Here is a 108,948-nt window from a genome sequence, read left to right on the forward strand (position 1 = left end):
CCCCTCCCCACCACACCACAGATGAGCAAAGGCTGTCTTTCCCTCACCTAGAAAGGGGCACGGTTTTTCATGCCAGGCAGATGGACTCTACCCCTACAGGTCTGATAACCATAGCCAAATCCTCCCTTAAGTCAAAGGCAAGAGGCAGGGAATGCTGAGGGTGCTCACCGAGGAGAGGGCCATGCTTTTGTTCCAACAGCCTGATCTGAAGATGCGATGCATTACTGCTGTCTTCTCCTTGGCCGTGATGGAGCAACTCCTGTATTTCCGGGTGCCACTCTCCGCATGCCAAGCCCAGGAGGTCGTGTGGTGCCTTCAATGTACTGAACAGACAGGCCAGCAAACTCCACGTGTTCTGGAAAGAGGATTTTAATCCACAGACCTGGAGAGAGTTTAGGCCGAAAGGCAGAGACAAAGGTGCCTCACCTGTGGGGCCCAGGTTGGTGGCTGGCACTGCAGCCCCCACCTGCTCCGGGGGCAGACTGGACATAAAGCAGGAGAGGAAGGCATGGTGCCCAGCAGGGGAGGGCCTCTTCAGGAGCCACATGGGCTGGGCAAGTGACATAATGCTGTGGTCCTATGGTACTATCATCTGTTCTGTGTCCAAGAGCCATTTTCTTCCCTTCTAGGAATGTGGAGTGGAAGACCCCCACCCCCTAGTTCTATGCCATGTGACCTGCACAGTAGTCGGTCAGGAACTGGCAGTATAAGGTGGCACCTGCCGGGCTCCTGGGAGAGGCAGGGGGCAGTGTGCAGAGCCTGAGGATGAGGCCAGATGGAGAGCACAGCGACAGGGTGAGTCCTTCGTGATGGCCTGCGTGATGGCTTCTCTGTTCCGAGCCACTGAAAGGGTCCTGGCTTACACATCTGTGCACTGGGGTAACAGGGATCTCAGCCAGTGGGAAAGAATGCATGTCAGCACTGCCCACCATGCATGCACGCATAGCAAGCACTCCAGTTCCAATCCTTGCTAATGTCATCTGTCTCGTGCCCAATCAGGGAAAAAGTGAATGGCCAGGAAGGTCAGATCTGTGACATTTATACTGGGACTCTTGGTTGTAAGTGACAGAAACTCAGCTCCAACTGGCTTAAGTTAAAGGTGATGCATTGTCTTAGGTAACAGAAAGGTTTGGGGGGCACTGGTTTCATGCCTGCCAGGGCCAAGGAGCCACACACTACATCCCCATCCCTGGGTCTCTACTCTGCATGGCTCTGCTTTCCACCCGCGGGCTCCCCCTCAAGTAGGCTGTCTCCACACAGCCCTCCCAGCAGGTCCAGGCTAGTATCCTATGAGCCAGCAGCCAGTCAGTCACTGTGCTCAAGGGGCGCCAAACACCAACTGGCCTGACTTACGTCACACGGGCCTAGCAGACCGACGGGGAGCCCTGGCAGAATCATGCAGAAAGGCTGGGACACTGGTGCATCACCAAAGCCGTTTGGGGTGCTCAGAAGAAGTGGGGTACAATGCAGGCAAACACAGAGGAGCTCATCATGGGAACCTGGTGTAGACCCCCATGCCCATGGGAATTTCTGCCATCACATCACTGGCAGGTGGGCCAGAGTGGGCTTGAGAGCTCCACGGGAGGCACCTCCTGCCTCAACAGGCAGCCTGTTGCAGCGTTAAGTAGTCGTCTTTGCTAGGAAGGGGTCCTGTGCCTAATGCGGCATGCGGCACGCTGTCACCTGAGTGCCGCACGTTCCACAGTCCAGTCGTCAGCCTCTCCTCCCACAACGGGCCTCGAGCTATTCATTCATGGCACCGCACTTCTCTCCTGGCCTTCCCTGGACCAAATATCCTGGTCTCATCAACACTGCCTTGTACACAATGCCCCTCCCTCCTGGTCACTTCCTCCGCATGAGTTCCATTTCCTCAGAGTCCCCTGTGAAACTTGGGGCCACCTGAGTGCCTGTTCCAGGCACACCCTCCCCTCGCCAGTGAGAGGGCGCCGGCTCCATCCACATCGCTGGCCAGGGCGAGCTTCCTGCTGCACCGACCATGGGACGTCCTGAGGGCAGGCCAGTCAATGGACTCAATCACCAGTCCACTGAGTCCATTTCCTTTATAATTACTCAGTTTCGATCGCCTGGTTTGCACTTTATTCCTCTGATGCCATTTTAAGGAGTGACGAGTGTAACTCTGCCAGGCGTCTGACAGCTGAGCCTGGGAAATGAGTGGGAGATGGGGCACCCTGAGGACTTCATTTCTGGGGCAAGGGTGCTGCTCTTGGTGCCCAGGGGCGGTGGAGGGAAGGGCACAGGTGAGTCACACGTCCAGCTGGGCTCCCAGCAGACCTGTGGCCTGATCTGAGTTGATTTCTGCAGGGGGCTGGATGCAAGGGGGTGAGGCTGGCTTTTCCTGGATCAGCCACTCCAAGGGACACACCCTGAAGGTCCCAAACAAAAGGCCCCTGGATCCCTGCAGAGAAACCCTGGGGGACATCGCACTGCTTCCCAGCGTCCTCACTCCCAAACGGGAGGAAGAAATCTAATGGGCGTGCTCTTCATTCATGCAGTTTGCCTCATATTTGGTGGTCTGACTTTCAGCAGTCTGACCCTGAGCCTTCTCTGATCACAGAGTGGCCTGGGCTGAACCCACCTAAGGGGACCTTGCTCCTCTCGCTTCCTTCTGCTCAACTGCAAAGTGACATCCTGAACTTGGTTCGTTTTCCAGGACCCAAGACTTCAGCGGGGACACGCTCAGCAGCTGCCCGCTCTGCTAGGAGCGGATCGGAGCGCCGGAGCACCGGCAGATGAACGGGAGAGCCAGCCCTAGGGTGAGGTCAGACCGGAGCAGAGGGGGACTGGGAGGCTGACACTCTCATCTAGACAGGGTGTGTTTTTTACTTGTTCCACGAGCTTCTTGGAAGCCAGTTGGATTACTTCATATTTTAGGGATGATTCTTTGCCTAAAAAAGAAGAGCTCATGCTGAATAGTTACCCGGAGACCCAGCCAGAGGCAAACTGGGGATGCACAGGCCTCCTGGTCTCCTTGGCCCTGCCCTTTTGGAGCAGCACCTCAGGTGTCCCACCCGAGGGGCCTGATGACTGCGGTGGGGTCCACACAGACCACCGCACCCCTGGGGCTGTGCCCTCTTACAGTCTTTGCATCACGTGATTAACTTACAGCCCACTGTTCCCCTCTAGAATGCACATTCCAGCAGCTGTCAGCTTGATGGGCCACGGCAGCCCCCCAGGTCAGATCCCTCTGGGTCCCCTCCCCAGGCTGCCTCCATGACATGTCACGTGGAAAAGTGCCTGCGCTGCTTACGTCCTACCAGGGGCACAAGTGCCTCATCACCATCTCATGGAGGACAACAAAGAGCTAAAGAAGGCTGGTCTCCCTGCCCCCTTCCCCAGCTCCGCCCTCACCATGTCCCAGTGGCAATACAAGGGTTATGGGGTTCCTCTCCCCTCAACCAACCAAACACACTTTTGGAGAGGATGGTGTGAGGAGGTGTGTGCTTGCTTTTTAACAACCCAACCAAACACGCTTTTGGAGAGGATGGTGTGAGGAGGTGTGTGCTTGCTTTTTAACAACCCAAAACTCTGATTCTGAAGGTAATCGTGTTCGGCCACATAAGAGTAGAATATGGTGCTGCCACAGTCAGCAGGAAGAGGGGCTTGTCCCTTCTCCTGGCTATGGTGCGGAGTCCTGGGGGGCACAGGGGACAGGGCTGAATCCTGGCCCTGCATCCCCAGGCTGGCGACCACCTAGCAGGCCTGCCTTGCTGGAGGCACCGTGTCCCCATCAGAAGCTTGCCCACGCTGGAGCCCTGCCTCTGGTCCCAGGCCCTGCCTCGTCTGCCTCTCCCATCCTTCCCTGTCTTGTTAGCAGAGCGTTAAGGGCCACTGGGCCTATTCTACCTCTGTGCACATCGGAGCCACTACCTCCACTTAAAAAAGGAAGAGAAAGTGAAGGAGAGAGAAGACCAGAATGAGAAAGAGGGAAGGAGGAAGGAGGGGTGGAGAGAAGGAAGAACCATAAGAAGAGGTGCAGAGGAAAGCCATGCTTTAGCCCTTGTGGGAAGAGATGGGAAAGGGGAGCAGATACAGGGATGAGGTGTGTTAGGGAGGGTGGTGGCCTCAGGATTATGGAAATGGGACTCTCCATAACCAGCTCATTTGAAAGGAACACTGTTTTCATCTCCATGGTTTGCTTGATTCCTGAATTGCTGGCCCTCCTGCCTCCTGAGGGTTCTGTCTCTATGTCCAGCTCCAAAGAGGGGCCCAGGAGGTGGGGCAGAGGCAGGGCCCAAGCTGGGCAACACCAGAAGTCAGTGCGCAGGGGAGGGAGAAGGGGGAAGGGCATGGGGGGCTGACACGGTAATGAGATTATCAACAGACATTTTCAGGGAAACAAAATGCAAGCAAATATTTCATAAACTAAGTTAGGAAGAGACAACGTAAGTATTGCAAACAGATCATTTCTGTTTCCTTCCATTAGCATGGAACATAGGGTGGCAGGAAAGATCTAAGAAACAGTCTCAGCACATGCAGAAAAAGGAATTAACATCTGTCAGTGAGTGAGATGACCTTTCAAGCTGGAGATCAGGACAGAAGTCTCAGAGACAGACACTGGAAAATTACTGGAGGCCTCCTTCCCACACATAAATAAAAGCCCTCCCTCACCCTATCAAAGGGAAGCACCTGGGAGCCCATGGTCCACTGTGCTCCCCACTTTCCTCTGAGGAGCTTCCTTCGTGATTCCCCATAATCAATCCTAGATGCACCCCTCCCCACTGCCAGTCAGATGCCTTCATCCCAGGGCCACCATAGTTCCAGGAAGGCTTTACGAGCCCAGCGGCCCAGCCATGGTCTCCTGGGGACCTGCCTGGGCTCTGAGAAGGGGAGAGTTTCTTTCCCCTTCTGGGTTGACAGCCATGTACAGTGGCCGTCTTTCTTGCCTAAGGAGTGTGTCTAGCAGAGAATGAAGTAGAAACTCCGGGGAAGGAGGAGCCGAGCGATGGACAAGGTGCCAGAGCCTCTCCAGGAGGCACCATGGTGGTGAGCGCTGGGCCCTGAAGCCAGATTTGGACTCTGTGGCTCCACAACCTCAGCTGTACACGCGGTGACAACTGCTCCTGTCTTATAAGATAGTTGCGAGGATTAAATGAGTCAGTTTTTGATGACCGTGTCTGGCTTATAGTGTGTGTCTTACAAGGAAGAGACCCAGTACTCTCCCTCTGACCTGGAACTAGCATGAACTAGGTCTCAGCCACGTGCAGCTTAAAAAGTCCTGACTAGGACAAATAGTCTGACAAAGTTGTTAAAAGAGGCCCAAAAAGCCTGTTTATTGTATTTTTTTAGGTCAAAAACCATTTATTACTTTATCCCCTGATCACACGGGCATGTGCCTTGTCTCGCCAAGGAGATCATAAATCCCAGCATCTCTTTAATATTTCTTTACTTCTGACATCATTCTTAGCATGGCATCTAGCCAGAGTAGGTGTGTGATAAAAATCGTGTTATATTTGAACAACCTCTAACGGTTTGGAAAGAGCTATACCATTCATGATCCCATGTGATGTTCAGAATGCCCCTGCGGGCTAAGTGGGCAGATGCCACCCCTAGAACACATGTGAATCGGACTCTCCAGCCCCAGTCCAGGTGCAGGGCAGGCCATGTTGTGTTGTTCTTATCAGTCAGATAATCAGTCTCAGTTCCCAGGAAGGCGGTGCCCCCACACCAGGCCAGCTCGGGCACAGGGCAGCTCTCCCGGCTCCAAACCCGCAGCGTAAGTCCCATGTGCTCAGCGCATAGACCAGCCAGCACAAGTCCTCCTGCCTCTCTGAGACACCTGAGCTCTCTTGGGATCTGCAAAACGCCCTCTTCCCCTCCTCGGGGCTAGAAAAGTTTTGCTGAACTTCCTGTCTCCCTCCTCCTGAGCCCCAGCTCTCCAGGAAGACCTGAACTGTCACCTCTTGACCCTCAGTTTTTGAAAGCAAAAGTCTGGTTAGGGAGATTGACTTCTGCATGTCTGGGAACTTTGGACAGGATCCTGCAACTCAAAAGTCCCCAAGGCAAGAGACAAACACTTCAAAAAATTTTTAAAAAGACAGCTACTTTTTAAGGGAGGTGAGGGGAAACAGTTAAAGCAGGGAATTTAGTGTCAGAAATTCTCTCAGTAAATGACCCTGCCACATGGAAATGAGGTGGTTTCATGAGGTTTGAAGACTGCTTGGGGCCACAACACCAGGCAAGTCAGGTCTCTGATTCCTGCTGTGCACCTTTCTCACTTTTCCACGGCTGTTCAAATATCGTAGGTGAATAGGCCAAACTTATTTCAAACAGGGAGAGAGATCTACAAGAGGCCCAAGTTCAAGCTGTTGAAAGTTGCAGGGCAGCCAATGGGGAGTGGAGGCGACATGCTTTTTTTTCTCTAGGCCTCCCCCTAAGCACAACTAACAGTTTTGCACGTTATACAGAACAAAGCAAGGAGGCCCTGAAAGGTGGAGAGAACAAAGCAGGCGGGTCAGGGCCCCAAGGGACTTCACTGTGCTGAGGGCCCTGGGTTTCTCTCTGACTCGGGTATTCCCAAACGTTCAGTTGAAGAAACCTACACCCTGGAAATGCTAACGGGTGCAAACAAAACAAATTCCAGCAAGACTCCTCTCTGAGCCAAAGGAACAGAAAAGAAAACCCAGCAATGTAGAAAAGTTTTAGACAATTACTGCTCTCTCCAGTCAAATGCCACATAATAAACTGTGGCCCCACTCTACCCAAGCCGTAAAGATGAGTGGGGAGCCTAGATTTCCACCCTTCTCATGCTGTAATGAGGCACCCATACCTGCCCCTGTGCCCAGCCACAACATTATCAGAAAAGGGCAAATACTGAGGCTGGAATCCACCCCACAGGGCAGTAATGAGGAGCCCCTTCCTTCCTCAAGGGTGGTGGCAGAGGAGACCCAGTAGAATGAAGACTGTTACCACCACCCAGTGCTAACAAGGACACTACACTCCCCCCAGACATGGTGCCAGCAGCGATCATGTGGGGAGCAATAATGAGGTCTCCTACCACTCTCAGCCAGGAAGGCGTGCGTGGTGGCTGGAACCCTAACCCTTCCTAGCTGTAACAGGGAGCCCCTCTTTTGGACATGAAGAAGTGCTGAGCAGGAACCTAAACTTCTACCCTCACCTGGCAGTGCTCCTCCCACTTCCCCTTGCTGAGTGATGTCAAATCATTCATCACCCAAGAACAAAGAAAAATCAGTCAAAAATCAAAAGCCAAGAACAATCTAAATGAAAAAAAAAAGCGATCAGCAGATAACAACATCAAGCTGTCACAATTACCTAACAAAGGTTTAAAAGAAGCCATCACAAAAATGCTCAGTGCAATTAGGAAATATGGGAAATCCCAATTAGAGCAAGTGGAAAATCTGGAAATTCTCAACAAAGAAATAGAAGCTATAGAGAAGAATAAAATGGAAACTGTAGTAATGAAAACTACACTAGCCAAAATGAAAAATTCATCAAATGGGCTCAACAGCAGAATGGAGGGGAGAAAATAAATAATCAATTAACTGGAATATAGAACAACAGAAATTACCCAGTCTGAAATAGGCTATACAAAAAAATGAACAGAGCCTAAGGGTCCTGTGGGACTATAACAAAAGATCTAACAGAAGATCTAACAGTTACAGTTGGGGGAGTTGAAAAGAGTACTTAAAGAAATAATTACTAAAAACTCTCCAAATTTGATAAAATACATAAACTTCCAGATTCAAGAAGTTGAACAACTTTGTGAAGGATAAATCCAAAGAAATCTACAATAAGATACACCATAGTAAAACTTCTGAAAACCAAGGATAAGGATGAGACCTTGAGGGCAGTGAGAGAGACATGACATCTTATCTGAAGAAGAAAAGTAACTCAAATTACATAAGATTTCTCATCAAAAACAACAGAGGCCAGAAAGAATTAGCACAACATTTAATTTGCTGAAAGAAAAAGAACTGCCAATTCAGTTTCCGATATCCAGAAAAAATATCCAGGAGTAAAAGGGAAATCAAGACATTCTCAGATGAAGAAAAACTAAAATAATTTGTCACCAGTGATATATCCTAAAAGAATGGCTAAAAGAAGTCCTCTAAACATAAAGAAAATGGTAAAAGTAGGAAAGTTTGTATATTAAGAACACTATACTAAGTAAAAATATGAGTAAATAAAATAGACTTTCCTTCTGCTTTTGAGTTTTCCAAATTGTGTTTGATGGTTAAAGCAAAAAATTATAATTATGTCTGATGTGCTTCTAGATATATATAAATATTTAAGACAATTATATTACAAAACAAAGGAGGGTAAAGAGATATAAAAGGAGATAAAGTTTCTATATGGCAGTCAAATTTATAAAACTATGACACCAGTTGACTGATAAGCCATGTATATGTAATAAAATGCCTAGGGAAACCACTAAAAAAGTTTACAAAGGATATATTCAAAAAAGCAATTAGATAAATCAAGATGGAATTCTAGAAAATGCTTAAGTAACTCCCAGAAAGGCAGAAAAATAAAAAGAAAACATGGAAATGAAAAACAGAGAACACAGGGGAAACAAAACAAAAAAAATCGCAATGCATACTTAAGCCCAACATGTCAACACTTACATTAAATATAAATGGACTCCACCAATTCAAAAACAGATTGGTGGAGTGGATTAAAAACATGTCCCAACTATATACTGTCTACAAGAAATTCACTTCTAATATAATGATACAGGCAGCTTGAAAGTAAAAAGATGGAAATGATAATGTCATGCAAACATTAATCGAACAAATGAGAGATGGCTATATTAATACCAGATAAAGTAGACTTCAAGCAAAGAAAGTTACCAGAGATGGAAAGGGACATTACATAATAATTAAAGGACCAATCCACCATGAAGACATAGCAATCCTAAATCTGTATGAACCAAACAACAAAACCACAAAATATGTGAAGCAAAACTGATAGAACTGAAAGGAGAAATAAATAAACCCACAATAACAGTTGGACACTTCAAAACCTCTCTCAATAGTTGTTGGAACAACTAGACAATTAGCAAGGATATAGAAGAACTCATATAGAACTGAATATAAAGTAGGTTATTTGAATAGCCCATGAAAGAAATCAAATTCATAATTTCAAAATCCAAAATAAAGAACTTTCCAGGCCCAGGTGGTTCAGGATGAAATAGTTCCAAACTCACTTTATTTACCTATTATTACCTTGATACCAGACAAAGAAAGTATAAAAAAAGGAAACTACAGACCAATATCCCTCATAAATTTAGATGCAAAAATCTTTTAACAAAACATTAGCAAATAGAATTCAACAATATGTTTTAAAACATATGCACTATGTCAAAGTGGGTTTACCCCAGGCATGCAAGTCTGGCTCAATACTTTAAATTCAGTCAATGTAGTACACCACATTAACAGACTAAATAAGAAAAATCACATGATCATGCCAATTGATGTGGAAAAAGCACCTAGCAGAATTCAACATCCATTTGTGATTTTAAAAACTACCAGAAACATAGGAATAGAGGGCAACTTCCTCAACTTGATAAAGAACTTCTGTAAGAAACCTATAGCTAACATTATAACTAATGGTTAAAGATTTAAAGCTTTCCCCTTAAGATCAAGAATAATATAAAGATGTTTGCTTTCACCACTGTTATTCAACATAGTTCTGGAAATTCTAGCCAGTGTGGTAAGTCAAAGGAAATAAAAGGCATGCAGATTGGAAAGGAAAAATAAAACTGTCCCCATTTACAGAAAACATAATTGTCTTCATAGGAAATCCCAAGGCATCAACAAAAACATTCCCAAAACAGTGAGTTCAGCAAGGTTGCAGGGTCTAAGATAAACATACAAACGTAAATTTTATTTCTCTATTTTACCAATGAACATATGGACACCAAAATTAAAAATATTATATCATTTACAGTTGTTCTAACCAAAGTAAACATTTAGGTGTAAATCTAACAAAAATATGTACAGAGCTTGTATATGGAAAACTACAAAATGCTGATGAAAAAATCAAACAAGATATTTTAAAATGGAGAGATACATCATGTTCATGGACTGGAACACTTATAATAAAGATGTTACTTATCACCATGTTATACAAATTTGAGGCAATTCTTATTCATATTCTAGCAAGAATTTTTGTAGGCATAAACAAAATTAGTCTAAAAATTTTAGAAAGGCAGAGGAATTACACCAGTTAAAATATTATGAAAGAAAAAAGTTGGTCTATGTAATTTCAAGAATAATTATAGCTATAGTAATCAGTATTGTTTGTTATTGGCAAAGGGACAGACACAGAGATCAATGGAACAGAGAGAAAATCTGGAATTATACCCACATAAATATGTCCAACTGATTTTTGATGTAGATACAAAGCACTTCAGTAGAGGAAGAATAGTTTTTTCAAAAAATGATGCTGAAACAATGAGACACCCATAGGCAGAAAAAAAAACTCTAAGTCTCATGCCTTATGCAAAAATTAACTCAAAATGAATCATGGATTTAAAGGTAAAACAACAAATCATTTAGGAAAGAAAACAGGAGAAAATCTTTGGGATCTAGGTTCAGGCAAAGAGTTCTTAAACACCAAAACAATGCATAAAATAAAAATAATAAATTGGACTACATCAAAATGAAAAACTTTGATTCTGAGAAAGACCGTATTTAAAAGATGTAAAGACAAGTTACCAACTGGGAGAAAATACTTATAAACCTCATCTCCAACAAAAACTAGTATCAAGTATAGAAAGAGCTCTCAAAACTCAACAGCGAAAAAAATCAAACAAACCAATTAGAAAATGGGCAAAAGACATGAACAGGCATTTCACTGAAAAAGACATATAGATAGCAAATAAGCACATAAACAGAAGTTTAGCATCATTAACCATTAGAGAAATGCAAAGTAAAATCACAATTAGGTGGCATAAACACTTACCAGAATGGTTAAAATAAAAAATAATGCAACACCAAACTGGAGGATGCAGATTAACTGGATTACTAGCACATTGCTGGTGGAAATATGAAAGGTACAGCCACTCTAGAAAACAGTCTGACAGTTTCTTTAAAAAAGACTGACCATGCAACTATCATTTGACCCAGTAACTGTACTCCTGGACCTTTATCCCAGAGAAATAAGAACTGACATTCATACAAAATTCTATATGCAAATGTTTACTGCAGTTTTACTTATAATACTGCAGACAACCCAGATGTCCCGTAACAAGCGAATCATTAATCACACTGTGGTCCATCCACACCATGGAACACTATTTGGCAATAAAAAAGAAGGACCTAGTAAGGCATGCAACAACCTGGTGGATCTCCAGAGAGTTGTATATGGTGTGATTTCATTCATGTAACATTCTTGAAATGACAAAATTAGTCAAATAGAGAACAGGTTTGTGATTATCAGAGGTTAGGGAGAGGATGGGATGGACAGAGAGAGGGTGTGGCTATAAAAGGGCATGAAGGATGCTTCCAGGATGGGATGTTCTGTATCTGGGCTGTAACAGTATCAACATCCTGGCTGTGTATGGCTCTACAGTTTTGTAACATGTTACCACTGGGGGAAAATAGGTAAACAACTGCATGGGAACCTGTGATTATCTCAAAATGCAAAGGTTAGCTTCTTTAAATCACAGGACAGTCCTCAATGAGGCCTGTCTGGATGAAGTGACCTTGGACCAAAACTGCGGCAGAAAGTAGACATCACGCAGAGTGTGGGGAGTGAGACATGGGTGGAGGAGCTTCCAGCAGGAACAGGAGGACATGGGACCAGACAGCCCGGCTGCAAGGCAAGGGAGCCTTTGGGACCATCCTTTGTCAACTGTCAACCTGAGAAGGTGCAGAGGGACGGGGTGATGCTCTTTCTCCTTCCTAGAAGTGTGTGTGTGCGCATGCACGCGCGCATGCACACACACCCAGGCATCCAGACAGACAGTGACGGTGCGGTGGGGTGGCAGCCCCATCACTATCCATCTGTGGTGTTGTGCTGGTCCTGACCACTCAAAGCCTCAGTCTTCATCAGTAGAATGGGAATAAAAAGAGTACCATTGTGATGGCTGAATAAGATGGGTAGTTAAGGTGCCTGGGAGATGGGAAGAGAGGGAGGCTCATATGTATGTCACATTTTCTTCCCCATCTTGAGACCGTGACCTGACCCTCCCCCCATTGTTTTCCCCACTTACCTTCTCCCTAAATGGCTTTACCCCTCTTTGCTTCCTATGATGAACTGCTCTGTTGGGTGTTCTGCAAGGAAAAAAATGGGTAGAGAAATGTACCAAGGAATTCCTAGTTCACCAACCTTGGAGCAACAATATTTCAATATTAAATATTAAGGCATCAATTTGATTGTTGAAAGGTACAAACTTCCAGTTATAAGATAAATAAGTCCTGGGATGTAATGCTCTAGTTATCAATACTGCATTGGGTATTTGGCAGTTGCTAAGAGAAATCTTAAAAGTTCTCATCACAAGAGAAAAAGCTTATAACTCTGTGAGGTTGTTTCCGGGCAGCTGCGTCTGGGGGGCCGTCCCTGCGCACCAGGTGAAACCTCAGCCCGGAAGGGGAGGGTCCCTGCCTCTGAGCGAGAGCCCTCTCAAGCAGGTCGGACAAGTGCAGGTGACAAAGGAATCCATTAAAGCAGGAGTAGGAGGGAACGGCAGCTCCCGCCAGCAGCAGAGAGCACAGGGAGGGAAGGCAAGGGAATTAACTCCCGCTCCTCAGCGTGGGGCAAATCCCTTGCCAACTCCTAAAACCAGGGCCACCTGGCATCCGGTGACTCTATCTGCACAGCGTGGGAACTGAGTCCCTGCCACCCCAGGATTTGGGGGAGCCACAGAGCGCTGGATGGAGTGAGAATTGTGTCCTGAGAACTTCCCAAAGGCAAAGAAAGGAGATTTTCAGGCAGGCTGCTAAAGGGCACGAGAGTACAGCTAGCTCCTCCATACTTGTCTGCGGTAGGAGAGAGTCAGAGGGAGACTTGTGCTTATCCGGAGAGCAGAGGAAAGAGCAAAGTGACAAAGACACCGCTGAAGAGCGCGGAAGCAAAAAGTAGTAAACTGAGCAGCGGGAAGTTCTCATTTAGGCAAAAAGCACACGCTCGAAGAAAGAGGAGTGGGGAGGTGTGCTCACGGGTTTGGGGTTTTATAGGGCCTTTTGGGTAAGGGTCAGCATAAGGCACGATGCATGCAGGTGATTCATAATTCCTGTGAAGTTTTGTCTTCAGAACAGGGTTGTTTAGATAGGCTCATTTACACTTGGGAGGTCTGTCTCCTGTCCTTGTTACAAAGTTACTTAATAGATTTAGGGGCTGGAAGAAGAGGAAGAACCCCCTATAGATTAAAGAATAAACTGGGCCTTTCTCCCAGGCTAAGTAGATTTTTACAATGGCATGACCCTTGTCCCACTTCCTTGCCCTGCCTAGAGGTGACGGATGTTAACTAGCCTTATAGTGGTGATCACTTTGCATTGTACACAAATATCAAATTATTATGTTGTATGCCTTGGACTAATAAAATGTTATATGTCAATTACATCTCAATAAATTGGAAAAAGTATTAAGACTCCTTATTTTTCACTGTCACACAATACATCTGAATTTACAGATTCACTGTGTTTTCCTCACTAGTCTCTGGACCCAGAGGACCGGGAGGTTCTGCCTGGTTCTCCCTGCTCCCCAGCACCTAGCAGAGGCCTGCCTCCTACACAGCTCTCCAATATTTTGTTGGGTGATTGAAGTCACAGACACTTCACATCACAGTTCAAATCATAAATTATTGTTTTCTGCCTATACTAGAGGCATGACATATTCTCTTTGACCTATAACTACATTTACTCCATGCACTTATATTAATTTTTTAAATTAAAAAGCACTTTGTCAGTGGCTTACCTACAGCTTAGGTGCAAACACATGTCAAGGAGCCCTTCTGCCATGCGGTGCACTTACTCTGCAGCTAATAAAGGAAAGAAGGCCCTGCCCTACATAGGACAGAATTTTATTTCTGCGGACATGTGAAAACTCCCAAACCACAAAAGATGATTCGTCTCTGTTTTATGCTATGAGAAGAAGGGTTTAAAAATAGGCATGATGCAATCATATGTGTAATACTATCACCAATGTAATTATTACTGCAGCAAACAGGAAACAGATGAGGTTACTACAGGTCAGTCTGCTCCTTCCTGGGTTCCTGGCTAAAGGGTTACTGGCATAAAGTAGCACCCACTACCTGTTTGTATGCAGATCAGCCAAGTATGAAATCTATTTATTGCCCGCTTTTGGTCAGATGATAGATTTTGCATTTGTAAACATGGAATTAATTTTGTTATAACACACACTGAAAACAATTATAGCACAAACTGAAATTCACCAGGAGCCACAGTGTAAGAGTTAAAGGTAAATGGAGTATTTCCTAGCGGAAGGTCTAGAATAACTTAAATGACATCATATATCATGATAGCTCTAGCCAAAGACTGTTGCTCCCAAGTGAGCTGGTGTAGCTTCCAAGACCTCAGAGATGAGGGGGACTTAGCCAGCACCCAAGGACTGATAGCACAGAGGCCATAGTAGATGTCTGGCTTTGAACTTGACAGCCTCTAACTCACTCAATCCTCATTATAACTCTACAAGCCAGACAGCATTATTACCCACAGTAAGGAAGCAAGGCACAGAGAAGTTATGTAACTTGCCTGAGGCCATACAGCAAGAAAGTTCCACATCTAAGATCCAAAATAGTCAGGTCCAGCACCAGAGGTTCTCATTTTTTTTTCCCTGTAAGAAGGATTTTTTTTTCTCATCTTTTTTTAAGTAAAGCACACAGTGTTAATAATGTAAAGCTTGGTGAATTTTACATATCTATATACTTGCATTTACAAATCTATATGCCTGTGTATTCACCACCCATGACGATACAGAACACTTCCACATGGAGTGAAAATGTTCCTGTGGGACCCAGGTAATTTCTCTCTCTAAAGGCAAACACTGTTCTGGATCCGATGCCCACAGACTAGCTGTATTTATCCTCCACCTTCCCGTGTGACTGGAATGCAGTAAGCACCGCCTCGTGGCCAGCCTCTGTCACTCAACCTTACACTTTTGGGATGCATGCATGTTGTTCCCGTATCCATAGCCCCTTCCTTTAGGCCACAATTTTCATTTCCATCCTCCTGTTGCTGGACTTTTGAGTTGGTTCTGGTTTTCAGCTAGTATAAAGTTGCTGGCAACATTCTTGCTCCTGTCTCTTGGTGGACATAAACATCCATTTCTTGAGAATATACCTAACAGGGAAATTTCCAGGTTATGGGATAAGAATATGTTTAACTTTAGCAGATACTACCAGCCAGTTTTCCAAATACACACCCACTTACACCCCCACCAGCAAGGGAAGCGTCCCGGTCACTCCATATCCTCGCATCACTTTGCATTTCCAGTTTGAAATGTGACCATCCTGATGGGTATATGGTGATTCTATCACCAAGGGTTTACTTTGCCTTTCTCTACTAATGATGTACCTGTTCAATTTTTCCTCCCATTTTTAAATTGAATTATTTTGTTTTCATGTTGACCTGTAGGGTTTCTTGGTCCACTGTGCATATGCGCTGTCACATAGACAGATCATGAATATGTGTTCCCAGCCTGCACTGCCATTTCAGGTTCTTAATGGTTTTTCTTCTCTTGATGGTCAAAATTCCTAGTTTTAATAAAATTCAATTTATCAATTTTTGTATGTTGTCTTCCAGAAGTGCCATTGTTTAAATCTTCACATCATTTTAAATATTTATGCCCATTTGATTTTTGTAGATTCCAGTTCACTGTTAAAATGCCCCCTCTTTGCATGCATTTTGTCTGTCTTTTACTGTTTTTAACATGTTTATCATAGTTATTTTGAAGTCACTAATCCTACTCCCTGGGTCCTGCTCTGAAGTCTGACCTCTGAACATGCCTGCTGTCTCCACAGAGGAGATGAACTCACACCCCCTCCAGACTTTGTTGCTCCCACGCTGTGTGGCTGGCTGCTCACCTGCACCCTGTGGCAGCCCGGCTGGCTTACCTCGGGGCTCTGTGAGCATGCTCCCAGGAAGCAGGCAGCAGAAGAATGTTGCCATCCACCCTTGGAAATAACCCCAGTGCCATCTTTGCTTTCTCACAGCTTGGGAAGCTGTCTTGGGCAACACCAGGTCTTTAGGGAAAAGTCATTTTCTCCATTTTCCTTGAATCCGCCCATCCACACTGAAGACTGAAAACTCACAAAACTACAACCCACAATTTAAGTAAAATGTTCTTTATCTCTTTAAAATATCCTTAAATTGGCCCTAATGGATAATTAGGTACATAGCATGTTGTGAATATTACAAACTAACTCTGTTCTCTCAAAACAAAGGTAACTCATACACCATAACCAGGTCGCTGGGGTTTTCGTCTGCTTCTGTGGCTGGAGAGCTTGGAGGAATTCTGTAAAGGTTTGTGATTAGTGGCAGACAAACCCCCCGTGTGTGCACCTGAAGTTCATGATGAATCCCTCCAGTGGAAGAACTGGAGAGTGTTTTTATCAGTCTCAATCGCCACAGTTTAGAGTTTGCCACAACGCATAGATACTTCACTATTTCAACTGTACCGATTTTTCAACACCTGACCACGTGAGAGCTGCGGGGGTTGTCAGCTAGCCGCGGGGTCAATGGGGCGCAAGTGCCGACTGAGGCCCTGGAACCGCGGGGCTGCAGATGGGGATGGCTGGGCGCCCCGTGATGTCCAGTGTCCCTGGAGCCTTCCTGGCCTGTCTTCCCCAGCTGGCCTCACGCCTCCCAACTCGTTTCGGCTGTCCACCTGCACACGGTCCTCACACTGTCCCTCGGGGCTCTGACGGGAACACCCTCGGCCCCCATCACCTCCCCTCCCCAGATGCGCTGGGTTCCCAGACCTCCAGGAAGAAGCTGTATCCACCCTGTGCTCCCCTGAGAGGCCGGTCCCCAGAGGAGGGCAGGACACAGATCCGAGGCCAACACAGGTTCCCATGCCTGAGACCACATGGCTCCACCAGACCTGGCTTTGCTCAGCCAGCTGGGTCAAGCTGGCCATCTGGTTGCCCACCCATTTCCTACAGATCTTGCCCCTCGCCCGGCGAGTGACCGCTCCCCTCCAAGATGGGGCTCCCCTCTGCCCTCTCAACTCATGGAGGCACCAGCAGTGCCAAAAAGGGCCATAACAGCAGTGAGGGGGGGCACTGCGTGGAGCTGCACAGGGCATCAGCAGCGGGTTAACTCACTCTGCATTCACGCTAATCAGCCTCTCAAGAGAGGCCAAGGGCCAGAAAACTTAGGGCCCTTCTCTGCCCCCGCTGCTGTCACCTCCCGTGGGCACCTGCAAGCCCAGTCAAGAATCACAGAACTGTGGGGGCCTCACAGGGCTGGGGGAGCACAGAGAGAACCTGCTGGCACCATCACCACCTGCCTTCCTCTGCTCCCTCATCTCAGCCATCCGTGACCACGGACATGTGCCTTTCCAGGTCCACGTGTGCTGCATGTGGCCATTGTCCCAAACCACACACCCTCCCTCCTCCCACTCAGTGACCTGTCCCAGAGTGGCCTCAGCTCTCCGACACTCTCCCTCTGCCCTTGCCTGGTGCCTGCAACCTAAGCCCACCCAGCCGGGGCCCCCTGGATTCTGACGGGATCAACTCTGGGTACAAGGGGTTTGAACAGGCCCACCTGTGATTTGATATGAGTCCAAAAACAAGGACAGATGCCCTGTGCCTAAACTTGAATGTGCCTAAGAATTCCCTGGGAGCTTGTCAAACACTCTGACCCCACATCTGACTCGCTGCACTGAGGACTGTGCACTTACAGCCAGCCTCTCCAAGCACCCACAGCACGTCCATCTTCCTATGACCCTGGTGTCATCCTGACATCCCTGGGAGTGATTCACCCCCTTCCTGTCACGTCACTGATACCAGCCCTCCAGCATGAACACATGCTCAATGTGACCAGGTCTCCTGTCCCTTGCATTAGTGACCACATACAATACTGCAAGTCACTCCAAAGCCACACTTCCCAGTAGAACCTCCTGGGGGTGGTAGATCTGGAAGTGATGCCTCCATTTCCCCCAGACCCATGAGCCAAGGCCTCTGCATGAGACAGGAAAGAGGTCCAGGGCCAAGCCTCAGACCCCTGCGGACCATGGAGGTGGCCCAGGCTGAGGGCCAGGAACCCCAACCCCATCTCACACACAACCTTCACCAGCCTCTTCCCACCCTTAGGAACCCCCTCTGCACCCCTGTTGGAAGTGACCCACCTGTCCTAACTTAGCCTGTGATCGAAAGTCTGTTTGGGGACCTCAGGACCTACCCCACATGGTAGTGTGGTCTGAGGTCATGTTGTGCAAGACTGTGGTTCATAGACTCAAGCCCCCAAGAGTGTGAGGATGAGGGTGGATTGCTTTTCCTGATGATCCAGAGGATAAGAAATGAGAAGTAAAGCCCCTGTCGACACCCTTATTTGCTCTTCCAAAAAATGTCCTGGAATATTTTCTTGATGTGCCAAAGGTTAAATGCATTTCAGAACTACAGGCACGAAAACAAAGAAACAAGGACGTCGGGAGTACAGATTTCGTTCCCAGCACAGGCAGAGAAGTCCCGAGATGTCCCGAGGTGCCACCTCTCTCTCCTGAATGATTCCAGAACATGGAAGCCCCATTCGAGCAGAGCAGAGCCAGAGGGTGGCCGAGGGAGCAGACTGGGCGATTCGGCTTCGGCCTCCCTGCCTTCCGGACACGCTCGTCAAGTCACACTGGGCCCGGAACAAAAACGTGCCCTTATTACCAGCACATCAATTTCCAGAGGCTTTGCCCTTCAGAATCATGGAGGTCCCAACTTAAAGGCTTTGAATATGAGACTCTCCTTACAAAATCCTGATGGAGCTCCGGAGAAGGGACGCCTGAGACCCTGCCCCTTCTCGGGCATTGTCTGCCCCAGCAGTGCATCTGGAGGGTGGGCAGTGCCCCATGGGCGTGCCCATACTTTTTCCGACTAATTGTTGAGATTTTCCAGTGCATTTTCCCAGAGACGCAGGGCTAGGTTCCCAGGACAGCCCATGAAAGCCTGGTTTTGTTTCATTTGTAGATAAATTGCATTATTGCAATTCTTCACAGCACTAAGTCATGGAACTCAGTATAGAGAGCTCTACACCACCATGTTTGTCAGAAAATACCCCAAACCCAGCCTCAGACCTCCGGGAGCTGGGGTAAGGGCTTGATGTCCCCCTGCCGGAGAGCAATCTTCAGCGAGGCAGGCCCTGGGGCACCCACCTGTGTCCAGGTGGGGTTAGTAGGTGGGCCACTGTGGCCCAGTGTTACCCAGAAGGCGCAACCCCGGGGCTGGTGGGGTGAAGCAGGGAGGGAAGAGGTGGGACAGCCCAGTCGCAGGCCGAGGCAGCCTTTCCCACTACAGGATAGCAGTGGGTACAGGAATTTCTGAGGGTCAAACCTTGCACACTGCTGATGTTTGTGATCTCCACACCAGCCAGGGGAGATGAAGGGAGCTGGCCAGAACCCCACCCCCACTTCAGGACAAAGGATCTGGCCTGAAGAACAGCAGTCAGGGCTCATCTCGCAGGCTGAGCTGGATCAGTCAGTAAGGCTGGCATTGCCTTAATCCCTGGCAGGCAGAATCTGGACTCAGCAGACCTAGTGCCCTGATCAATTAGAGATGTCTGCCAAGGGCAGGGGCCAGGACCATTTGTGTGTGCGCACCAATCCTGGCTACACCCTGCTGGGAAAGCCAGTGCCTGCTCTTATATGCAAGCAGACACTTGGATAATTTTCAGAAGTCCATTATAGAAGCATTACTTGTCAAGGATTCTACAGTTGGGAACCTAAGTCTGAAAATGTTCAATACCAAATGACGTCTATGCAGCATAGGGAAAAAGAAAGTGGCCTTGTACTGGGGGAAATGTACTGCTTTTCTCTACATAAAACTGAATGCAGCCTGCAGAGCTGAAATCACTACTGTGGAAAGTCGCATGTTTCTTACTTCAGGTCTGGAGGCACACAGCTACGTGTTGCATCCCCAGCCGCTGCATATGACACCTGGGTCTTTACTGTGCTTTTATTTTACCATAGTTTATGTCTCTTCTAAATTGTATATTCATATATTTGGGGAAGAAAAATAGCATTTTATTGATAGATTTGTGACATAACTTAAAAGGACACTTTCTAAACTGCTAAAACTCTATTACTATCATCTTAAAATGTTTTTTATCTGCCAACACCCCTCAAACTGTAGCTTCCAATATGTCTCCTGAGGTGGCTCCTGAGGGGCAGGCAAACAGGTGCATACCTGGGTCAGTGAGACCTTCCGGGAGCAGAGGTTGGCACATGCATGCCACCCACTGAGAGTGCTGGCTGCACACGGCCCTGTTTATAGCCCTGACATGGTGGTGGTGGTGGGGTGTGCGGGGGGGGGGGGGGGGGTAACAGGGGGTGCCTAAATGCATTCACATGACCTGCGCCCCAGCTCTCCAGCACAGCAGCGTGGGTGGAGCTTAGGTCGGAAGAGCCGGCTAGTTTCCTGACCCTTGCAGAGGTCAGCTCACCACTGAAATCCACTGCAAATCTGTCATGCTTTTAAGTAAAACAGATACTTTGATATTAACAAGAGTGAGCTCATCGCACATGAAGTAACCACATTTAGGACATCTTCCAGCGAATGGATGCAAGATTGATAGATGATAGATACATAGATAGATCGATGGAACAATAGATAGATGACAGATTTTCACATGAGTGAACGGCCAAGCCAGCCCATTCCCGCCGCTCCGACTGCCGCTCTTCCCCTGACTTCCAGGCGTACGCCAAAGCGCCTCCTGTTCGCTTGCTCAGCATTCGGGAGCCGACCCTGTGTGGCCCTGCTCTTTCCAGCCACCTGGCCTTGGCTATGAGACCTGATCACAGAAAATGCCCCCGTTTCTCCCTTCGGCTTCGGGGCTTACACTCCCTGAAGCCCCTCTCCGCCTGGAGAGGAGGAGACAGCAGGCAGTCCCCAGCACCCTCTCTGCCCCTGGCGGTCTCAGGCGGAGGATGGCTGGACAGGCTGCCCCTGGGGTGCTGTCGCCCCTGCGTTTATCTCCGTTGTTATCCTCCCTGCACTGCTGAGTGTGAAAAGGACCCAGAGCAGCCGCCCAGCCAAGGGACAGGGAGTGTGCCTGGCAGCCAGCGCCCAGCCGTCCCTTCAGCTCGCCACCCACTGCATTGTTAGTAAAACATAAACACGGACTTCTGATCAGCCACTTGGCTGCTTGCTTATAATCCCGCATCTGTTTTGTATGCTAGGTTTCGATATTTCATACCTTCTCCCAGGGAGGAGATGCCTGTAAACTGTTTTCCATTATGAAAACAATAATAACCTTTCACCAGCTGCCTACCACATGCCCAGAGCCTTGCCCGGCTGTTTATACACCTCGTGGACGCCACTCCTTGGGACAACCAAGAAGCGGGGGTATTATTTCTAGTGACCAACTCTCCCAGTTTTCCCCGGAGTTTGGGAGGAGGGGAGACGAGTTCCTGGGACGGGGATTCCAGCGCTAAGCCAGGGCGCACTGGTCACCTTAGACTGTCCCCGCTGCATAGCGGGGGCGAGTAATGCCCGCAGGGGCCCAGGCTATCCAGGCGCACAGGGAGAGCCAGCGGGTCCCGCCCCCTTCACCCCGAGGCCTGGCGCTCCGCTGCAGGCCACCCCCGCATGTTCCTGCTTCACGGAGCCATCAGATGCCCTCCTCGGGTCTCCGAACCTGAACCGAGGTGCGCCGAGCTGCTCTCCAAGCCTGACATGAATCCTGAAGACATGAGGCCCAGGAAGGGGATGGACCTGTAGGGACACAAGCTGCCGTGTGCTGCCCCGTACGGGGCATCTGTGCCACGTCACGGCCCACACCAAGGACACCTCACACCCCCACGTCCTGCCCCACAACCCCCTCCATGAAGGCGACCCTCACCCTGCTCAAGCTCAGCACCTCCCTCTGGACCCCGGCACTGCGCCCCCCACCCTATCTATCTGCTCGGCGCACCAAACGACTACAGGACTGGATTTTTCTGAAAGCAAAAGAGGAAGACTGCTTCTTAAAAATAAGATAAATCATACATGCCTATTATAACAAAATACAGATACGTGAAAAAAATCGTTATAGCCCTCTTCACTGCTGACATGAAAGTGCGACCCCAGGGTTAAGAGTTTGGTGTTTACCTCTTATGGACTGAATTGTCCCCCAAAAATTCATACCTTAAAGCTCTAACTGCCAATGTGATGGACAGGGGGTCTTTGGGATGTGCAGAGGTCACAAGGGTGAGACCCTCTGAGATGGGATCAGTGCCCTCATAGGAGAACCCCACAGGGCTCGCTTCTCCCTCTTTCTCCCTCCTGCTCTCTCTCCGTGTCACTCTCCCTCCCCCTCCCCCTCTCCCTCCCTCTCCCTCCCTCTCCCTCCCTCTCCTCCCCTCCCCATCTCTCTTCCTCCCCTCCCCCTCCTCCCCTCCCCATCTCTCTCCCCCCTCCCCCTCCTCCCCGTCTCTCCCCCTCCTCCCCGTCTCTCCTCCTCCCCACCTGTCTCTCCCCCTCTCCCTCCCCTCCCCTCTCCCCTTCCCTCCCTGTCTCTCCCCCTCCCCCTCTCCCACCCCTCCCCTCCCCATGCTATGTGAGGACACATCGAGAAGACAGTCCACCTGTAACCCAGAAGAGGGCCCTCCCAGGAACCAGTCCCTGCTGACACCCTAATCTCGGACTTCCAGCCTCAGAACTGTGAGAAATAAAGGGGTGCCGCGTAAGCCCCCCAGTGCGGTGCTTTGTTTTTGAGCCTGACAAAGAGACACCCGGGCCTCGCGGCGGGCTGCGGCCTAACACGCCTGCAAGGGGCAGTGGCTTTGAGCTGGGCGAGGCCGGGTGATCTGGGGGGTGATGCCAGAAAAGCCGGAATTGTCTGCAGGGGCTGCCGAAGGCCCCTCTGCTGAGAGTCCCGAGAGAGGGGAGGATGGCCGGGGAAAGGGCCCCTCCTGGGGGAACATGGAATAGCCGTGAGCAGAGCGCCGGCAGGAGCAGGGGCTGGGGGCCCGCTTGGCGAGGTCCTGGATGGAATCAGGGGCGTCTGCCAGGCACTTAGGTCTCAGGTGGAAATGAGGAACGTGCTATTGGGCAGTGGAGAAAAGACCACCCCTGTTACAGGAGAGGAATGTCCCACATTGCGGAGCAACTGCTCCAGCTGAAGCAACACAGATGTGGGGGTGAACAGCCATGGCTTCCGCAGTGGGGGACTGATCCGTACCAAAGAGGGAAACCGCTGGCCTGTGGATTTGGCCGTTTCCACGGTGCAAGCACTCCCAAGCTGGACGGATCCCAAGCTACCAACACGATCTCATGGGCACCGCCTTAGGAAGAGGTTTGCAGCCCAGGCAGGCACAGAATAGTTCTACCAGGAAGGTGTAATTGGCCTAAATAACCTCAACACATAAATATGGCAAAATGTGCTGAAATAATCAGATTCAGTTTGAGTACCTATTACCTTTGGTTTTAAAATTCTTCAGTTTTGCATACTGGCTGCATTTAATAATCAGTTCTTGCCGGCTGGGAGAGCCCAGCTCCGACACATCCTGGATCTGAGACCACCACATCTGGGCCACCTACTGGTGTCCTCTTCCCACCAGCTGCCACACGCACATCACTTATGCATGGGACCTTTACCAGAAAATGACATTGTCTACCCAAGAAATTCTTCCCTTCTGGTCATAGGAATTGCTCTTGGTTTTAAGAAACCATTTCCCCAAATTCTAACCATTAAGTTTTTAAAAAATACGTTAGGCACAATTTTCTGGTAGGCCCCTGATATTTTAACTCAGGGCTCCTTGTTACTTGTCTACACACATACGCACAGACACTTTTACCTTTCCTAATAAAGAAAAGATTGGCTGTGATAGTAGTTTATTTGCTAAGGAGTTTCATGATGGCTCACATAAGCTTTGAAGTTGTCCACTTAGTTCGTGACTATCTCAGAATGCCCAAATGGCTCAGCACCAAAACCATCCATAGGAACAGAAATTCACATGAAATAAGGTTAATTTTATGGGAACTTCTGGCAGAAGTCAATGAAGAAACACTGAAATTTTAAAGAAAGGAAAAGAAATTACTAGACAAACAACAACAAATATAGAGAGTGAACCACTTAGAAATCTTGGAAAAGAAGAACAGAATTATGGCAACAAAAAATAAAATACTTTTGTATCTGGTATAAAGTCAAAAGAACAAATTAATACAGATAAAAGTAGAAATTACTGAGTTAGAAATCAAACAGCTAGTTGAATGAATAGGCTCTTCCTTTAAAAAAAAATCTCCAAAACAGGAAAACCAAGGGACAACCTAATTATTTGAAAGAGACAGAAGGTAAAAAGGTTTGCTGATGACTCTAAAAACTGGATCAGGGTACACAATGGTTTGGTATTATTCTCTCTACTTTAATGCCTGGAAATTTTTATACTAAAAAATAGAGAAATCATAGGAGAATACTAACTAAAGTATATATCAGAATAAAATTAATGGCAAAAGCCTAAACAGTAAAGCCAGGGGCCAGCACCATGCTAAGGCTCCACGCAGAGGACCACGGGACACTGTGGGTCAGCAGCACCGAGGGGCAGCTCCCTGCCTCACTGCTGGATGGCTTCCCCAGGGGTGCCGGTTCCCAGGCCCTCCTGGAGTCCGCACAGCTGCCCTCCCTTCTGGAGCTCCAGAAAAGCCTTCAAACACTGAGATGCGATACTTGTATTGGAAGCTGGACAAAACATCCCCAAATGGCAGTGTCTGAGGGACAGAGATGGGCCTGTGACAGGCGAGAACATTGTTTTTCTGGCATACACAGAACATTTACAAAAATTTACCTTCATCTGGGGCACAGTGCAAGTCTCAAAACATTTCAAGTTTGGTTTCATGAACATTACATTTTTTCATCCACATTTAAGTGAGTAATTAACCACAATGATTACTTGGGAGAAAGAGATATACATTTGGAATTAATACATATATTTTCAACTAACTGATGATTCAAAGAAACTATGTTGAAATTACAAAATATTTTAAGTAGCCATATTAAGACTGCTACATCTTAAATCTTGAGGGATTTGGACAAAATGCTTCTTAAAGAGCTATTTAAAGTTCTAAAAACTTACATTAGACAACAGGAGAGGCTAACATAATAATGAAGTAAATTTCCAACATGAGAAGTTAGAAAAAGCAGCAAATGAGCACAAGGGAAACAGAAGGAACTAATAAATGCAAAACAGACATTAATAATTAGAAGAAAATTGCACAGATGCCCGTGTACAGCTCATTTGCACCAGCTTCCGTCTGAGGCCAGCTGTTGCCTCAGCAAACAGGTACATGTGGGTTCCCTTGCCTCTGGTCCTCACCTCAAGCTTGCTCAGCCCCACATCTATCATGCCCTGCCCCCTTTCTCTGATGCCCCGGAAGTAGGATGTCAGCAGGATCCCACTCAGCACTCAGTCCAGAGCAGCCCAGAAGTACAAGGGATCAATGCCCCCAGTAGTGACTTCACCGGTGGGAAGCAGCATCCCCTATTCCTTGGATGGAGAAGTCCAGGAGAATTCTACGCCCAAGCAATAGGTCCCAGCTGGGGCGAGTTCCAGTTGCCCAAGGCAGTGGCCAGCGTTTAGCGTCCAAGAAATAGAAAATGTGTATCTGTTCTCATGCATATACCACTATGTTACTCCACTATACGCATTGGGACTTTTAAGGTTTCAACAGATTTTTTTTAATTGACATCATCCAGAGCACATAGTCAGACCTCAATGCAATTAAACTACAAATCAACCATACAAACAGTTCAAAAGTATATTTAGGAAATTGAAATGCTCCCCTAACTGACTCTTCAGTTAGGAAATTACAATAGCAATTATGAGATGCTGGTTCCACCTGAATGAATGGCTTGCAAGTACCATTCCTAGAAGCAGAAACAAAAATCAAAAATGTAGAAGTGAGTCTCTGTACAAGCTCAGAAAACAGAAGAGCTGTGAGCCGGAATGATACACGGGCAGGGAGTGGGGAGGGAGAGGAACAGGGAAGAAAAAATTATGACTAACAAGAGTGAAAAGTGGGATTTAATTGCAGTGAAAATTAAAGACACATTTAAGAGATACTATGAATAACTTGATCCAATGAATCTGAAAGCACGAATGAAATGGATTCCTTTTAGAAAAATAAAACTCACCAAAACTGAATCAGGAAGGAAACAAAAGCCTGCATGAACCTGTAACCCTTACAGAAACTGAATCAGTCAAAATTCTCTCACCTCCTAGCACCCCAGACAGATGTTCAGGGGAATTTTATGTAATCTTCAAGAAATAAATCATATGCATCTTATATAGATTTTTCAAAGAATAGAAAAAGAGCATGCTATACGATTCATTGTAAGATGCTGACAAAAATTTGGTAATAAAATCAGACTAGGAAAATACATATTTCCTATGTGCAACCCAACCACAGACTTCATATCTAGACTACATAAAGAAATCCTACAAATGTACATAGTAAAACAGAAACAAAACCAATCTAACAATTAAAATGCACAAAGTAGATGAACAAGAAATTCACAGAAGACACTCAGGCATCCAGTAAACACATACAAAGATGCTCAAATTTGTCAGTAAACATGAAACTAGAAACCGGAACAATGCTATACCATTTACTCCTCACACTGGCAAACGTTTTAAGCCTATGGATAACAAGTGCCCCCAGGCATGTGGAGAAATAGAACATTTCACGCACTTTCAGGGAAGCTCTGAGCTCTCTGGAGAGCAATTTGGCAGCATTTAATGAATTTGAAGATTCCTGTCCTCTCCAACCTGATCGTTTTAATGCTTAAGGCAAAGAGGCACACAGTTCCCCCCATTACGTGGTCAGCGGCTCTGTCTGTCAGGCCACCGCCTCTCAAATAAGGAGAATCATCCTTTGCTGTGATCCGTTGCTAAGGATACTTGTCAAGACTTTTTCCATTGTAATGATAATCTCATAACTTAAAAAAAAGAAAGACTTCCAGAGTGTTTAATCCAGATAGAAGATCGAACCATCAAATGTCAGCTCCCTGAATGAGTCGCCCTCTGGGATGTCAGAATTTCAAGTAGAGAAAAACCCAGTGAGTGCATTTTTAGCTCTAATGCTAACACAAAGCATCCAGTGCAAACATGAAAATGTTTCCAAGAACATTTTAACCGCTTAAAAATTGCCTGTTTTATAAAAGGAAACCAAGGGTATTTTGCTGGAGGAAATCTATGTTCTTGAGAAGTCAGGTTGGATTTTGGGTGAGTGACATGGCTTTGGGGAACCCCCCTCCCCATTCCTGCTCACTCACCCCTTGCTCCTATGAGGGAGGAGTTTGGCTGGAAGGAATGTGAGATCACCATGCCTGGACTCTTTACTTTACAGATGAAGAGCATCACCTGGCATTTCTCCTCTCTCACTGCAAGTTCTTAGGGAGACTTCAGTGCATCTCCCCAGCAATCTAATGAGTGTAGTATCCCTGGCAGAGAAGGCGCCAATAACTCTGAGCTCCAGGAGAGGCATTGATAACTGAGTGCTGGGTTTTTTATGTTCAGATGTTGAACCTTAAAGTAGGGGCCACTTTGAGGTCCTGGAAAGAAACATGAAGCAGTTCCCTTGTTCCTCTGCTATGACTGTGCGGCTCTGGGGGCTGAGGGGATGTAAGAGAAGCTGCTGGGGGCATGCAGGGGGCTGTGAACTATGACCTGTCAAGAGAATGTGCAGAGCTGGGAACAGAACGTGGGGAGGAGAAATCACATTTGTAAATGTTGAAATAGGTATTGGGTTCATTTAAAAGCATTTATTGAGCATCTGTTGTAATGTAAGCCATCCTTTGAGGCAGGTCCTCAACACCAGAGCTGTAGGCTACCTGGTCCCAACACTGAGCTTTACAACACTAAGTTCTATAAACGCATGCATGCACTTGGAATATACAAACACACATGCCACATGCATCCAAAATGTAACAAAATTTAGCTAGCATTTGGCCAAGCGCTAGAAACCCAAAGAAGAAAGTCCTTCCTGTGAGATGGGGGAGCGATATGGCTTCTAGAAAGAAGTAGGACTGTGTCAGGTATGTACTGGCATTAAATTCACATGTTTAACATGCCCATAATGTGCAGGAAAGAAGTCCCTGGGTGGTAGCACCAAATGACAAAGGGTAGAGCCCCTTGCTTTGAAGATCAAGAGCAGTTTGCACTGGCTTATAAAGATAACTTCAAAACTGCAATGTGAGGTTATTTCTTATAAAAACCCATCAGATCAAAATACGTAAGGGGCAGCAGAGAAGGCATAAGGAGCCAAGAAGCTCTGAGAAATCGTGAAGGTGCATTGGGGTGATCCAGAAGTTTCTGCAGCGTGCAAGACAGCCTAGGGCAAAGATATGCAAACAAGTGCCTGGGGCTCCTGGGAAAACATACTGACACATGTAAGAACATTGCCAGGAAGAGCAGGAATGTCCACGCAGCTTGCCAAACAGAAGGCCTTTCTGGCAGACTGCAGGTCAGTGTGTCAGGAATTTAAGTCACCAAGGACAGCAGGTGGGAGAATACAGATGTAGTGACATTTCTGTGCTAAAACCCAGAAGTGTTGCTCAATCTGCCTTCTTGAATCAAGGCTGAAGTGTATTGCCAGAAAAACAGGCCCTATCAATAAGGCAGAAGGTTAGATACAATTAAGGTACTAGCAACAAAGACATCAGGCCACAAGGTTTTAAAGTGAACCATAATGTAGACTCACCTGTACTTATCGATGCCCGGCCTTGCCCCGGGAAGTGCTGGGGTGGTGGAATAAGGGCCATTTGTGGGCCTCTCAGCATTATGGTAATTTAGTAAGAGACCTTAAGTCTTGGAGGTCTGACAAGCAGGGTATAACACTGGCGACTGTGTGCCCAGCACCTCTCCTGCCTGTCTTCAGCTCTAACCCCTTTGACCTGGGAGGCATCTTTTCCACCCGGCCAAGGTAGAGAGAACTACTCGCCAACCATGTGGTCCTGCCCTGACCAATCAGAGCCCCCTACCTCCCGGCCACAGTGATTGGGTTGAGCCTGCTCATGTGACCCAGACTGGGCCAGTCAGAGTCCCTGGGCCAGCTCCTGGAGCCGGTGGGGAGGCTGCGTCCCTTGATGAGCGGCCGGTGGCCGTGGGGTCTGGACAACATCTTTGGTGCAACCCTGTCATGGCCCCCTGCCCAATTCCCCACTGATGTGAGGCAGTGAATGCCCTATTTTGCTTAGGCTAGTTTGAGGTGGTTGCAGCTCAGGGAGAGTCCTAATACAGCCTTTTATGATAATGGTTTTTAAAGTGGCATTTTAAGGAAATTACAGCTAATAATGGCCCAAAATAGAATTAGAACTTGCCGTTGATTCAGGCCATTGAGGGAGGAATGATCTTCCTTTGAGAGGTGCAGATAAACCTTTGCACTGATAACATGAACCCCCAACCACCACCCACCACTACCTACACACACACACACACACACACGCACGCACGCACGCACGCACGCACATGCTCCCTTTAGGGAGTGTTATGAGATGAAACAAATTTTCCCAGGTGCTGGGATGAAATTAAATCCTAGAGAGTAGTAATTTACTAAATGGTACCTTATCATTTTAGAAGAGCTAGGAACTTCTGAAACACCACCTGGCTCACATTCTTGGAGCAGTTTTTGAATTGGCTGAATCGGGCTGAATAGCTCCAGAAAACTCTAAGCCCAGTGGTGGAGCAGCTGAGGGTCTTAAATGACAATCTGGAACGTTCTTCCAGAGCCGATGCATCTGCTCCCTGATGAGCATATAGGATGTTTCCTAAGGAGAAAACCCTGTCCTGATTCCTGATGGGGGGCTGGATGCACTCACCTCTCTGTTCAGTCTCTAGGTGGCCAGGTCCATATGGACCCATAATGGCCTTACTGGGCCAGCCTTCAGGTTGCTCGGCCATCATCCAGAGGCCCAGAGGTGCCAATCACTCCAAGGCAGCCCCTTGTCTCTCCACCCACACCCCTGGCCACCACAAAGGGACTGTGCTCTGGGAATGTGGCAATGCTGGACCAGGAATCCCAGGGGCCCATGTCCAGGCCAGCTCTGCCATGGGGGCTGTGGGACCTTGGAAAAGTCACCAAGCCTCTCTGGGCCACATCTCCTCCAGGTGTAGGTGAAGGCATTGGTCTGGCTTGGTGCTTTTCAGACTGCCCACTGCCCGAGGCTCAGGCCAGGCGGCAGGGCTCGGGGGGAAGGGGCGGTCTCCCAGCCCCTCCACAAGCAGGCATTTCCTCCGCCACCTGACAGGGGACAGTGGGCACCTTGGCTAAAAAAATCATGAAGGGATCCTCATTATCCTCAGCACATTATCCTCGGAGGCCTTTGCAGTTCTGAGATGCAGTGAGTTGAGGCACTAAAGGTGAAGCCACAGTGCCTGGGAAAGACGAAAATAAACCTAGACTGGTGACCATTTTCAGGGAATTATCCTGTACCTCTCTTTGGGCACAAAACACCACGGGCCTGCACAGGAATGGTGCATGTGATCCTCCTCACCCCATCAAGGCCTTTCTAAATATGTGCTAAATAAAATGTGAAATAGGAAGATGGTTGAACTGAAGTTTAACTTTACATCTGAAAGAAAATACCTTAGCCTTTTAAGAAATTTCATGAATGCATTAAAGATCTCTTGGAAATAAGTTTTCTCCCATGATATAAGGTTAAAACTAGCTGGAAGGGGGGATCTTTATTTTGAGTTTTTTATTTATGTAGCTATTTTTTTTAAGCACATTGTGAACATTTTTATAATGCTCTCAGCATTTTAAGGATCGAAAAACTAGAGGAAGGTCAGCAAAGCAGAGTAAAATCCACAATACTCTGATTGTTCTGAATTCAAAATGGGAAGAGAAATATTTCTACATCCCCATTTTCAGAAGAACTGACTGTTGCCCATTGTGAGCCGGCTTTAACTATTCCCGAGCCACCCAACCACTGCAGCAAACATGAACTACATCACTTCAAAGCTGTAGGCGTGACATTTCCACATCCCAGATAACACTATCCACATTACTAGGCAGTCAATGCTGTAGTTCAGCTGCAGGGAATTCTTTGCAGTTGATGAAGCTGGTTGCTGCCTCAGTTTCACAAATGAGACGGGAGCAGTCGGGTCTACAAAGATTCAAGCAGTCGGCATGGGGCTCTGGGCCACATTCCAGGCCAGCTAGAGTGCAATCCAGGAGGGACCCACTTGCTGTCCCCAGACCCACCCACGCTCACATCTGTTCACAACACAAGCATACGAGCGACCAGTGGCCTCCACACACGACTTGTTCAGGGGGGCCACACACAGCAGCTCCTTTTAAGTTCAGGGGTCTTTGAAGCATACTTTGGAGTCAAGTTTTCAAGGTGGGGGAGTGGAGGGGGCTTGATGGTGACAGAAAGGACAGAAGGAAGAAGTTCTGGGTAAAAGGACTCAGGGGCCATTGTGCACACCTGTCTGTTTGCAGGAGCGGTTCCAGCTGTGCTTCCAGAAATCCGCGTTGCAGCCCAATCGGCATTCCTTCAGCTGGGCAGCCAGGAAATCAACTGTATGACATTTGTTGAACTCCTCTGAACCCCAGGCACTGTGCTAAAGTTACAGGATGAATAGATATTGTCTCTGCTCTCAAGGACTTTATTGTCTAGCACGGGAGAAAGACAACGAACTAATGGCAGCACAAGAGATGCTGCCATCGCAGTGCAAACTGTACACTCCGGGAGCCGGAGGAAGCAGCGACCAGACACAGCTGCATTACTCCGGCATTTATGTTAGTGATATTTTTGCTTGAAAATGATTTTTTATTTAAATTGTGATTTTAAAAGACCTGCTTTAAAAAATGATGACCATGCACTGTGGGGTTCCTAACCCCACATGCATCAAAGTGACATGTATGAAAACATTGCTATGAAGGGCAGAAGGGGTAACGGAAGCACGCAGGCATAGATGCCAGGTTCCCACGCTCTGCAAGTGGGATGGTGTGATGTTAACTGAAGGTGGGCTGTGACAAGCTAAAGATGTGGAAGAGTGTACCCACAGCAGAGCTACAATGGCATATGGAAAAGTACTCATTTAAAATGTATGTTATGTGTATTTTACCACACAAACAAAAAAAAAAACACTCAGTGTTTAGTTCATCAAAATGAGGGAGGAAAAAATGGAAAAAGGAGCAAGATGAGAGATTTAAACCCAGTGACACCCCCAATTATCTAAAATATAAATGGGCTAAGCACTCCATTTACAAGGCAGAGATTATCAAAGTGGACCAAAAAACAGAATATATGTTTTCTACAAGAAAACACATTTTCTTCCAGAAACCCATTCTAAATATAACAACACAGGTAAAGGTCAAGAATGGAAAAGGAAATACTGTGCACGTAACAGGAATGAGATTAGCTGGACTACCATATTAATATCAAAGACTTCAGAATAAGGAATAGCACCAGGAATGAAGAGGAAGATTCCAGAATGATAAAGGAAAAATTCTGTCATGAGGACATAACAACCCCAAATGTGTACGTACCTACTTACAGAGCTTCCAAAATACATAAAGGAAAAGCTGACAGACCTAAAAGGAAAAACAGACAAATCAACAATTTTGTTTCAGAGATTTAAATGTTCCTCTCTCAATAATTGATAGAATAAGTAGACAGAAAATTAGTAACAATACCACCTTTACACAGAAACATAGTGTTAACCCAACTGACTAATTTACAGTTGTGGACCCTCCACCCAACAACTGCAAAATACATTCTTGTCAAGCACACACAGAACCATATGCAGGGTCATAAAACAAGCCCAAATAAACAGAGCAGTTCAAATTATGTAATGTCTGCCCTTTGACCATAAAAGAATTAAACTAGAAATCAACAGAAAAGTAGGTAGAAAATCTCTTAAATATTTGGAAATTAAATAACACACTTCTAAGTAACCCATGAGCGCTTCTTGCTCATGCTTGATGCTTTTCCACCTGCATTATCTACCCATACCTTCGCCCCCATCCTCTGGATTTTTGGCCTTTCTCCGCCCCACAGCTTTCAGAGTGCCTCCAGGATGGGGCACAGAATTGGCTTTGTCCTTGTTCAGTTGATCCCATTTACGTTAAATAACCTGCCACGCACTTGACCTGCGTTCTCTTGTATTTTGGGGGTTATACTTTCTCTTCATATACAAAGATGTGACCTCCCCGCACAGCTTTGTAGTAATGGGGTTTGTGGGGTGCTCCTCACTTAGCCCCACATGCTCTGCTTCTCAGAACCAGAGCAGGTTCAGGGACGCACCCTGTGCCTCACGTGGACCTCACCCCCCGAACCACTGGGGAGGCCCTGCCTCCTCTGTGATTTCTCCCATGGCCTGGTCTGAACTGCCACCTCACGCCCTCTCCCCAGCTCTCCTACGCCATAGCTTTCACTAACCTGCCACCTGTCTGTGGCCTGGGGTCCCATGCGGCCACATCTCATTAGACACAGACCTCATTCTCTGGTTCTTGGTGGGCCTTCCTCGGCGGGGGGGAAGGGGAGGGCCGAATTACAACACCGTTTTTTAAACTGGAAATCTTGTAGTGCATTTTAAATATGCAACAACACTGACTGCCATTGCCATTTTCACCGCATTTTTTTTCTATGTAAGAAGAAAAAACGGATATTTTCCTTATTCAGAGAAAATCTAAAACCATTCTTTTATATAGCTGCATGGGTAATTGAAGTGAGATAGTCTGTAAGTTAAATATAATAAGGTCAATGAGTAAATCCAATTTCCTACAATGAACAAAATGAGAGTAAATATAATTTCTCAGCAGAAGTAAATAAAACAAATAGCATAATCTCCAGGTGGAGAGGTTTATGAAATAACCCATTTTAATTAAAATACTCTCCCAGGGAAGCTTCTTGCTGATGGTGACTCAGTTTTACGACAGCAAGACACCGACTACTGTGGATCTGATCTTGAGTAGGATCCTAGGGAGCTAGGGTTCTTGTTGGTCTCGGATTTGTACACATTTTCAGCCCCTGTGCTTGCCTATACAACAGCAGATAGTGTCCACCCGAGGACATTCTCAAAGACACGTGTCCCCTCCTCTTCACCCCACCATCCTCACCTCAGTGTCTTTGGAAACCGTGGTCCCATTTCACCTACATTCTACCAAGCCCTCAACCAAGGTGTGGGCATCAGAACAGTCAGTCTTTCCCCTCTCTCCGGTCATGGCTCCTGACCTTGACCCTTGACCACTGGGCACAGGCTTAGGGGGCTGTCACCCAAGAAGCCCCCATGCCCTCGGCCAAGGGTGGGGCAATGGAACTCTAGCTGGGACCCTGATAGGTGAAGTTGGGGTGGGGGCACACCGGCTGTTTGTGTGCCTGTGTGAGTGTGTGTGAGAATGTGTAACCAGCTGGTTACCCTGGCCCATGAGTAGGCACCTCAATCCCCGATAGACACTGGGGATTGTTCCCCAGTGGCAGCCCTGTCCTGCCATGGTCTGCCTCCTTCCCCTCTGCCTGAGGCCAGCAGCTGCTCCTGGGGCTCCGGCAGTTTCCACTGACTCCAAACTCCGAGCAACATGAGAGGAGGCGCCAGACTGTACCTTGGGTCTCAAGGGACTGGTGAGGAGCCGGAGCAAGTGAGGATGGGGGGTTTACCAGCACCATGCAGGAGCTCCACAGCCTCAGGCCAGGAGAGTAACCTGTGGACAGGACTAAATATTTTAAGACCACTTCCAGCAAGTATTTTGTGTCGTCTCAGAGTGTGAGTCTATCCTGGCGCTGACATTCACCAGGTGCAAACCTCAGTCTTCCATCTGTGAAATGGGGTGAGATCCTGCCGTCCATGGGCTGGTGCACAAGTAAACGGCTTAGCCTAGAGCTGCCACCCGTACGACTACCTGGCTCGGCGTCTCTCCTGGGATCCCATCTCCCCTGCTCCCCCACCCCATCATCCCACCCCTCAGGAGCTGCATTGCAGCACGAAGCCCTTGAGGCCTGTGCTGCTTCCATCATTTGCTGCTGAGCCCTGGTTAAGGTAGAGAAAGGGGACCCACGTGGATGGTGTCTACATCTGGGCTGCCTGCCCGGACCCCTGGGGAGCTGTCTCCCCACTAACTGCTGTTTATCCTCACAGCACACCTGGGGCAGAAGCTCAGCTCCCAGAACACAGGATTCTAAGGTGCCTTACATCCTGGGCTCTCCATCCCCAAGGACCCACATAAAGAAAGTCTTTGTGAGGGATGCCAGGCATTGAGGGGCCCTCCTTACAGATACAGGGGGCAGGAGGTGGCAGTCCTGAGGCCCCCTGGTGTGCCTAGAAGACCCCTGCTGCTGGGAGCTGGCTCCCTGCAGAACCCTGCCCACATCAATGCTTTCTTTCCCCTCTTCCATTTCCTCTGAGTCCTGGGGGAGACTTAAAGGCCTTACCCAGGAGGCAGCACGTCCAGCTGCATACATGAATATCCCCCATTGCACTGTTTATTGAGCACCTACTATGCAGGAATTGTGCCAGACTGTGCACAGCCAGAGCCAGTGGTAAAGGCAGGAAGGGAGCTGTTCTGTGGTATGTGGTGTGAACTGGGATGGGGAGAAGCCACAAGGGGGCCAGGAGAACAAAGGAGGGACTTGCCCTGCCTGGGGCCAGGATAGCCTCCTGCCCCCTGCCCGAGACCAACAGGATCAGCCTGGGGTGGAGAGGGGAGGCGTCATGCCACACTGAGCAAATAGCATGTGTACAAGAGGGAGCTTAGGGAAGGTGGAGGAGACTATGGCCAGGATCCTCCCCTGACCGTAAACTACTTGATGAGGTAACTGGTCCGCTGCTAGGCTACTGCTTCCACACCCACAGGCAATAAGCTATTATTGTCAGTGTTACTATATAAAGAGCTCTGCCCAGAGACAGAGACCAAGATGGATGTGGACTTGCCAGAGGCAGACGTGATTCCAATACTCTGACCTGCCACAGTGAGAATAAAGCTTGGTATAAACCCTTTTACCCTCAAGTTCCGTTATTCAGTTTCACCAAATCCGGAGTGAACTTGGCAGGGTCAATTCACCTCAGGCGAGTCAAGAAGGGTTCTGGAAAAGAGGCAAATAACCACAAGAGCGTAGGTGACAGAGATATGTAATAGCATAATTAGGAAGTGATGAGCTTCGAGCACTTGTTACCTTTGTTTTAACATAACTTAATTTAGTTTTACATTTGTATAATTTGATAATAACAGCTGCTTAGAGCTTGAAAGCACCTGCTGGCCCCAGAACACCCCTGCAGGCAGAGGTTGGACCTTGGGAGGCCAGCCAGTCCAAGTCACGGAGTGAAAGGTGGCCATAGAGGGCACAGACCGAAGTGTGTCACCCCAGCTGAAACCCTTCCCAGGCCCTACTCCTGAAGCCTGTGAATATATTATCTTACATGGCAAAAGGGATTACGGTACACAGATGGGACTGAAGTTGTTAATCAACTGGCCTTAAAATAGGGAGATTATTCTGGATTATCCAGGCAGGTGCAAAGTAATCACCAGGGTCCTAAAATGTGGCAGGAGAAGGACGCCAAAGTTCAGAGTGATGGGAAATGAGAAACACCCAACCAGCCATCTGCCTTTGAGACAGAGGCAGACCCGTGAACCAGGAGCTTTGGGTGGCCTCCAGAAGCCGGAGAAGACAGGGCTGAGTCTCTCCTGGGGCTCTGGGAGGAACCAGGCCTGCGTTTTAGCCCAGAGATTCTCGCAGCCTCAGGGAGTGTGAAGTCATCCGTTTGTGTTGTTCTGAACCACACAGTTCGTGGTTATTCATCACAGCAGCCGCAGGAAACCAGCACACAGACCCTGCTGCTCTTGGGGCACTGGGAGCAGCCATGTGGGTGACCAGTGGGGGCCTGGGCAGTCGCTCAGCTCTGCTAAAGGGGGAGACCAGCAGTGTGACCTCGGCAGCAGGGATGGGGACTAAACAGGATCACGAATGGAAGGCTTAGTGGGTGTGGGGGGGCCCTGGGCTACAATCATGTTTAGCGCTGCACATGCAAGGCAGGCACGCACGTCCTCACTCAGCCTCTCTGGGGAGGCTGGGCTCCTTCTTCCAGACACAGCCATGGGTGAAAGCCAGCCTGTGCCCTCAGGACAGGGCTGCTGTGCATTGTTTCCCCACAGATGCAGATGCAGAAACTGCCCATCTGTCCGTGGCATGGCCCCTCGCCAGCCAGGCCATGGGCTTTGTTTGACTTGGTCCTCCGATAGCTGGGGAGAAAGCCATCTTCGGTCGTTACATCGTCAAGTAGCCACCTTCCCTACGCTCCCTCCTGTACACATGCTGTTTGCTCAGTGTGGTGTGATGCCTCCCCTCTCCACCCTGCCCCATTGCCAGGGCCTCCAAGCAGATCAGCAAGGCAGTGTCTTGCCAGGGGGTTTCAGCCCTGGGCAAGTTCACTATGCATTCATTGAGACTGAGGAATGACAATGGAACATTCTTAGGGTAAACGGGTTTATTACCTGGCTTATTCACCCCGCCAAGAGTCAAGCACTAGAATCACTCTGCACCCAGCAGTCTGCAGGTCTGTAACCTCCTTCATCTCTGCCTCCACCCAGAGCCCTGGGCAGAGCTCTTTATATAGTGACTCAGTCAGTAATAGCTTATTGCCTTCATGTGTGGAAGCTGTAGCCTAGCAGCAGGCCAGTTGCATCATCAAGTAGTTTAGGTTCAGGTGCGGATCCTGGCCATAGGTACTCCCATTTTCCCCACACCTCTGCTGCTGTGGGACATAGGAGACTCAACATTGCATTCAGATGTCCATGTGGCCCAAACTCAGGCCTGCTTTGCAGGTGTTCTACCCTCTCCCTAAAGGTACGTGGATATGACATGGGTGGGGGCTTGTCCTGCCTTCCACAGATGCTGTCGGCACAGCTCAAACTGGTGGAGATGTGTACCATTGGTGATGTGGGCTGATCCCAATTCATTCCCTCGCAGCCCCTTGGGGTCTCATTGCTGCTCTTCTCCCTCCCTCCCTCCCTCCTTCTCTTTCTCTCTCTCCACCCCCCACCCTTTCTATTAATTTGATCACACAATCCACATAGTGAACTTTGCAATACTTGGGCTTCTTGGCACCACCTTGGTGAAGAACCATGAACACCTGGTGGTTCCGGGCCCAGGAAAGGACGTGCTGGGTACACAACGGCCCTGTGTCTGGCTGGTCAGGATTTGTGCCCAGAGAGTAGGATGTGGCCCCTGGAGGCCAGCCTGGGCACCAGCAACTGCAACTCATGGGGGCTTCAAAGCCTGTAGATGGGGACCGTTGCCCTGCAGGAGGGGGGGTAACACACCACCAGCCAGTAAGCCCCAACAGGTGGTACCCACATTCTGGGGGCACCAGTCATGGGGCTTGAAGAGGCCACCTGAAATATCTTAACATCAATTTTCTCACCTGTGAACCTGGGAAAATACCCACACCCTCCTCACTAGGTGTGAAGATCCAGTGATGAAATAGACATGAAGGTCTAAGCCACCTACAGATGCAGGGAATTCAATGTGAATTGAAATGAGGATGTGACACTGTTCACACGGACTGATGGGGTTTGAGTTTTCATTCACAAAAGGCCAAACACTCTCTCCAGAAGCAGGAACAAGCCCAGAAAGCAGCAAGAGGACAGAGACAGGTGTAAAGTCATACCAGACACCCTGGAGGACCAGGCAGCCAAGAGCCAGACACAGGCCCATGGAGCAGGAAACGCCCCCCTGTAGGAGCTGCAGCACCCCCAGAAAGCAAGAACTTGAAACTAATTCCAAAGAAAGTCAGGGAGGCAGTAGAGAGTTGAGTCTAATTGGTGCAGCCACCAGGAAATCAAGTGCAGGAGAATCAGAAAGATTAGAGAATTCGAGAAACTGGGAACATGGCCTGGGGACCAACTTTTCAGTAGGACATGGGGGTCCTGTGTCAGAGTGACTCTTAGAAAAGTTCACCTGATAGAACCATCTGGAATGTATGTGACTTAAAATCCAACCACCAGATAGAACCATTCAGAATGTCAGGTCTCAAATCCAGAGCAAAATCTCTTGCACTTTGTGAGGGGAATCCTGTTCTTACTTGGGGTGGTGAAATTGTTTCTGGGGTAGAGAAGCTTCTTTTAACTCCAGAAATGCTTTGAATCAGAGGTAGATGATAAAATAAGTCAAAGCTGTTGTGTTAATACTTTTCTATGGGTTCGGGAATAGCCCGTGTATGTTTAAAGACTTTGCAGCATTGAAGAAAACCAGCTATGTTTAGGACTCCCACAGCACAGCTTTTTCTAGTTTATCCCACAGACGAGCTGATTCTAGTTGAAGCTGTGCCACACTCCTCATGAGCTGGTGAATCCAAGTTCAAAGGAACAAGAAATGGACTAAATACGTCAACAGAATCGGTGTGTCTGCTAGAACCACGAGCTGCCGTGTGTCTAAGTTCAGCTCTCAGTAACTTCAGAGTTCCTTGGAGTACATGGGCCGCATACAGAGTTGAAGCACCTTGGAAAGAAACTCAAATAAGTTTGTGAATACAGTTTAACATGCCCAAGAGAATTTAATTAAGGAGTCGATCGGTTAACTAATTAGGTTTTCATCACTTGACTTGATCAAATTCAAAAGATTCCCCTTGAAATTGATGTTACAAGTTCCCAGATGTATGCAAAATAAATACAGTAACAAAGTAACAGGATTCATAAGTTGGGGTTATTTACAGAAAGTAAATTGTCTTTTAAAATTAACCTCTATATAAAGGGCTGACATCCAAAATATATAAAGAACTCACATACCTCAACAAACAAAAAGCAAATAATCCAATTAAAAAATAGGCAGAGGAGCTGAATAGACAGTTCTCTAAAGAAGAAATTCAGATGGCCAACAGACACATGAAAAGATGCTCCACATCACTAATCATCAGAAAAATGCAAATTAAAACCACAATGAGATATCACCTCACACCAGTAAGGACAGCCACCATCCAAAAGACAAACAACAACAAATGTCGGTGAGGTTGTGGAGAAAGGGGAACCCTCCTACACTGCTGGTGGGAATGTAAATTAGTTCAACCACTGTGGAAAGCAGTATGGAGGTTCCTCAAAAAGTTCAAAATAGAAATACCATTTGACTCAGGAATTCCACTTCTAGGAATTTACCCTAAGAATGCAGCAGCCCAGTTTGAAAAAGACAGATGCACCCCAATGTTTATCACAGCACTATTTACAATAGCCAAGAAATGGAAGCAACCTAAGTGTCCTTCAGTAGATGAATGGATAAAGAAGAGGTGGTACATATACACAGTGGAATATTATTCAGCCATAAGAAGAAAACAAATCCTACCATTTGCAATAACATGGATGGAGCTAGAGGATATTATGCTCAGTGAAATAAGCCAGGCAGAGAAAGACAAGTATCAAATGATTTCACTAATCTGTGGAGTATAAGAACAAAGAAAAACTGAAGGAACAAAACAGCAGCAGAATCAAAGAACCCAAGAATGGACTTACAGTTACCAAAGGGAAAGGGACTGGGGAGGATGGGTAGGAAGGGAGGGATAAGGGGTGGGGGGAGAAAAAGGCCATTATGATTGGCATGTATAATGTGGCGGGGGGTATGGGGAGGGCTGTGCAACACAGAGAAGACAAGTAGTGACTCTACAGCATCTTAGTACACTGATGGACAGTGACTGTAGTGGGGTTTGTCTGGGGGACTTGGTAAACGGGGGAGCCTAGTAAACATAATGTTCTTCATGTAATTGTAGATTAATGATACCAAAAAAAAAATTAACCTCAATAAATGACAGATCCAACCTTCAGTAACCGTAGGGGGGTTTCCTGTCCTCAGTCGCCTCCTGTGCACGAGCTGCCCTGGGGCAGGGGGAGGGCGGCTGGCAGGTCTGTCTCCTGGCCTCCAATGAGGAGGGCTTAGATTCAGTCTCTGCCCGGGCTGCGGGGACAGGAAGGCTGCAGGGAGAAGGGTGGGTCACATGGCCCCGACCACACGTAGGGGGAGATGCATGGGAGAGGCCAGCTTGGGCAGAGAGCTGCCCACACCTAGTAAAGCCCCCATGCCCGCCCATGAATGCAGGGTGTGCCAATTCCTTCCCACAGGGATGGCGAGCCAGCTGGTGCAGGGGGTCACTGTCGCAAGGCACCCCAGAGCACAGGGGGGAGCCCTGGAGCCAGAGGCCACACCGCCACGGTGGTGATGTGGCTTTCAGGATGGTGTGAGCATCGAGGTGCCCCCCCATCTTCAGCCAGAGCCCCACGGCCAGCCTCCTCCCTGGGCCACCCACCTCTCCCACCAGGGGTCTGCACAGTAGCTGCATGACCAGGGGTCCCAGGAAGACGGAGCTCAGGGCCTCTGACCGCCCGCTGGGAGGGAGACCTGGGGACTGTTGTTGGGGGAGGTTCCGTCCGAGAGTCCCAGCCCCTGTGGGTCGTGCCCGGGGCCGACCCCCACCCTGCCCCAGTCACCTCGGGGGCGAGGGTGCTGGAGCAAGCGCGGGCACCCAGCTGGCGCTCGTACGGCCCCACCCCGGAGGCGAGGCCTCGTGCGGCCCCCACCTCGTGACTCTACCATCGTCCACTGCTGCCCTGGGCCAACAACACTCTTTCCAAGGCTGGAGCACCAAGGGGCAGCGCCATCCGGTACAGCCGGGCCTGGGGTGGAGGCGGCGGCGGGGAGGTCCTGTCCTAAAACACTGAGTCTTGCTTGGCAGGCCTGCCACTCGCTGATCAGTAAACCTTGTCCCCTGCACCCCCAGGAGCACTGCGGGGCTCACGTCTCCCGCCTCCGCACTGGGAAACGGGGCTGCGGCTGCGCTGCCCTGGGCCCAGGTCCGGCCCGCCAAGCCCACTGCTCGGGGCGGCAGGGGGTGGGGGGCGTCCCTAAGGTCTCGGGGCTTCGCTCCTCCTCCCGCAGTCTCGCCTCCCTCCCAAGAGGGCAGCCGCAGACGTGAGTCCTTCTACAAGCAGCTCATCCCAGCACTGAGCAGAGCCCTAGCCCTCACGGCAAGTGCTTTCCTCGGGTCTCTCCAGTGCCGGGGGCAGAATGCAAGGGACACCTCGTGTAGGCCGACCCAGGCTCCCCCGGGGCCCCTCAGCGGGCGCCCCTCAACCCTCAGCAGGCGCCCCTCAGCCCTCAGCAGGTGCCCCTCACTGAAGCGGGCGCCCCTCACCCCTCAGCAGGCATGCCTCGCCCCTCAGAGAGTACCCCGCACCCATCAGAGGGCACCCCTCACCCCTCAGCGCGCGCCCCTCAGCCCTCAGCAGGAGCCCCTCACTGCTCAGCGAGTACCCTGCACCCATCAGAGGGCACCCCTCACCCCTCAGCGGGCACCCCACACCCTTCACCCCTCAGTGAGCACCCCTCAGCCCTCAGCAGGTGCCCCTCACCCAAGCGGGCACCCCTCAGCCCCCAGAGGGCACCCCTCACTCCTCGGTAGGCGCCCCTCAGCCCTCACCAGCCTCTCTCACCCCTCAGCAGGCGCCCCTCAGCCCTTACCAGCCCCTCTCAGCCCCCATTGAGCACCCCTCACCCCTCAGCAGGCGCCCCTCAGCCCCCAGCGGGCACTCCTCGCCCACTGCCAGGTCCCCGCCTGCGGCCCTGGGGAGGGCTCCCCGTGGGAAACGGACGGTCCAGTCAGGCTTCTGGGGCCCAGAGGACCCTCTGACAAGGCTGCCATCCTTCCCGGTCCCCAGAGCTCCCGGGAGGGCACCAGCAGAGCCCGGAGCCAGGCCAAGGGCAACAGTGCTGCAGACTCACTCAGCACCGTCCCAGGTGCCCTCCTCGCCGGTGCCAGGCCTGGCCGAGGGAGTCGGCTGTGGAGCCCATCTCCCCGCTGCGTATCAGTTTCCTGGGGCTCCCGCCGGCCGGAGCCCACCGGCAGGAAGCCACCTCCCCAAGGGAGCTGCTCCAGGGCAGCCGGGGGCCCGGGGCCTCCAGCTGGCCAGTGACGGGCTCGGAGTCAGGGGCACCGCCCAGGATGCTCCAGCCAGGAGGTGACCACTAGATAGACATCGTCTGCTTCTGCCCGACAGGGTGGACAGGCAGGCAGTCCTGACCATCGCCCGCATAGGGATCATCTGGTTGAAGGAGAAACCAAGGGAGAAGAGAATAGCCGGGACAAGACCTGGGTGCTGGAGAGCTGCCGCGCGGCCTCACCTGGAGGCCACCTGACCTAGACGTTTCATCTGCAAGAGGCCATAACCCACCTTTCTCTGGAAAGCCTGCTGCATCGGTGCTTCCATTCCTTGGGGCCCAAGCTCCCCGCAGCGCTGGCGCCATCCCCGTTTCACAGGTGGGCAGCAGGCTCAGAGAGACTGGGTGGCCTGCCCTGCAAGGGAGGGCCTGTGCCTCTAACCCCAACACCCTGATTCCCACGGTCTTTGTGGGGTGCACCCTCTGTACACTCCCTGGGTTAAGGAGCCCTCAGAAGTCCTTCCTGTCGATTTCTTCCCATCAAAATCACTTTGGTGTCTGGGGTCTTAAAAAGTGAAAATCCACACTCCCTGGGATGGTGGGAAGGACACTTCCCCACTCAACAGTGGGTCACTCTCCAGAGTCCCAGGACCACCCTGGAGGCCACAACTCCCCTCCGTGCCCTGCACGCCCCCTCCTTGCCTGTGGGACCACCCTGGGGGCCATGGTTCCCCTCCGTGCCTTGCACGCCCCCTCTTGCCTGACCATAATTTCCCAGGCGCTCAGACCTGGAAAGGTGCTGCAGCTGCGCCCAGGCCAAAGCACGTCTGCTCTGTGACACACTCTGTCTTCCTCAAGTGGCCCGGACCTCCAGCTCTGCCGCAGCCCTGCGCCCCTGCTGCCCGCGGTCGCCCCGTCCCCTCCCGGGTCCTCACTCGGGGAAGCCCCCCACCCTGGCCCACTCCCAGGGTTCTGCTGTGCACGGGGACTGCTCCCCAGAGCGGCCGCCACTTTCCTCCCGACGGACAGGCGGGGAGGGAGGCGCCTCGCTCCCTTGGGCGTCCGGGAGGGAACGTGCCCCGCGCTTCACCCGAAGCAGCACGGGCCGTGCGTCTCAGTGACTCACCGCTCTGAAGGCGGCCCGGCCGTCCACCCTGAGACCAGCAGCATTTCCTGAGCTGTTTCCAGGGACCCCAGGGCACCAGCCCAGAAGACACGTGCCCCGGGAACGATTTCCAATTCCCCTTTGTGTGCAGACAAGAGGCACAAAATCAGCCAAAAAAAGAACCGACTAGAGAAGCAAGGCTGTGGTCGGTGCGGAAACGGACCTCCCGCCCTGGTCTGCGGCGCCATCTGGCGGGAGCTTGGCGCAGCGCAGCCCAAGCCAGGGCGTGCAGAGTGGGCACAGGTGACTACACTTCCACCGGTGGCTCCGCCTCCACGGGACCCTCCCCTGCACTGGGAACCACAGCCTGAGATCCTGAGCCGGGAAGGCCTGGGGCCGCAGGCGCTCTCTGAACGTGGGAACTTCCAGGGACCCAGAATCTCAGCTCACCGAGCCCCACCAGCTTGGGAGAGCTCCCGGGGGTCTCTCCTCTCCCAGGGCCCCTGAGTTGCAAGGTCCTCAAAGGCCCTCCTTCCCGTTCCTCACCAGTGAACCAACCAGGTCTTCTCTGGAGTAACAGGAAGGGCCTGAACCAGGAGGGAGAACGTTGAATTTCCATTCTGAGGATCTCGGACCAGTAGCTTAAATTTTTGGCCTCAGTTTGGGTATCTGTGAAATGGATTTGCCGCTGCTAACTCAGGATTGTTGCAAGATTTAGATGAGCATGGGGAGAATGTGGGTGTCCTGTTCAGTGCTCTCCCCACCCCCACCCCGCACACAGCTGCTGAACGGGAGCTTGCACCACAGCAGCCCTCTGGGGCCTCCGTTCCAGCGCCTCCAAGTCCCAGCTGTCCCACTCTGAGGAGCCGCGTGTCATCTGCACTTCCTCAGCTGTGAAGTGAGACTTCCCAAATGTGGGAGGCTTGTGGGCCTGTCATGGGGCTCACAACTTGGGCATACTGAACATGTACTCTTTTTTAAGAAAGGCAAGTGACAGGTTCTGAGCCAATATCAGAACAAATGGACGACGCTCAAGAAGAGCCAGAGACTCCTTCCTGGCCTCCCCAGCACCCAGCACAGCGCCCAGCCCCGTGGACGCCAGGTGAGCCCATGACGGCAACTGAGCCCAACAGAGCAGTCAGCACGTCATGTTTCAAAGTCAAGCGCAATTTATTCTACTTATTCAAAATCAGTTAGCCACACATATTACATATGATGATCTTTGCTGACTCTGAGACTATACATCAAGATAGTTTCATTTCCCAAATGTTCTGTATTAATGGATGAGTGGCAGTTAATTATATTCAACAAAATTAATCTCACAAATTAAAAACTAAGACCACATTATAGTTCTATCTAAGCCTATCAGGAAAAAGCACTATTCTCTCAGGTGTTAGTTATCAAATATAATTGAATTTGTTTTAAATGAAGTAAAAGGCATTATCTGTTAGCACAGTGTAATGGAGAAAATTTTAAATTAAAATATTTAGATTCTAGATCCGTTTCCCCATTAATTCATTTTGTGACCTTACATAAATGACTCACCCATCCCTTTTCTGGTTTCCCATGTGTAATGGGTAATCAATTATCATCCCTGTGATAAGATTATATTTTTAAATGGCTGTGAAAATATTTGGAAAAATTTAACAGTGATGTGTGTGTATAATGTTATCTCTACTTACTATAAAAAATTTTGTATTAATAGTGTCTTTTAAATCACTGTTGTGTAGATAAAAACTATCCTGGCAATGCAGGAAAAAGTTAGAGAGCATATACATACACTAAAAATAACATTAGCAGTGTTTACGACTGACCCATTGTTAAAGGAACTTGAAGTGCATTTTTCAAATATCTTTGAAAATGTGAAATATGTATTTGACAAAGAGTGTCAGATGAATGGACAAATGAATGGTAAGATGAATGGGTGGATGGGTGGATGGATGGGTGATGGATGGGTGGGTGGGTGGATGGATGGATGAGTGGATGGATGGGTGGGTGGATGGGTGGATGGGTGGGTGGGTGGATGGATGGGTGGGTGGCAGGCACTAGATGTCAACAGCAAGCAAACCAGGAAGGGCCACTTGAGCAGTTAGGATAGTAAAGGGTCTGGGAGCTCTGGGGTTGTAGAGGTGATCTGGGTCATGGCAGAGCTGCATTCAGGCTTGGTCTGGAGCCCTGGACATCCCCGGTACCCTGCCCACTTCTCTGCCAGCTCCTCTCACCCGCCTGGTTGGTGTTGCTCATCTAGGACCTACACAGGTGATGGGCCTCCTGGGGTCAGTCAAGGCTGTGGTTTTCTCTCTGGGACTCACCCAGGCTCTAGATGTGGAACCGAGTAGGCTTCTGGCACTGCTGGATGCTTGATTAACAGCTGCCTGCATGGAGAAGGTCAACCCAGGTCAGTTTGGAAGTGGGGAAGAAATCCTGGGAGTGTGGAGGGTTACCGCCAGCCCTGAGGACAGGACTTCTTGCTTTCTGGGTGGTGACAGTTTGTCCCCAAATAAAAGAGCAGTGACTTCCAGAGGGCACAGAGGAATGGGAGCCACAGTGGCTGCGACCCAGTTCCTGGTAAGTGACGCTCCTACACATCAGGGCAAGTGTGCCTGGCACAGAGCCTTGAGTTAGTCACACCATCAGGACCTCAGGACCTTTGCACTGTCTGTGGAAAGCCCTCGGAACATGGGGCTCATCCAGGAGTGAGGCTGCACCAATGCTGACTGGTGGGGGATTGTTTGTTTGATGTTTTCAAAGAGCAGATTTTTGCAGGAACTTAAGAGCTAGTGGAGATGTTTTTCACTTTGGAAACAGAAGCCCCAGGAGAAATAAAAGATGAGAGGCCACTTTTCCCTCCAGTATTTTAATTCCAAGGAAGAAGAACGTGCAGCAGGATCTTGGCACCAACGCACCAGATCTTAGAAATTCAGCAGAACAAGCTCTGGCCTGCTTGTTGGGATTCACACTTGGAACATGAAGTAAAATTCACTGAAGTTCCCTTGTAACTCTATCTGGGGTGTGCTGGCTCTGGCCTAGCCCTCCTGGGGGCCAACGGCTAAGACCTGGGGTGATGCACTGTGAGCTGTCAGGCACCCCCAGAGCAGAGGGGCGCTGAGACAGAGGGAAGGCATGGCCAGGGGAGCCTCTGCTGAGCCAGCTCCTTGAGCGGGCAGCGCCTTCTCGGAGGAAGATAAAGTCACCCGGGAAGGGACAGCACCTGGCAGAGATGTTGTACTGTAATTTGGTCTCTGCTGAGTGACCCAGGGTGATCCACTTGAGCACTCTGGGCCCGATTCCCTCATTTCAAGGAGGAGCCAGTATCTACTACACTTGGCTGAGTTGTTTCAAAGATCTGTTATCTCAGGAGAATAAAGGCTGAACTGGGGAAGGTAGCCTTGGCTGGGGGCGCTGCTGGCCCCCGCGAGGAGACAGGGAGCAGAAGCCAGCCGCCACGGGGCATGGCCATTCAACAGTATCCCCTGATGGGCGACAGGATGGAGCAGGTCAGTAAGGGGAAGGGTCTTCATGACTCAAACCTCGTGGGCCCCAAGCCAGGGACCACATGGCACCACGCTGAGGAACTTCTTTTTGTTCAATTAGAGTGGAAAGTTGAACTGAAAGCTCCTGCTGGTCACCCTATTTGGGACCCTCAGGGGTGGCAGAGGACCCTGGCTAGCTAGAGCAGGACCTGCCTCTCCCGGGGGGGCTCAGAGGTCTTTCCTCCTGACCACAGCAGTGTTTCCTCCACTGTTGGGTGCCCGGTGCCCCCAAGAGAATTGTGGATCATCAGGGGGTTGCTAAGATACAAATTCTCCAGGCCTCCAGTGCATAGAGAAACCAAGGGGCATTGTTCTAAACACCTGTTGGTCACGTGCCCACATATAAGGAAGCCCCGCCCATCACGTGCGTGCCTGTGTGAGCAGGCGTGAGCAGGCCTGCGTGGGGCAGGACTTAGGCCTTGGGAGGGAGAGTGTGTGAGGACCGTGCCCCCTCGGCATGGCCCTGGGCACGTCAGCCCAGGAGCTGGATGCCTCCCCATCCGAGGTGGGTTTCTCTCACATCACGGCTTTGTGAGGACAGGGAGAGAACAAGAGAAAAATAAACCTCTGTCACCTCTGAGGAAATACTAAATGGAAACACTGAAATTACCTCAGTTGCACCTCCTAGGCACTAATGCCTGTCAGGTGAGGGAACTCTGTAGCAGGTGAGAGGGGCCAGAGAAAGACCACACAGGTAAAGGAGCGCAGGTGAGGGGTCAGGTGAGGGGGCACAAGTGAGAGGGCACAGGTGAAGGGCACAGGTGAGAGGTCAGGTGAGGGTGTAGGTGAGAGGGCACGGGTGAAGGGATGCAAGTGAGGGGGTGCAGGTGAGAGGGCACAGGTGAGAGGTCAGGTGAAGGGTGCAGGTGAGAGGGCACAGGTGAAGGGGTACAAGTGAGGGGGTGCAGGTGAGGGCACGGGTTGAAGGGGCACAGGTGAAGGGATGCAGGTGAGGGGCACAGGTGAGGGATAAAGGTAAGGGGAGCAGATGAGGTGTCCAGGACGCCCAGGTGCAGCCCTGGACCCCAGAGCCAACCTCAGGCTGCTGTCCCCGTCCTAATCATGAGGCACCTCTGACCACGTTTGGAGGCAACAATCACGGACAGCTGCCACACATGGCCTGTGATCTTTTTCTTCTTTTTAAAAATCTCAGAACCTTACAAAAATAACAGTGTTGGCATCTCTCTAAAGGTCTGAACTGACAACAGTGCACTCTGATGTACATCCTTCCTCCCTGGTGGACCACGTCTGGGCCACATGCTCATTTGACAGGCTCAGGAAAGCATGTTCTTGGTCAAAGGCTTGAATGTTTAAAGTCGCATAAGCTGGTTAGAGCACTGCAGTGATGCTGGGTGCCCATTACACCATCCAGGATGCGTGGGATGGTGGCTGGTGAGGGCCACGTCACAGGGCACAGGACAGAATCATTAGGAATTAGGACATATGGAGGCCCTATGTGCCTGCTGTCATCTGATTCACCTCCACGCGATTGGTACTGATGTCACTCACCCACTTACAAATGAGGAGACCAACACAAGTGGGGGGCAGAGCTGGGAGCTGAGGGGCGCCTGGGGCCTGCTGTCACACCTGCTGTGCTGGGCCCATCCCGTGGGGCCAGTGGCTGTGAGTGGGTAGAGGCTGATGGCTGACCCATCTGTCACCCGTTTCCCCTCCCACCATTCCTGTCCTTCTCAGGCAGGGAGGGTGCATCTCCACGGAGGGGCACAGAATGCTGACACCCACAAATCCACCCTTCACCAAAGCCATGGGGCTGTACCCTGCAGGCTCCGTGGATGGTGGAGGCTCCTCACCCACCTTTCTGGCCAGCCAGGCCTCCTACTCGTGGAACACCTGGTAGCTGAAGTTGTTGGACTGGGTATTGAAGCTGTACTTCCCGGCCATTCTCCGGTAACGTGTGACGAACAGGGCAGCTGTGCCCGCCACCAAGGCTGAGACGGCCACTGCGACGAGAACGAGGTGACCAGCTCCCAGGCCCAACTCCGTGCCTGGAGGCTCTCCTGCGGGGACGAGACAGGCACAGGTGGGAGGCCTGCCCAGACCAGGAGGATTGTGCCTCCAGGGCCTGCACCACCAGCGGCCCCAGCCCTGGGACGTCGCTGTGCGGGCAGAGCAGAGGCCTCTCCGTCGGGACAGGAGCACGCACAGTGGCCTCTCTGTTGGGACAGAGCTGTATGACAGCTGCCTCATGGCATTTCTGTCTGGACTTGATTGCTCTGAAGCACCACGGAGGGGAGGCTGCGCTTGTGTGCCCAGAGATTGTGGGTCTCACAAGGTGACAGGGCACGTGACCCACACCTAGGAGAGCACAGCAGTGGGGCTGATAATGGGGGGGCAGGTGGGGGCAACAGGCCCTCTGGGTGGGAGGCAGACAGCTCAGCAGGGCTGGGCGCATGCCCTGCAGCCAAACACTGCAGGCTGCCCCAACCCGGAGGGCCAAAAATCGCCCAGGAGAGCACAGACACAACAAAGTGGAAAACAGGGGCTCAAATAAATATTTGCTCACAAGTGTAGAGAGCAGCAGCATTCACAGCAGCCAAAAGGCAGAAACAACCCAAATGCCCATCAAAGGAAGAACGAAAGAACGACTGTGGTCTATCCATGTGATGGAACAGTTCTGCCATAAGAGGAATGACATTCTGACACATACTACATGCAGGTGAACTTCGAAAACATGCTGAGTGAAAGACAGGAGGGGCAAAGGACCACAGGGAGTACAAGCCTGTTTGGAGAACTATCCAGAATAGGGCAAACCAGAGAAGAAAGCAGCCAGGGCTGGGGCAGGGGCTGGGAGGGACACCCAGTGGGGCAGGGCTGCTTCAGGGCAGTAAAGATGCTTTGGAACCAGACACAGGAGGGGCTCGTACAGCACCAAATGTGCTCAGTGCCACTGAGTTATTTTTAAATGGTTGACTGCGTGTTATGTGAATTTCCCCTCAATTTTGCCACAGGAGAAAACTGTACTGCCTGAGAAGAAAGGCCACCAGCCAGACCTCTGTCCTCCTCTACCCCCCAGGGGTGAGGCCTGCCCGCCCCCACGAGGAAGGAGGGGCAGCGTGTTGCACAGTGTGAGTGTGACACTTTGATGGGCATTTCTATCATGTTCAACTCTAGTCTCCCTACATCAGGAAGTAGCCACCTGGGTACGAGGGTACTTGAGATCCCATTTCCTGGGCCGCTGTGAAGTGGATGCCGCTCGGGCATGGCACAGGCCTGCATAGTCAGCAAAATGGCCCAACAGTGGCACTGGGGGTTCCCTCCAGGCTGCCTGGACAGTGAGTCCGCTGGAATGCAGGCAACCCCTCCACCAGAGGAACAGGGATATGGGGATGGTTGCTGGGGTAGCCGCAGCTTCCCAAGAGACACAAAGCCTCAGACTCTGGGGAGCCAGATGGCAACTTTGTGGCCAGCCCATAAACCCAGCCTCTGGGGGGCACCTAGTGGGCCCTTCCCCTTCTCCTGGCCCTCAGCTGGGGGACCATCTTGTCCAGCACAAGCAGGGCTACCAGGAAGAAAGAGGCCGGCACCACTGAGCTGGAGCCAGGCCCCAACTGCCCACTCGGTGGACAAGTGAACCCATCGGGCTGCTGCCTCTCCAGCAGGGTTTCTGTTGTCTGCAGCTGAATGCTCCGGATGGACCCACTGACTCAAGGCCACTCGGGGTGGGGTCCGCAAGTCATGCGTGTCCACTGGTTACTGTGGCCCAGGAATGGTTACTAGTCCACACAAGTTAGAAATGGAGAGTGAGTTTGCACTGCCTGTGCCATGGGTGGGGGCACCTACCTGTCCAGACCCCTCGTGTGGTGTGAGCTGGGTGTGGGTCATACACAGTTGGACCACCTGTCAGTCTGTGATTGTTCAGGAGGTTCAATAAAAAAATAACTGCTCCTCTACCACAAAAGCTCTGGCAGCCCATCCACAGGGCAGGGCGGTTGCAAATGGACACTCAACACAGCCCTGTGATGGAAAGTGACCAAGGGCCTTCTAGTACACCTGACATCCCAGAGCTGGGGCAAATGGCCCCTGCCAGGGCCTGAGTTCCAGCTCAGTTGATCTCTGGGGATCACAAGCTCCTTACTGAGAAGTGACCTCGGTAACTGTTCCAGATTCTTCCTGCTGGGTCATTAAAGCATCCCATTAACAGTAGCCTAATCTTCCTTGCACAAACTGTTACTCAGTGAGTGGGAAATAATGTTATCTAGCAAAGTAAATGGCCATGGAAGATTTCCAAAAATTAAATGCAAAAATCATAATGTTACACAATTTGTGAGTGACATACATTGAGGGAAGAGACCTAAAGAGATTCTTCCTTAAAATTGCCAATACACAGTACTATGGGTTGAATTGTGTAACCCCAAAAGATACACTGAAGCCCTAACCCCCAATATCACAGGATGTGACCTTATTTGGAAATAGGGTCACTCAATTGTAATTAGGTTAAGATGAAGTCACACAGAAGGAGAGGCTCTAACCAATCTGACTAGTGTCCTTATAAGAAGGTGGCTGTGTGAAGACACAGACACACAGGGGGAGGCCACGTGACCACAGAGGCAGAGATTGGAGGATGCAGCTGTGTGCCAGGGAGCACCAGCTCCCAGAACCCGGGGGGCCTGGAGAGGATCCTCCCTCACGGCCACAGAAGAACCAGTGTCCTGTGGTCAAGGTGACAGGCCTCCAGCGCTGGGAGAAAATATTTTCTGCTGTTTTTACATCCCCCAGTTTGTGGCACTGTTTCCTGTGGCACCAGCCCAGGAACACTAACACGTGGTATGAGGCCGGAGTGGCCTGAACCCTGGAAACCAAGCCAGTGCAGCTCCCAGAGGAGAGGGAGGGGAATGAGGGAATGCTCAGAGCTGCTCAGAGAGGGCTGGCTTGTCCAGGTACCATGCGCGAGCTTGGACGTCCCCTGAAACCTTCTTCCCTAAAGTGAGGATGGTGGCGGGGGCAGGGGCCAGAGACAAGATCCTGAAGGGACCTGACCGCCAGCCTCTCTCACCCCTATTGTCTCCAGCAGTACCACTGTTCACTACATTAAGACATATATTAACATGTAGTATTCAAAAAGACATATGCACCCCTATGTTTATCACAGTGCTATTTACAATAGCCAAGATATGGAAGCAACCCAAGTGTCCATCAGTAGATGAATGGATAAAGAAGATGTGGTACATATACACAATGGAATATTATTCAGCCATAAGAAGAAAACAAATCCTACCATTTGCAACAACATGGATGGAGCTAGAGGGTACTGTGCTCAGTGAAATAAGCCAGGCGGAGAGAGACAAATACCCAATGATTTCACTTATATGTGGAGTATAACAACGAAGTGAAATTGCAAAACAGCAGCAGACTCACAGACTCCGACTAGCAATTACCAAAGGGGAGGGGTGGGGAGGGTGCGTGGGGAGGGAGGGAGAAGGAGATTAAGGGCATTATGATTAGCACACATAATATAGGGGGGTCACGGGGAAGGCAGTACAGCACGGAGAAGACAAGTAGTGACTCTATAGCAGCTTACTACCTTGATGGACAGTGACAGCAATGGGGTGTGTGGGGGAGACTTGATAATATGGAGGAATGTAATAACCACAATGTTGCTCATGTGAAACCTTCATAAGATTGTGTATCAATGATACCTTAATAAAGAGAAAAGTTAAACTCAGTCATTCTCCACCACAAAAAGTAAAGAATCACCCCCATATTTTGGCAATAAAGCAATTAAACTCTTTAAAAAAAGATGTAGCAAAATCCCCACCAACTGGGAGATTCTGTGTTTCTAAATCATTTTTCTGTATATTTGTATGGCACATTTGTGGAGCAAATGAAAGCTAATGATAAAATAAAATGAGAAAGAATGAAGAACAAAATAATTATATAACCCTTGTTTTTTAGCCCAACCTCATATGCTACTATTAGATTTGGTGTTGTCTGCATTGGTTGCTAGCATAGTGCCCTGCTGGCTACAAATGATAACTAACATCCTTACAGCAATTTCTGTGGACAAGGTACTTCATGAAGTGGGAATTATTATTATTATTATTATTATTATTATTATTATTATTATTATTATTCCCATTTTATAGATGAGGGAAATGAGGTACAATGTAGCACACCCAGTTACAGAGAAAAAGCATAATGCCTGGCACCTAGTAGGTAGAAATAATGAATAAGTGGGTGGGTGGGTGAGTGGATGAGCTGACGGATAGAGGAATGATGGCGGATGGATGGGATTCAGAAGATGCAGTCTTTTTCCCAAGACCATAAAGTCAGAAGCACTAGAGCCTCTGTTCAAACCCAGGTCTCCAAACTCCAGGTCCAGGGTGCTTTCTCCATGCCAATGGTTTTGACCTTATCTATAATATGTACAAGTAAATAAAAGGCTCTATTTTTATAAACAAGAAGGCAATTCACATGTATTCTCTTTCATATTAGGGCCCCATGTTGACCAATTCTCCTCACAAGTAAAGAAATGAAGAAGGTAGGAAAGGTGTGTTGTTCTAGGGCCTGTGCCTGGGACCGCCTGGAACCACTTATAGACTCCAGCCTAGACAGAACCTGGAGTTAGTAGGTCTGGGGTGTGGCCTGGAACCTGTGCCTTTTTAAATTTCCCAAATGCTTTGGATGAGAAACCAGCCTTTGAGAATCACTGGCTGGAGGCCATGCCCCCTCCAGCTTCCTCAGCTTCCCTCCCAAGTCCTGATCAGCACCAGACCCCGGCTCGCGCCCTGCATCCAAAGGAAGGCCATCGCTGAGGAAGAAAAACAGCGCAAAAGGAAAATCAACTAGCATTCGGGTTAGTTGCAAGAAAGAGGGAAACCCGAAAGGGCAGGGACCAAAAAATGGAAGTTTCTTTCTTTCCAGTGTAAAAATTGGAGCTCAGAGCCTGGTCTGGCCCTGCAGCCTTGCTCCATGGTGTCTGCAGGCTGCTTCCAGCTCCCCGACCCCCTGGTCCTCATGCCCAACGTGATGGCTGGCTGCAACTCCCATGCCTGCATGCCAGGCAGTGACGGGAGATGACCAAGGACAGAGGGGCAGGCTGGGCACTGGATGTCTTAAGGAGGGCACCCCTTAAAAAGTTGTTATTGATGGTCCCATCAGCATCTCCTTGGCCATAACCTGCTCACATGGCCACTATTAGCTGCCAGGTTGGCTGGGAATTAGTTTTTATTTTGACAGCCACATGCCAGCTAAAAGACAGGGGTTCTATTCCTATAAAGGAGAGGAGAACAGCTATAAGGTAACAGCTGCCAGTTTCTGCCTTAATACCCAAAGCACACAATTATTTTTTCAAAACAAAAGATCTCAAAGAAAATAAAATATTTTCCTAGAAAATTGATAGCTTGGAATTTACATGGAATGTGCTGCCTGCTGAAAGTTTTGTGCTAAGGGAGAGAGCAATGCCATTGTTTTTCGTCTTCTGACTTAGGCACATCTAGAATAAATCGCTTTTTCATGTGCATGCATACTGACATGCACATGCGCACACACACACACACCCAGAACCTCACCTGGCTGTAGCCTGAGTTCTTTCCTGTGACACCCACTCAATGTATTCACTCAGAGAAAGGAAACTTTACTGGCTTCGGGTTATATAGCTCAAAATATTGCTTTATCTGAACTTGATCATGGAGATAATAGATTTCACTTCCTAGGGCTGCTGAGAGGAGCAGATTGCATTCTGCAGGTAAAGACCCTAAGGCAGTGCTGGAAGGTCAGGCGGGGGAAGGGGGGTGGGTCTCAGTGATGTCAGCTGCTCTTTCTACTATTATGGGTCCTGGAGGAAAATCTTAAATTCCATGTTCCCAAGCATGGCTTCTTGGTTTACACACAGGTGAAGGAGAAGTGCCGGCATTGTTTAATTGTCTAAACCGTGTCACCAACTCACCTTCAGCCCGAACGAGGGGTCCCCAGGATGCCTGGTGTGTTGTGGGTTCCTCACCACGCCTCAGCGACTGAATATCATTGCAATTCTGTTGTTTTAAAGGAGAAACTTCGAATTAGGTGAGCAATGTTCACAGGAAGCTCACCATTAGGAAGCTCACTGTCAAGGCTGCTACTCTGGTGTTTCATCCTGCTGCAGACATCAAGTCACGGATGGACGAGCTCAGAGGGGAGGAAGGTCAGGGCTGGACTACCTGGACCCCGGGGAGGGCGGCAGGGCAGCAAGAGGCCGGAGGATGGGAGGAGCAGTGAGATGCAGCAGCCCCTGGGCTGTCCCCAGACCTACCCTGGCCCCTGTGCCCCTCGGAGGTGGCACCTCCGTCATGGCTCTCAGAGTCGCCTTCAAGTTCACAGCCCACTGCAGCCTCTAGCCCCTTTCATTACCTTCGCCTTCCAGAAAGACTCAGGATACAATGCAATCTGCTTACACCTGCTTTGGGTTGCATTGTGTTCCCAAAAGATGTTGCAGCCCTCACCCCCAGCACCTGTGGATGTGCCCTGATTTGGAGACAGGGTCTTGGCAGATGAAATTAAGATGATGTCACTAGGGCATATCCTACACCAGTATGACAATGTCCTTATAAAAAGGGACATCAGACACAGACGCACACATGCACAGAGGAAAGACCACATGAGACACAGAGAAAAGACAGCATCTACAAGCCAACAGGATAGACCTGGACTGGAGTCTCCTCCCAGCCCTTAGCGGGGCCTCCCTGCCTCAGGCTGCCACCTCCAGACTGAGAAAATACATTCCCGGTGCTGGAGCTGCCCAGCCCGTGCTGCGCTGTTGCAGCCGCCCCAGGGCCCCGGTACAGTACCCCTGCAAAGGAACTTGGAGGGAAATAGTGAGGCGGTATCGCAAAGAATCTGAGAACTGGCAGCTCCCTGCAGAGGTTATGTGGCTGTCGATACTCCGCTGTTTCTGAGGGGCTGGTGGGCAGGGCAGGCTCATAGGCGCCCTCACTGGCACCGGGTCAGCATCCCTTTCATCCTGTTGTTGTAGAAGATCTACTGTTTGAGTATAAAGTGACATCAACAAAGTCGGTGCTGTTGGGTCTCCCCTGTGCACGTCCTGGTGATGCTCAGAGGCTGGTTGCCCAGGAAATAGCAGGACTTCTAGGAGCTCAGGGACAAACTTATCCCCAGAGGCGAGCTGGACAAACAGCACTGAACCAAGGCTGGCAGGGCCGGGAAACACCTGCCGGTGGCCTTGCACGCTGGTCTGTGGTGTGAAGCGTAGCTCTCACACCCCAGCACTACAAAGCATGTTTCAAAGTCAAAGATCTAAGGAAATGAGAAAGTAAAATTATTCATGATCCCATGGTGAGGGGTGAACAGGGAGAGAAAAAAGCCCTTATTCAATTTCAGAGTAGCTGGATTCAGTAGAGTTCTGTCAATGTCACTAAAAGTATTAAATTAAAATATCACTTTTACACCTAAATGTATGTTAAATCACGTGGAAGAGAAGCACCACAGCCTCATGGCAAGGACATTCGGCTATCATGGCCCGTAGATGGCGTGGCCTCAGGACTTAAGTCACCACCCAGCTGCATGGGTCCCCCGCCCTTGGGCTGCCCCCTGTCCAAACCTCATTTCACATCTTTCAGGGGTCCAGTCTGCAGGCCCAGTGCCTCCTCCCAGAATCAGGCCCGGGTTCCCCAGGCCCTGGGCCTTTGACAGCAGAGCAGCTCTCCTCGGCAGCAAGGAGCTTGTGAGGCCAACGGAAGCAGGACTCGGAGACACCTACTATTTTGCATGTGGCCCCAGGCGACTCCATGCAGATGCGGAGTTTGCAGTGCAGGTAGACGATGGAGTTGTTGATGAAGGAAAAGATTTTCAGCTTGAACTGGGCCTTGTTGGAATTCCCATTCTCGATCACATTTGTGTGTGTATTAGGGATGGGGCAGCTGGGAAGAGAGGGAGGGCAACTCATTAGCTCTGTAGACAGGCCCTCCTGTCCTTGTCCCCCACGAGCCTCTCCCCAACACACCTACTGTGAACAGAGTGTCCCCACAGGCTCCCTGGGGCAAGGACGGTTGGCTCTCCAAATGCCAACAGGAGAGTCTCCTGGGGGTGTCTCTGAAACCCAAGGTCCATTGTCTGTGTGCATCCGGGATTTCAGAGGGCCCAAAGCAGGTCACACAGCAAAGGGATGGCAGTGCCCAGCACCCATCCAGGCCCCTACCTGTTGTTAATGAAGCCAAACATGACCGGGTCCCTGGCATCGCTGGACGGTGTGGCCCAGCACTCAGTCAGCACCACCTTGAGGTTACTTTTCTGCAATCTATGGAGCCCCACTTCTATCTTGACGTCATCGATGGCAGACACACTATAGTTCCGAGGTATAGGGGAGTCTCCAATAAATGCTTGCATTACAGTGACAAAATTTCCAGCGCCGTGGAGGTCCTCGATGATGGTGTAAACCCTGCAAGAGGGAGAGGTTTTCAGGGGGTTCACTCCTGTGACCCTCCCATTCCCATTTCCCCCCCACAAAGCAATGCCACAGAAGTGTGGAAATAAGGAAGCCCACCCCAGTGAGGACAAGCAGAGAAAGCCCATTTATCGCAAGCTGCTGCAGCAGGGGGTCAGCCCATCACTCGGGTTTGTGGAGTATCACAGACAGGCAGGGAGGGGCTCAGGCACGCCCTGATGGAGGCCTCATCGTGGGCACACTGGGCAGATGCACTGGAAGTAGGACATCCCATGTGATTGACTAGGGGAGCATAGGGGCTTACTCTGGTCGGAGGTGGGGACACAAATTAGGAAGCTGGCAGCTATTAATCAAGTCCTGGCCACTGTCTGTCTGCACCTCCAGTCTTGCAGAAGGGTCCTCAATGATGGAAGCCCAAAAGAAACCCCAAATCAAAGGCGCCTGAGAGGACGGCGAGCTGCGGAGAGATGGGAGCCCTGCCCGCTCACCCCCACTCCGGGGTGTAACCGGACGACATCAAGAGGTTGTTCCGGAAGGCACAGCAGATGGGGCCCAGGATCTTCAGGTGGCGGATGATGCCCTCCGGGGACAGGTCGTTCCTCAGTGTGGTCCTCACCACCGTGTCTGTCGTGTTCTGAACACAAATGGGGCATGAGTGACTCTGGGGCCCCAGCACAGCTGCAGACCAAAACTCCAAGTGCGGGAAGGGTTCTATTTTAAGGCTTATTCCCACGTGTGAAAAACCTGACGATGTTTCCCTAAAGTAAATTGCCAAAGATCCTAATGTCCTGACTCTTGGTTTAGCCTGTTTCCTACACCTGTTTTTTTCATTGGAAGAGACCTGGGGACAGACTACCTCAGGCAAAACCCAAAATAACAGATCAGATTCCTCCCAGATCATCCCCAAGTACACTTCTGAAGATGAGAGCACAAGGCTCTCACCAAAGAAACCAAGATTAAAATAGACTATTTGAAGTCTGCCACTTTGCAACCTGGCCTCCTGTCCAAATTCTATAGTCTGGGGGGAATAACCAGCCAGAATCCAGAGGACAACCTGAGAAAATGGGTGTGATCCTGAAGGCTGCCCAGGAGCGGCACTACCCTGCCAAGGCTGGACCTGAGTGTACAGGGAACAGCGCTATGCCCGCTGGTTTCGTGACGGAGAAATTACTCCAACGACAACTGGAATTAAGTGCAGGCTGCTTGGAGGGTGAAAGTGTAGCCAAAAGAAGAGATTTTCAAGACAGCAGTGCACCCGCATCAAAGAAGCCAAGCTTTCCAAAGTCGGAGAGGGTCCTGCAGTTTCTGCAGAGCCAGCCCCAGGGACAGAGGCCCTGAACGCGGGTGATTTCCCAGAGGGCTCCAGTGGGGAGCATTGTAGGAGATAAATATTTCTGTGAAAATGGCCATCAGCTACTGGAGCTGAATGGAGTCTTTTGTTTGACAAAATGCCTGAAGTTGTAACAATTTGTTTGAAGTGCTTTACAAACTTTGAGTTTGACTGTCAAGGTGGCCAACTTGCCGAGATCAACGTCCCTTTGCTGACACCTCCTGAACGGTCACAGAGCCACCAGGGACCCAGCTGGGAACCACCTCTGGTTGTGATGCACAGAGGGCACGGCACCACTTCTGTGAAAGTCACCAGCTCTCGCGGCTTAGAACTAGACAAGGCAAGTTTTGTGTGAAACAGATGCGCCAGAACCATCGAATGAGGAGGAAGCAAGGGTTGTGGTTGGGAGCGAGGCCAGTGACGCAGCATCTGCGACAGGTGGTGAGAACACTTGGCCACACAAGGCAGGAACTCTGGCACTTCTTGGAGGGTGGGAGAGCAGGGCAGATTACGAGCTACAGGACCACGTTAGTGGTGATGAGGTTGCCGGCCCAGCGCTCTCTGAAAACAGAAATCCTGAGGCTAACAGCACTAAGGGGACCCATGCCTGTGACAGAAACACGGAATCTGGTGACCCAACAGGGAGGGACATGAGTGGGTTTCAAGACAAAACGGTATGTGACGAAGCAAAGGACTGAGGGGGACCCCTGCCCTTCTGGAGGTGTGATGTGAACGCCGCTGAGGACAGGGACATTTTGATTCTCCTTCCCTCCGGCAGCATCCGCATCCCCTCTGCACGGGCTGCTTCGCAAGAAATGAGAGCGCGGTGTGTTCCCCTGGTGTGTACATCAGACAGACCTGGGCAAACACTGGGGGCGCTGGTTACATCAAGGAGTCTTTCCCAATTGGATATGATTGCTCCCTCTAGGTCTTGATATAATAGTGGAAATAGAACTATGGAAAACCATATTCGTTTTTAGAATTCACTTTCCTTAGTAGAGACTAGTGATGCATTCTCTCTGCAGAGCAAACTTGCAAAGATTCTTCATTGAGTTACCCAAAGTGGAAGCATTTAAACAGTTTTATATTTATACCCATCTTCTCTGTTTGCTTCTTAAAATAAGATGCTAGTATTCGTATCTCCGTATTTTGGAGTAATTATCTGTGTGTTTATAGGTCCTCTGGTTTTTGTGAGCTAAGAAGTGGACTCTCTCTCAAACACGCTGTTTTATAAGGCATGAAGCCAGATCTTCTAGGATGTGTGTATTTAGAACAGTGTATATTTTGTGCCTTAAATCATTTTGGAAAATGCCTTAGAAAGCCTGGACAGTCTCCTTCTATCTTCACAGGAATTGTCGGTGTTTTTGTAAAGATGATTCTGCACTCCAGAATCTCCTAGGGTATGGACTGATTTGTATCTCTCCACAGCATATTAGTACATCAAACTTGGAGGGGAAGCCTTAAATGTAACTTTTTTAAAAACCAGGAGGTCAATAAAATTTAAACTACTTCACAAAAAAGGTGGGGGGAGGCAGAACCTCCTACCTATACATAATCCATTGTATGTGGGGGACTTCTTATAAAGAAGTCTTGGGGGCTCTTGGTTTCTAACAAATGTAAAATAACCATCCAGGACTCCTGCAGATTCCGGGGCTTGGCTGACTCACAGCAGATGAACTTCCCTTTGATCTGAAAGCGCCCCAAACCCTCCTGATTTAGTTGCTAAACCAGATGTTAGTCTAGCTCAGAAAAACAAAGGGAGCGAGGTGACCTCTGCAGCCTCCATCTCTGGGCCCTGCACTCCTCTGCGGGGAGGGCTGACTCACCCTTGGAACCACCTAGAGGCACTGACCGGCCAATCTCTGTGGCCAGGAGCTGTGTCTTCTTTTTAGCATCGTTCACTGAGGTCCTACAAGCCCCCAGCAGGGTCCCAACATGGACTCAGACCCACTGGTGGCTCTGCCAGCACCCCCCCTCCAGCCAGACACTGCCCACTGCTCCCAGCTGCTCACTCCCCCTCGGCACAGCCCATCGCTGGCTGAGGGTCTCAGGCGTCCTTAAGAGAAGGAAGCAAAACCCCGATGGTCACGTTTAAGTTGTGCTGGTTGGAGGGCCAGGCGGGAGCTGACAAAGGCTTTCTAGTCACTGGAAATGTCCCTGGTCACTCCTTCAACCTGGGGCCCCATCTCTGGGTCTGAGGACCCCTGAGGAAAGTGGAATCCCACTTGAGGGAGGCCAGTGGGGCCCCCACATGCCCTGTCCATGCCGACACCCACACTGACCTGGCAGTGCCCGGCCTGCACACCATATCCATGCTGGCCGCAGGCAGCCTGCCCCTCCAAGCCGTTCTCTGTGCCCTGTTCCTGTGTCCCGTCCATCCATAGCTGAGTCTCTTCCTCAGGAGCCTCCCATGCGTCCCTCCCCAGCCTCTGGGGCCCCTTCCCCGTGGGTGAGCTCCTTCTCAGGTCCCTGTCTGTGCCTCCTGGTTCTGACCCTGTCAGCCCGTGACCGCCCTCCCTGTGCCCGTGGCTCTTGGCGTCAACTGCAGACTCAGCCCGGCTGGAGCCTGGGACCCACCTGCCCCCACAGAGAGCATGCCCATACTCTACCCAGAGCATCTGAGGGCAAGGGGCCTTCGCCCACCTTGTGCCCCTGGAGGGCCCTAGAAGGGAAAGGTCATGGAGGCCACAGGGCTGGTCCTCGGAGGCAGGGTGACCCTGACCTTGACCCTGACACCACTCAAACCTGCTGAAACTCCAGGTCCCTCTGGTTAGTGTGGATAATAATACCTGCCCCTAACCCCAGCCCTAGAGGGGGATCGTTAGGGGAGCAATGATGACCATGCCCAAGGAGCCCCCAGCCAGGAGGCCCACAGGGGCCTCTGGGGTGATCCCCTGCCCAGCCCTGTTCGAGGAAACAAGGGCGAGGAGGGCCCTCAAAAGGCCCTCAGGGACAGAAGGCAGGCTCCTGAGCCCCTGGGAACCACTGCCCTGAAGAGGGCACCCCTGTCCCCAATGCCCTGGTGTCCAGGCCCCTGCGAGACCCTCCCCCAGCCCACCTCCAGCACCCGCCCCACCCCTTCCATACACACCCTCCCACCAGGGCCCAGCAGCCCCGCCTCCCAGAACCACAAGAACACTCTTTCCTCACAACCTGCGAAAAAGCAGGATGCACAGCTGAGTCAGCCACACATGGGGGTGGGCGCTACAAACCAGTCATTCCACGTGGACCCAGAGGTCCCCAAGTAGGGCGATGCGCAGAGCCCTCCTGCACATGAGGTACAGCTGGGCCAGGGTGCTCCCACTCCGCTGGCTGGGCTTCCCTCTGTGCCCGGGGCAAAGACCCCTCCCTGGCCACACTAGGCAATAAGCAGTTACTCACAGGACCACGGTGCCTCTGGCCAGGGAGTTCTGGTAATGTCACCCACTTTCCCACCATGTGGATGCACACACCCCCACAAACACACCCATACTCACACACCCTATACACACACACATGCACACAGACACACACGTGTGCACACCCACACATGCACACACGGACACTCATGCTAACACAAAGGCTTTTTCCTGCCCCTTTTCCTCTCCCACGGTGCAGGAAACATGTCCTGCCTGTACATCAAAATCAATGAAAGGGACTCTTTAAACCCTGAGGTAAGGCATCTGCCTTCTGAGGACTTGCTCTGCAGTCTGCACGAGGCAGGCAGGCCATGTCTCAGCTGCTCCCTGGGCCCTTCTCCATAGCCCCACTCATCACCTGCCTCCCTGGCACCTGCTGTCTCCTACTCCAGTGCTCTGCCTTCTCACCCAGCTCACCCATCTCCAGACCTACCCCAGGCCCTTTGCACCAGAATCCCTGCAGGACAGGGCCCAAAACTCCTGATTCTAGGGTACAGTCCAGTCCCCCACCCCAGAGAACTCAGCCCTATCCTGACCCTCTTTCCTGGGTCTCTGAGTCAGAGATCTCAGGGTTCAGTGTTCCCTGATCCCCCAGGACAGATATGCACCCTCACCCCTGCACTCCTTGCACATCCTGGGACTTACACTTTGCACGACGGTTCCACACTCGGTCCACCCGGCCACCAGGAGCACATGCGTGCTGTTGCGGTAGCTCACGTTGCAGGATGGGTGGCCCAGGTACAGGGAGGACTCGGGGATGGATTCCTGCTGCAGGAAGCGTCTCTGGATGGCGATGGCTACCTTCTCAAGCTCACAGAGCACTCTGACCGCTCCAGTAAGGTTCAGTCGCTCAGGCAGGATCTGGGAGGCCGGGTGGGCACGTGGCACAGAAGCAGCCCTAGTTACTGCTGGGGTGGGGGGCTGCTCAGGGCCAGGGGCCAGAGAGGACCCAGGGTCTTGGGTTGCATTGCCAGGAGAGCCACCTGCGAGGCACAAGGAGACAGAAGCAAAGGGTGGGTCTGCACTCAGGGCCTGTGAGGCTGGCTCCGAGGGGTCAGGGTGGGCACCACTCTGTGCCATGCAGCACCACACACCTGGGATTGCACATTCCAGCCCCAGCCATGTACACACACACATTGCACGTCTCTGCCGCCCAAGCAGCTTGGCTTGCCATTGGCTCCTGTGGGCAGGGAGACCAACAGGCCCTGTGCCCCCCAGCCTTCCCCAGGCTGACTCTACGCATGCACCAAGCAGGTGGACAAGCCACCTAATCTCTAAGACAGGCTAATGATTTTTACTCTTAGGATCCTTCAGTCCCTGCTCCGGCTTCCTGCTTCCCCCGAAACACACCAGGTCTCATTCTAGAACAAGGAGGCTGTAAAGACATCCACGTTCCCCGAGGGCTCACTCCCAGTCTGGATGCGGCAGGCCCAGGACACATCTGAGCTGCTCCCTGGTCCCTCATCCACAACCCAGCTCCTTGCCCACCACCCTGGCACCTGCAGTCTCTCATCCCAAGGTGGGGCCCCCCTAATGCTCTGCCTCCTTACCCAGCTCCCCCATCTCCAAGATAGAGTCCAAACCCCTGATCATGGCATTCACAGCCTTCTCTCTGGCCTCATCAGCCTCTCTTGACAGCCTGCTTCCCTCTGCCCTCCTGCCATCTCCTGCAGGCACACACATCTCAGCCAGCCCAGACTGCAAGACTGGCCTGTGCTTGCCTCCATCAGTTGTGCCCTGGCACACAGCCATCACATCCAGGCCCCTGCAGCCCCTCCTGCCAGGTGCTGTCTTAGCTGTCCTTTAAGACCAGCTCCAAGACACCTCTTCCAGGAAGCCTTCCCTGACCTCACAGGACAACCATCTCTGGGTCTCCTGCTTCTACCTCAAGCACAGCATATTCCATATTCCCTGGGACACTGTGTTTACTTGTATAAACATGTCTCCCTCCACTTGACTGCAGATCCCTGGATGGAAGGGGCCATCTCACGTTGAATCCACTAAGGCACAATTTAATGGAAAAGTACTGAGTGGAAAGAGGGGCCACGGAGAAATGTTTCCCCTGTGTCGCTTGTCAAGTGGGCCGTACATTTTGCAAGGTCACCTTTCAGCATCACAGAGCACACACCTGACTATGTGTGTACTTGCCCATTACGGGAACTGGAGATATGAGGCGCCACCCAGACAGCTGGAAATGTATGTCTGGAAAAATGGGAGGGACACACATGTACACACGCAGAGGCACATGCACACCCACAGACACACACACATTAGGAAACTTTCCCTGGATGTAAAAACATACTGACCTCATTTGGAGAAGCACATTGAGAATGAATGTCTTTAAGAGAACAGGTTATTCAACAGTGTTCCGGAAAAAGGACTGTGGGAATATTACCTTCACAGGGTCTTCCAGAATATTCCACAGGGAGGTCAGGGGTACCTCCCATGCAGCTGCAGGTGAATGACCCAAAGGTGTTGAGGCAGGATGCCCCTGGCTCACAGTCGTGCTCCTGGCCCTCACATTCATCGTAATCTGTGCAATATTTGGAAAACAAGACAGGAGGAAGTCACGGGGCTTGAGGGGTGCTGGTGAGAGGCACATCCGAGCGCCCTGACACACATTCCTGTGAGGGAGCCTGCATCTCGGGAAGCAAAGCTGCAAACTATTGGATGACCACCAAGATGGCCCGTCCTAGAGAGTTCAGGAGCCTGGGCAGCACCCTGATTTTCTGCCAGGGACGGGGCTATGGGCAGCTGGTGTCAGGAGGTCTGCAGGGGCTGTTCTGGAGGTAGGATTGCTGTTCCAGGGCCTGGCGGGGGGCACCGGGCAGGGCAGCATCCCATTGGTTCCCTGGGGCACCCAGCAGACGAGCAGACGCCCCACCCCAAAGGCCAAGGCACCCTGGCAATGGCCCTCAGCCCACTTGATGCCTTTCATCTCCATGTTTGTACTTAGCTTATTCACACAAAGGCAGGTTTACTGCAGGAAATGGATGAAAACCAGGACTGCCTAGCAAAGAACTAGACCCTCACCTACAGCCACACCCCCAGATGTAACAGTGCTCGCTCGGTGGGGTACATCCTTCCAGGCCTCTGACACTCAGACTACAGCACAGTCAAGGCCATGCTTTGTATACAAATACGAGCCCTGCTTCTTTTTTCTTTCCCTTGTGTTGGGAATATTTCTGATATCCCTGGAAAACTTCATTTTGCCTGATTGTGTGACCATCCTTGGCATAGATATGCCATAACTCACTTAATATCTTCCCTATTGCAGGACTATTAGGCAATTCCAATCTTTGGATTTTAAAGTAACTCTGATGATGAATACCACGTATATAACCTATGGCCAGAACAGAGATCTATTTCCTTGGGAAGAAGGCCTAGAAGTGATATCCCAAAATAAAGTAGATGAACAGTTTTAAAGCTCTTGATGACTATTGTCAAACTGATTTCCAGGAAGTGTGAGTAAATTCTATTCACACTGTCAAGGCACATACACCTGCTTCACTCACCAGGATTATCATTTTAAAAAAACATTGCTCTTAGCTGGGCAGAATGAGCAACTCGTTTTACTGGGAGTATCTTTGATTATCACATCTTTGCTAGTCCTTCCATTTCTTCTTCATGTATTATTTCTTCAGAACTTTTGTGCATTTATCCATCAGGTTTATAGTATTTTATTATCAGTGAGTGTGATCTCCACATTTTGGTCATAATTTTCATCAAATTATTCGCATTATTTTTTTGTTGTTTGCTCTATCGGGGTGCCTTTATTTTGTTTGACATAAACAGTTTACATGTTTATGGAATAGCCAAATATTCAAGACTTTTCCTCTGTGGGCTTGTCTTCCTTCTGCTTTTCAACTTGGAAAATGCTGCTCATTCCAAAACTCAGAAAAATATTATCTATATAGTCTTTGATTTCTGTTTTCACACATTTAACTACAAACCTTTTATCATTTATTTCAAGTGTATATGTGCTCTGGACTGAACGTATCCCCCCATATTCTTCTGCTGAAGCCCTGACCCCCAGTGCAACCATACACGGAGGTGGGCCCTTTAAGAAGTCATTAAGGTTAAAAGAGGTCAGAAGGGTGGGGCCCTGACCCAATAGGATTAGTGTCCTTCTAAGCAGAGACACCAGAGCTCTCCCCACTGCACACACACAGAGGGAAGGCTGTATGAGTACACGCCAGAAGGCAGCCAGCCGTCTGTACCTCAGGAAGTGGACCCTCACCAGATACTGGATCAGGCCAGTACCCTGATCCACACTCCCAGCTTCCAGAGCTGTGAGCAAATAAGTGTCTGTTGTTTAAGCCCTAGCCTGTGGCATGTGTCACAACAGCCGGAGCTGATATAACATGAGAAAAGAATCTCAAGTGCCCATCTCCCTGCTTTTCCTAGAATCTCCTTGGAAACTGTGGGAGGACACCTGGCTGCAGCAAGGGATGCACCTGCCCTCCAACCCCACTGGTACAGTGGCAGGGAAAGGCCAGGGCAGGATGCAGCCTGCATAAAGGGAGCAGCAGCTTTGGGGATCTTTGCAGGGTCACTGGGGAATGTCGGCCACCCTCAAGCCTTTAAAAAGTGCAGAGTAGCTGTAAGAGAGACACGAGGGTCCTGACTTTCACACTTTCATCCAATGCAGGGGAAGCCCTCAGAGGAGGCACATGGAGTGACATCTTTCAGAAACAAAGGCAGCAGCTGGACTCTCTCTGCCTTTCTTTCTGGAACTGGCCTGGCCTGCACATACCCTGTATGAAGGTGTCCTCTCTGACCACCTCCAGCAGAGAGGTGTTCTGAAAGGCACCGAGGAAGGCGGCAGACACCTCCCAGGTATTCACATCTGTGGTGATCAGCAGATCAAACGCCACCACGACACTGCCATTGGTGATGCTGGTCACTTTCACCTGGACCCTGCCTGTGTCCATGAGCTGAAGCATGGCAGCTGGCAGGGAATTTCGTACCTGCAGAGAAACAGCATGTGAAAAGACCTGCCCACTGAGGGGACACAGGTACTTGTCCTAAGGCAGCACCTCCTGGGATTATGGCCAGCAGCAGGGCTCACCTTGCAAAAGGGTCAGAGCCGCGGGTCATTTCAGGGCCCCATTCCTATCTGCCGTGTCCCCAAGCCCAGCATGTGCCTGTGGGTTCTGAGATCCTGAGGTGAGCCCTGTTCCCCCACAACAGGGCCTTTGGTCAATATGGAGCCAGGTGCAAAAGCCCTACCCTACCCGTAACCTGGTCGGGGTCACAGCAGTGTCTAGAGCCTGCTACTCTTAGCTCAGAGCCACGGAGTGTGGGGGGCTGCGGGAGTGCTCATAGGGAGGAGAACCACTTCTCTTGCTTTGATTGCTCTAGAACAATCCTTTTGTTTTTGATACTGAACATCTCCCTTCTCTTCTTCCTCCCTGCCTTCTGCAAACTGCTTCCCTGTGAGCATTCCTGCTGGGACAGGCAGTTCCTGCCTTGTTTTTTATTCTACCACTTGGGACAGAACCCTCTATCACACACTGTATTATTCCATTCTAGCCCATCATGGCCCAAATGCCCAGCAAGACGCACAATCTTAGAGCGAGCCTTCACTAGTCCATAGAACACGAGTCTTCTCTGGAAAAGCACACCGGCAGGACTTGCCTCCCAGAGAAAACTTCGTCCTCATCTGAACCTTATGAGGTGCCGTGGCTCAAGGCACAGACTCACGTCCCAAGGCTGAGAGGCAGCCAACATGAGCAAATTTGCTGCCACCCATCAGAGAGGACAGATGCCCTGAGACTCCGGGGCTGCCTGCAGGCACACGACCACCGCGGTTCTCACAGGCACCGTACGTGCCCTCCCTCCCTCTCTCAGCCTCTCTGCTCTCAGGGACTTCCCAAGAGGGATCTTTCACAGTCTTGGATTAAAGTCACGTTTGCATTTCAAACTAGTCTCAAAGCAAAGTCCCAGGCCCCCTGCCAGGAAGTGCTGACAAAGGTGCAGCATTAACCCACAACCTCCAAAAATTCGTCTTTAAATCCTACATGTGACACAGGTTGCACGATTATTTGCTTTCCTGGAATTCTAGAGAAACAAGCCACTGTCACCAAAAATAGGCAAATGAGGAAATACTTTAAAGAGGACAAATTAATCCAGACAGTTTGGGTGGAAGCGGAGCTGCCTCATGTGACCACGAGAGCTAGTGGACTGACTCCAGTATTTGTTGCACAATATTATGCTTAACATTCATTGTTCAACCTAAAGGTGCTGATACACCTATGAGTCATCAAAAGCTCTGGAACCCACGTCCTGGGCCAGAGGCTGGGGGCCCAGGATAAATAAGGCAAGATCCCAGGTCCTTAGAGGCCCCAGTGGGACAGTTCGCACAGCAGCATGATCCATTCTGTCAGCGCGTGATACTGGAACGAACAGAATCTTCACGGGGCCACCAGCATCGCTGAGGCGCCATCTGGTTATCACACTCCACCCCCAGGTGGCGCTGCCAAGCTCTCTCTGTTCTGGGTCTCAAAGTCCCAGAGTCAGGAAAAGCTGAAAGGTATGAGATGCCCACTCTGCAGACAAGATCACTAGCTTATGACAAGCGCATTCTCTGTTCATCAAAGGGTGATCTGACCTGCGTCAACAGGACAGTGATATTGCTACCCTGAATCATAACAACAGATTCTCCCAAAGAAAGCTAATGGGATGGCGAGGCGGCACAACAGGGACTAAGAAACATCCCTTCTCAGGGCAGGGTCCCAGCAGCATTACCTACATAGCATCAGTCAAACGCCTACCAGCCATTGATGGATGAACAAATGTGGTCTATCCATATGACAGATTATTGCACAACCATATGAAGTCATTAAGTACTAACACACTAAACATGGATGGGCCTTGATACATGCTTAGGGAGAGAAGCCGCTCGTGAAAGGACACATATTGTATGATGCCATCTGTGTGAAATATCCAGGACAGGGACCCACAGGCACAGGAAGCACATCAGTGGTTCCCAGGAGCTTTGGGGGCACTTGGGGCTGGGAGGTGAGGAGTGACTGACTGCTCACAGGCATGGGGTGATGAGAATGTTCTGGAATTAGACGGTGGTGAGTTTTGTGAATACAGCCTGAACTACTAAATTGTACACTTTTGAAGTGAATTTCATGGTATATGAAATAAATCTCGGGTTGCTTTTTTTTTTTAAGTTTTCTTTATAAGACAGGGGAAGGGCTTTCTGCTCTGTGGGTCTCCACCGCAATAGAGAAGTTTCACCACATAGGAAAAAGTGTGAAGCAAGGATGCAGCAGGGAAAAAAAAGGATCTCCCCAGTGATGTGTCTACTTGATGGCAGACCTGGGGACACCTGGCCCCACACCACAGCAGGAAGTCCAGCTTCCCTGGGAATGAGGGTCAGGGGAACGTACAGGTCTGAGTCAGGCTGAGACAGGGTTCTGCACTCCTCCCTCCTTCACATGCCCAGAGGAGGCGGGGCTGCTCCCACCGACTTACCACCCTGAAGAACAGCTCTAGAAAGTCCTGATACTCCTTGCTGCTCGCATTGCGGAAGGATTCTAGATACCTGATGTTTGCAATTCTGACTTTTCCAGTGAGTTTCTGGGCCACTGCAGGATGGAGAATAACCATACGTATTAGGTAACAGACAGTTGTCTCTGTCCTAATGACAATATTTTCATGTTGGCCAGAAGAACACCAGATCAGGGCTGACCTGCGTCTAGAAAAAAAGGAAGACTTCCCAGCGTACACAGACACAGGCCACCAGACCCAGAGAGCGCTGGACAGAGCCTGAGCACAGAGGGAGAACCTTCCGGAGGCCATGGAACCAGCCCAGCCCCTGTGGCCCCCTTCCTCCTTGTGACACTATCTGCACAGGATGTCCAGGCAATGTGCCAGCAAGCCTGGGCACCTTTGAGAGTGGAAGGGGGCACTCTTCATGAATTATGCTGGGGCCACAGATGTGCACAGGGCTGCCCAGGCACCCCAGGGTATAGAGTCACCTTGCCATGCCACTGCTCAGAGCCCACAGCCCTCACCAGCAAGCCCAGACATCTGATTCGGTTGGCTCTTCCTCCCAGCCCTGTCCCTCTGTGCTTTCAGTGTGGTCCTGCTTTTGCACCCATCTGCTCCAGGTGTTATCCCTCTGCACAGGGCTGCTAGGAGCACGTGGCACCAGAATGTGGTCCAGGAATAGTGCCTGGATGCACCCCGCTTCTGGCCTGGCTGCCACCTCAGTTCTCACGCAGCTCTTCACCAGGTGGCCACAAAGCATCTGCTCCGTACCTGGCATTCTGAGCAGTGAAGGAGGAAGACAGGGGTCTCCCCTCAGGCTGAGTCCTGCCCCCAGAAGCTTGTTGCCCAGATGTAGGACAAACCACAAAGCCGTCCCACTGTATGTCCCTAAAGGAAACCACACCCATGTCCTTGGGACCATGACTGTCACTGCCTGAAAGCCACCAGTCCAGGCTCAGGACAGCTGCAGGGTGGGACCCGATCTAAAAGCAACCAAGAGCAGGACAGGTGCACAGGCGAGGGCAGGTGCGGACTCCCCTCAGGCATGGGGTCACGTGCCCACAGGCAGCTCCTGCCTCCAGGAGTGAGTGTGTCCTTCTGAGGCCAGATTCATGCTGAGAGCCCAGGACCCGCTCTCAGGATCCAGGCCACCCTGCCTGACCGCCAGTGACCTTCCCTTCTCCAGCTCACCATGGGCTTGGATGACAGGATCAGTGCATACCATCATCTCTCTGATGTCCACACATAATCAGTGCTGTCAGTACATAAACAAAGGCTCTAAACTTTTCTTACTATACCCCAATAGGTCATCTCAGGCAAGGGGTATGCACCCCACCCACCCTGGAGACCACTGCTATCAACTTTTAGCTGCAAGAGATCTGAGGACTAATCAACAACATCAGGCCTGCACGTGGCTGTTCAGGTAAGGCAGATGTTCAGGAAGATACCTGGATGACAGATGCTAATGAGGAGAAACAAGGAGCTTTATCTGAATATAAAACTGTCAGCAAAGATCTGCTCCACGTTATGGGAGTCTACATTTAATTTGCTCAATTTTATTAATTACTTCTCTTTACTCTCTGGCCCCAGGCTGTGGAGGCCATTCACAGATCAGCTATCCAACTGTCTGACCGTCTGATTGTTTATCATAGTCTTTTCTGAAAGCCAAGCCCAGATCTGCTGAGAGGCAATGGACGATGTTCAACAGAGCAGCATGCATCTCCGTGCCACATGCCCCTGGACATGGGTGACCCAGCATCTCAGCTTCTCCAGACAGCATCTGGGTGCTTCATAACACCACCTCTTTGTCCAACACCTTTCCCTGAAATGAACCACCTCCTGGGTGGCCTTTGCATGCCAGCCCCTTGTGAAGTGAACCAGGCATTCCCACAATGAGAAGAAATGGAAACCTAGAAGCTCACAGATAAATCCAGCTCTTTTAAACCTTCAACCACAGAAAATCTTTTTCATACGTTTTTCCCTCCCTTTAAGAACAAATGGCAATAAGTATTTCTGAAGCCTGTTACCTGTCCTCACTTTCAGGAGTACTCGGGCACTTTCTTGCCCACATGCTTTGGCTACTATCTCCACCAAGTGCAAGATGCCAGGTTCCAGGCCTGAAAGTATCAGACTTGTATTCTGGGTATCCAGGTGCACAGTGGGTCTCTGCATGGAAACCAGGGTGAGTCCAAAAGTGGGGTGCAGGGTGAGATCTGCCACCCATGCCATGTGAAAGCTGGTGCTGGTCACATTAGAGACTGTGACCCTTCCAATGGGTACGGGAACTGGAAAGTGGACATAAACAAAAAGATTAAGATCAATCAAACTGTTCCAAGGACAGGAGAAACCTCACCAAATGCTAAAATCAAATACACCTCTCAGGAACATGGGAGGTCGCCAGGAGATGCCAACCCAAGGAGGGCCTACAAAGTCCCCTTGCTGAAATCCATGCACATGGGTTCAGGGTCCCTGGATGGCCCTCTGAGCCCGGGGCTTCCTAGGAAAGCAGCCCCCTGCCCCTTCTGATTTGCTTTTCTTTCAGTCCCTGAGGTCCCTGGACTTCCCAAAATGAAGGTGTCTTGAGCAGGTTCTGGGTGGCTCCCCAAGAGAGGCCCTCCACCCCCTGGGCTGACTCACCGAGGGGTCAGCAGGGGGTGTCCATTACTGGCTACAGAGCCTTTCTTACAGGGCGACCAAGGGGCACTTCATAGTGCCCTCTTTCAGGGGCAGTCCACTCCTGAACCCACACTGCTCAGCAGAGGAAGAGCAATGCTGGAGCTACATTCAACAGCCAGCTCCCTCTGTGTGCCATCCAGGGCTGGGCTGGGCCAGCGACTCACAGAGATGTTGGCAGGGCTCCCTCTGTGGGAGCTGCCACCTGTCCCCTGATATGTCATCTGGGGACCTTGGTGATGCCAAACCCCCTACTCATACTGTATAATATGGGACTGCTGGGGGTCAGCACAGCCAGGAGGTGCAGGAATGCTGGGTGTCCTACACTGCTGAGGAATGTGCTCCAGTGCTTAACGTGACACATGCACAACATGCCTGGCTTCCTGCCCCAGGAGGCTTAGGAAGAGGGAGGCAAAAACTGAGGAGGAAGCACAGAGACCAAACTCAAGCTCCCATCCCAAGAAAACCAGGACCAGCTCCCGAGGGCAGGCTTGCCCAGCCTCAGATGACAGCCCCACCTCCGTGTTTGTAAGGGGTCTTAAGCTCAACAACTGCACAACCTTTGTCAGCAGAACTCATGCTGACCCTGCGGTTCCCGGTGCCTTCAAACCCCAAGGCACACACGCCCCAGCACGCACTGTCCCCAGCACTCACCACAGGCCGGGGAGCTCAGAGACCCAGAGGTGGGGGCCAAGGCCAGGTCTGGGGAACCAGAGGGTCTGGGGTCCACATCTTGCAGTCGTGTGGGGTCCAGAGGTGCTGGCAGTGCGTTGCGAGCAGGGAGGCTGGTGTGCCACTCAACATGACCTGTGGGGCCCTCAGTAGGGGTGGGCTGTAGGGGCAGCTCCATCGTGGAGTTTCCCGACAACCATCCAAGGGGGTCTGGGGGGCTGCCCGTGGCCCCAGAAGGAGAGCTGTGGGCTGGCCGGGGAGCCATGCTGGCCGTCCGCTGCTCTGTCCCCAGGCCTGGGGCCATGCTGGGCACCTGCTCCTCCACGCCTTCCCCTGTGCCATTCCCGTCCTGCCCAACCACGCCACTGCCCCCTCTCCAGGGAGGGGACCCTGGGGTCCGGGGCTGACCTGCTGCAGGGGTGCCCCACGTGAGCTTGGGGCTGGATGAGTGGGCGGGGGTCTCCAGGCCCAGGGCTGTTGTTTCTGTGCTGGAAGCTGAGGCTGTTGCCCCCGTCACTGGAGACACGGTGCTCACCATGTCACCTGTGGAGACACAGCCACTTTCAGATGGGACATCTGGCCCAGAAACGTCCAAGCCATGCCCTCCAGATACCACATGTGAGCAAAAGCCCCCCAGGTGGGCCTGGACTACAAGAGGGACACAGGCTGTCTCCGTTGGTGGTAACGAATATCAAGTGGGCCATGTTTGCATGTTTCCCAAGAACCCTTGGAGGGTGATGTGAGGCCCCTCAGTTAGGACACTGAGACCCAGAGAGTGGGGGCTCCACCTGGAGCCTCAGAACCAGGACATAAATGCTAGGCTTGGTTCCTGAAGGTCTCAGATGAGTCCATCAGGCCTTTGGAAAGATGGGGCGGTTTCTCTACATTTGTGCTCAGTGTGGGGCTTGGTGCCTGCTGGACAGAAGGGAAAAGAAGCTGTGTGCTGTGCATAAGGGGTATCTTCCCCGGGGAGGAATCCTCTGCCGCCTCTTCCAGAGAGGAGCCTCAGCTGCAGTGCAGGCAGGTGTCTGAGCGTTTCCTTTGCACCCCCTGCACCCAGGGCAGACATTGCTAGTCAATGCCAGCACTTTGTGTGACCTCCTCTGGCTTCTCAACTTAGCACTCCCATGGCCCCCGCCAACAGGTCAGTGCTGGCCCCAAAAACTTGGAGCAGAGACATGCTAGGCCCAGGCTCAGGGCCGCATATAAGGCCTTCTCCACACTCTCTCAGGCTTGGACACCCTCCCAGGACCCAGGTCCCCCCCGGAGGGACCTCCTCCCAGGGCTGCATCATGACTTTCATGGACCCCTTCATCCATAAAAAATTTTTAAAAATAATATTTTAAAACTGCACTGGTACAAAGGCTGGAATCGTTATATATTCACTATTGTATTTCTTTCCTTTGATTTTAGAAGCCATTAAAATTAAAACATTTCGTGGGCCCCCACCAGCAGTGGGGCCTCAGCACCGTGCCCACCGAGCCTGAGAAGTCGACTGCCCACCCCAGGTCCCTGCAGGGGTGGGGGTGCACCTGCACAGGCCCGGCCTGCTCTGGAGGGGTTGGCGTCCCTGGCCGTCAGGCACCGGCAGGTGTAGGAGCCCTCCAGGTTGATGCACTGGGCGGCTGGGGAGCAGTCGTGCTCCCGGCTGTGTGCACACTCATCCCAATCTGCAGGGCAGGAGATGCAGGACAGGAGAAAACGGCCAGAGGAGGCTCAGAAGATGAAAGGGCAATAGCAGAGTCCTACCTGACGCCTTTGTAGCTCAGAGGGGTGGGGCTGGGAGTCAGGAAGCGCTCTCAGTGCCCCGCAGCCCAGGGAGGGCGGCGCTGCTCAGAGCCCTCCCCAGAAGCCTGTGCTTGAGCAAGGCAACATGCTGAGCACCCACCTATATGGGTCATCACCTGGGGCTGGCTAATCTGGGGCAAAGTTTAGGGAATGTTGGCTTCTACAGGTGTGAATATATTCCTTTCATGTTTATTCTTTGTTCCCAGACCCAGAAAATCAGGACGGTCTCCATTCTCTGGGACATGCCAACATACCCTAATATTGAGCATTTCAACAAAGAAAAATAACCAAGCCATGAGGTGTCTGGTCACGTATGACATGAACTCTCTGCCACATGGATAGGAATGCCCCTTGAGATCCTCCTTCCCAAGTCCAGGAGACCCCTGTAGGATCCCAGAGACCGCATGTCACCAGGACACCTGGCCGTTCTGATATGGGCAAGGAAGAGTGTTAGGTAAGCCTGCAAATCCCCCAGGGACCCCAGCCCTTGCTCGCCCACCCATGCCCCATGCAGCCTTGCTGTCTCCAGTCTGCAGCAGCCAGGACTAGCTGTGGGCCCACCCGTGAAACAAGGTTCATCAGGAACGCCGTTCCCTTCTCTTTCTCCCCGTCCCCACCTCCCCTCGGGTCCCCCCGCTGACCACCACCCCCACTCCCAAATCCGCTCTAAGAAAAAATCTAATGGTCTTGTGCATTTTGACGTATGACTGATCAATAAAGTGCTATATGCAATTAGCATGATAAACCCTTAAGGAATAAACCCTGCCCCAGTGCGCAGTGGCTCTGGAAGTTTCTGGGTCGGGTGGGCTGCAGGCCCATCACGAGGCCCTTGGGCATGTGCTTCCCTACAGCTCCCGGCAGAAGGGCTGGATCATGCCCAGTGACCAGGGTGCCTGGACTTGGCTGGGATTAAATCAAGATAAAAGACGAGTTCAGTTCAGGGCAGAGAAACTCTGCAGCCACGTGCTCTAGGCTCAGTTTATGGTTTCCAGCTTTGCTTCATGTGATCTTCACAGAAGCAGCTCCCCAGGGCCAGGAGATGCATCAGCTGATGCAACAGTTACACCCCCACCCGCCCTGTCTCCTTCACAAACAGGGCCCTGCTGGCCACGTCCCTGGTCTCCCTGGAGACTACCCGACCTCCAGCCTGCAGGCAGCACGAGGGGTGCTGGGGGCTGGAGGCCTGGCAGGCAGGGCAGCAGAGCCTGAGTAGAGCCGAGGTCCCAGCTGAGACCTGAGCCAAACCGCTAAGCACCTGGTGGCTATTTGTAGTGGCATGATTCACCTAGCCTTCACTCCCCCAGCACACAGCTCACAGGCAAGCCCAGAGTAAGGCAGGGGGGGCTTTATTCGGTCTCGTCTTAAAGTCCAGAGAGGACAGCAGCCTGTGAGGGTGGGGCCCTGCTCCTGCTGGCCCTGCAGCTAGAGCAAGGGTGTGGCCCACCCCTAAGATGGGGGGTACAGCCCCTGCAGTGCTGGGATTCCTGGTGCCCAGGAACAAGCCACAGAGGCCCAAGAATAGGCCTTGGGGTCCCAGCAAGGGGCAGGTTCCTGGAGAGGCCCCAAGCTGCCTTTGGGGCTGAGGGTGCTCTGCAGAGGTGGTGCCTGTGCCAGAGCCCCCAGGTGTCGGATGCACACCCAGGGGAAAAGCGGGCACAGTGAACCTGGCTCCAGGGGCTCCATGCACAGAAGCTGCACAAAGGTGGCGTGGGTATCAGCCCTGCCACAGGCCAGTGGAGGTGACTGTCCCAGGGCCAGGCCCCTCTGCTCACATCCCTTCTCCCACTCCTGCAGAGGGTATACAGGAAGGGCTGTGATGCATCAGGAGCACCAGGCTACTGGAAGCTTTGGGGAGCAGGCTTAGGCCTCTCCTGATACCCACAGGAGAGGTGGCTGCCTGGGTGGCACTGCAGTGACCCCCAGGGTGCCAGACGCCTCAAGAGGACCCTCGCCCAGACATGGCCATCAGTAGAGCCTCATCTAGCCAACATCTGTGTGGAACCTGGAAGCACAGTGAGTGTTAGAACATGGAAGCCTGGCTCAGCTGGTCATCTCCACTTGGGAGTAAACAAGCAGACCTTAGGGAAGGGAGAGGCAGGGGAGGGGAGCCCAGGGAATGGCGAGGAGGGAGCAGGGGGTGGTGCCCCATGAGAAGGGGGCCCCTAGATGTGGAAGACCCAGATTCGACAGCTGGTCCCAGAAAAGTTAGCCCACATGTGGAGGTGGTGTCAGATGTGAGCCACACCCACACATCCCCTCATTCACTCAGCCGCCCTAAGAGGTGGGAGATTGGTATAATCTTGCCACTTCCCAGACGAGCACATGGGCCTGGGGAGGTGAAGTCACTTGTACAGGGTCCCACAGTGAGTGTCAGAGCTGGGATTCCAGCCCAGCCTAGCCCAGCCCATTCAAGAGACAGAACCCTGAGCCATGCACACCTCCTCCCAGGCAGGGTGAGCAGGACCTGTGAGGGCACAGCTCATGGACCCGGTGCAGCTTGGCATCCAGGCCTCCCAGCACCGGGCACACCCTCCTGGAGGAAGACTGAAGACACAGGCCATCCAGTGACCCAATGATGGACCCACCTCAGGAACAAGAGGTCATAACAAAACTAGCCCCATGCTTTTGGGACTTGATCGTGTGAGGCGAGTACTCCCAGATCACCCAGGAATGCCACGATGATGCCAATGCTATGATTTTGGGCTGCAGATGAAAGGAGGCTTTTGTGTTCAGTGTGCTGACTTTTCCAGAATGGCATGAATGTGCTCCCCTGTTTTCAGCCTGCGGGGCTGGGGCCTCCCTTGGGGAGCAGAGAATACCTTCCCCATGGGTGGGCTCAGCTGGGGCTCCCTCCCTGATGGGGCAGCAAATGACCACCACCAACATCACCAACTGTAGGGCATCCCTGGCACAGGGGCCTCCCACTGCCACCCCTCAGCAGCGGGACTGGAACCTGATGGGTTACTTAAAGTGATCTGGGGAGAACCCTAGATTGTTAGCAAAGCAAGGCACCCCTCCTTCCTCTGCGTGACCTTTTCAGGCCACCGTGACAATGATCCCGAGCTTTCTGATTCATTCTCTCACAGTCCTAGAGGCCAAAGACCGCGTATTAGCCAGTCATACAGCTGCCCCATGCTTGAGCCCAACACAGACACCGTGAATGCCCAGTCCAGCTCCACCCTGTGTCCTGGGCCTTCCTTCTGGGGGAAGGAGACCCCTCCCGGGCTCTGGAGACCCTGCTCTCCACCTAGAACAAGGGATGGCGTGCAGGTGAGCTGCTGCTCCAGCTGCGGGCCTGGGCCCCTGTTCCTGAGGATGAACGCAGAATAAAGATCATATGCCATTTACTTCCTCTCTCCTTGGGAATAAATTAAATGTGGACCTGAATCACTGGACTAAGACTTTACCCTTCCCCCAACCAGCACGCTGGCCTGTTCCTGCTGCCTGGTGCTGGAGGAGAACACAAGATGCCCAGGTCAGGGACAGAGGGATTCATCACTCAGCCCTGCAAGCGCCACGCATCACCCTGGTGCCAACTCCCCTCAGGGACTGAAACATCTGGGCTCGGGCAGGTGTCCGGGCAGCACACTCGGCCTGGGGAGGAGTCCCTACCTTGCACTAGTGTGCCCCGCTGGTCAATCTGGAACACGGCGCTCGCCCACAGAGGTGGGAGCATGGGGGCCAGCGTGGAGACACTCACAGGGAACCCAGCGTCCCACACCACCAGCCTGAGCCTCACAACCACGCTGCCGGCCTGGAGAGACATGATCTGCAGCCTCAGCTTCCCTCTTCGGAGCAAGTCAGAAATGGCCGGTGGGAAGGAGTTTTCAACCTAGTGGAGAAGAGGGCCAGCCACTCAGAGCAGATTTTCCCATCGATGTCTTCAGAACCCAGGCATCCCCTCCATGACCAAGAGGAGGCACCCAACACCAGCCTCCCCAGGCAAGCGGAGATGCCCCCAGGGCTCACTGTACCCCAGCGGGCCTCCCCGGAGACAGCTGGGCCAGGCCTGGTTGGTCTTCGTGGAAACTTGTGGTGACCCCTGCAGCCAGGCTTATCCCGGGTAAGATGCACAACCCACTTTGGGTGCCCTGAAACTTGACGTGAAGGTAATTGTATGTACAAGGAACAGACAGAGACACTGCCTGAGTGACCTATGATGGACGGATGGGCCATGAGGGACCACCGAGGAACAATCGCACGGCACCTTGGAGCTATCCCCCCTTACAGGGCTGTGTCCACAGGAAATGCACAGCAAAGCCAGGTGCTCAGGGCCACCTTGCTAGAGCCCGGGAAACCCAAGCCTTGCCCACCTTCCTGACACACCATGCCTGCATGCAGAAGTGAGTTACCATTGGGAAGGAGAGGGGATTCACTAAGAAAGTTCAAAAACTGAGTTATCTGCAGGTGAATGGTGGGAGGCAGCCCTCCCTTGGTCTCTCCCATTCCTAGGCATCTTGCAAGCAGAAGTACTAAGTGCTCTCTGTTCCAGAATATCTTTCCAAGACGTTTGTTTGATGAATGGCCCTGGGAGAGAGATGGCAGCTCCCTCTAGGGCAAAAGGCAGATTTGTCCACCATCTGATACAATGCAGATAATGACTCTGGGGCAAGGTAGAGGCAGGTCTGCTGCAGCTCTTTACAAAAGATTCGGTCCCAAGGGACTCCTCAGTGTAATGCAGCCCCACAGCACATGCATCACCCACCCAGGTGCCTCCACTCCACACCCATAGTACTGGGGGGTGAGAGGGGGATTGGCATCAAGGCAATACCCAAGTGCCCACTGTGCTGGGTGATAAATCCCTCTGACACTGACCCAGGCTTCCCACATTCTCCACCAGCACCAGGCAGCTGGAACAGGCCAATGTGTGGGCCTGCAGGAAGGGTAAAATCTGAGCCCTCTTACCATGCCTCCCAACTTAGCAAGACCCTTTGTTCCCCAATTTACTGTCTGGGGATGGGCGGCACTCCGAGGCTGGTTCTCCAGGATGTGTGCTGATGTCTCCCTCGGGCCACAGGCAGGAACGGTGCTGTGACTGCTGGTTAAAGCCCTCCTCCCTCAATGAAGCTACTCCAAAATGGGGAGACAGATCCCTGGGCCCCCAGAGGGAAGCAGTACAGCCCGTTTGAATCAAGGATATCTTCAAAGAAGGGCTGGCCTCAAACCTAGACTGAGTGCCCGTAAGAGGGGGGAAGCGCTGAGCAACCTCTGCGGGGTCTGGGCTGGGCCCCCAAAGGCAACATGCTCGGCGGCGCCACAAGGGTAGAGAGGCAGCAAGCGACTGGCTTGCCTCACTCCCGACACAGAGGAAGCCCCACCCTGTGCAAACCCCGCTTTACCTCGAGCAGCAGTTGCCGAGAAAAGTCCTGGAACTCCGGATGGCTGCGGTTGAGCAGCTGCTCTGTCACGTTGCGGTCCAGGATCCTTACCGTGACCTCGAATGCCCTGGCCTCTGAGGCAGACATAATGCAAATAAGCTGAAATCCAGTGATCAAAAGTCACATGCTTTTCTGCTAATGTTTTCCATAAAGCCTTTTCTTCAGGGGAAATTTTTAAAAACACAGGGTGAGGTATGAGTCTTAAATCAGGGTAGCCAAATTGGGGGAATCAATTTACCTCTACGCTGGAGTGACATACACACGCACACTTCTACAGCCAGGGCTGGGCATCTGCAGAATGAGTTACAAACATCACCCACAGTCCTCCTGTCCACATCCACGGGACGGGGCCTCATAGGAAGGTCTCCAGGCCACCTCTCACAAGGCGTGGCTGCTGCTTCCCTTTACCCTGCTGATGAGCACATGGCCCACCCAGGCCCCCTGTGCTCACGACCAGCTTGTCCCCGTTTGCACAGGACTTTCCAGGTCCCACTGAAAGTCCCACCTGTCAAGAACCTTCCCTGTCCCACGCAGACCGATAGGCCAGTCACCCTACAAGGGAGCTGTCCTTTTCTTTGGACATAAACGAAGCTGGGGAAACTCAAGGGAAACATGGGAGCGGATACCCACCCCGTCCCGACAGTGACACCCACATCTGCGGCACAGCCTGCCGCACCCTGCACCCTCCTCCAGGACCTGACACTACCCACAGCTTTGCCCCATCCCGGCTCTCCCTGGCTCGCAGGCTTTGGGGAGAGGGGCAGAGTTTATCACTGATGCATGCTCATGCCTAAGGCCGCAGAAACATCACCACAGCAAGATACTGTTCATTTCTAGATTGGGGCCCTCTGGACCTTCTCCCATCTTAGCCAGAGAAACATATCCTTTGTGGCCTCAGCCTCGATCCTGCCCACATCACAGACCCTCATGGATGGTCAGTAGCCACCAGTGTTTGGGGTTCAGGGGAGGCTCGGGGTGTCACTGCTACAATAATATCTACCACCTCTCAATATCGGGATAAGGTTGGACCGATCAGCTAGGGCCTTCAAGGCAAACCAAACTCCCTCCCTAAGAAGGGCTCTGCAAACCAAAGGCCTTTTACAATGTGGGGAAGGAAAGAAGGTCAAGGCCAGGAGGCAGTAGGCTGGCAATTCAGAAGTCTTCTGGGATCTTCCCGATCATCCCTCCTGCACTGGGATGCAGGTCTTCTTTCCCAGGGCACAGGGCTCGGGGGCTGGGTGGGCCTGCAAGATCCTCCCTGTCCCGATAGAGATGAACGGGCCCTGCAGAGGGTGGCTGGGGTTGGGGGGCAGCCGAGCGGGGAGACAGCAGCGGGATGCGGAGCTGGGGTAGCCTCGCTCCCGGGCCTTCAGGGAAGGAAGCCCTCCCGGGTCTCAGGGGCCCCACTCCGCTCATCCTCCCAAGCACTTTGAAAACGTAATGAGAAAATGAGTTGCTGCCTGCCCGGAAATCAGAGCCTCACGCAGAGCCGGGGTTGCATTTTGTGTGTCTGGGGCCCCCTGGGAGCCCATTCTGTGTGCCACCACAATTCGGCATGTGTCAGCCCAAATCAGTCCATCAAGGGTGTGGGCCATGCCATCAAGGTGTCCCTCATGCCACCCTCGCCATCACAAGCATCCCTCTGTGCACACGGTGGACCTTGCAGGGTCTCTCAGCCACAACTTCTGTGCTCTGTTCTCTGGGGCTCCCCCCATTCTGGCCCCTGCACCAGAGTGCCTTGGAGTGCCCCGCACCCCCAACCCACCTCCCCCTGCCAGAGGCCAGCCCAGAAGTCCCCTATGCAGAACCTGGAGCGGCCTCCACCCCCCAGGGGCCCCCCGACCAGGCAGAGGGGAGCACACCACGGGGCAGGGCCACGTGGGCCGTGCCAGCTGACTTCGGATACCGGAATTCCCAGTTCATGCCTACATCCTGTTTGGGGAAGAAAAGTTTCTTCACGGCCCCAATATAGCGGTCATTATGTTTGCTTTTCAAGTGTGTGGAGTGGGAGTGAGGCATGCTTGGTGAATACCCTGCGCTCTGCTCTCTGGTTTGGAGAGTTACACAGACTCAGCCCGTGGAATTAAGGGTATCAAACGGTCTCAGTGCATGCAAATCGCTGCCCTGTTCTGCTGTCGTACTTCTTGCCTCACTCCATCTGATTGCTTTGTAAGCCCCACAACCTACAGGAAGGGGAGCAACCCTCGGGGCTCTGGGGCTCCCCGCTCTCAGGCATCTGAGTATGCCCCAGCAGGATGACATGCCGGGGGACCATGGCACCTGTGCAGACCATGACCTCCACGGCTCTGCTCAGAGGACGCGGAGCTGCCACAGGCCCATTAGGAAGGGGGCCGGGCCGATGACCACCCTGCCCTGCTTATAGGAAGAACAAGGATCGGAGTCACTGGGGCCAACAGACCCGAGACAGAGCACCCAGCTCCTGGGTAACGCGGAGCCGGTGAGTGGCCTTACCGGTTCTCACAGTCAGCACGGCGGTGACATGGGCCCCGCACGCCTGATAGCTGGTCCTCACCCCATATAGCACTCCGGCCTCCAGCCCGGCCACCTCCAGGGTCATCTCCCTGGTCCTGGCGCTCCTGAGGAGCTCCTCACCCTTGTAAACCTGCACATGGAAAGTGCGGTTCTGGGTGGAATTTAAACTCCAAGACACCTGGAAGCTGCTGCTGGTGACGTTGAGGGCCATGTAGTCTCTGATGGGAGGGCAATCTGTGAAGGCAAGCCCCAGGGAGACACAGAGAACATCAGAGAGGAGCAACGAAAGCAAGAATCAGCAAGAGGGGCCGCATCCTGAACAGCAAAGCACACCATTCACCCAATGAAAAGGCAGCCTGCTGAATGGGAGAAAGTACTTGCAAATCATATGCCTGATAAGCGGTTAAAATCTGAAATATATATGGAACTCAAACAACTCAATAGCAAAAAGCAAATACTCCAATTTTTAAAATGGGTGGAGGACCTGAAGAGACATTTTTCCAAGGAAGAAATAGGGATGCCAACAGAACATGAAAAATGCTCCACACCACTGATCACCAGGGAAATGCAGATCACAACCCCAGTGAGACAGCACCCCACACTCGTCAAAATGGCCACTATCCGAAAGATAAGGAGCAGTGAGTGATGGCAAAGATGTGGAGAAAGGGAACCTCGTGCCCTATTGGTGGGGATGTAAATGGGTGCAGTCACTGTGGAAAACTGTATGGAGCTTCCTCAAAAAGTTAAAAATAGAAATACCATAGGACCCAGCAATTCCACTTCTGGGTATGTACCCTGCAGAGAAAGTGGAAGTTCCAGTGGCCAGGATTCAGTTCCAGTGGCCAGGATTCTCACCTCCCCTGGTCAGCTGGCTCACCACACACGTGTGGGTAACCCGTTACTACTGACTCCATATGAGGAGCTCTGCCCAGTGCTCTGAGCTGCACGGCTGCAGGAGAGGCTGGAGTGGCGGCAACACCCAGGACAGACCGAGACCCGGAGGCAGAGACCGGCTTCCTGCATGCAGACTTGCCCTGAGGCAGACGGGATGCTTGTGCTTGACCTGCCACCGTTGGTATAAAGTTGGGTATAAACCCTTTCACCCAGGAACGTTCCACTATCTTTTTTTGGTCTCACTGAATCAGGAGTAAACTTGCCCGGGGCTGAAATTCTCAGGCAAGACATACCCAAAGGAAATGAGAACACGATCTGGAAGATTTATCTGCAGCCCACGCTCACTGCAGCGTCACTCACAATAGCCAAGACACGAACACAGCTACGTTGTGTAACTGGCCACTATGGTGTGCCATGGCTTAAACACATATCCCAAAATTCAAATGCTGGATTCCTAACTCCCAGTACCTCAAAATGTGACTGTCTTTGGAGGGAGGGTCTTTAAAGACGTGATTAAGTCCAAATGAGATCTGGCCCTGATCCAACCTGACAGTGACCTTTTCAGAAGAGATCAGGACACAGACACACACACACAGGGACAGCCACGTGGGGACGCAGGGAAGGCAGCGTCTACACGCCCAGGAGAGGGGCCTCTGAGGAGCCAGTCCTGCTGACACCTCGACCTTGGGCTTCCAGTCTTCAGGGCCAAGAGAGAAAAATGCAGGTTGTTTAAGCCACCGGGCTCGTGGCTCTCTGCTTTGGCAGCCTGAGCAGGTTGGTGTGTGGTACAATGCTTCTCGCTACATTTATAAACATTATCTCAGTCCAACTCCAAGGGCTCAGGCCCTTCTGTGTCACACGTACGTCACTTGCCCAGACTTTGCTGGGCTAACTCATCATCTGAAGCTGTGGCCTGGTGTAGGAGCAGAACCCAGGAGTCAGGCTGAGGTTTCTGTTTCCATACCAAAATCCACACTTTAGGGAGTACTCTAACAAGGCAAGTGCTATATATTTTAATATTAAAATAGAATTAAATCTCTTTTGGGGAGAAAAATTCTGGCTTACACTGGCACATGGGCAATATGAATTACATGAAAAGTAGGGCAACCTTCAGTCTAGGCACCATAATTTTTACATTGAAATTTGAGTTCTATAAAGACAAGCCATGAGATTTTTTAAAAATCTTCCTCAAAACCACAATAGAAGAATTAAAAAGGGTCTAAAGTTTCCCAAAGCCCTTCATGTAACTATTCATAGGAGGTATGCTTTCCGGTATGATAGAAAAATTCTCTTTCTAAATTTTTCCAGAAAAAAAAATACATTTTTTTCCTTTCAGTAGAAAATGAAAACTGTTACAATTCAACCCATTTCCCTTTTTGCCTTGGCTGCCAAGGGGCTCACAGTTGAGTACCCCCCCACCCTAGTCCTGTGACTCACCCTGCTTTATAAATCACGATGCCCCACCTCCAGTCCTGTGAGCCCCACAAGCCCCCCCCAAAGCAGGTGGGTGTGAACTATTGGAAGCTCATGAGAAATGTGGTCTCAGCCCTCCCTCCCCTGTGGTACTTAGACAGGGTGTGTGACCTGCACCTGAGTTCCCAGTTTCCTGATAACTCCCAGGAAGGGGAGGCAGAGTGTGGTTTGAAGACACCTCCTGAATTGTCCAGTATTTTTCTGTGAGTTTGTCCTACAAATGGACACAGACACAGCTGTTCAGGCTCTGTGATGCTCTCCTCTGTGGCAGGAAGAGTGGGAGCGTGTTGGCTGTGGGGCCCTGTGAGCCTCACCCCCCTTCCCCCCCAGTCACTGGAACTGCTGGAACTTCCAATGACCACACAGCTTTTCCATCTTCCCGGGGGGCCGTGTGTCTCCCTAGGAAACCTGAAAACACTGTGTGTTTTCTCTGTGCTGCCGAGCCACACAATGCCAGATGTTCTTTAATCCTGTGGACAACAATGCAGCGCCAGGTAACAGGAAAGAGCAGTGGGGGGCCAAGAATGAGGCCCGAGGGCTTGAGCAGCTGTGCACAACCCGCATCCAGGCTGTGGCCCCGTGTCCTTGTGCCTCTCAGGAGTCAGATGTGATGTGGGGCTGCAGATGGCTGATCCGTATCACGGGCCTGGTGCTTGGTCATTTAAAAGCACGTTCGTTAAAAAGCCTCTCAGCGGAGGGAGATTAAAGTAGTGTATGCCTGTGTATTTGAGAAGAACCCTGAGACTAGTACAGGAAGAGGCCAGGAGGCTACAGCAGCTGGAGAGATACTCGCTCTTTAAACTGAGAGGCAAAGGGTCCCTGCCACACAGCCGGTCTGAATGCCATGAAAGCTTCAGACGCATTGCAGCAGCTGCCGTCTGTCTGTGGCTTCTGGCCACTGAGTCTGTGGGCACATGGAGCAAGAGACTCCCCTTTAATCCAGGGAAATAAATTCTCCCTGAGGACAACACTACCACTGAACATTCATGTGCCCTTCTCCAGTGTATTAACGTTGAGGCCCTTGCAATGTCCATATTCAACTATTCTGACCAACTCCAGTGGCAATTTCTTACGGTTCCATACTTACTGAGCATCTACTATGTGACCAGCACCGCCGTGGCCCTGATGGAAATAGCGATGAATTAACACCCACCCCAATGCCAGACACACACGTGGGAATGTCCAGGCCAGTGTGGCCTGCATCGTAGCAGCAGGGACACGGGGCTGTGGGGTTTTCACGGGGAGCTATGGACACTCCCTCCCAACATCTGTCACATTGCCACACGAGCCATCAGTGACATAGCACTGGCATGGGCTGAGTGCCACCTGCACATCATCCCACTGAGGCCTTCCAACAATACCAGGAGACAGATGCTATGAGCCCATTGTACAAAGGACAAAACTGAGGCTGGGAAAGGGTAAGAAGACAGTCAACAGCAAAGCTGTCCAATAACTAAGCTATCCCCCCCCACAAAGCTGACTGATAGCAACCTCCTAAGACAGCAGCCCCTAGTCCCCAGAGCCTGTTAAAGTTACCTGGTTTGGAAAAGGGGGTCCTTGCAGGCATGATTAAGTTAAGGCTCTCCAGACGAGATGGTCGGGATTATCCAGGTGGGGCCCAAATGCAATCACAGGTGAGCTCGTAAGAGGGAGGCAGAGGGAGATTTGACGCCACACGCAGAAAACGGGGAGTAGGTGGACAGAGGGAGCTCTGAAGGGGCCGGCCTCAGGGCCGGAGGGACGCGGCTACAGCCAGGGACACACGCAGCCCCCTGGGAGGTGGGCAGGGCCAGGCACCATCCTGCCCCGGAGCCTGCAGAGGGAGCAGGGCCCCGCCCACACCTCGGTTGGGGCCCAGTGGTGATGACTCGCCTTCTGCCCCCGACCAGACTAAAGGCCAAGTTGGTGGCATTTGGTGACAGGAGCACCAGGAAATGACAGCACTTCCCAACTCTTCCACCTGTTTTCAAGGCAGCTCTCGGCTGAACAGTGCAACCTGCTGGGAAGTTCTGGCCAAATGCTCCAACTTTTAACATACTGAGGCCAACCCCATTCTGTAGGACAGACCTCGACACATTTTAAACTGGAAATAGCCTTTCTGCCCGTTGCCCCTCTGTCTTCCCTCTCACTTGGGCTTTAGTCCTTCCTCAGCCAGGATGCTTTCTTCTCGCTGACCTTTAGCTTTGCAATGTTCATCCTATAACGTGGCTTCAAAAATAACACCCAGTTCTTGACTCCATATGGCCCATGGCCTGCCCCATCGTACAGTTGGACCTAGATCCAGCGGCGCACTTCGGACACTGCTCAGGGGTCTGCACCATTATGTGTTCCGGGCAGTGCCAACCCATCCCGGCTGAGCAGGGCGCGTGGGGCCTCACCTCTCCCACCGTCTCCGTGCCAGGCTCTGCTCCTCTTTCCCCGAGGCCTGTCAGCTCAACACCTGAACCTTGTAAAGGTGGGAAACACTGAGGACTCAGGCCACGATTCTGAGCATTCAGCTGTGTGAACTCTGACCAGAGGGGGAGAGCACCCACTGGGAGAACCTGAGCAGCTGCTCCCCGCCAGCCTTGGCTGCCTCTCCAGTGGGCAGCCCTGCCCTCACCAAGCCTCAAATTTAGAAGTTTCTTTACAGAGCTTGTCTTGTCAATGGGTCTCAGGCCAAGGCAAGTCCACTGTGGATTCAGTGAGACCAAAAAATGACTATGGAACATTCTGGGGGTAAAAGGATTTATCCCCAACTTTATTCCCACGGTGGCAGGTCAGTCACTAGAATCCTATCCACTCAGACGAGTCTGCAGGAAGCAAGCAGGTCTCTGCCTCTGGGCCCCTCTGCCCACACAGCCGTCTCAGTCTCTGTCCTCAGCACTGCTGCACTCCAGTCTTGCCTCTGCTCTCCTGCAGCCATACCACCGTGTCACCCAGAGCACTGGGCGGAGCTCTTTATATAGAATTAATAGCAACATATTGCCCACACGTGTGTAGTGAGCGAGCCGATCAGGGCAGGGGAGGCTACAGGAACCTTCACTTTATCCGCACTCCAACCGTCCAGGATTCTCGCCTCTCCCTCTATGTGCCCTCAATCCTCTAGGAAACTGGAACATTGTAACCAAATTAATGCAGTATACAAATACTCAAAAGAGTTAACCAAAAGAACCATGGGTGGGCCTTACAATACCCACCTTCTCCAGCTTCTCCAGCAGAAAGTCTTTGTGGGTTAAATTGTAACATTTCCAGAATATCTCGCCAGGCTTTAGTATATCTGCATATCAATAAGCGTTCAGAGGTGGAAAGAAGTACAGTTTTAGTGCATTTGCATCATTCCTCAGTGGTGGAGAGAAGTTCATCTCCATATCAATGGGTAATTACCTGGGCAAGGAGGGCTCATCTGTACCTGAGAGGGGAGGGGAGGGGAGGGGAGGGCCGGTTTTGCTTCTGCAGGAGCAGGAAATAGAGAAATGGCCCCAGACTGCAGTTTGTAAGCAATGAACCGATTTTAAACTTTATTTCTCCCTTTGACTGATTTCAGTTTTTAGAGGTGTTTTGCCCTGGCATTTCCTCTCCCCGGACTTACAGTCTTGCAGACACGCAGGCCCATCTTGTTGCTTTGTCTCTGCCTTCTGCTTCATCCTCAGCGGCCAGGGCGGCTGCTCTGGGTTCAATTGTTGCCACAGCTCCAGTAAGAGTCTGTTTGACTTTCCATCTAATTTCTTGCTGTCTGCTCCTGCCTTTATCAAATAAACCCGCATCTGGGTTCTCGTGACCTTCACGGGGCCCTTTAAATTCTTCCTTCGAGAAGCAGACCGTATTTCCTTTGGTGCCCTCACTGCTTGAGCCTGAGGATAGGAGCTGAGCACAGGGTGCTCCACGACCTGGGGAGGGGGCTGCACCCCTCCTGGAGGAACCCGCGGTTGCCAAGTCCTGGTTTTCTTTCTGGCTTTCAGTTTGAACAGAGGAGGGGCTGATGCCTCCGGCAGAGGCAGGGCCTCCACCCCCACCTGTTCATCAAGCCTTCTTTCCTCCATTTCTGGAGCTGACGGCTCCATTAACTCCTTCACCTGCCCCTGGCACCTGGCAGCCTGTGCTCTCGTGCTGCTTCCTCTCGGGCCACCACGACATCCTTCACCATCTCCACCGTACCTCACGGCGACGCCATTTCAGTCACCAGCACATTGTTTACCTCCTCAACGGCACCTCGCAGCTCATGTTCTGGTGCTGCCTCTTCCCTTGCTTCCTGCAGGAGGATGTCTTTCTCCCTTTCAGCTTTTCTCAATATTGTGAGAAAAAAACCTCCCACCATTCCCGCAGCCTGGCAGGCACTCTGTTTCTCTAAGGAATTCCCTGTTTTGCTGAGGGCCTCCTTTACTGCCTCAGGTGTTGCCTTGGGGCTGTCCCAGTCCTGGGGTGGGGCCCAGTCCTCTAGGAGGCAAGCCACACCAGACCACACGTCCACTGGGGGACACTGGAAAGTCTCCCCATCCGTAGGGGTAGCCCGCTGAGACACCCCTCCCATGAGGGCAGCCTGTTCTTTTCCCTGGTCAACAATGAATCCTGCCAACTGTCGCCAATTGCCTTGCAAATGGATATTAGCACCTGGCAAGTTCACTGCAGAGTCAATGAGACCGAAAATGACAATGGAACGTTCTTGGGGTGAAAGGGTTATAATCCAACTTTATTTCCACTGTGGCAGATCAGTTACTAGAATCCTGTCCACTCAAAGCGAGTCTGCATGCAGCAAGCTGGTCTCTGCCTCTGGACCCCTCTGCCATCTGTCTCTGTCCTTGTCTCTGCTCTCCTGCAGCCTTGCAGCCATGTCACCCAGGGCACTGGGCAGAGCTCTTTATATAGAGTCAACAGCCATGTATTGCCCACATGTGTGTAGGGAGCTAGTCAACCAGGGCCAGGGGAGAATCTTGGCTACAGGAACCTTCACTTTATCCACAGAGCTGAATAGCTACTGGGTTCCAGCTAGGAAGGGGGCTGTGTCAGAGGGAGTTAGGATGACCCTTGGAGACAGTTACAGTCCATCCTGAAAGCAAAACGTGCTCCTGAACATTAAGTGCAAACCATGCAATATTTCTTACGGTTTTGCGTTGTGCAAGAATCCAGCTGCCCCATGTCTCATTAATTGGGTGACTAATTTCACAAGAAAAGCATCTGAAATTTGTGCTGTATTTTCCATGGGTTTGTACCTCTCATCCATTCCAGCAGATTGCTCATTTATATTAGCTTCTAAATTTAAAACACATGCTGTTTCCCTTAGCAATATGCGACTGGAATTCACTCTGCAATTCTGGTCTGCAAGCACTGGATTTGTCTTCCCTGCCCTATTATAAGTGAAGTCAGCTTTCTATCCATATCTAGCTGTCCAGTGTCCTTCATCTGGAAGGGATCTTGCAACTTGCGCCGGATAGCATGGCAATTTGAATGAACATTCCTAACTGTAAATAATCAGATATTTTTTCAGATTACTAACCAAAGTATTGTCAATAACTGCACTCTAGCCTTCTATTCTCATTGACTGGACAGGGTTCTCCCCAAAAAGTCAGGAGACCCAGGACAGTGTTTGTGTGGGGGGGTCCTGTGCAAAGCATAGTGGGCACATTTGTGCATGGGTGGGGAGGTGCACATGTCTATCCAGACCCGTGCAAGCTGGGGTTCCACCTGCTCCTCTCCCACTCATCCCAGCTGCCAGGCCAGTGCCTGCACCTGCTGCCCAGCCCACCTGCAGACAGCTGCCGACTATGTGCCTCCCTGAGCCCTACACCTCCGCAGGAGCAGCCACAGGTGACTGCCATCTGCAGCTGGGGCAGCCCTGCAGGGAGGGGGACAAGAGATTCCAAGGGCAGCTTCCCAGAGGCAAGGAGGCCTGAACTGGGCCAGGCTCCTTTCCGTCTGCACACAAATGTGCTTTAGCGTCATGCACCTCCTGGGAGTCACCCCTCCTCCAAGTTCCGCTTGACTTCTCTGAGCCTCTTCAGAGTAAGTGCCTATAAGGATTCCCCCTTCCCACTCTTCTTTCTGCCTCACCCCGTCCCTGCAAACCTCCCCTCCTGTTCCAGATAGTGGGGGTCCTCAGCCGCAGGCCCAGGCCTCTGCCCCATCTCCCAGGAGGTCCACAGCTTCAGTGCCACCTGGCTGCTGCTGACCCCGGGTTTGTGTGCACAGCCCTAACCTGCCACTGATGGTCTCAGTCAGCATTGTGGCATCTCCCCTCGATTCCTGTTCCACTCCGTTTCAACTGTCATTGCCCAAAATGACAACAATAACCCCAGTCTACCCAGTTCATCTAGAAACCCCCATCTGTTTATCATTCAAGCAAGACATCTGTGCGCTGCCCTATTTCCTCTTCCTCTCCCACATCTAGTTCACCAGTAAGTCCCAAAGATTCTGTCTCCAGGGTGCTCCTGGCATCCACCTCTCCCCACGGCCTCCGCCACCTAGATTCCAGCCCTCTGAGGCTCATCTTCACAGCACTTTTCAAAATATAGTTTCTTCTTTCTCCAAGCCAGTGGGTGGCAGGAACCCACCTGGAGCAGAGCTGGGCACTTCCTTCTCGGTGTTTCCACCAGCACCGGCATGACCTTTTGCCATCTGGGTTGACCTTACAATGCCAGGGACAGCCCAGGCTCTTCAAGGCCCCAGTGTGAGTATTAATCAAGCCCTTTCCACTCTCAAAAGGGTCCCCATTAAAAATAAATCATACAGGCATCCTGCTTGCACTCTGTGCCTGGCAGGCCCCTGGTGTGCTCTCTCCAGGAGCAAAGACTATGATCTGTTCATACGTGTCGCCCCGAGCAGCAGCTGGCGCAGTGAACAGCACATCAACAAGCATTTGTTAGACCAAAGAACTGCAAGAACAGCCTATGCGATGGAGGGTGCTGGGCTGGAACAATCGCCTTAGCCACCCCTTCCCTGCCTGGGAGGGCCCTGCCACCCACCTTCACACATGCTGGGCAGCCTCTGGGGAGATGAGGTGGGCGACTCCAGGCAGCAGCCACACTGAGATGAGCCCCGCGTGTTGGAGCACACTTCTCCTCCAGAGCAGGCACTGAGTTCATAGAAGAAACATCTGTTTACATCTATTGAAAAGGAGAACAGGTGAGTTAAACCACCTGGTCATTTTCATCAGTCTCCACACCTGTGTTACACAAACTGAAGAAGTGGCCTGGGCAGTGGGCCCTGCGATAACTTATGAAGCCCCATCTTCAAAAGCCCACATGGTCCACTGGTCTCCTTCACCAGGGCAGCCGGCCCACATCTCAGGGCACGCGGCTTGCTCACCTGGCGGCCAGGATGTGCAGGTGGGAGGCTACCGTGGCCCGAGTTGCTGTGGGACCATATCGAGTCTGAAGGGTCATGATGCAGTCCGAGCATCCTACCCAGGAATAAACCTTGTGGACGGGCAGTTTTCTGGACTGAGAAGGAGAACAGAGAGGCCCCAGGCAGCCAGCCAGGCCCGGTGACCATCCTAGCAGACAGAAACAACCCTGCGGAACACCAGCTCAGGCAAGGCCAGGATGAAGGCAGACAAAGCCAGGCCACTTCACCTTTATCCAAGCCAGACAGAAAAAGACCACCTGTCACCCACAAAATGCCAACCCCCTCTTGGCCAAGATAAGTGACTATTAGTTATTTACTAATTATAGCTCATCTCCATGCTAGTTTTTGCCTGCCGCTAGATAACATTTACTGTGATACCCAGTCACAGAACTGACAGCGCCCCATTCAGATCAAAGTCATGCTCCTTAGACCCGCCCCCATGGCCTCTCTAACAGCCTCCTGCTGAGACAAGCCTCCCCTTGCTGCCTCCAGGCATCCCTCCGGGGTGCTCTGTGGTGTCTGGATGGAGGGCCATGGCAGAACAGGACACGCCCTTCCCTTACTGGCACTGCTTGGCCTGGTGTCAAGCACATCTGTGGATTTGGAAGGGAATCAGATGCAACCATTTTCACTTTTGCAGGCTCCAGACCCTGCTGTCACTCTGTGTGACCTTCGGGGTCAGAGAAGCTTCACCAGCTGAGCAGCCATCTGCCCACCAGGGAACAGCAAACCGCAGCAGCTTCAGGCCATGGGAGCCCAGCCCCTGGCTCAGCACTGCCCTCGGCTGCTGCCAGGCTGCAAGGGCACAGCTGAGCAGGGGAGACAGTGGCCACGTTGCCCACAGCCAAAAATGTGTCCTGTCTGGCCCTTTTCAGAAAGTTTGCTGACCCCTGACAGAGACCAAAATCAGAAGAAAGGAAAAGACAGACTAAGGGATGCCTTCCAGAAACAAGGCCACATCTGTGTGCTTCGCCATGCTCAGCTCTGTACAGTTCTGCTGAGACAGCCTCCAAGGCACAGGGATGCCCCCTGGGAAGGTGGGTAAAGGCAGCAGGGAAATTTGGAAACCCAAGAACTGGAGAAACAAGTTATTCATGAGTTGTTCTGGGATTTGCTCGCCAGTGCCCACTTGGCTGGCAGGAGAAGCCTGGGGGTGAGTGGGTGTGCGGGGGACGGGGAGAGCTGTTGGGGCAAAACATTCTCAAATCTTTGCCTCAGAACTTGGGGGTTAAACTTGGCATGGGCAGAGTGAGCTAAACATGGGAAGACCACCCCTCGCCGGCTGGACTCTCTGCTTCTACTATGCCCCCTCCCCAAGGAGAGGACCAAGGGAGGGCACCACCTTGCACCTGGACGCTGATCACTTCATAGACGCGCTTCACGATGCCAGTCAACATCGCAGAGACGTTAGCGACGGGCACCGGCTGCGGCAGGCCCAGCAGCAGCCGCAACACAGTGGTCGAGGTGTCCCCACCGGCCGACTGCAGGTGATGGACAGTGGGGTCCAGAGGCTGCAAGGCACCTATGACCTGTGAAGCCGGAGTTAGACTGTCACACAGTGGACGGCGCTCCCGTCAGACAGGCAGGGAAGCTGAGGCCGGGGGAAATCAACATTAACTGTACACATGCATGATTCAGCTCTGCAGGAAAGGACGTCTGTAATATTTTTATATTGGTCATCAGCCCAATAAAAGTCCTAGAAACCAGATTCTAAATACTTCTGCAACACCAGTTGTTAAGAGTTGAATTATGTTGTCACTCCCCCTCCCAAAAAAAAAGCTATGTTGAAGCCCTCACCCCCAGGACCTTAGAATGTGACCTTATTTGGAAATAGGGTTGTAGAGATGTACTTAGTTAAGATGAGGTCACTAGGGTGGGTCTTTGCTCAATATGACTGGTGTCCTTATACAAAGAAGACGTGTGAACACAGAGATAGACACAGATAGAAGGAAATGGTGTGAGTGGTGGGGGTGGGGAGGGGATGTTGGAGGGGATGTGGAGGAGACCACTGTCTACATGCCAAGGAGAAAGTCCTGGAATGGACCCATCCCTCCACTTCAATGTCAGGCTTCCGGCCTCCAGACAGAGAAAGAATGAATGTCGCATAAGCCCCCAGGCTGCGGTGCTTGGCTCAGCAGTTCCGGGAGGAAACACCAGCCAGCGACAGGCCCCCAGCCCCCACACTTGCAGTTGGTGACAGAATTAGATCTGGAATCAGAGAACTAGCTGTCAGACCATGATCTCATGTTGTACACATCTGATTTCTTTTCTAAGTTAATGATCCCTTTTCTCATCTCACATACATTCTTCTTTGCTCCAGCCTAATATCTTAAAATCTCAAGATATAATTTGCCTTGGGAAGCAAGGCAAGTTGGGATGACCCCCTCCCTGCACCCCCAGCCCCGGCAGAGCAGCATCACAAAACAGGCTCTGCCAACAGGCACCCAAGGCTCCGTGGGAAGCCAGAAAGGCAGTCTGAGGGCCCTGGAGCCCGTCTCCTCCTCGGCACCCTCGATACCCCTTCACAGCGGGAGACACAGCCCATAATTGAGGAGGCAGAACCGAATGCCAGCCCTGGCCTCCTGGGAGCCCCACACCAGCCAGGACCCGAGAGGGCAGGCCCCCTCCCGCAGGGCGGTGGTGTCTGCCTGCAGAAACAAAACCTACACACATGAAGAGACAACAGATGACACAGGACAATAGTGTTTACAGTTCCACCACCATGACAACAACTAAACAGCTCGGAGCCTACGTGTATCAGTGCCATGCAAGCTCTTCACATGCATGATGAACCTCACAGTCACTGTCTCAGACAGGATTCGTGTTAGTCCTATTTAATGGAGGAGGTAGCTATCGCACAGACAGGCTAAGTAACTTGCCCAAAGTCACACAGCAGCTTTGGGATTGAATCCAAGCAATCTGGCTGCAGAGCTGTGCTTTTACTGGCTAACAGGGCAGCCTAACCCCCTAATGAGCTAAGACAAAAATCACTTCTAGCTGGGGAAGATGGCAAGAATGACGTTCTGGACTATCTCCTGGCTGTCTTACTGTGTGGCCCAGGGCAAGGTGAGCATGTATGTCCTCTGTTCTGGGGCCACCACAGCCCACTGTCCTAAACACAGAGGGACCCGACCCCGGGACTGACACCATGACCGCCAGCCCCACATGGGACACATCCATGGGATGTGAAGGTCAGGCAGGAACAGCCACACACTGTGTGGGGCCCAATGCAGAAGGAAAATGTGAGGCTCCTTGTTCAAAAAGTATTAAGCTTTTCAAGAGGTAACAGCAGGACCTCACGCTAAGTGTGGGGTGACTGCTTGGGTCACTTACCCCTGAGGCCGGCTGTGAGGTCAGATCACCACCTGGGAGAGCCAGCATATGGGACTGATGGATCCCCTGCCCACTGCTGGGTCCCCAGGACTGATGGTAACACCCATCATGTGAAGTCCTGGTTGGAAAGCCATGCTGATGTGTCAGAGGTGTGAGCTGTCACAGCAGGGCCACCAGCAGCACCCCTCAAGGGGACAGGTGGCCATGTCTAGAAACACTTTCGGTTGCCACACCTGGGCACATCCCTGGGGTCCTGTGGGTGTAGCCCAGTGTGCTGCGATGGCAGGCAGCCCCAAACGTCAGAAGGGCCAAAGTGGAGGACCACATCTGGAGGCCAGGCCCCGGCGCCCTACAGAACCTGGGGTCTGAGCAAGGTGGATAAGGGTCTAGGCTGTCTCCTCTGGGCCTTTGTTCAAGCAGCATGAGGGTGAAGGATTCGGGGTTTCACTTTACATTCCATATAGGGCGGGGCTTACAACGCAACCTGCACACCTTTGTGCATGTACCAAATTATGTGGAAATCACACCTCGTTAGAGCTGGTTTTTAATGAGGAATTCTCATCTGTTTAAGAGTCAGTCATTCGGGGGTCACTCATGGAACTCCCCCTGACCTGTGTCCACCCCATGCCCACACATGCAGCCACCCCGTGGCTCTCCCACCTACCACGGAGTGCAGAAGCCGCATGTGGTTCAGGAGCCGGGGGTCCACCTGCTGGAGTTCCTTGAAGTCCATTTTCACCAGGACAGTCAAATTGTACCAGAAACCCTCCGGGTTCCCCTGTGGAACTGCCCAAGGACACAGACTGACGGGTCATAGGCCGCCACTAGGGGTGGCTTGGACATTTCCCCTGCCTCTTATGTTATACACATAATCCTAACACACTCTACAATAGATTATTGTATATAATGGATACTAGATAAGACTGTACATAATACATGATATTTAACATATATCCTATAATACATATAGCAAAATAGCAGAATTAATGTATATTATATGTAACAATGTTATTAATTTAAACTATACTTATATAGTATATACTATACTAATACTATAATGAATTATAATATTTATTGCACATGACATATATTTATTATTTACACATATTCCCCTCACTCTGAACCTCCACCAACCCATTCTCCTAGAGGCAGGCCATGGTCAAGGGCAGAACTTCCCAGACCAGGCATGCATGCAGTGAGGGCTGGGCCATGGACCTGCCAAATGCTGTGAGAGTGATTTCAGCTCCCTGAGGTGCTTCACAGGCAGCCAGCTTTACCTCCTCCCACCATGACAGTTTAGCATCCAGCCAGCACCACCCAGAGCACCTAGGGATTCCCCAGGTAAACTTGGGAAATCCAGGTCCCTGCTCCCCTCCTCAGAGCACCTGTGAACACCTTCCCCTGAGATTTTGGTGGCCAATTTTGACAAACACATTGCCTAGGAGTGGAATGTGCTATGCTGGGCACACGGCTGCAGGCTCCTGGTAAAACCGGGGCTGCTGTTTCTGGAAACCCACTCCTCCCCAACCTTCACCCAGATCAGAGCCTGGGCCCCATCCCCTGCTCAGCTGCCTAACTGGAGACCTGCTTTTCTGAGCCCTCAGCCCTACCTCCAGGAGTGGGCACCACACAGCGGTGGCCTCCTGACGAGGGGCAGCACTTCTGAAGTCCGGGACAATCGGGGTCCAGGGTACAGGGCAAGGTGGATGCTTCCAGCCCCACTGCAGGGCAGGCCCCAGGTCTTGAAGCAAACTCCCAGGACGGATTCAGGGCTGGGGAGAGATCGATTAGCAATTACTAATGTTAGCAACAGCATCCTTGAGCGCTGAGCAGGCACTCCTCTGAGGTGCTTCCTGGTGCTGGATTCCATCTGCAGTTCTTGGAGGACACAGTGTGGCCAGCTCAAGGGCCATATCCCGGGCTGGAAAGCACCTCACCACATCCTGCAGAGCAGCCATGGAGGGCTGTTGCTCTGACTTTAATGTAGTCTGACCATCTTTCCTAGAAGAAGGGCAGTTTCAGGTGGGGTTCTGGGTGTCCCCTCTCCTATAGGCCTTAGGAGACCATGTGCAGGGGCCCCACCACCCCATTAAAGGACTCCCTGGTGCTCTGGGTCCTGATGGCTCACTCATTCACTCCCTCACTCATTCATTCATATTTATTGAGCACCTACTATGTGCCAGGCATGGTGCAAGATGCCCAGGACCCAGCAAGGTACCAGAGGCAAAGTCCCTGGCTTCAGGATACATAGATTCCAGTGAACAGAGGCCAAGGCCCAAGAAGACCTATAGAAGGTGAGATGGGAGGAGAGGCTCGGTGAGGAAAAAGCAGGGCCTGGGGCAGGTGGGCAGGGCAGGCTGTCCTGGAAAGGTGCCTCTGCAGAGGCTGGGGGAGCAGAGAGCACCCCTGCGGACTTCAGGAGTGCACAGGGCCCCCCAAAAGACAGGAGAAACCCAGCAGACCCTTGCTGTGCTGAGGTGAGGGCCCTGGGGGGCTGAGGCAGTCCAGGGGTGAAGGGAACACCACTGGTGCCCACCTAGATCCTCCAAGTGCTCTGATTAGCTGTGTGGCCCCGTCTCTCGCGGCCTCAGGTGGCCATCGGGGCTGGAGCTGCCTCTCGCCGTGTGTAAAGCCCCAGGTGCCTGGGGTTTGACCAGCCACTGGCCTACTCTGCACCCAGTGTTGTTACACTCCTTCCTCTGTGCCTTCCCTTGCCCTGGGGGAAATGTGACACTGCGTGGCCATGCATGCCCTGGCTGCTGGGAGGGTGGGGGCACCCAGCTGAGAGCCACTGTGATGGTCCAGGTGACAGCTAGTGGTGGCAGGGCTGGGATGATGAGTGGTGGCAGCGAGAAGCCTCAGATCCTGGGCACCTTTAGTGAGGAGCACCCACAGGATGGCCTGACAGATGGGTGGGCTTGTAGAAGACAGAGAAGCTCCAAGAAGCCTCCAGGGCTTCGGGTGTAGGCGTCACCTGGCTCCAGTCCTGGGCTGGGGATACCTGCCAGAAGAACGGTCTCAGGTGGAGCCCAAGGTTGCCACACAGATGTGAGGCCTGGCATGCCTACTGGACATGCCCTTGGCGACGCGGCACACCCCCCACTGGGCAGTTCTGGGTGTCGGCTGAGGCCAACCACAGGGCTTGGGGCCGCACAACTCCAGGGGCCCCTGTGCACAGTGATTTCCGTGTGAGCCTGCCTCCCAACACAGCTCTGGGCCATCACTGCAGAAGTGCTGGCAGCCAGCGGCAATGAGGACACGTGGCCAGACATGGCTATAGTCACCATACGAGACCCAGGGCTCCGGCCTGAACCTCAGCCACAGCTACGGGGGCATGGGCTGGTTTTTGAAGAAAAGGGTGTTAGAGATCTGAGAAAGGGACAGACATATCTGAGAATCCGAGCCCTCCTGGGGGGGGGTTGGCTAGGAGTCCAGGTGCTGATATTTAGGGTGATAGAAAATCACAAAGAGGAAGGAGAGAGAACCTGAACCCAGGAGGCTGGCTGAGCCGCTCATGGACGCTCATGGTGCTCAGCAGACAGCCAGACATGGTGGAGGCTGCCCGGACCCTGCCTGGGGGACCCTGCAGGCAGCAGGGTGACCATCTGGAGAGCCTACATGTCGGCCTGCCCAGAGGTGGAGCCGGGCCAGGATGGAGGGGAGCCAGGAGCAAACCCAACCCCAAGCCTAAGGAGGCTGTGGAGGAGGTAGAGACCACAGGGATGCACCTGAGGGAGGGCCAGTGAGCCCGCGGCCTGCTGCCAGCTGCCCCGGAGGAGGCACCCTGCCCACCCACCCTGGGTGCTTTTCACGCCCATTCATTTAAAGCTCTGTGCCCCACAAGCTATTTAAAAGTGCAGTTCCAGGCCCCTCAAACTCCAGGAAAGCTGAACAAGACCATCTGACACCCACACTCTGGAAACACCCCCAGTAGGGAGGAAGATGAGAAAAAATGAAAGCATTAGAAAGAAAAGTGAGACTGAAGTAGAGCAGGGTTGGCGGGGCCAGGAGGGGGTCGGAGTCACAGTCACACTCCCGTGTTGGTTCCACAGTCGGGACAACGCACCACCCTGTTCTGGAGACTAGGTGAGGAAACTGGGAGCTCTCTCTACCAGCTTTGCAACTTGCCTGTAAATCTAAAACTATCCTGGATTAAGAGGTTTGTTTAAATTAAAGAAAATTAGGCACCAAGAAAAACTGGCTTCCAAAAATGGTTGCCTGAGCACAAGCATTTTTGAGTTCAAGTTTATCTTAATTTGGGTGCTGCCGGGAATCCCCCTCCGAACCTTGGGGTTGGCTGGCCGGCTTAGGAGAGCCCAAGAGAACAGTCACTGGTCCCAGCTTGGTAGAAAGTCGAAAATCTGCTTCTCTTTCCACTAACTCAACACAAACAATGGAGCAGGACTGCCCAGTGCCTGGCAACCTGAGGTTAGTCACGGTTGGACGAGACGCTGGGAAATTTGTCCAAGCCACGGCTCCGAAGCCTCCAGGGACTGAGCTCTCATCCGCCACCGCCTCCGTCCTCAGAGGCCCCCTTCCCCAGAGGGGCCTTGGTCCTCAGCCTGTGGGGCCGCAAAGTTTGGGGTGCCTCCGATCCAGTGAGGTGCTGGGCTTGCCCCATGACAGAGGGCTTGCCAGGATGACGGCCCACAGAGGAGACGGGCTTTGCGGAAAGCAGGGAGGTCAGTGCAGTTAGTGCACATCAGCTAAGATGCTCAGCCCAGCTCCTGGACTCATCCTGCATGAATAATCCAACAGTGCCCAGCAGTGTTTATACTGGGAGGTACTCATCCTGGTGTTATTTATAACATTGAAACACTGGCAATATCTAGCTGTGAAGCGGTAGGAAATGGCTTAACAGGTGCTCATACCTCCATGTGAGGTAAAGCCGTGTGGCTGTTAAATCATGCTGCAAAATAGCATTCACTGGCACGGAAGATGTTCCCGGTTAATCATCAAGCGGTACAAGCATGCTGCAGACCTCCACCAGGCTGCCCATGCTTCTGTGGAATGTCTGCCCCGAATGAGCACAAGAAAACGCTACAGCGGCCGCTTCCACGCATCTCCCTTTGTTCTTTTCTGTTTGTTTCTGGGTTTTCTGTGCAGCTCCTGTGTTTGTTTTTGTAATTATATTAAAAATACATTTAAATAAAACAGTGTATGACTTGTTGGGGTCCACTGAGACAGTGGGAAAGTCATCTAGACTGAGAGGGATGTCAGAGGCGCTGTCCTAACTTCCCTTTCAGGATGATGGGTGGCTGGGAGTGAGGGCCGATGGCCCACAAGCTGGACTGCACAGAGGCCTGCGCCAAGGGAAGGCAGGAGGGGAGCCCTCCTGTGCTCCCCAACGTCTCAGGCTGTTCCCCGAGGCTTTGGCTCTGCCTCACTCTGTGCAGATCGCCCAGCATCTCGGGGTCACTTGTTGATCTCAAACTTCCCTTCTGAAGAGCCAGCCCGTCACAAGGCACCTCCCAACAAGCTTTGATCAAACACTCAAGCTTTGATCTTGGGAGCCGAGCAACCCTGGATAAGGTGCACGGTCACACGCCAGCGGCGCCTGGGCATCCCCAGCAGGACAAGGCCACGCTCGGTGCCCTCCCACACCCGGCCCCTTCTCAAACACAGCAGACTGGATCTGATGGGTCTAGGAGACCCAGGCCCAGGTTTGTGCCATCTTGGTCAAGCTGCCTGCCCGCCACAGGTTGTGTCCCAGTCGGCAGAACAGGGGTGCACCTGTCTGTCAGTGACCAGGGCTCTCCCTTGGTGGCCTGTCACAAAGGACACACTTGGGAAGGCCCTCCCCCTCCTTCCTTGGGTCCTTCCTTGTTGCAGTGTGTCCCCCACCATGTCCCCACCCTCCCGACACCAGCCACGCCACTACTGGCAGTCCCCGGAGCAGCCTGACCCTGGCACTCTCTAACTAGAGTGTTGTGGTCCTGTCCCCACCCGGAGAGGTCCTAATGAAAGGTGCTAACACTCTAAAAGTGAGGCTGACATCCCCTAAGAGGCATTTCCTGGTGGCCGGTCTGTTGGAGGGAAGAAAGATGAGCAGCAGGTGTCTGGGAGGGCACACCCGCCCTCGCTGCCTTCTCTCCCATGGGAACTGGCTGCTCAGCAGCAGCCCCTACAGGAAGGCATGGGTGTGACTGGCATGGCTCTGGTCTCTGGGAGTGACTCCATGAGTCCCCACAACAGCCAGCAGGTAGGAAAATGTGACCTTCTGGGGGAAGATGGACAGGTCAGAGGGTCACCCACCTTCTACCCCCATGTCCTGACCCTCCTGCCCAGGCTATGTGCCCTGAGGCCTTCCCAAGAGTGGGGCTCAGGCTCTCCAAGAAGAGAGGTGCCCTCAGGACAGGGGCAGCAATTAATCTGGCTGCCCCTTTGTGCATGTGGCCCTTGGGGTCTGGGAAAGTGGAAGGGGGCTGGTGTCAGCACAGGAAGGACTCAGACCCAGCACCTGGGCAGGCCTGCTGGGGGACAGCCTCTCCTGCCAGTGCCCTTTAGGAACAATGGGAATCCACAGCAGGCACCTGGGCTCAGCTGCGCCATCGGGTTTCTATCGGTGGTGGTGGCCTTGGCGACAGTAGTGTCGTCTTAGCACTCAACCCTGAGCCACCGGGCCATCTCTGTGCAGAACTACACCAGCCTCCCTGGTAACCACCCCAGACGTCTTCCAAACCACACAGAGGAAGTACAAAGACTTGGGGGCCCCTGGGACTGAGGGGGCCAAGTGGACCCCATCCATCTCTTTCACACATTGTTCAGAGTAAGATTTTGTTTGAAGAAAGCATTCCAGTACAGCTTTTAAAAAGAAAAGCTTGGCTGCCAATATGGAAGAGATTGCAACGTGGCTCTCAAAGTCAGCTGTGTGTTAGAAGCTCCAGGAGCTTTAAACAGTTCCCAGCGCAGCAGCTGTGCCCCAGACCAGCTGCCTCACCATCTCTGAGGGCAGGTCCCAGGTGGCGGCGTGTGGAAGGCTGCCCGGGGGCCTTCAGTGTGCAGTCAGGTATGAGAGCCCTGCCCCAGAACAGAGATTCTCAGAACAGGTCCCCCGGCCGGCAGCATCAGCTGGGAGCTTGCACCCCCCCTGACCCACTGGATTGCAATCTAAGGCTGGGGCCAGTGCACTGTGCTTGGAGACACCCCTGATGCTCACTCAGGGCTGAGAATCCGTGTTCGGGGCTGGTGGGTGTGAACACTGACCCCCCTGAGACCCATCAGGAGGCCCAGGGACAGGGTAGCGAGGAGCCCCCACCCTCCACCCACTCACGCAGGACGCAGTGGAGACCCAGCTGTTCACAGCCCTCACAGCACTTGGCCACATTCCTGGACTCAGAGACCTGCACCACCAGGTACTGGGTCCTGTAAGCAGTCCTGGGGCAGCGTCTCCATGGGATGCAACCACAACAGGGTGCATAGGTCAGGTGGGACGTCCAGGTGGTCTCCACTTTCTGGACCGCTTGAGTCACGCTGTGGCCACATAGCCGGTAGCTCAGCAAGGACAGGCCTTTGTCTACGAGTGGAGAGAGGTGGGGGGCCGGGCAGGGGAGAGACCAGACCAAATCCACAGAGCGGCTCTCCACAAGCCCTCCACTTCCACAAAAGCAAGGGAGGCAAGACCCCCAGCCCCAGAAGACCCCTCAGAATGGCCATCGTGCGCCATGAAGCAGGGCAAACACTGAGGAATGAAGTGTCAACAGAGGCCTGCGTGCCAAGAAGTCCCCCTGACTGCAGAGTGCAGACATGCCCAGGCCCCACCCTTGCCTCCTGAAGCCCGGAGGTCCGGCAGTGTGCAGAGGGGACACAGAAGGACCTGACATCTGCTGCTCGCGTCTGTTCTCTATTCTGTGCTGGCTGACTGCGAAGGCTGGAGGGTCCAGTGCGCACCTGCATCTGCTGAGCCCCCGGTGAAATGAGCACACACCAGTTCCCCCCATAAGTACACACTGAGTGCCCACTGCATGCCGAGCACCGATGGCACTGACACCCTTCAGTGACATGAAACGGAAGATAGACAAATATCTCAAGCAAATGCAAGAAACTCACAGATGGTGAAGTTCAGTCCACCTGTCACTGTCATCAGTGACATGATGAGATGAGGGCATGGCATCCCCCTGTAGGACGACACTCGGCAGGCCTATGCAAGCCCTATGCATGCACTACCTTCTCCAGCACTGTGCCTCTCAGTCATGACCACTGCCCATCTGCCCAGAGCCCTCTGTTGCCCCGTGTCAGGGCCTGTTGTGGGCTAGATTAGGTCCCCTCCTGAGCCTCCCCAAATTCCTATGTTGAAGTCCTAGCCCCCAGTACCTTGGAATGTGACCTGTTCGGAGATGGGTTTTTGCAACAAAATTACAATGGGGTGACACTTATCTACTGGCTGCTGTCTTTATAAAAAGGAATATTTGGACACAGAGACAGGTGTACAATCAGGCAGACACCATGTGAGAATGCAGGCAGAGATTGGGGAAATGAGTCTACAAGCCAAGGAACCCCAAAGATTCTCCCTCATAGCTCAGGAGGAACCAGCCCTGCTGACACCTTGATTGCAGACATCAGCCTCCAGACTGAGCCAATAAGTGTACTTAAGCCCCCAGCCCGTGGTTCTTTGTCAAGGAGCCCTTGGGAGCTAGCACTGGGCTGTGGGTGCCCCTCAGCAGCCGGCCAGGATGCACTGCACCCGTGGGCTCTCAGTACAGGGTGGACGAATGGTCTGCATACACTTCACATTGTCACATACGCAGCCTCTGAGCTCTAAGCTCTACGAGACTCCAGCCAGTGGGTAGGCAGTCAGTGTTAGAGTGTACAGCCCTCAGCATGAAGCTGGATTTCTGGGAAGGAACCTAGAGGGGGCAGAAGAGGTAACCTTCCCCCCGACACCAGGACAGCATGCTGGAGGCTCCCTGCTTTGGCCTCAGCACCCCACAAGTGTGCAAAACGCAAGATTCATGGGGCTGGGGTTCCCGAGGCAGAAACTACCCAGCTGCCAAGCCCAGGCTGATGGGAGGGGCAGTACCTCCCTCTGGTGCCGAGTCCCACCATCTAGACAGACCCCACTCATGGCAATGAGCCCAGACCGCCTCTCTGGGGGATGGCCACCTCCCAGTCACCCCAGCAGTGGCAGGGCCTCTGGGATGGAGACAGCCTCTGCCCACCTTCACACTGGGGTGGGTGGGTAATGGGAAGTTTTAGGCAGGAATGGGAGCCTATGCAGGATGGTGCAGGAGAAATCGGCTTCTGAGGCCAGGGCAGCTTGGCCCAGAGCTTAGATGTGACCTGGACGAGGGCCTGGAGAGGGTGGCCACAGAGAATGAGGTCAGTAGTTGAGCGACGGTGCTGGACAAGCAGAAGTGAAGGCTGCCTGCTCCGAGAACACAGCAGGTGGGCCCAGATTCTGTTTTCCATTTTAACCCAAGATAACTTGTGAAGCAGTAACGAAGGTAACACTTTCCTGTCTCTAGAGGGCCATTGGCTCCATCTATCAGGTCAAGGTCCCAGCTGATCATTAGCAGAGCACCCCTGCACACGCACACACACACACACACACATGAACCTCCTCTGAAATTGCACTTGCGATGTTTGTTTTTGTTTGTTTTTCATTCTACTGGAGGCCACCAGGACCCCTTCAAGCCAGGCTTTTGGCCAAGCCCAGAGTAGAAACCTTTTAGCAGACCCTGCCATTTCACCAATCCTTTCTAGAGCCACCAGCATGGTAACTGGGGGTCCTGGGTTCTCGTCCCAGAGGTGGGAAACCTTAGCGCCCTGCGTGGGCAGCAGTCTGGAGTCAGAAGACCCACATTTCACCAGCTTCACAACCCCCACCTCCTGTCCTCCGGGTGCCCCAGCCATGCCGGCTGTGCCCTCGGGCGGTAGGGGGATGAAGTGAATCAGGTCTGTAAAAGCAGCACCTGGCACATAAGAGCAAGTTGATGAGCAGCCCAGACACAGCCCCTGCTCTGCTCCTTGGCCCCACACGCACAGCAGGGGCTCGTGAGCCACCTCCTAAGACCACCTCTCACTTTGCAATGTTCCCAGTCATTTTTTGACTGTGTGGCTTACATGTTACTCACTCCCTAGGAAAATCAAGTGAAAAAAAGTCACAAACCAAAACCCTGCCTATGGGTGAAAAAACTTGACACTAGTACAAAACTGAAGTTGATCGCAGGCACAGAATGGGTCTCTTTGAATTCCCAAGTGAATGAGACAGAGTTTAAGAAGAAAATGATTTAAAAGATTTGCAGTCTCAATTCTCTGAAATCTGGAGCTTCAGAAATGTAACGTGTTTTCAGCAGGAACTGCTTGCCTCAGAAAGGCTTTGGACAGATGCTGGCTCAGCCCCTCACTCCACTATCAGCCACTTTATCCTCATTTACCAAAGACAAAAGCAGGGCCAGCAGCAGCCGCAGTGGAGAGAAGCTGGAAGCGAGAACCCACTTCATGACCCTGCCTGCCTGGGAGGGGAAAGCACAGTCAATGGCTGGGGTCACCTGGTGCAAATTCTGCCTCCACTGGCTGTGTGGCCTTGGACGAGTCCCTGACCACTCTGAGCCCCCCCCCCCATCTGCAGGTTGAGACCGTAATCCACCAAGGCTCGGGAGGCCACACCTCGGAGGCTCCAGGATTGCACTGTTCTCAATGGCCTGCAGACCTGCAGCAGAGGCACACACACCACCTCTCCTGTGGTTATTAGAAAGTTTGGCCAGAAAGAGCAGACACCGGCTCTCTAGGCAGGACGCTGTCCTCACCAGACCCTCTCCCGGGGAGCCCCTTCTCCTCCAGTGTCACCCGCACCCAGCCCGGACCCCTCACCTGTGAAGCCGCTGGCCTGGCTCGTGCCCACGGCACTGACCAGAGCCAGCAGGGCCAGCCCAAGGGTCCGGAGCATAGTTGGCCGGCAGCAGTGTGGCTCTGGGCCTCTCCGGAGTGTCAGCACAGAGGGGCCCAGGCCTCCTGGGCCCAGAAGAAGGGCCCTTCTGCTCCCGGTGCCAAGGACAGTGGCTGTGGCTGCAGAGGGCATGCCAGCAGGGAGCAGCCCCTTATGCCTGCTCGTTAACGCCTGCCGCTGCCACAGCAGGGTCCCTCGGGGCACCTGCATGTCACAGCCCATTCTCGCTCCAGGCAGATGGCATCTTTCAGGAAAGCTGAGTACCCAGCCATCAGACAGCATCGCTGCGTCCCATCTCGTGGTTGCTCAGAAAACACATTTCAGCCCCAAATCTGATTCCCTCCATCACCTGCAAAGTATTCTCTTACCTTATTGTTGGAAGCTGGCAGGAGAAAACAGCACCCAATCAAAGTGGTTCATCAGATTCAGAAAAGCATCCTTCACACAATGGGACAAAACAGATCAAAAGGCATAAAAATGTTGGTGCACTTAACCCAGTGACTTCCTCCTGAGGACTGTGGCCTGAGGGTCACAAGCTGCAGTCTCAGAAACGGTCATTACCAATCAGGGTCTAAACTGGAAAGGCATCAAAGCGAGCCACTGGGGGGCCTGGGAAAGCAATACAGGGCATCTGGCCATGACACCACACAGATGTTGACAGGCTTGCCGTGAAGACTTCCTGGAGCATGAAGACTGCTTCACAACATGGGGTCAGGCAGTGCCTCATATGAGACAACGAGCCTGCATGACATACAGAAGCGGGCACAACCCAGAAAGGGCCGAGGAATAAAGGGAAACACTGGGGACGAACTGGGTGGCAGTTACCTGTGCTTTATTTCAGCAGCATCACATTGTATGTGAAAAGGATTTTTAAATTTCGCTCCAGATACTTCCTAGGTGACGCTGCCTTCTCTTTCCTTGGTTGGGGTGCCTTCCAGGGCTTGCTACAGAAAGCTGAAGCACAATTTTAACACTGGGTGATGATCTTACTAGTCCTACCAAGAAAACTCTCAAGTAAGGTAACAAAGATCCATCTTGACAGAAGGGTCCAGAAGTAGAATTCCCTTGTGTTCAAAATACAAAACAGTTCTTCCAGAAGGGACCTTCCAGCCTGACTCCCGCATCAACGTTGCTACATCTTTGATTCCCAGGAGATTAAACTCTAAGAGGACTAACTGCTGCATTTGGTGGTTAATGAGTAAACAACAGATGCCAGGACAAGAGTACATAAAAGGAGCTGGAAATGATCCCACAGTTAAGGGGCGACTGCAGGAGTTTCCCTGAAGACAACACCCTTTACAGGAAACCAGGAGCGCAGGACTGACGTATAAACTGTGCTGGAAGGGAGGTTAAAAAAAAAAAGAGTCTCAATAGGAAAAGAATACATTTTAAAGCCATGACATAATATTCAAGAAAATAAAATTTAATTAGCACTAAGAAAAAATAGAGAAAGTATTATAATTTAGGTAAATCTGAACATCTAAAAATGTAAGATGAATCCATTATGTCATCTCTTATAATTTTGGTTACTTTAATGTATGAAAGTTTCCATAAAATATGAAGATGGATTCAAAGGTAATGTTACATTTTAAAACTAGAAATTGGCCCTGGGCCCCACTTTTCTGTCATCTTCAGAATCATCCTGTGCAGTAAGTCCCTGACCCCCATCGTACAGATAAAGGTACTGAGTGGGAGATTCGGCCCCAAAGCCCAGGTTCTTCAAACCTCACTCTCCCACTGTCCCATCACTGTGGTAACCAGAACATCAAGCAAAGGCAAGACTTTATA

The 108,948-nt window shown here is 51.8% G+C and overlaps 1 protein-coding gene and 1 long non-coding RNA gene across 4 annotated transcripts; both read right to left on the reverse strand.

The window, feature by feature from the left end:
- Positions 1 to 9,843: 9,843 nt before the first annotated feature.
- Positions 9,844 to 44,874, reverse strand: LOC118971719 (uncharacterized). Its single transcript, XR_012129108.1, has 4 exons — positions 44,107 to 44,874; positions 32,621 to 32,665; positions 12,197 to 12,257; positions 9,844 to 12,096 (listed from the first exon to the last, which is right to left on the reverse strand). It is a non-coding gene; the product is annotated as an uncharacterized lncRNA (long non-coding RNA).
- A 72-nt stretch (positions 44,875 to 44,946) lies between these two features.
- UMODL1 (uromodulin like 1) lies at positions 44,947 to 108,659 on the reverse strand. 3 transcript variants are annotated; one of them, XM_073231301.1, is made up of 23 exons: positions 108,160 to 108,659; positions 107,529 to 107,598; positions 97,883 to 98,044; positions 96,937 to 97,058; positions 94,282 to 94,468; positions 92,558 to 92,698; positions 83,232 to 83,486; positions 80,721 to 80,833; positions 79,356 to 79,478; positions 78,994 to 79,213; positions 75,126 to 75,263; positions 73,576 to 74,136; positions 72,276 to 72,533; positions 70,231 to 70,343; positions 67,499 to 67,712; positions 65,138 to 65,275; positions 63,388 to 63,725; positions 58,503 to 58,648; positions 57,769 to 58,008; positions 57,331 to 57,490; positions 55,525 to 55,609; positions 49,434 to 49,636; positions 44,948 to 46,460 (listed from the first exon to the last, which is right to left on the reverse strand). In XM_073231301.1, the coding sequence occupies exons 4-22, from the start codon at positions 97,003 to 97,005 to the stop codon at positions 49,455 to 49,457; spliced, it is 3,681 nt and encodes a 1,226-aa protein (XP_073087402.1). In that variant the 5' UTR covers positions 97,006 to 97,058; positions 97,883 to 98,044; positions 107,529 to 107,598; positions 108,160 to 108,659; the 3' UTR covers positions 44,948 to 46,460; positions 49,434 to 49,454. The 3 variants fall into 3 exon arrangements, with proteins under 3 accessions (XP_073087403.1, XP_073087402.1, XP_073087401.1); XM_073231300.1 differs by having other exon boundaries at positions 107,986 to 108,659; XM_073231302.1 differs by lacking the exons at positions 79,356 to 79,478; positions 107,529 to 107,598; positions 108,160 to 108,659 and adding exons at positions 103,546 to 103,788; positions 107,085 to 107,481 and having other exon boundaries at positions 44,947 to 46,460.
- Positions 108,660 to 108,948: the final 289 nt, after the last annotated feature.

This window comes from Manis javanica, chromosome 3 (genome assembly GCF_040802235.1).
Source record: "Manis javanica isolate MJ-LG chromosome 3, MJ_LKY, whole genome shotgun sequence".
Lineage (NCBI taxonomy): Eukaryota > Metazoa > Chordata > Mammalia > Pholidota > Manidae > Manis > Manis javanica.

Bases quoted from the DNA above. Each gene is read 5' to 3' on its own strand.
- UMODL1 (XM_073231302.1), bottom strand. From the start codon at position 107,442: ATGCTGTCTGATGGCTGGGTACTCAGCTTTCCTGAAAGATGCCATCTG. The intron at 80,834-83,231 runs GTAAGGCCACTC...TGTCTGCCTCAG, and splicing joins CGTGCTGACTGTGAGAACCG to AGGCCAGGGCATTCGAGGTC. The intron at 70,344-72,275 runs GTAACAGGCTTC...TCCATCCTGCAG, and splicing joins ACTCCTGAAAGTGAGGACAG to TGGCCCAGAAACTCACTGGA.